This window comes from Triticum urartu, chromosome 4, assembly GCF_003073215.2.
Source record: "Triticum urartu cultivar G1812 chromosome 4, Tu2.1, whole genome shotgun sequence".
Lineage (NCBI taxonomy): Eukaryota > Viridiplantae > Streptophyta > Magnoliopsida > Poales > Poaceae > Triticum > Triticum urartu.
Genome location: NC_053025.1, coordinates 575,464,741 through 575,607,352, shown reverse-complemented (window position 1 = coordinate 575,607,352; position 142,612 = coordinate 575,464,741). Strand labels below are relative to the sequence as shown.

Below are 142,612 nucleotides of genomic sequence, written 5' to 3'. Positions count from 1 at the left end.
ATTGGAGAACAGTACCCTGTTATGCAATGGTAAAGGAAGTAATGCAGATAAGGTTCAAGATAGTGAGACATCCCTGTTGGTCTCCAATAAAGCTGATAAAAACTATATTGAAGACACTAAGACAACCCAAAGTCCCGTCTTGATGTAGTGTTCGAGTTACTGGCTACCACTAGTGGCACCAGCTCTTCGAACTCATTGCTTGAATCAGTTCGGCTTCTTGACTCTCAACTTCAAGTTGAAAGACATCGATTAGATGTTATGCGACAGGAAGCCGAAGGACTGAGCAAGTCCCTGCAGAATTCAGATGCATACTTTCTAGCGCAACAACAAGCGCTGGAGGACTTAAGCGCCAAACAAGAGAAAGTTAATAAGCTTGCTAAGCATCTTGCCAGCATTATGGGTACCCAGGATATTGTTTCTTGAGCTCTTCTGAAGTGGTTTCAGTTCTGGACTTGTTTTGCTGTGGCGTTTATATGCTGCTGTGTTCCCTATATTTGCACCGGTGGCTAACTTTGATGCCCAGTGGATGTAATATGTGTAATAGCCGTGATAGCCTAGTGTAAGTTGCTTGCTTATTTATTTCCTTGTTGTCTTGTTTATTTGTTTGCTTGTAGACAGTGCAGTTCTTTTTCTGCGGTTTGCTAATGGCTGCAATAACCTATTTTTTAAAACTAGGCCACAATAACCATGGGCTAATATTTACTGTAGTGACACTAGGCCTCCTACGGGCCATAGAAACAGTGGGCCTTCTACAAGCCGTATAAACAGTGGGCCTTCTATGGGTCGTAGAAACAGTGGGCCTTCTATGGGCCATAGAAACATTGGGCCTTCTACGGGCCGTATCATCAATGGGCCTTCTACGGGCCGTATCATCAATGGGCCTTATACGGGCCGTATGATCGATTAGCCAAACATGGGCCAAACAGACCGCATTTTGGCCGTAAACGGGCTAGAGTTGGAATCGTCCATTCATGGGCCGACCATAACGGGCCATCGTTAATAGGCCGTATTTGATGACGCTATGAAAACGGCCCAACGTATTAACGGACCACAAACGGGCCGACTGTAACCACGGGCTGAATTTGGCCCACAAGCAAAAAATGACAGTAACGGGTCGTAAGTAAACGAATGCTGGAAATGAGCCCAAGAATAAATGGGCTCTGAGAAGGCCGAAAGATAGCATGGGCTGGAGACGGCCCAACGGAATAACGGGCCATTAATGGGTATAAAGTGATACACTGTTCATTACGGGCCAGTTTCACCACGGGATGTTAATGGGTGTAAAGTGATACACTGATCATTACGGGCCAGTTTCACCACGGGCCGTTAATAGGCCAAGAGTTACATAGGACCTCATATGGGCCGAAAGACGTCATGGGCCATACATGGACCAGAAGTGAAAACGGGATGGAATCATATTGGATGGCCCAGATGATGTTACTGGGCCTAATTCGGATAGGGCATAATGGGCCTTGGGTTAGCGGCCTGTAAATGGGCTATATGCGAACAGGTCGTTAACAGGCTTTCCATGGGCGGGCCTGCCACCTTTTGACCAAGTAAAACGGGCCGACCTTTTCATAGGAATGGGCCTCTGTTGGGCCGTGCCACGTGTCAACGTATCATAGGCGCCTTCTGTCCAATGAGTGGATGACATCTGTCCCGACGATGAGCCGACACGTGTTTCCTCCAGCCAATGATGATTTTACATGTGGAAAATCCCCATTGGTCGGGGCTGTTAACGGGTTATCGGATCCAAAACCCGACCCAATAGCTTAATGGTGTTCCGTTATGGTGGATGCCACGTGTCGGTCACCCTTGACAAAAGCACTTCTGTGACGCGCGATTTATCGTCATGGAAGTGGACACTTCCATGATGATAATTTTGGTAATTTCATGGAACACTTCTACGACAGCACAGGTATGACTATCTTGATTCTGTCATAAATTTGCCATGGATGTACATGCATGACAAAAAACGCGACCTACTATGATAAACACATATCATCACGGAAGTGTATGTTTTTGTATTGATATTAAAGATATTGGCATCATGTTGCTCTTATTATCTGACGATCACCAGAAAAATCACTCACCCTGTGCCTCGTCAAGCCGCTTGTTGACAAGCACGATGTCAGCATCTGCCGCATCCAGTTGCCGCTTTAGTTCGGCAAACCCATCAGTCCGGCTAGCCACCGGAGCTTCAACCACCTACACATAAATGCGATCCGGTTATTACCTGGGACTATGATCCTCTGTTTGCTGCCGTTCCAGACGACAACCAGAGTCTCAGGGGCTACTATTTGCATGGACATACGTGGGCATACCTAACGTATGTGGTACTGCTAAAGGCATACATTGTTTCACGTACCTCGAAGCCTTTCAGCAGACTCATAAAAGCTTCGTGCAAACCGCTTTCAGCAGAGGAAATCCTTTCAATCATTGTACCCATTAGCGTACGATGCGCTTCCGAGACAACAACTTGCCCCAGAAGATCCTTCAGCGTGTCTGAACACACACTATACGAACCCTTGCTGTCACTCCCCTCAGGAGCCGGATACTGGGGATGCCGGGCAGCCAAAGGGTTATCCTCTGGCCCTAGTGGATCCGGAGATACCCTTCGCGACGACACCTCAAGGTCGCCCGCTTCTTGAGCTGGAGAGTCTGGGGAGGCGTTTCGCTCTCCATCATCTCCAGAAGAAGATCCCCCGAAGATGAACTCTGTCGAGAAGGGATGCGATCCGGACTACAATTTGTAAGCATCGGTTATTGTCTTCGGAAGTAAGGTAGGATTTCTTCACTATTAAGTACTTTTTGATTACTTACAGCTCGGTAGAGGGCTGATCCCCGCGTGGACACTGTGCGGCAAGAATACCCTCCGAGGCAGGACCCTCTGGCGGAGATTTCTTCTCCCGTTTGGAAACCTTAGTTTCCGGATCTTCAGAGGTAGTCCTCTTCCTTCCCCAGGGAGAGAGAATATCAGATTCTTCCCCTTGGTTATCCTCCCTCGCGGAGGCGCTCATTCCCTCGATCGGAATAGGTAGCGATGGAGGCCCGCTTTCGCCCTCTTTATTCACCCCTTCATCTTCCTTTGAGGGCAATAGACAAGGTGCTGGCTCGAGCATCTTTTCCAGCACCGGATTGTCCGAGCCTTCAGGGAGGGGGCCCGAACACCGGATCATCTTCGCCTTTGTTATCCAGTCCTGGTCAAAGAGCAATTCTTCAGAATGATGTCATGATATATAAAAGGACAGTGTGTTCGGCCATGGGATTACTTACTTGGGCAGCGGGGCGGTTGCAGCTCAGGCCCATGTCCTCGGTAGTGTCCGGACACTCTATTTGGGGTCCGAAGAACGATTTGTACATCTCCTCGTGCGTCATGCCGAGGAAATGCTGAATAGTGCGCGGTCCTTCCGGGTTGAATTCCCACATGCGGAGGGGCCGGCGTTTGCAAGGCTGGACTTGACGAACCAGCATAACTTGCATCCAGACTGAAATCTCCCTCGAAGAGATCTCGGATACGGCATCCCTCAGACATGCCAGGAATCCCACGCAGGCTGGCCGAGCATAGCCTCAATATCCTAAAGGGATTCAAGCCAGTCAAGCAAGCTCTTCGGCGTTTCTCCGAACCTAAGAGACAGGCCATGGGAGAGGAACTAGCCAAGTTATTGGAGGTCGGATTCATCACAGAAATAAAACACCCGGACTGGCTAGCAAACCTGGTCATGGTACTAAAGAAGGATAAATCCTGGCGCCTTTGTGTCGATTTCAAGGACCTCAATAAAGCTTGCCCAAAGGATCCCTTCCCCCTCCCCCGTATCGATCAAATTATTGATGCTACCACAGGACACGAGTCATTGTGTTTCCTCAACGCATACTCCGGTTACCACCAAATCAAGATGGCGGAGTCCGACCAAGCCGCAACGGCATTCATCACACCATATGGTCCCTTCTGTTTCAACACAATGCCTTTTGGGCTCAAAAACGCCGGCGCAACATATCAGCGCATGATTCAGACATGTCTAGAGAAACAAATCGGCAAAACAGTAGAGGCATACGTAGACGATGTGGTCGTCAAAACCAAACACGTCGACTCTTTGATAGACGACTTGAGGCTCACATTCGACAACCTCCGAACATACGACATCAAGCTCAATCCAGAAAAATGCGTTTTTGACGTACCAGCCGGAAAGCTCCTGGGTTTCATTGTCTCCAGTAGAGGTATTGAAGCTAATCCGGCCAAAATCCAAGCTTTGTCACAGTTGGCTACCCCAACAGACCTCAAACAAATCCAGAAGTTAACTGCATGCGTGGCGGCTCTAAGCCACTTTATCTCCCGCTTAGGAGAAAAGGCATTACCCCTTTATCGTCTCCTTCGGCGCACCGAACACTTCGAGTGGACGGATGCTGCCACAGCCGGGTTGGAAGAAATAAAAGCCATACTGGCAACCAACCCAATCTTGGCCGCGCCAAACCTCGGCGAACCAATGCTATTATACATTGCGACAACCCATCAAGTTGTAAGCGCAGTGCTCGTCATCGAACGAGAAGCGGACGGACATAAATTCCCTCTTCAAAAGCTGGTATATTATGTATCCACCGTCCTCACTCCATGCAAATCACGGTACCCAAATTATCAAAAGATAGCCTATGCGGTATTCATGGCATCCCGAAAACTGTGACACTACTTTCAAGAGTGTTCGATTACAGTAGCCTCGGAGGTGCCACTCAATGATATTATTAACAACTGCGATGCCACGGGCCGGATTGCCAAATGGGCCATTGAGCTCCTCCCGTTCGACATAACATACAAACCTCGGCGAGCCATTAAATTGCAAGTATTGGACGACTTTGTCGCCGAATGGACGGAAGCCGAACTCCCTAAAGACTACGGCGCATGCTCCAATTGGATTATGCACTTCGACGGCTCCAAAATGCTGGATGGACTGGGGGCTGGCGTCGTGCTGACGTCCCCAACCAGAGATACAGTTCAATACATACTGCCGATACTGTATACAGACTCCAACAATGCAGCCGAATATGAAGCCCTGTTGCATGGTCTTCGGATGGCAGTTTCCATGGGCATTCAGCGCCTGGAGGTGCGTGCGGATTCGAACCTCGCAATATCCCAAATAAATGGAGACTTTGATGCCAAGGATCCGAAGATGGCGGCCTATGTAATGCCGTCCTAAAGATGTCAGCTCGGTTCGAGGGGCTCGAATTTCACCATGTGGCTCGGGAAAACAATCAGGCGGCGGATATCCTCGCCCGCATTGGTGTAAAACGCGATGCGGTCCCCCCCCACAATATCTTCTTAGAGAGGTTGTTTAAGCCATCCGTGGTATGGGAGGGGGACACCAGCAATATTAGTCCGGACACGGACACAACACTCGATACCGAACACTCTGACATAATCGGAGGCTCTGCCACCGAAACAACGCCTTCAACCCACGTAATAATGGCCATCATAGCCCCGTGGACAGAACCATTCCTGGCCTACCTAACTAGGCAGGAACTTCTGGAGGACCAAAATGAGGCACGCTGCATAGTGCGGCGATCTAAGGCCTACAGGGTCCATGAGGGAGAACTATATAAAAAAAGCACTACCGGAGTCCTTCAAAGGTGCATCTCCGAAGAGGAAGGGCGGAACCTTTTGGCAGAAATTCACGCCGGACTCGGCGGTCACCATGCCGCAGCTCGGGCTCTTGTAAGCAAGGCCTTCCGTACAGGATTCTATTGGCCGACGGCCCGGGCAGACGCACAGGACTTGGTCCAACGCTGCACTGGTTGCCAGCTTTTTTGCAAATCAAAGCCACATGCCACCCACCGCCCTCCAAACCATCCCCATTACATGGCCCTTCGCGGTCTGGGGGCTTGACATGGTTGGAACCCTTAAAGGGGGAACCCACAAGAAAAAATACTTACTGGTCATGGTGGATAAATTCACCAAATGGATAGAAGCCAAGCCTGTCAAAACAGCCGAATCCAGACCGGTGATAGACTTCATATCCGGGGTCGTACAACATTATGGCGTCCCCCACAGCATCATCACTGACAACGGCACGAACTTCACGGCCGATGAGGTAAAACTCTGGTGCAGCAAAATGGGCATCAAGCTCGATTATGCTTCAGTCTATCACCCACAAACCAATGGCCAAGTTGAACGAGCAAACGGTCTTATAATGAGCGGCATTAAACCTAGGCTAGTGTGGTCCTTAACGGAGTCTAACACGCACTGGGTAGAGGAGCTCCACTCCATACTCTGGGGGCTGCGGACCACGCCGAACCGTAGTACCGGATATACACCCTTCTTTATGGTGTACGGCGCAGAGGCAGTCTTGCCCTGTGACATAATTCATGACTCACCTCGAGTGCGCATGTACGAAGAAAGAGAAGCCGAGCTCGATCGGCAGGACAGTCTGGACACCTTGGAGGAGGAACGCGACATGGCAAAAGCCTGTTCCGCATTTTATCAGCAACAGGCTCACAGATACCAAAGCAGAGAAGTACGGACCAAAACTTATAACATTGGCGAACTAGTTCTACGCCTGCCGGATAAGAAAAAGAACAAGCTCGAGCCCAAATGGGAAGGTCCCTTCATTATTGACCAAGTTCTAACCGGTGGAGTGTACCGACTGTGGGATGCATCGACTAATCGACTCGAGCCGAACCCATGGAACGCGGCCAGGCTCCGAAGATTCTACGCCTAGCGCCGGACTCTATGTTTGTCCCCTTCCTCTGTCCATTTTTTGCATATACATTATCTGTCTTGTTTTTCTTTCTTTTATTCTTTCTCTAGGCCTTCAAGGGCCAACTTGTGCCTCGCTTGCACATTATAGATGCGCTAGCCGCGCTCATCATACTTGGGGGCTTCTTTCACAGAAGCTTAATTATTTATCTGGGCCTCATGCTCCGCACATGTGTTATACTTCCGCATGTACCTTTCTTCACCATCATATGCATCGATATGACTTAAGTTTTGGCCAAGCTGGGTTGTCTGGCTCTTGTATTTATGCCCTATGTTCCCGTTAATTCGGCTAGGGCATAAGGGGAGCACCTCTGCGATTGTTACTGCCGGGTCAGCCGGATGTGTACCTCAGACTGGGTGAAGCCGAAAGCTAGCATTCTTAAGGGAATATCCGATCGGTGAACAAAAGATGATTTTTATTTATTTTCCATATGTGTCCCCAGATGTTTTTCCTGCGTTTCCTATCGCAGTCCGTACATGCACTTTAGGGCATGCGTACCCAGGGAAAGGAACCCTTAACGGAACTATTCTCCCTGGAAGATGTTTCTTACTACCCATGTAATATAACATAACTAGTTGGGCACTTGTCTGTTCAAGCACTAATGACCCCTACGCCTGGTCTCCATGCATACCCCGGTTCTTATATAACTGAGCGGGTATTCGGATACACTCCGGACTATCGGGTCCTGAGGTTGAAGTGAAAAGGTCCGCCATGACAAATGATCTACAATCCAGCTAGAAGGCATTATACATGTCACTTTAATTACATAGTCATGCAGACTGACTAAATTCCTCTTCTATACCATCCAACAGGCGGTCTAGCCTACAATCCTGTTGGGAATACTTTGCGGCTAATTCTACTTGCCCATAAACTAAGCTAACGGGAATCTCTTTCCCGTCGGTCCCCATAGTTCCGACCTCGGCCATGTGATTTGGGTCAGCCTTGGTATACCGCGTCTTCACCATGGCCCAGGCTTCCCTGGCACCTTGACGGCAGGCCGATATCTTCCATAATCGGAAGCGCCGCCGTGCTCCCTTGAGCTTCTCCGCAAGCTCTGCAACACCTTCTGGCAAGGAGACGGATGGACATAAGGCCTGGGCAACACCTTGCATCACCTGCCGAACTTGTTCGTGCAGATGTGAGAGCTCGGATAGAAGATCACCCGCAGACCCGGGCATTTCCTCCGTGGGACGACCCGTCAGCATACCTACAGACATAACGCTGTTAGTCGGCTTCTTTGCCGAACTCCTTCAAAAGGATTCGTTCAAGCACTTATTGAAAATGATGCGCCGAAGCCGCTTATTCTCCTTCTCGGAGTCTGCAAGCTGGGCTCGAACGTCTTTTAGTTCCACGCTCAGCTTGATATTAGCGTCTTGGAGATTGTTTTTCTCCCGCCTAACCTCAGTCAGCACGTGTTTGCCAGCCTCTAGCTGTCGCACGACATGCTGGTCCTCCGGATTTTCTCCGGATTCATCTGCAACATCTATTATTAGATCTGCAGCCACGCCGCACACTATACGGTAACCATTATTCTTTAAAGTAAATGTTACCAGTAGGGGACTTTTTCGGTTCCTTCAATGCGGTAACAGCAGCCCGCAGTTGGGCCTTGCATTCCTCCAGCTCCTGTGACAGCCGAGTATTCTTCTCTGTAAGAACCTGCACAATAAAGATGATCCTTAAATCAGTTCTGCTAACTATTTCAAGTCTCAGGGGCTACTGATACATATAATCGCCAGATTTACTTACCCGTACATCTTTTACATACTGATCCGTGGCTCTGGCTAGACCATCTTGAGAAGCATGGAGGTACGCTTCTCCAGAATTGAAGGCATCAAATGCCTCTGGTGAGAAACAAACATCGCGGAGTACGGCTCGGCGGCGCCTATGATTCATGGCGCTTTCCACTTCTGAATTTGTGGCGGATAATCTATCTGCATCCTCTGTAGGAGGATTATCCTACGCCCGCCCCATATCGGCTTCCGCCTCTATGTCCGGTCCTGGCGCCCGACTGGTGGAAGCGTGATTAGCAACATCGCCGGACATATTCCGGCGAGCGTTTTTCTGTTAAAGAAACACGGGCGTCATTACATTTCGAGAAAGACGACAACCACGGAGCGGGGGTTTTGTTATACCTGTGCGCCGGCGTCTCCGTCCTGACCGCCTTCCTTTTTGGCCTACCCAGCCTCGGTGCCTCTTGTTGGCGAGTTGTTGCGGGTTCGGCACGGCGTCCCGAATGCCTTCCCTGTAAAAACGCCATATGTATATGGTAGGTGAAGCGTCTAAAAGGGGATCCTAGTTTTTGGAGTTGGGATTTTTGGTTTTTCTTACGTGCAATGCAGGAAGCAGTCCGGGATAGTCGGCCGTAATGGCCACCATGGCATCATCGCAGCTTAACTGGTAAAACTGCCGGTCTATCAGCTCCACGAATATAACCGGATCTTCTTCAAGTCCGGAGTCGAGGGCCCGGTCAGGGTCTGCCTTGTGGAGAAGGGTTGCTGACCTCCTTTATGGCTTTTCGCAGTTCCTGCCGCAGAGTGGCAAGGTGAATACTTACGACAAAGAATGCGGGGAAAATGTGAGTAAGGAGATATAACTTACCCAGCTTGGAGGATTGTACATGGAGAATCCATCCCGTGGCTTGATGCGGATGAACTCCTCTTCCTCTCCCTTGAACAATTCAAACAGAATTTTTGCTAAAGCGGCAGCATTGTCCGGAACCTTATGCCCGCAGCGGGTGGCATCATCTGCCCCATTAAAACACCACAAGGGGTGCCCACGATATTGAAGTGGTTGCACTCCCCGCATTATGCAAATCAACATAACTTCGATTACTATCAATCCTGATTGAGCTAGTGCTTTAATCCGGTTCATCAGATAGAGGACTTCTCCATTGTCTTCCACCTGGGGGCTCCGTGGGCGCCAACTTCGGCATTTCTTCAGAGGAGCATTGCTGAACTCAGGAAGACCCCGTCGAACAGGGTCCGGAAGGGGAACGTCCTCCATATAAAACCATTCCGAAGGCCAGTCTTCGGATGACTTCTTCGGGGTACCGGACAGGTATCCGGTACCGGTGATGTGCCATATTTCGGCTCCGCCCACTTGATAAAGTGACCCCCTCTGTGTGCGAGGGACGAGGCAAAATAGCCTTTTCCACAGCTCGAAGTGAGCCTCGCAGCCCAGGAACAACTCGCAGAGAGCAACATAGCCGGCGATATGTAGAATGGAGGCAGGGGTGAAATTGTGTAATTGGAGGCCGTAGTACTCCAGGAGCCCGCAGAGGAACGGATGAATTGGAAATCCGAGTCCCCTTAATAAATAAGGAACAAGGAAGACCCGCTCCCCCATAGAGCGACTGGGAAAGCTCTCCGCTTGCTCCCTGCCATTGTAGGTGGCAATCCCGGCTCGAACATGCACCATGTATGCTGGAGGGAGAAATCCCTTAGTCTGCAGTTCGATTAATCGACTGTGTGGGACGGAACACCTCTCCCAATCACCGGGCTTAGGGCTACGGGGGCGGGAGGAGGAGCTGCGGAGGGCGGCCATGCTGGAATGGATCTTTCCGAAGCATGCTCTGATGGATTCTCGCTGGGGGAGGATGGTGTGGATCGGATCTGAGAGTCCCCATCATCTTAATAGACAATTTATTTATCTGGCAAGGGGGGCGAATGTAAAAACGCCCTGGCACCTCGTATTCATTGGACGCGTAGAAAATAGCCCTTATTGGGCACAGAGGCCAAGAGGTCCAAACATTTATGGGGCCGGACACTGCTTTACAAACGTTCGAAATATGGAGAAGAACCCGCCTTGCAATGCCGAAGACAACACTGCGCGCCGGACTCGTCGTCATTGAAGCCTGGTTCGGGGGCTACTGAGGGAGTCCTGGATTAGGGGGTATCCAGACAGCCGGATTATATCCTTTGGCCGGACTGTTGGACTATGAAGATACAAGATTGAAGACTTCGTCTCGTGTCCGGATGGGACTCTACTTGGCGTGGAAGGCAAGCTAGGCAATACGGATATGTATATCTCCTCCTTTGTAACCGACCTTGTGTAACCCTAGCCCCCTCCGGTGTCTATATAAACGGGAGGGTTTTAGTCCATAGGACAACATACAATCGTACCATAGGCTAGCTTCTAGGGTTTAGCCTCTCCGATCTCGTGGTAGATCAACTCTTGTAATACCCATATCATCAAGAATAAATCAAGCAGGACGTAGGGTTTTACCTCCATCAAGAGGGCCCGAACTTGGGTAAAACATCGTGTCCCCTGCCTCCTGTTACCATCCGCCTTAGATGCACAGTTCGGGACCCCCTACCCGAGACCCGCCGGTTTTGACACCGACACCCCTACTCTAGGAAAACTCTTGAGTGTATCCCTAATATTATTAGGCTTGAATATCAAAGATTTCTCAAAGCTCATCAGCCATTAGTTTAAAATAGTTCTTTGAGATGATATCATGACTCTGAAACAATAGGTTTTTCTTTTTATTGTATACTACTCCATCTGTGTATATTATTTGAGATCAAGCCTATGTCTCAACATGGAGTTGTGCATACCTAAGTTCTCTATGAGTGTCCAAGCATCTTGTAGTCTTATGATGTACCGAGGGCAGATCCAGCTATATGGCAAAGTTTGGCAGCTGCCATACCTAAAATTTGGCAACTCCATGGATGGCCTCTACCACCGAGACACCGATGTTAGTTGCAGGCTTGCCACCATAAGACTCACCTACAAGGAACAATTGACTTTTGTGCAAGGTAGGCATCTCCTTGGTGAGTGCCTTGAGGAGATCGATGGCGTCAGCAACCACTTGCATGACCGTCGTAGCTAGCATGCTTGGGTCCTCCGCGTAGCTATACCTAACACCCACCAGTAAGTCCTGCATTTTGACATACTCATTACTTGCAACACAAACGTCCTTAAATAGTACTCACTTCATGGAGAAGTATCAGAGCGTTTAATTCACTACTTTCGTGATCTAAATGCTCTTATATTTATTTATAGAGGAAGCACGTGCATGAAGAAACAACTCTCTTACCACAAAGATCAGATCAACCGTCTACAGCCATGTCGAGTTGCATGGCTTCAGGTTGACATCCAATGGGCCGATCCCCTGGAAGTTGCCACCCCGACGCCCGACCCTCCCTGGAAGAACAGGACGATGCTCAACTAATGCTTTGTACTCAACCAAAGTAAAAAATGGAAGTGAGAGGAGACCAGTTTACATACCGGACCGCCCTCCAACCAAAAGATGGTTGGCCATGGCTTTATTAGCGAAGACACCTGATGTGGGCTCTTGTAATACCACCAAAATACATGAGCCTATGCAACAAAAACATACGGTTAAACTCATCACGAAACAGATAAATGAAATAAAATTTAGTCATAGTAGTAAATGGAGAAATGAAAGGATGAGAGGACCCAACCCGATATAAATATTACCATTATAGTGGATACTTAATTACTGTGACAAATTTGAACATAGCCCCATATCTCGCTTTTATCAGCAGCAACGACATAGGAGAGAAGAGAGGCTCGTCACATTTGAACCAATGTCGGGGTGGGTGCACGAGGAGGCCTGGCCTGGCAGCACAGCACGAGGAGAGAGGCAATGACAGGAGTGAGGGTTATTAGCAGTGGCAAAGCTTCATGGGGGCAAAGCGGGCCAATGCTCCCCTTACTCTAGGAAAACTCTTGACTGTATCCCTAGTATTATTAGGCTTGAATATCAAAGATTTCTCAAAGCTCATCAGCCATTAGTTTAAATAAGTTCTTTGTGATGATGTTGTGACTCTGAAAAAATAGGTTTTGCTTTTTACTGTATACTACTCTCTCTATGTATATTATTTGAGATCAAGCCTATGTCTCAACATGGAGTTGTGCATACCTAAGTTCTCTATGAGTGTTCAGGCATCTTGTAGCCATATGATGTACCGAGGGGCGGATCCATCCATATGGGAAGGTTTGGCAGCTCCATACTGATACGTCTCCAACGTATCTATAATTTTTTATTGTTCCATGCTATTATATTATCTATTTTGGATGTTTAATGGGATTCATTATACACTTTTATATTATTTTTGGGACTAACCTACTAACACAAGGCGCAGTGCAAAATGTTGTTTTTGCCTATTTCAGTGTTTCGCAGAAAAGGAATATCAAACGGATTCCAAACAGAATGAAACCTTTGGGAGTTATTTTTGGAACAAACATGATCCAGGGGACTTGGAGTGGACGTCAAGAAAGAAGCGGGGAGGCCACGAGGCAGGGAGGCGCGCCTGCCCCCCTGGGCGCGCCCCCCACCCTCGTGGGCCCCTCGTAGCTCCACCGACCTACTTCTTCCTCCTATATATGCCCATATACCCCGAAAACATCCAGGAGCACTAGGAAACCCTATTTCCACCGCCGCAACCTTCTGAACCCAAGAGATCCCATCTTGGGGCCTTATCCGGAGCTCCGGTGGAGGGGGAATCGATCATGGAGGGCTTCTACATTGCTACCTCTTGAACACTGCGTTGGTTTTCCCTTGAAGAAGAAAGGGTGATGCAGTAAAGCAGCATAAGTATTTCCCTCAGTTTTTGAGAACCAAGGTATCAATCCAGTAGGAGATCACGCTCAAGTCCCACGCACCTACACAAACAAATAAGAACCTTGCAACCAACATGATAAAGGGGTTGTCAAGCCCTTCTGGGTCACTTACGAGAGTGAGATATGATAGATATGATAAGATAATATTTTTGGTATTTTTATGATAAAGAGAAATAAAGATGCAAAGTAAAATAAACGGCAAAGGAAATAACAAAGTATTGGAAGATTAATATGATGGAAGATAGACCCGGGGGCCATAGGTTTCACTAGTGGTCAAGGAGAACTTTTTATTGAGATCCAAAGAGAGAAGAAGCCATCTAGCTAATAACTATGGACCCGTAGGTCTGAAGTAAACTACTCACACATCACCAGAGAGGCCATGGAGTTGATGTAGAGGCCCTCCGTGATCAATGCCCCCTCCGGTGGAGCTCCGGAAAAGGCCCCGAGATGGGATCTCTCGATTACAGAAGATTGTGGTGGTGGAATTAGGTTTTCATGGTGCTCCTAGATATTTGGGGGTATGTGGATATATATATATATATATGAGGAAGAAGTACTTCGGTGGAGAAACGGAGGGCCCACGAGGGTGGAGGGCGCGCCCAGGGGGGTAGGCGCGCCCCCTGCCTCGTGCCTTCCTCCCTTGTTTCTTGACGGCCACTCCAAGTCTCCCGGATCACGTTTGTTGAGAAAATCACGTTCCCGAAGGTATCATTCCGTTTGGACTCCTTTTGATATTCCTTTTCTTCAAAACCCTAAAATAGGCAAAAAAAACAGCAATTTGGGCTAGGCCTCTGGTTAGTAGGTTAGTCCCAAAAATGATATAGATGTGTAAAATAAAGCCCATTAACATCCAAAATAGATAATATAATAGCATGGAGCAATCAAAAATTATAGATACGTTGGAGACGTATCAAGCATCCCCAAGCTTAATTCCTGCTCGTCCTCGAGTAGGTAAATGATAAAAGAAGAATTTTTGATGTGGAATGATTTCTAACATATTTCACAATGTATTTTTTCTTTATTGTGGAATGAATGTTCAGATCCATAAGATTCAAGATAAAAGTTTAATATTGACGTAAACATAATAATACTTCAAGCACACTAACTAAGCAATTATGTCTTCTTAAAATAACATGGCCAAAGAAAGTTATCCCTACAAAATCATATAGTCTGGCTATGCCCTATCTTCACCACACAAAATATTTAAATCATGCACAAACCTGATGACAAGCCAAGCAATTGTTTCATACTTTTGATGTTCTCAAACTTTTTCAATCTTCACGCAATATATGAGCGTGAGCCATGGATATAGCACTATGGTGGAATAGAATGGTGGTTGTGGAGAAGACAAAAAGGGAGAAGATAGTCTCACATCAACTAGGCGTATCAACGGGCTATGGAGATGCCCATCAATAGATATCGATGTGAGTGAGTAGGGATTGTCATGCAACGGATGCACTAGAGCTATAAGTATATGAAAGCTCAACAAAACAAACTAAGTGGGTGTGCATCCAACTTGCTTGCTCACGAAGACCTAGGGCATTTTGAGGAAGCCCATCATTGGAATATACAAGCCAAGTTCTATAATGAAAAATTCCCACTAGTATATGAAAGTGATATCATAGGAGACTCTCTATATGAAGAGCATGGTGCTACTTTGAAACACAAGTGTGGAAAAAGGATAGTAACATTGTCCCTTCTCTCTTTTTCTCTCATATTTTTTTATTTGGGCCTTCTCCTTTTTTCCTTTTGGCCTCTTTTCTCTTTTTTTCGTCCGGAGTCTCATCCCGACTTGTGGGGGAATCATAGTCTCCATCATCCTTTCCTCACTCGGGACAGTGCTCTAATAATGATGATTATCACACTTTATTTACTTACAACTCAATACTTAGAACAAGATATGACTCTATGTGAATGCCTCCAGTGGTGTACCGGGAAGTGCAATGATGCATGAGTGAAATGTATGAAAATTTTGAACGGTGGCTTTGCCACAAATACGATGTCAACTACATGATCATGCAAGCAATATGACAATGATGAAGCGTGTCATAATAACGGAACGATGGAATGTTGCATGGCAATATATCTCGAAATGGCTATGGAAATGCCATAATAGTTAGGTATGGTGGCTGTTTTGAGGAAGGTATATGGTGGGTTTATCGTACCGGTGAAAGTTGCACGATACTAGAGAGGCTAACAATGGTGGAAGGGTGAGAGTGCGTATAATCCATGGACTCAACATTAGTCATAAAGAACTCACATACTTATTGCAAAAATCTACTAGTTATCGAAACAAAGTATTACACGCATGCTCCTAGGGGGGTGGATTGGTAGGAAAATACCATCGCTCGTCCCCAACCGCCACTCATAAGGAAGACAATCAATAAATAAATCATGCTCAGACTTCATCACATAACGGTTCACCATACATGCATGCTACGGGAATCACAAACTTCAACACAAGTATTTCTCAAATTCACAACTACTCAACTAGCATGACTCTAATATCACCATGTCCATATCTCAAAACGATTATCAAGTATCAAACTTCTCATAGTATTCAATGCACTTATATGAAAGTTTTTATTATTGCCATGTTATTCTAAAGGACTCTCAAAATAATATAAGTGAAGCATGAGAGAACAATAGTTTCTATAAAACAAATCCACCACCGTTCTCTAAAAGATATAAGTGAAGCACTAGAGCAAAAACTATGTAGCTCAAAAGATATAAGTGAAGCATATAGAGTATTCTAATAAATTTCAAATCATGTGAGTCTTTCTCAAAAGGTGTGTACAGCAATGATGATTGTGGTAAACTAAAAAGCAAATACTCAATCCATACAAGACGCTCCAAGCAAAACACATATCATGTGGTGAATAAAAATATAGCTCCAAGTAAAGTTACCGATAGATGAAGACGAAAGAGGGGATGCCTTCCGGGGCATCCCCAAGCTTAGGATTTTTGGTGTCCTTGGATTTTACCTTGGGGTGCCATGGGCATCCCCAAGCTTAGGCTCTTGCCATCCTTTGTTCCATAATCCATCAAATCTTTACCCAAAACTTGAAAACTTCACAACACAAAACTCAAAATAGAAAATTTCGTGAGCTCCGTTAGCGAAAGAAAACAAAAAAACCACTTCAAGGTACTGTAATGAACTCATTATTTATTTATATTGGTTTTAAACCTACTGTATTCCAACTTCTCTATGGTTTATAAACTCTTTTACTAGCCATAGATTCATCAAAATAAGCAAACAACACAAGAAAAACAGAATCTGTCAAAAACAGAACAGTCTGTAGTAATCTGTAGCTAACGCAACTTATGGAACCCCAACAATTCAAAAATAAATTGCTGGACGTGAGGAATTTATCTATTAATCATCTTCAAAAAGAATTACCTAAATATCACCTTCCAATTAAAAATGGCAGCAGTTCTCGTGAGCGCTAAAGTTTCTGTTTTTTTTTACAGCAAGATCAAAAAGATTTTCCCCAAGTCTTCCCAACGGTTCCACTTGGCACGAACACTAATTAAACACAAAAAACACAACCAAAACAGAGGCTAGATAAATTATTTATTACTAAACAAGAGAAAAAAATCAAGGAATAAAAATAAAATTGGGTTGCCTCCCAACAAGCGCTATCGTTTAACGCCCCTAGCTAGGCATAAAAGCGAAGATAGATCTAGGTATTGCCATCTTTGGTAGGTAATCCATAAGTGTCTCTCATAATAGATTCATAAGTTAATTTAATTTTATTTCTAGGGAAGTGTTCCATGCCTTTCCTTAACGGAAATTGGAATCTAATATTCCCTTCCTTCATATCAATAATTGCACCAATCGTTCTAAGGAAAGTTCTACCAAGAATAATAGGACATGAAGGATTGCAATCTATATCAAGAACAATGAAATCTAAGGGCACATAGTTCCTATTTGAAACAATAAGTACATCATTAATTCTTCCCATAGGTTTCTTAATAGTGTAATCAGCAAGGTGCAAGTTTAAAGAACAATCATCAAAATGACAGAAACCTAGCAAATCACACAAAGTTTTTGGAATCGTGGAAACACTTGCACCCAAATCACACAAAGCATAGCACTCATGATCTTTAATTTTAATTTTTATTGTAGGTTCCCACTCATAAAGTTTTCTAGGGATAGAAACTTCCAACTCAAGTTTTTCTTCATAAGATTGCATCAAAGCATCAACGATATGTTTAGTAAAAGCTTTATTTTGACTATAAGCATGAGGAGAATTTAGCATGGATTGCAACAAAGAAATACAATCTATCAAAGAGCAATTATCATAATTAAATTCCTTGAAATCCAAAATAGTGGGTTCATTGATATTTAAAGTTTTGACCTCTTCAATCCCACTTCTAACAATTTTAGCATCAAAATCTAAAGACTCCGAATTTTTGGAATGCCTTCTAGGTAAAGGTGACTCATCTTCAGCCCCATAATTATCAAGATTCATATTTCAAAACAAATATTTAATAAGAGACACATCAATAACTTTTAGATCTTCATCCTTATTATCATGAAAACTAGAAGAACACGCTTTTATAAAGCAATCTTTCTTAGTACGCATCCTAGCGGTTCTTTCTTTGCACTCATTAATGGAAATTCTCATGGCTTTGAGAGACTCGTTGATATCATGCTTAGGTGGAATAGATCTAAGTTTCAAAGAATCAACATCAAGAGAAATTCTATCAACGTTCCTAGCCAACTCATCAATCTTAAGCAATTTTTCTTCAAAGCATTGAAACTCTTTTGCGAAGTGATAAATTCTTTAATATTAGATTCAAAATCAGAGGTCATCTTATTATAATTTCCATAGGAATTGTTGTAGGAATTACCATAATTATTAGAGGAATTACTAGGAAACGGCCTAGAATTAAAATTACCTCCATACGCGTTATTACCAAAATTGTTCCTACCAACAAAATTCACATCCATAGATTCATTATTATTCTCAATCAAGGTAGACAAAGGCATATCATTAGGATCAGTAGGAGCACTCTTCTTAGCAAACAATTTCATAAGTTCATCCATCTTTCCACTCAAAACATTAATCTCTTCAATTGCATGCACTTTTTTATTAGTAGATCTTTCGGTGTGCCAATGAGAATAATTAACCATAATATTATCTAGGAGTTTGGTAGCTTCTCCTAAAGTGATTTACATAAAAGTGCCTCCCGCGGTCGAATCTAAAAGATTTCTAGAAGCAAAATTCAATCCGGCATAAAAGTTTTGTATAATCATCCAAAGATTCAAACCATGTGATGGGAATTACGTATCATTGATTTCATCCTCTCCCAAGATTGTGCAACATGTTCATGATCAAGTTGCTTAAAATTCATAATATCGTTTCTAAGAGAGATGATCTTAGCGGGAGGAAAATACTTAGAGATAAAAGCATCTTTGCACTTATTCCATGAATCAATACTATTTTTAGGCAAAGACGAAAACCAAGCTTTAGCACGATCTCTAAGCGAAAACGGAAATAGCTTCAATTTAACAATATCATTATCCACATCTTTCTTATTTTGCATATCACATAAATAAACAAAGTTGTTTAGATGGGTAGCGGCATATTCACTAGGAAGGCCAGAAAACAGATCTTTCATGACAAGATTCAGCAAAGCAGTATTGATTTCACAAGATTCAGCATCAATAAGAGGAGCAATCGGAGTGATAATAAAATAATTATTATTGGTATTGGCAAAGTCACACAATTTAGTATTATATTGAGCCATCGTGACAAGCAAGCAATCCAACACACAAGCAAACAAGAAACAGGCAAAACGGGCAAATAGAAAAAGAGAAGGGGATGGAGAGAGAGAGAGAGGGCGAATAAAATGACAAGGGTGAAGTGCGGGAGAGGAAAACGAGAGGCAAATGGCAAATAATGTAATGCAGGGGATAAGAGTTTGTGATGGGTACTTGGTATATTTTGACTTGGTAATGGCGCCAAAAATGACTCGTTGTGGGAGTCAAATCTTGACTTGACTTGGCGCGAATCTCCCCGGCAACAGAGCTAGAAATCCTTCTTGCTATCTCTTGAGCACTTCGTTGGTTTTCCCTTGAAGAGGAAAGGGTGATGCAGTAAAGCAGCGTAAGTATTTCCCTCAGTTTTTGAGAACCAAGGTATCAATCCAGTAGGAGATCACGCTCAAGTCCCACGCACCTACACAAACAAATAAGAACCTCGCAACCAACGCGGTAAAGATTGAGATCTGATAGATATGATAAGATAATATTTTTGGTATTTTTATGATAAAGAGAAATAAAGATGCAAAGTAAAATAAACGGCAAAGGAAATAACAAAGTATTGGAAGATTAATATGATGGAAGATAGACCCGGGGGCCATAGGTTTCAATAATGGCTTCTCTCAAGAGCATAAGTATTACGGTGGGTAAACAAATTACTGTCGAGCAATTGATAGAATTGAGCATAGTTATGAGAATATCTAGGCATGATCATGTATATAGGCATCATGTCCGAGAAAAGTAGACCGAAACGATTCTGCATCTACTACTATTACTCCACACATCGAACGCTATCCAGCATGCATCTAGAGTATTAAGTTCAAGATAACGGAGTAATGCTTTAAGGAAGATGACATGATGTAGAGGGATAAACTCATGCAATATGATATAAACCCCATCCTTTTATCCTCGATGGCAACAATACAATACGTATCGGTTCCCTTTCTGTCACTGGGATCGAACACCGCAAGATTGAACCCAAAGCTAAGCACTTCTCCCGTTGCAAGAAAGATCAATCTAGTAGGCCAAACCAAACTGATAATTCTAAGAGACTTGCAAAGATAAACCAATCATACATAAAAGAATTCAGAGGAGAATCAAATATTGTTCATAGATAATCTGGATCATAAACCCACAATTCATCGGATCTCGACAAACACGCCGCAAAAGAAGATTACATCGAATAGATCTCCAAGAAAATCGAGGAGAACTTTGTATTGAGATCCAAAGAGAGAGAAGAAGCCATCTAGCTAATAAGTATGGACCCATAGATCTGAAGTAAACTACTCACACATCACCGGAGAGGCCATGGAGTTGATGTAGAGGGCCATAGGTTTCAATAATGGCTTCTCTCAAGAGCATAAGTATTACGGTGGGTAAACAAATTACTGTCGAGCAATTGATAGAATTGAGCATAGTTATGAGAATATCTAGGCATGATCATGTATATAGGCATCATGTCCGAGAAAAGTAGACCGAAACGATTCTGCATCTACTACTATTACTCCACACATCGACCGCTATCCAGCATGCATCTAGAGTATTAAGTTCAAGATAACGGAGTAATTCTTTAAGGAGATGACATGATGTAGAGGGATAAACTCATGCAATATGATATAAACCCCATCCTTTTATCCTTGATGGCAACAATACAATACGTATCGGTTCCCTTTCTGTCACTGGGATCGAACACCGCAAGATTGAACCCAAAGCTAAGCACTTCTCCCGTTGCAAGAAAGATCAATCTAGTAGGCCAAACCAAACTGATAATTCTAAGAGACTTGCAAAGATAAACCAATCATACATAAAAGAATTCAGAGGAGAATCAAATATTGTTCATAGATAATCTGGATCATAAACCCACAATTCATCGGATCTCGACAAACACGCCGCAAAAGAAGATTACATCGAATAGATCTCCAAGAAAATCGAGGAGAACTTTGTATTGAGATCCAAAGAGAGAGAAGAAGCCATCTAGCTAATAACTATGGACCCATAGATCTGAAGTAAACTACTCACACATCACCGGAGAGGCCATGGAGTTGGTGTAGAGGCCCTCCGTGATCAATGCCCCCTCCGGTGGAGCTCCGGAAAAGGCCCCGAGATGGGATCTCTCGAGTACAGAAGGTTGCGGCGGTGGAATTAGGTTTTCGTGGTTCTCCTGGATGTTTGGGGGTACGTGGATATATATAGGAGGAAGAAGTACATCGGTGGAGCAGCGAAGGGCCCATGAGGGTGGAGGGCGCGCCTAGGGGGGTAGGCGTGCCCCCTGCCTCGTGCCTTCCTCCCTTGTTTCTTGACGGCCACTCCAAGTCTCCTGGATCACGTTTGTTGAGAAAATCACATTCCCAAAGGTTTCATTCCGTTTGGACTCCATTGGATATTCCTTTTCTTCGAAACCCTAAAATAGGCAAAAAACAACAATTTGGGCTGGGCCTCCGGTTAGTAGGTTAGTCCCAAAAATGATATAAAAGTGTAAAATAAAGCCCATTAACATCCAAAATAGATAATATAATAGCATGCAGCAATCAAAAATTATAGATACGTTGGAGACGTATCATACATCAACACCATAGCCTCTCCGATGATGTGTGAGTAGTTTACCACAGACCTTCGGGTCCATAGTTATTAGCTAGATAACTTCTTCTCTCTCTTTGGATCTCAATACAAAGTTCTCCTTGATCTTCTTGGAGCTCTATTCGATGTAACTCTTTGCGGTGTGTTTGTCGAGATTCGATGAATTGTGGGTTTATGATCAAGTTTATCTATGAACAATATTTGATTCTTCTCTGAAATCTTTTATGTATGATTGGTTATCTATGCAAGCCTCTTCGAATTATCAGTTTGGTTTGGCCTACTAGATTGATCTTTCTTGCAATGGGAGAAGTGCTTAGCTTTGGGTTCAATCTTGCGGTATCCTTTCCCAGTGACAGCAGGGGCAGCAAGGCACGTATTGTATGGTTGCCATCGAGAATAAAAATATGGGGTTTATATCATATTGCTTGAGTTTATCCCTCTACATCATGTCATCTTGCCTAATGCGTTACTCTGTTCTTATGAACATAATACTCTAGATGCATGCTGCATAGCGGTCGATGTGTGGAGTAATAGTAGTAGATGCGGAATCGTTTCGGTCTACTTTTCCCGGACGTGATGCCTATATACATGATCATGCCTAGATATTCTCATAATTATGCACTTTTCTATCAATTGCTCGACAGTAATTCGTTCACCCACCGTAATACTTATGTTATCTTGAGAGAAGACACTAGTGAAACCTATGGCCCCCGGGTCTATCTTTTATCATATAAGTTTCCAATCTATTTTATTTTGCAATCTTTACTTTCAATCTATATCATAAAAATACCAAAAATATTTATTTATCTTATTATCTCTATCAGATCTCACTTCGTAAGTGAACATCAAGGGATTGACAACCCCTTTATCGCGTTGGTTGCGAGGTTCTTATTTGTTTGTGCAGGTACGAGGGACTTGCGTGTAGTCTCCTACTGGATTGATACCTCGGTTCTCAAAAACTGAGGGAAATACTGACGCTACTTTGCTGCATCACCCTTTCCTCTACAAGGGAAAACCAACGCAGTGCTCAAGAGGTAGCAAGAAGGATTTCTGGCGCCGTTTCTGGGGAGATCTACGCACAAGTCAAGACATACCAAGTACCCATCACAAACTCTTATCCCTCGCATTACATTATTTGACATTTGCCTCTCGTTTTCCTCTCCCCCACTTCACCCTTGTCGTTTTATTCGCCCTCTTCCGTTCGCCTCTTTTTTTCGCTTGCTTCTTGTGTGCTTGTGTGTTGGATTGTTTGTCGCGATGGCTCAAGATAATACTAAATTGTGTGACTTTTCCAATACCAAAAATAATGATTTTATTAGCACTCCGATTGCTCCCCTTACCGATGTTGAATCTTGTGAAATTAATACTGCTTTGCCGAATCTTGTCATGAAAGATCCGTTTTCCGGCCTTCCTAGTGAAGATGTCGCTACCCATCTAAACATCTTTGTTGATTTGTGTGATATGCAAAAGAAGAAAGATGTGGATAATGATATTGTTAAATTGAAGTTATTCCCATTTTCGCTTAGATATCATGCTAAAACTTGGTTTTCTTCTTTGCCTAAAAATAGTATTGATTCATGGAATAAGTGCAAAGATGCTTTTATCTCTAAGTACTTTCCTCCCGCTAAGATCATCTCTCTTAGAAACGATATTATGAACTTTAAGCAACAAGATCATGAGCATGTTGCACAATCTTTGGAGAGGATGAAATTAATGATTCGCAATTGCCCTACTCATGGTTTGAATTTATGGATGATCATACAAAAAAATTATGCCGGATTGAATTTTGCTTCGAGAAATCTTTTAGATTCGGCCGCGGGAGGCACTTTTATGGAAATCACTTTAGGAGAAGCTACCAAACTCCTAGATAATATTATGGTTAATTATTCTCAATGGCACACTGAAAGATCCACTAGTAAAAAGGTTCATGCTATAGAAGAAATTAATGTTTTGAGTGGAAAGATGGATGAAATTATGAAAATGTTTGCTAATAAGAGTGTTTCTTCTGATCGTAATGATATGCCTTTGTCTACTTTGATTGAGAATAATAATGAATCTATGGATGTGAATTTTGTTGGTAGGAACAATTTTGGTAACAACGCTTATAGAGGTAATTTTAATCCTAGGCCTTTTACTAGTAATTCCTCTAATAATTATGGTAATTCCTACTACAATTCTTATGGAAATTATAATAAGATGCCCTCTGATTTTGAATCTAGTATTAAAGAATTTATTAGTTCGCAAAAGAGTTTCAATGCTTTGATTGAAGAAAAATTGTCTAAGATTGAAGAGTTGGTTAGGAACGTGGATAGAATTTCTCTTGATGTTGATTCTTTGAAACTTAGATCCATTCCACCTAAGCATGATATCAATGCGTCTCTCAAAGCCATGAGAATTTCCATTGATGAGTGCAAACAAAGAACCACTAGGATGCGTGCAAAAAATGATTGCTTTATAAAAGCATGTTCTTCTAGTTTTGAGGACAATAAGGATGAAGATCTAAAAGTGATTGATGTGTCTCCTATTAAATCTTTGTTTTGCAATATGAATCTTGATAATGATGGGACTAGAGATGAGTCAACTTTAGTTAAAAGGCACCCCAATGATTCAGAGTTTTTAGATCATGATGCAAAAATTAATAAAAGTGGGATTGGAAAGGTCAAAACTTTACATAGCATTGAACCCACTATTTTGGATTTCAAGGAATTTAATTATGATAATTGCTCTTTGATAGATTGTATTTCCTTGTTGCAATCCGTGCTAAATTCTCCGCATGCTTATAATCAAAATAAAGCTTTTACCAAACATATCTTTGATGCTTTAATGCAATCTAATGAAGAAAAGCTTGAATTGGAAGTTTCTATCCCTAGAAAACTTCATGATGAATGGGAGCCTACTATTAAAATTAAAATTAAAGATCATGAATGCTATGCTTTATGTAATTGGGGTGCTAGCGTTTCCACGATTCCAAAAACTTTGTGTGGCGTGTTAGGTTTCCGTGAATTTGATGATTGTTCTTTAAATTTACACCTTGCAGATTCCACTATTAAGAAACCTATGAGGATAATTAATAATGTTCTTGATATTGATTGCAATCCTACATGTCCCTTCTTGGTAGACCTTTCCTTAGAACGATTGGTGCAATTATTGATATGAAAGAAGGGAATATTAGATTCCAATTTCCGTTAAGGAAAGGCATGGAACACTTTCCTAGAAAGAAAATCAAATTACCTTATGAATCTATTATGAGAGCCACTTATGGATTGCATACCAAACATGATAATACCTAGATCTATCCTTGCTTTTATGCCTAGCTAGGGGCGTTAAACGATAGCGCTTGTTGGGAGACAACCCAATTTTATTTTTGTTTCTTGATTTTTGGTTATTTTTAGTAATAAATAATTCATCTAGCCACTGTTTATGTAGCGACCCGACCTCAAACGGTCAAGTCTCTGTGCGTCAGTGTCATCCCTGGATCGGTAATGCTGACACACACAGTACTCGAAGGATTTATAACAGAGTAGCAATCACACACTTACTACATCGAATGTCTCAAAAGAGAACTTGTTACAATAAATATGGCTTAAGGCCATCTAATACGATAACAGCGGAAGGCTTGGAAGATAAAGTGAGTCCATCAACTCCAACGACATAGCTGAGCTGCACGGCAACGACCTAACGAACCTTACTCCTCATCTGAAAAGTCTGCAACATAATACGTTGCAGCCCGAAAACGGGTCAGCACATGGAATATGCTGGCAATATAACACGGTAGAGCAAGAACAGCATAATGCTATCACTATATGCATATTTGGCTGGTGGAAAGTTCTAGGGTTAAAGTTTTGCGAAAAGCCAATTTTTTCCTACAACAAAGGAATAGATTTTATTTAACTATCATGGTAGTTGAAACATCATTGAGAAGGTTCCTCCAACTCAATCCCAATTAAAAGTAATTATCAACCCAACAATATTAATTTAGAGTGATGAGATACATATGATAATCCAAGTACTAGATACTCAAGATGTCCATAACTGGGGACACGGCTAACCATGATTAGTTTGTACACTCTGCAGAGGTTTGTGCACTTTTCCCCATAAGACTCGATCTCCTCCGTTGGATTTCTCGCACTACATGGTGTTTGAGAAATGGATGACCGAGACACAGTCTTTCAGAAGCATTAACTCTCTACTCTGGATAGACTATACCACCTACAACCCACTACATCTGCTAGTCTACCTCTTCAAGAGCTTCACGCAACTTACTCAACTATGCTAGAGCCCATAATAGCTTGTGGCTACACACGGAAGTTTCTAGCATGAAATATCTCAGTTCCCTTTGAGCCTGGGTGGCGGACCTTAGGATTATCACACGGGTACTCTGGGATATCCTAGGACAACACTGGATTCTCCAGGTGCCCGACAAGCAATCCACCCAGATGTGTATTAAAGTTTCCACCTTAAGTTGAACCATTAATTAACAGTCTCACATCTGTCATGGTTTCACTCACCCAAACCATGTCTACGAGCATAGCATGGCAATATAAGCAATACGTAGAAGTAACTCCCAAGGGTTTGATAATAACAGGGCAATAGGTTCTACCTCATCAACTACTTCCCAATCCCACATGTTATCAAGTCCTAACCATGCAATGTTTGAAGGTTGAAACTAATGCATAAAAATTGGGTGATAAAGGGGGTGTGATCAAAGTGTTACTTGCCTTGCTGATGATCCGCAAAACCTAGAGACTCGTAGTACACGCTTCGCACTCCGGGTGTTCTATCGCAAACAAACAATAGCATACATAAGCAATCAAGCAAAGACGCACGGGTAAAGCACGAGTAAGAAGATCTAACCAGAAATTTCAACTTAAGAACTCCGGTTTGCAAAAGGAATCAAATCAAATGAAGCAACAAAACTCAAATGGCGAAAGAAATAAGCTTCGTTTACTATTCTAGACTTAAGTCAAATTTTATAGTAGCAAAAACTTGTTTAAGTTGGTTAAACGGGAAGAGGGTTTTGAGACGAAACTCTAGGCGCTTGAATCACCTGATTCCGATAAACGAGCGAAAAGTTATACTAAAACGAAAATCGGATAAAAAATCGTGATCGAAAATAATCGCGGAAAATCCGAGAAAAAGAAAAACTGACGATCAGGCTAACGAACGAAAGTTCGCTGTCTGCGACTAAAGATGAAAACCGTTCGTTAAAACGAACGTAAAACGGGTGTTCGCTAAATAACTAAACTGGAAAAAAATAAACTGAACCGGATCTAAAAAATGGATCTAGGGTTTCGAAAAAACCAAACGGTTTTCTCATGAAAACCAAGGTGGCTACCTCGGGTCCAGCGAGGTCTGGCGACGGCGGGGCGGCTACGGTGCGGCGGCGTGGGGCGGCGGGCGGCGGCGGCGGCGCGCGAGGCGGCGGCGGCGGTGCGACTTAAAAAGGCCCCCCCGGGCGGAGTCCCACTCGGGTACGGCCCAGAGTCGGTTCACTTTTTTTAAAAAAAATAATTCCGACGTGCAGAAAAAGAAAGAAAAGAAATTATAAACGGACTCCAAAAATCCCGAAATAAATTTTCCCCGTCCTCTAAAAATAAGGCGGACAAGGTGAACATATATTTGGACCTAAAATGCAATTTTGAAAAACACATATTTTTCCTAATTCAAATAAAATAGTAATAAAACTCTGAATAAAAATCTTATTTGATTTTAATATTAAATCTTTGATATTTCTCTATTTTGAGCAAGTCATTTTATCCTCTCTCTTTTATTTTTATACAAGAAATATTCGAAGAGAAAATAATTAGAATCAAACGATCCTTTTTTCAAAATTCGAGAAAACTCAAATATGAAAATAATGAAATCCCCAACTCTCTCTGTAGGTCCTTGAGTTGCGTAAAATTTCTAGGATCAAGCCAAAATGCAATAAAATATGATATGCAATGATGATCTAATGTATAACATTCCAAATTGAAATTTTGGGATGTTACAGTTTAGATGTGGTTTTATGCTTTTAATAGTGTTTGTGCCAAGTAGAACCTTTGGGAAGACATGGGAAAAGTCTTTGCGATCTTGCTGTAAAAAACAGAAACTTTAGCGCTCACGAGATTTTCTGTCATTTTTTACTGGAGAGTGCGATTAGGTTGATTCTTTTTGAAGATGGTTAATAGATAAATTCCTCACGTCCAGAAATTTATTTCAGAATTTTTGGGGTTACAGAATATTCGAAACCTACATATTACTACAGACTGTTCTGTTTTTGACACATTCTGTTTTTCGTGTGTTGTTTGCTTATTTTGATGAATCTATGCCTAGTATCGGATGGTATGAACTATAGAGAAGTTAGAATACAGTAGGTTTAACACCAATATAAATAAAGAATGAGTTCATTACAGTACCTTAAGCGGTGGTTTGTTTTCTTATACTAACGGAGCTCATGAGATTTTCTGTTGAGTTTTGTGTTGTGAAGTTTTCAAGTTTTTGGGTAAAGATTTGATGGATTATGGAATAAGGAGTGTCAAGAGCCTGAGCTTGGGGATGCCCAAGGCACCCCAAGGTAAAATTCAAGGACAACCAAAAGCCTAAGCTTGGGGATGCCCCGGAAGGCATCCCCTCTTTCGTCTTCGTCCATCGGTAACTTTACTTGAGGCTATATTTTTATTCACCACATGATATGTGTTTTGCTTGGAGAGCCTTGTATGACTTGAGTCTTTGCTTTTTAGTTTGCCACAATCATCCTTGTTGTACACACCTTTTGGGAGAGACACACATGAATCAAAATTTATTAGAATACTCTATGTGCTTCACTTATATCTTTTGAGCTAGATAATTTTGCTCTAGTGCTTCACTTATATCTTCTTAGAGCACGGTGGTGGTTTTATTTTATAGAAACTATTGATCTCTCATGCTTCACTTATATTATTTTGAGAGTCTTTTAGAACAGCATGGTAATTTGCTTTGGTTATGAAATTAGTAATATGATAGGCATCCAAGATCGGTATAATAAAAACTTTCATAAAAAGTGCATTGAATACTAGGAGAAGTTTGATACTTGATAATTGTTTTGAGATATAAAGATGGCGATACTAGAGTTGTGCTAGTTGAGTGGTTGTGAATTTGAGAAATGCTTGTGTTTAAGTTTGCAAGTCACGTAGCATGCACGATGGTAACCGTTGTGTAACAAATTTGAAACATGAGGTGTTCTTTGATTGTCTTCCTTATGAGTGGCGGTCGGGGACGAGCGATGGTCTTTTCCTACCAATCTATCACCCTAGGAGCATGCGTTTAATGCTTGGTTTTTGATGACTTGTAGATTTTTGCAATAAGTATGTGAGTTCTTTATGACTAATGTTGAGTCCATGGATTATACCCACTCTCACCTTTCCATCATTGCTAGCATATTCGGTACCGTGCATTGCCCTTTCTCACCTTGAGAGTTGGTGTAAACTTCGCCGGTGCATCCAAACCCCATTATATGATACGCTCTATCACACATAAACCTCCTTATATCTTTCTCAAAACAGCCACCATACCTACCTATTATGGCATTTCCATATCCATTCCTAGATATATTTCCATGCAACTTTCCACCGTTTCGTTTATGACATGTTTCGTCATTGTCTTATTACCTTGCATGATCATGTAGTTGACATCGTATTTGTGGCAAAGCCACCATGCATAATTTATCATACATGTCACTCTTGATTCATTGCTCTTCCCGGTACACCGCTGGAGGCATTCATATAGAGTCATATTTTGTTCTAGTATCAAGTTGTAATCATTGAGTTGTAAATAAATAGAAGTGTGATGATCATCATTAATAGAGCATTGTCCCAAATAAAAAATAAAAAAGGGAGAAAGGCCAAATAAAAAAAGGCCCAAAAAAGGAAAATGAGAAATAAAAAGGGGCAATGCTACTATCTTTTTTTCCACACTTGTGCTTCAAAGTAGCACCATGATCTTTATGATAGAGAGTCTCTTGTTTTGTCACTTTCATATACTAGAGGGAATTTTTCATTATAAAACTTGGCTTGTATATTCCAACAATGGGCTTCCTCAAATGCCCTAGGTCTTCGTGAGCAAGCAAGTTGGATGCACACCAACTTAGTTTCTTTTGTTGAGCTTTCATACATTTATAGCTCTAGTGCATCTGTTGCATGGCAATCCCTACTCCTTGCATTGACATCAATTGATGGGCATCTCCCTAGCCCGTTGATTAGCTGTGTCGATGTGAGACTTTCTCCTTTTTTTGTCTTCTCCACATAACCCCCATCATTATATTCTATTCCACCCGTAGTGCTATATCCATGGCTCACGCTCATGTATTGCGTGAAAGTTGAAAAAAGTTTGAGATTACTAAACTATGAAACAATTGCTTGGCTTGTCATCGGGGTTGTGCATGATGAGAGCATTCTTGTGTGACGAAAATGGAGCATAAATAAACTATATGATTTTGTAGGAATGAACTTTCTTTGGCCATGTTATTTTGAGAAGACATGATTGCTTAGTTAGTATGCTTGAAGTATTATTATTTTTATGTCAATATTAAACTTTTGTCTTGAATCTTTCGGATATGAACATTCATGCCAGAATAAAGAAAATTACATTGAGAATTATGCTAGGTAGCATTCCACATCAAAAATATATTTTTATCATTTACCTACTCGAGGAAGAGCAGGAATTAAGCTTGGGGATGCTAGATACATCTCCAATGTATCTATAATTTTTGATTGTTCCATACTATTATATTATCTGTTTTGGATGTTTAATGGGCTTTATTATAAACTTTTATATTATTTTTGGGACTAACCTACTAACCCAAGGCCCAGTGCAAATTGCTGTTGTTTTGCCTATTTCAGTGTTTCCCGGAAAAGGAATATCAAACGGAATCCAAAAAGAATGAAACCTTCGGGAGAGTTATTTTTGGAACAAACGTGATCCAGGGGACTTGGAGTGGACGTCAAGGAAGAAGCGGGGAGGCCACGAGGCAGGGAGGCAGGGAGGCGCGCCTGCCCCCCGGGGCACGCCCCCCACCCTCGTGGGCCCCTCGCAGCTCCACTGACCTACTTCTTCCTCCTATATATGTCCATATACCCCGAAAACATCCAGGAGCATCACGAAACCCTATTTCCACCGCCGCAACCTTTTGTACCCAAGAGATCCCATCTTGGGGCCTTTTCCAGAGCTCCACCGGAGGGGGAATCAATCACGGAGGGCTTCTACATCAACACCATAGCCTCTCTGATGATGTGTGAGTAGTTTACCACAGACCTTCGGGTCCATAGTTATTAGCTAGATGGCTTCTTCTCTCTCTTTGGATCTCAATACAAATTTCTCCTCGTTCTTCTTGGAGATCTATTCGATGTAACTCTTTTTGCGGTGTGTTTGTCGAGATCCGATGAATTGTGGGTTTATGATCAAGTTTATCTATGAACAATATTTGATTCTTCTCTGAAATCTTTTATGTATGATTGGTTATCTATGCAAGTTTCTTCGAATTATCAGTTTGGTTTGGCCTACTAGATTGATCTTCTTGCAATGGGAGAAGTGCTTGGCTTTGGGTTCAATCTTGCGGTGTCCTTTCCCAGTGATAGCAGGGGCAGCAAGGCACGTATTGTATTGTTGCCATCGAGGATAAAAAGATGGGGTTTATATCATATTGCTTGAGTTTATCCCTCTACATCATGTTATCTTGCCTAATGCGTTACTCTGTTCTTATGAACTTAATACTCTAGTGCATGTTGCATAGCGGTCGATGTGTGGAGTAATAGTAGTAGATGCAGAATCGTTTTGGTCTACTTGTCGCGTACGTGATGCCTATATACATGATCATGCCTAGATATTCTCATAATTATGCACTTTTCTATCAATTGCTCGACAGTAATTCGTTCACCCACCGTAATACTTATGCTATCTTGAGAGAAGCCACTAGTGAAACCTATGGCCCCTGGGTCTATCTTTTATCATATAAGTTTCCAATCTATTTTATTTTGCAATCTTTACTTTCAATCTATATATATCATAAAAATACCAAAAATATTTATTTATCTTATTATCTCTATCAGATCTTACTCTCGTAAGTGACCGTGAAGGGATTGACAACCCCTTTATCGTGTTGGTTGCGAGGTTCTTATTTTTTTGTGCAGATACGAGGTACTTGCGTGTAGTCTCCTACTAGATTGATACCTCGGTTCTCAAAAACTGGGGGAAATACTTACGCTACTTTGCTGCATCACCCTTTCCTCTTCAAGGGAAAACCAACGCACTGCTCAAGACGTAGCACATACCTAAAATTTGGCAACTCCATGGATGGCCTCTACCACCAAGACACCGATGTTGGTTGCAAGCTTGCCACCATAAGACTCGCCGAAAAGGAACAATTGACTTTTGTGCAATGTAGGCATCTCCTTGGTGAGTGCCTTGAGGAGCTCGATGGCGTCAGCAACCACTTGCACGGTCGTCATAGCTAACACGCTTGGGTCCTCCGCCTAGCTATACCTGACACCCACTGGTAAGTCCTGCATTTCGACATACTCATTACTTACAACACAAACGTCCTTAAATAGTACTCCCTTCATGGAGAAGTATTGGAGCATTTAGTTCACTACTTTTGTGATCTAAATGCTCTTATATTTCTTTATAGAGGAAGCACGTGCATGAAGAAACAACTCTCTTACCACAAAGATGAGACCCGCCTTCTGCAGCCATGTCGAGTTGCGTGGCTTTAGGTTACATGCAGCGGCCTGATCCCCTGGAAGTTGCCAACCCCGACGCCCGACCTTCCCTAGAAGAACACGACAATGCTCAACTAATACTCAACCAAAGTAAAAAATGGCAGTGATAGGAGACCAGTTTACATACTGGACCGCCCTCCAACCAGAGGATGGTTGGCCATGGCTTTATTGGCGAAGACACCCGATGTGGGCTCTTGTAATACCACCAAAATACGTGAGACTCTACAACAAAAACATACGGTTAAACTCATCACAAAAATAGAAAAATGAAATAAAAATTAGTCGTAGTGGTAAATGAAAAAACAAAAGGATGAGAGGACCCAACTCGGTATAAAGATTACCATTAAAGTGGATACTTAATTACTGTGATGAATTTGAACATAGCCCCATATATCGCTTTTATCAGCAGCAATGACATAGGAGAGAACAAAGGCTCGCCACATTTGAACCAATGTCAGGGTTGGTGCACGAGGAGGCTAGGCCTGGCAGCGCGACACGAGGAGAGAGGTGACGGCAAGAGTGTGGGTTATGAGCAGTGGCAAAGCTTCATGAGGGGCAAAGGGGGCCAATGCCCCCCTACTCTAGGAAAACTCTTGAGTGTATCCCTAACATTATTAGGCTTGAATATCAAAGATTTCTCAAAGCTCACCAGCCATTAGTTTAAAATAGCTCTGTGAGATTATGTTGTGACTCTAAAACAATAGGTTTTGCTTTTTACTTTATACTACTCCCTCTGTGTATATTATTTGAGATCAAGCCTATGTCTCAACATGGAGTTGTGCATACCTAATTCTCTATGAGTGTTTAGTCATCTTATAGTCTTATGATGTACCCAGGGGAGGATCCAGCTATATGGCAAGGTTTGGTAGCAGCCATACCTAAAATTTGGCAACAATATTGCATATACTATATGTTGGGGAACATAGTAATTTCAAAAAAATTCCTACACACAAGCAAGATCATGGTGATGCATAGCAACGACAGGGGAGAGTGTCATCCACGTACCCTCGTACACCATTAAGCGGAAGCGCTATAACAACGAGGTTGATGTAGTCGTACGTCTTCACGATCGACCGATCCTCAGCACCGAACGTACGGCACCTCCGGTTCAGCACACGTTCAGCTTTGTGACGTCCCGCCAACTCACGATCCAGTAGAGCTCGGGGAAGATTTTCGTCAGCACGACGGTGTGGTGACGATGTTGATGAAGCTACCGACGCAGGGCTTCACCTAAGCACCGCTATGATATAACCGAGGTGGATTATGGTGGAGGGGGGCACGGCACACGGCTAAGAGATCAACAGATCAATTGTTGTGTCTATGGGATGCCCCCTGCCCCCGTATATAAAGGAGCTAGGGGGGAGGCGGCCGGCCAAGGAGGAGGGTGTGCCAAGGGGGGGAGTCCTACTCCCACCGGGAGTAGGACTCCCTCTTTTCCTAGTTGGAGTAGGAGAGGAGAAGGAAGGGAGAGAGGAAGAGAAGGAAGGGAGATAGGAAGAGAAGGAAAGGGGGGCGCCCCCCCCGTCCTTGTCCAATTCGGACTAGAGGGGGAGGGGCGTGCGACTGCCCTTGGCCGCCCCTCCTCTTCTCCCACTAAGGCCCATTAGGCCCAATAAACTCCCCGGGGGGTTCCGGTAACAGCCCCCCCCCTGGTACTCCGGTAAATGTCTGAAACCTCATGGAACCCTTTCGGTGTCCGAATATAGTCATCCAATATATCGATCTTTACGTCTCGACCATTTCGAGACTCCTCGTCATGTCCGTGATCACATCCGGGACTCCGAACTACCTTTGGTACATCAAAACACAAAAACTCATAATACCGATCGTCACAGAACATTAAGCATGCGGACCCTACGGGTTCGAGAACTATGTAGACATGACCAAGACATGTCTCTGGTCAATAACCAATAGCAGAACCTGGATGCTCATATTGGTTCCTACATATTCTACGAAGATCTTTATCGGTCAAACCGCATAACAACATACGTTGTTCCCTTTGTCATCGGTATGTTACTTGCCCGAGATTCGATCGTCGGTCTCTCAATACCTAGTTCAATCTCGTTATCGGCAAGTATGTTTACTCGTTCTGTAATGCAAAATCCCGCAACTAACTCATTACTCACATTGCTTGCAAGGCTTATAGTGATGTGCATTACCGAGAGGGCCCAGAGATACCTCTCCGACAATCGGAGTGACAAATCCTATTCTTGATCTATGCCAACACCACGAACACCATCAGAGACACCTATAGAGCACCTTTATAATCACCTAGTTATGTTGTGACGTTTGGTAGCACAGAAAGTGTTCCTCCGGTATTCGGGAGTTGCACAATCTCATAGTCATAGGAACATGTATAAGTCATGAAGAAAGCAATAGCAGTAAACTTAAACAATCAAGTGCTAAGCTAACGAAATGGGTCAAGTCAATCACATCATTCTCCTAATGATGTGATCCCGTTGATCAAATAACAACTCATGTCTATGGCTAGGAAACTTAACCATCTTTGATCAATGAGCTAGTCAAGTAGAGGCATACTAGTGACACTATGTTTGTCTATGTATTCACACGTGTATTATGTTTCCGGTTAATACAGTTCTAGCATGAATAATAAACATTTATCATGATATGAGGAAATAAATAATAACTTTATTATTGCCTCTAGGGAATATTTCCTTCAGGTTCCCACTTGCACTAGAGTCTATAATCTAGATTACACAGTAATGATTCTAACACCCATGGAGTCTTGGTGCTGATCATGTTTTGCTCGTGGAAGAGGCTTAGTCAGCGGGTCTGCAACATTCAGATCCGTATGTATCTTGCATATCTCTATGTCTCCCACCTGGACTTGATCTTGGATGGAATTGAAGCGTCTCTTGATGTGCTTGGTTCTCTTGTGAAATCTAGATTCCTTTGCCAAGGCAATTGCACCAGTATTGTCACAAAAGATTTTCTTTGGACCCGATGCACTAGGTATGACACCTAGATCGGATATGAACTCCTTCATCCAGACTCCTTCATTTGCTGCTTCCAAAGCAGCTATGTACTCCGCTTCACATGTAGATCCCGCCACGACGCTTTGTTTAGAACTGCTCCAACTGACAGCTCCACCGTTTAATATAAACACGTATCCAGTTTGCGATTTAGAATCGTTCGGATCAATGTCAAAGCTTGCATCGACGTAACCATTTATGACGAGCTCTTTGTCACCTCCATAAACGAGAAACATATCCTTAGTACTTTTCAGGTATTTCAGGATGTTCTTGACCGATGTCCAGTGATCCACTCCTGGATTACTTTGGTACCTCCCTGCTAAACTAATAGCAAGGCACACATCAGGTTTGGCACACAGCATTGCATACATGATAGAGCCTATGGCTGAAGCATAGGGAACACTTTTCATTTTCTCTCTATCTTCTGCAGTGGTCGGGCATTAAGTCTTACTCAACTTCACACATTGTAACACAGGCAAGAACCCTTTCTTAGCTTGATCCATTTTGAACTTCTTCAAAACTTTATCAAGATATGTGCTTTGTGAAAGTCCAATTAAGCGTCTTGATCTATCTCTATAAATCTTGATGCCCAATATATAATCAGCTTCATCGAGGTCTTTCATTGAAAAACTCTTATTCAAGTATCCTTTTATGCTATCCAGAAATTCTATATCATTTCCAATCAACAATATGTTATCCACATATAATATTAGAAATGCTACAGAGCTCCCACTCACTTTCTTGTAAATACAGGCTTCTCCAAAAGTCTATATACAACCATATGCTTTGATAACACTATCAAAATGTTTATTCCAACTCCGATAGGCTTGCACTAGTCCATAAATGGATCGCTGGAGTTTGCACACTTTGTTAGTACCCTTTGGATCGATAAAACCTTCAGGTTGCATCATATACAACTCTTCTTCCAGAAATCCATTCAGGAATGCAGTCTTTACATCCATTTGCCAAATTTCATAATCATAAAATGCGGCAATTTCTAACATGATTCGGACGGATTTAAGCATCGCTACGGGTGAGAAGATCTCATTGTAGTCAACTCCTTGAACTTGTCGAAAACCTTTTGCAACAAGTCGAGCTTTGTAGACAGTAATGTTACCATCAGCGTCAGCCTTCTTCTTGAAGATCCATTTATTCTTGATGGCTTGCCGATCATCGGCAAGTCAACCAAAGTCCACACTTTGTTCTCATACATGGATCCCATCTCAGATTTCATGGCTTCAAGCCATTTTGCGGAATCTGGGCTCATCATCACTTCCTCCTAGTTCGTAGGTTCATCATGGTCAAGTAACATGACCTCCAGAACAAGATTACCATACCACTCTGGTGCGGATCTTACTCTGGTTGACCTACGAGGTTTAGTAGTAACTTGATCTGAAGTTTCATGATCATCATCATTAGCTTCCTCACTAATTGGTATAGGTGTCATAGGAACCGGTTTCTGTGATGAACTACTCTCCAATAAGGGAGTAGGTACAGTTACCTCATCAAGTTCTAATTTCCTCCCACTCACTTCTTTCGAGAGAAACTCCTTCTCTAGAAAGGATCCATTCTTAGCAACAAATGTCTTGCCTTCGGATCTGTGATAGAAGGTGTACCCAACAGTCTCCTTTGGGTATCCTATGAAGACACATTTCTCCGATTTGGGTTCGAGCTTAGTAGGTTGAAGCTTTTTCACATAAGCATCGCAGCCCCAAACTTTAAGCAACGACAACTTTGGTTTCTTGCCAAACCACAGTTCATAAGGTGTCGTCTCAACGGATTTCGATGGTGCCCTATTTAACGTGAATGCAGCCGTCTCTAAAGCATAACCCCAAAACGATAGTGGTAAATCAGTAAGAGACATCATAGTTCGCACCATATCTAGTAAAGTACGATTAAGACATTCGGACACACCATTACGATGTGGTGTTCTGGGTGGTGTGAGTTGCGAAACTATTCCACATTGTTTCAAATGTAGACCAAACTCGTAACTCAAATATTCTCCTCCACGATCAGATCGTAGAAACTTTATTTTCTTGTTACGATGATTTTCCACTTCACTCTGAAATTCTTTGAACTTTTTAAATGTTTCAGACTTATGTTTCATTAAGTAGATATACCCATATCTGCTCAAACCATCTGTGAAGGTAAGAAAATAACGATCCCCGCCGCAATCCTCAATATTCATTGGACCACATACATCAGTATGTATGATTTCCAACAAGTCTGTTGCTCGCTCCATTGTTCCGGAGAACGGCATTTTAGTCATCTTGCCCATGAGGCATGGTTCGCAAGTACCAAGTGATTCATAATCAAGTGATTCCAGAAGTCCATCAATATGGAGTTTATTCATGTGCTTTACACCAATATGACCCAAACGGCAGTGCCACAAATAAGTTGCACTATCATTATCAACTCTGCATCTTTTGGCTTCAATATTATGAATATGTGTATCACTACTATCGAGATTCAATACAAATAGACCACTCTTCAAGGGTGCATGACCATAAAAGATATTACTCGTATAAATAGAACAACCATTATTCTCAGATTTAAATGAATAACTGTCTCGCATCAAACAGGATCCAGATATAATGTTCATGCTTAACGCTGGCACCAAATAACAATTATTTAGGTCTAAAACTAATCCCGAAGGTAGATGTAGAGGTAGCGTGCCAACGGCGATCACATCGACTTTGGAACCATTTCCCATGCGCATCGTCGCCTCATCCTTAGCCAGTCTTTGCTTAATCCGTAGTCCCTGTTTCGAGTTGCAAATATTAGCAACAGAACCAGTATCAAATACCCCAGGTGCTACTGCGAGCTCTAGTAAGGTACACATCAATAACATGTATATATCACATATACCTTTGTTCACCTTGCCATCCTTCTTATCCGCCAAATACTTGGGGCAGTTCCGCTTCCAGTGACCAGTCCCTTTGCAGTAGAAGCACTCAGTCTCAGGCTTAGGTCCAAACTTGGGTTTCTTCTCTTGAGTAGCAACTTGTTTGCCGTTCTTCTTGAAGTTCCCTTTCTTCTTACCTTTACCCTTTTTCTTGAAACTGGTGGTCTTGTTGACCATCAACACTTGATGCTCCTTCTTGATTTCTACCTCCGCAGCCTTTAGCATTGCGAAGAGCTCGGGAATCGTCTTATCCATCCCTTGCATATTATAATTCATCACGAAGCTCTTGTAGCTTGGTGGCAATGATTGAAGAACTCTGTCAATGACACTATCAACCGGAAGATTAACTCCCAGCTGAGTCAAGTGATTATGGTACCCAGACATTCTGAGTATATGTTCACTGACAGAACTATTCTCCTCCATCTTGCAGCTGTAGAACTTATTGGAGACTTCATATCTTTCAATCTGGGCATTTGCTTGAAATATTAGCTTCAACTCCTGGAACATCTCATATGCTCCATGACGTTCAAAACATCGTTGAAGTCTCGGTTCTAAGCCGTAAAGCATGGCACACTGAACTATTGAGTAGTCATCAGCTTTGCTCTGCCAGACGTTCATAACATCTGGCGTTGCTCCTGCAGCGGGTTTGGCACCCAACGGTGCTTCCAGGACGTAATTTTTCTGTGTAGCAATGAGGATAATCCTCAAGTTACCGACCCAGTCCGTGTAATTGCTACCATCATCTTTCAACTTTTCTTTCTCAAGGAACGCATTAAAATTCAACGGAACAACAGCACGGGCCATCTATGTACAATAACATAGACAAGCAAAATACTATCAGGTACTAAGTTCATGATAAATTTAAGTTCGATTAATCATATTACTTAAGAACTCCCACTTAGATAGACACCCCTCTATTCATCTAAGTGATCACATGATCCATATCAACTAAACCATAACCGATCATCACGTGAAATGGAGTAGTTTTCAATGGTGAACATCACTATGTTGATCATATCTACTATATGATTCATGCTCGACCTTTCGGTCTCAATGTTCCGAGGCCTATCTGCATATGCTAGACTCGTCAAGTTTAACCCGAGTATTCTGCGTGTGTAAAACTGTCTTAACCCGTTGTAGATGAACGTTGAGCTTATCACACCCAATCATCACGTGGTGTCTCGGCACGACGAACTTTGGCAATGGTGCATACTCAGGGAGAACACTTTTACCTTGAAATTTAGTGAGAGATCATCTTATAATGCTACCATCAAACAAAGCAGAATAAGATGCATAAAGGATAAACATCACATTCAATCAATATAAGTGATATGATATGGCCATCATCATCTTGTGCCTTTGATCTCCATCTCCAAAGCACCGTCATGATCACCATCGTCACCGGCGCGACACCTTGATCTCCATCGTAGCATCGTTGTCGTCTCGCTAACTATTGCTTCTACGACTATCGCTCCCGTTTAGTGATAAAGTAAAGCAATTACAAGGCGATTGCATTGCATACAATAAAGCGACAACCATATGGCTCCTGCCAGTTGCCGATAACTCTGTTACAAAACATGATCATCTCATACAATAAATATAGCATCATGTCTTGACCATATCACATCACAACATGCCCCTGCAAAAACAAGTTAGACGTCCTCTACTTTGTTGTTGCAAGTTTTACGTGGTTGATACAGGCTGAGCAAGAACCGTTCTTACCTATGCATCAAAACCACAACAATAGTTCGTCAAGTTAGTGTTGTTTTAACCTTCTCAAGGACCGGGCGTAACCACACTCGGTTCAACTAAAGTTGGAGAAACTGACGCCTGCCAGCCACCTGTGAGCAAAGCACGTCGGTACAACTAGTCTCGCGTAAGCGTACGCGTAATGTCGGTCCGGGCCGCTTCATCCAAGAATACCGCCGAACCAAAGTATGACATGATGGTAAGCAGTATGACTTGTATCGCCCACAACTCACTTGTGTTCTACTCGTGCATATAACATCTATGCATAAACCTGGCTCAGATGCCACTGTTGGGGAACATAGTAATTTAAAAAAAATCCTACGCCACGTAAGATCATGGTGATGCATAGCAAGGAGAGGGGAGAGTGTCGTCCACGTACCCTCGTAGACCGTTAAGCAGAAGCGTTATAACAACGCGGTTGATGTAGTCATACGTCTTCATGATCGACCAATCCTCAGCCCCGAACGTACGGCACCTCCGTGTTCAGCACACGTTCAGCTCGGTGACGTCCTGCAAACTCACGATCCAGTAGAGCTCGGGGAAGAGTTTCATCAGCACGACGGCGTGGTGACGATGTTGATGAAGCTACCGACGCAGGGCTTCGCCTAAGCACCGCTATGATATAACCGAGGTGGATTATGGTGGAGGGGAGCACCGCACACGGCTAAGAGATCAACAGATCAATTGTTGTGTCTATGGGGTGCCCCCTGCCCCCGTATATAAAGGAGCTAGGGGGAGGCAGCCGGCCAAGGAGGAGGGCGCGCCAAGGGGGGAGTCCTACTCCCACTGGGAGTAGGACTTCCTCTTTTCCTAGTTGGAGTAGGAGAGGAGAAGGAAGGGAGAGAGGAAGAGAAGGAAAGGGGGGCGCCGCCCCCCTCCTTGTCCAATTCGGACTAGAGGGGGAGGGGCGCGCGGCTGCCCTTGGCCGCCCCTCCTTTTCTCCCACTAAGGCCCATTAGGCTCAATAAACTCCCCGAGGGGTTCCGGTAACCCCCCGGTACTCTGGTAAATGTCTGAAACCTCCCGGAACCCTTCCGGTGTCCGAACATAGTCATCCAATATATCGATCTTTACGTCTCGACCATTTCGAGACTCCTCGTCATGTATGTGATCACATTTGGAACTCCGAACTACCTTCAGTACATTAAAACACAAAAAACTCATAGTACCGATCGTCACAGAACTTTAATCGTGCGGACCCTACGGGTTCGAGAACTATGTAGACATGACCGAGACATGTCTCTGGTCAATAATCAATAGCGGAACCTGGATGCTCATATTGGTTCCTACATATTCTACGAAGATCTTTATCGATCAAACCGCATAACAACATACGTTGTTCCCTTTGTCATCGGTATGTTACTTGCCCGAGATTCGATCGTCGGTATCTCAATACCTAGTTCAATCTCATTACCAGCAAGTCTGTTTACTCGTTCCGTAATGCAACATCCCGCAACTAACTCATTAGTCACATTGCTTGCAAGCTTATAGTGATGTGCATTACCGAGAGAGCCCAGAGATACCTCTCCGACAATCGGAGTGACAAATCCTAATCTTGATCTATGCCAACACCACGAACACCATCGGAGACACCTGTAGAGCATCTTTATAATCACCCAGTTACGTTGTGACATTTGGTAGCACACAAAGTGTTCCTCCGGTATTCGGGAGTTGCACAATCTCATAGTCATAGGAATATGTATAAGTCATGAAGAAAGCAATAGCAGTAAACTTAAACGATCAAGTGCTAAGCTAACAAAATGGGTCAAGTCAATCACATCATTCTCCTAATGATGTGATCCCGTTGATCAAATAACAACTCATGTCTATGGCTAGGAAACTTAACCATCTTTGATCAATGAGCTAGTCAAGTAGAGGCATACTAGTGACACTATGTTTGTCTATGTATTCACACATGTATTATGTTTCCGGTTAATACAAATGTAGCATGAATAATAAAAATTTACGATGATATGAGGAAATAAATAATAAGCTGAGTCAATGGATTTCTCGCCAGTTTCATCAACTGGGAGGTGACTCAGGTCCTGCAATGTATTTCGCCAGGTAGTTGTGGTGTTACGTATGTATTTCTGGCTCATTAGAGGCCTAACTACAGCTAAGGAGAGAATTAAGCAATAGGTGACTTGCATCACATAAGACCATGACCCACAAGCCCATGTTCTAAGGGAGCGCGCCATCCACATCAATTGCGAGTCTATTCACACGTAGTTGATTGGAGACATTTTGCTAAAAAAAAGTTGATACGAGACACACGATCAATATGTTTCCTTTGAGCGCAGCTAGAGACCGGCCAGCGAGGCAACGAGTTTTTCTTTCGTGAACTACGCCATACCTAGAAAATATTCTTGGCCCCGCCGCTGGATGTACCATCTTTCTTAATATCTATATTGAAGAAGGCCACCACCTTTGTGTAATCTTCACTTCTCCTGTATAAATGGTAATTTATGCCACATTGATATCTTTTTTAGTAACAACACATTGTGTATGTTGCCATTTGTAGTCATGCAAAATAAACAGGGTCACTATAACAAAGGTAAAATCGTTTTGGATCTACAACAAATAGCAATAGCTATATGTCGGATTGCTAGCTTCTTAGCTCTACGATTTTGCAACCTACTAGCATTTTACTTAATTGCAATGATTTGTATTTCTTCATGCATGCACTGGCACTCAAAGCTCTTGAAGATGAGGTGATGACAAAGCATGTGGTATGCACTTCCCCAAATCATCTGCTTCATATTTAATTGAGATCGATGCTATGTGTCAACGTGGTGTTGTGCTGACCTAAGTTTTCTATGGATGTTGAGGCTTCATAGTCTTCTGGTAGCTCTTTGTATTTTGTTATCCATCTGGCTAGGTAAGTAATATTGTCCATGCATACACATACTATGAATCAATAGAAGCTAGCCTTGGGAGTGAACATGGACAATAAGCAAAGTGAGCATGTTTACGCAGACTCTGGTGTATCATGTCTCTACGACTTACATGTTCCCAGTTTATCATGGAGCATGCTATTAACACAACTGAATTTTCCATTGCATATATGCTTATATCCAGTTTATAGTTTATTGCTTTCAATTGTTTATCAAATGTTTGTGCCTTCTATATTTTCTCTAATCCTTCTATCATTCTTTTGTTAGAATAGACTAGCTCGACAATATGTGAGTTCCTTCCAAAAAATACATAATTGTCAGATCTCCCATTAGTTTTTTTGTTCTTAATTTTTGCTAATAATTCAATTTGAAGAGCATGGCGATTTGCATGCATTTTTCTCTTTAGTTGTTGCAAGGTATCAGTGAGGTTCCACATCAAATGCATTTTCCCTTGAGTTGTTCCAAGAGAATGACTATTTTACTAATATCTCGATTTGAAGAGCATGGCTATACATCCCGTTTGAGCGTCAATTAATATGGGACAGAGGGAGTATTGGTGAGTTTTCACATCAAAGCTGCAGACGCATCACATAATGTGCTATTGTTGTTTCCCATCCATATTACATAACATGATCTGTTTATTTCTTTATTATATATTTGTGTTGCAATTATGCAAATATACTAAAATGATATGATGTCTCTATATCGGAACCTTGCAAGTCAGAAGAAAGATCCAGTTATAATTCTCACATATATTTGCCAGCTGTTTATTTCCTTATTTTGCTCGTACTTTGCTACTCAAAGGTTTGGTGAGCATGACGACTGCAAGGAATTTTCTTTTAGGTGTCGCAAGGTATTAGTGATGCCCCACTTCCATGGTTTTTCTCCAAAAGGCAGAAGGAGCCCTTAGTGAAAAGCCTTGTGAAGATTTCATTAATGCACCATGTCTCTACTCTCTATCTCTACCTAATATTAAAGGGAGGATTGTTTCTCCACTTTTTTTGGTCCAATCGGTTGTTTTGTACGCCATGTGGGACTCGAACCCAGTTCACCAGAAAAGAATCCACATGTACTAACCAGTCCGCCTAGCTAACATGTCATTGGCGAAGCAAGAGAAAGGTGTCCTTTTATATTGGTTAAATGATTTTTCTTAAAAGAAATTACAATGAAGGAAATGAGGTAAATGGAGGAGTTCCGCTGTTTTGAAAGGAAAGCAAAAAAAGGAATAAATGATCATCCTTATGATAATTAAGGCAGGAAGGGAAGGAATTAAAAGAAAGAATAAAAGATGAAATAAATTCCATCCTTTATGATAAGGCAGGATGGGGAGGAATTAAAGGAAAGAATGAAAGAGGGAAAAAATAAATTCCTATTATATACAAGGCATGAAGGAAGGAATTAAAGAAGAAATAAATTTCACAAGGAAAGAATAAATTTCACTAATTATATGAGGCATGAACGGAAGGAATTAAAGAGGAAATAAAATTCGCTGGGAACTAAAATAAGAAATCAAAATTTCACATTTAAGGAATTAACAGAAGAAAATAAATTCCGTTGTGGACCAATTAAATATACTGAATCATGCATCATCGACTGTGCGTGCATAAAAAAAGTTTCGTCGTGCCTCTATCTAAGACTTGGATCGTGGAGGAGCTTGTCAAAAGTGACCATGTTACTTTTGAATCTCCTGATGATATTGTTTTTGTTGAATCTCATGTAACACCCCAAGAATCATGCTACAGTAATCTCCCACTAATGGTGACATGTCATCAAATTTATCTAAACCAAATTGCCACTTGATAAAAATCAAAGCCAATTTCAAAATTATAATAAAGTCAAATAAAATATTTCTTCAATCTGAAAAACTAAAATGTTCACAGTGTTCTATAAAATTTCCCTGATCAATGTCATGTTGAAATCAACTTGGTTTGACTTACAAATAAATTCCTAGAAAATTAATAAGTGGTCCAAAAGCGTTTAAATTGGCCTTTTCAAAAGAAGCGAATATTTATACTTTTCCAAATGATGTGAAACCTTGTGTGTGGTCTCAAAATATTGCCTACTAATTATGTACCAAATATCAAGTTGAACTAAAATTTAATTGCTTTGGCATTTAAGTAGAAAACAATAGCGAATTAATAAAGAAGAAAACAGGAAAAAAGAAAATGGGCCAAGTGCACACTGTGCACTAGAAGCCTGGTGCTATAGTAGCGCAGCCCAAGCCCGCCACGGCCTTCTCCATCTTCCTCTGTACATGAGACAGAGACCTGTGCGTGGCGCACATCCACGCCTCTATGGCCGCCGTGTCGACCATCCGGTGAGCCCCCGAGGTGTATAAGGCCACCTCCAAGCCCGAGGACAAACCCTAGACCCCCAGTTCCCTCTTTTCCCCCTCACACTCGATCCGGAAGAGGAGCCGAAGCTTCCGTCGTCGCGCCATAGTCACCATCGCGGCCACAGGCCTCCCCGACGAACGGGAAGATGCCCAGGAGCTCCCTCATCGATGACTCCTTCACCTAACTCCGCTGATTCGAGCTGGGCCGCGCTGTGCGCTCGGGATCTAGCCGGTTTTTCGCCATGGCCGCCACCGTTCGTCGACGAGCGCGATGCATCCAACCACTCCTGCGCTCTCTAATCACGTCCACGAGCTGCGTGGTGAGATCTTCTACCGATTCCCCCTTTTTTTCCTTCGATTCATCGTCGTTTGCCGCCGTCCCCGAGCTCGGCCGTCGTCGTCCATGATCGCGCTCGAGCTCCTGTGTACGCACGCGCCTGCTCCTGGCCAACCAACCGTGCTCGCGCCCCTACGCCCTGCCGCGCCCCTGCATCGTCATGCGTGCGCCGCCGCCCGCGCTACCCCCACGCGCACTTGCCGCTGCCGCCGCTGTTCTGCTGTTGTTGTCGCCGCTCCTTGCTACTGTTTTTGCTCGCCGGTGCTCCTGTCGTTGCTCTATTGATGCTGCTGCCTGCTATCGCTGGTGCTTGCTAGGCTGCTACTACTCTCCTTAGCTACTCCTGCTACTAAGGGCATCTCCAGCCGTTGGCCCCCCCAGGACGCATAAAAATCGCCCCCTGGGGGCGAGCCAGCGATACACTCGACGCTGGGGGCGGTTTTGCGTCCAGTCGTCGCCCCCAGCTCGCCCCCAGGCGCCGAAATTGGCCCACTTTGCAGCCCAATTTCGGCGAATAAAGGGCCCATATGGGCGAGAATAGGCCCATATTCGGCGTGGTTTCGCCGTGTCTCGGCGTTCAATTATCAACACAATTATTTCTTATCACATATTTCATCACAGAAAAATCAAATACTTCAACAAAATAGTACAGCAACAAATAGTTCAATACAAATTATATAGTTCAACAAATAAAAACTCGTATTTCATCACACGGCGTCCCCCTTGAGCCTCCATAGGTGCTCAATCAGATCTTTCTGCAGTTGATGATGCACCTGTGGGTCTCGGATCTCCTGATGCACCTGTGGGTCTCGGATCTCCTGATGCATACTGAGATAGGCAGTCCAAGTTGCCGGTAGCTGGTGATCAACTTCGGCTAGAGGACCCTGCCTGTAGTATGGTTCAGTGTCAAACACTGGGTCTTCTTGCTCGCTCTCGATGATCATGTTGTGCAAGATGACGCAGCAAGTCATAATCTCCCACATTTGATCTTTGGACCAGGTCTGAGCGGGGTACCGAACAACAGCAAATCGAGATTGGAGCACACCAAATGCCCGCTCGACATCCTTCCTGCAAGCCTCCTAAAGCTTCGCAAACCAGGCGTTCTTGCCTCCTGCCACAGGGTTTGAGATCGTCTTCACAAATGTCGACCATCTCGGATAGATGCCGTCAGCTAGATAGTACCCCTTGTTGTATTGGTGCCCATTGATCTCGAAGTTCACCGGAGGAGAATGGCCCTCAACGAGCTTGGCAAAAACAGGAGAGCACTGCAGCACGTTGATGTCATTGTGAGTTCCTGGCATACCAAAGAAGGAGTGCCAAATCCAGAGGTCCTGTGTGGCTACCGCCTCAAGCACCACACTGCAACCGCCTTTGGCGCCTTTGTACATCCCCTGCCAACCAAATGGGCAGTTCTTCCATTTCCAATGCATGCAGTCGATGCTTCCAAGCATCCCAGGAAATCCTCTTGCTGCATTCTGGGCTAGGATCCGAGCAGTGTCTTCCGCATTGGGTGTTCTCAAGTATTGTGGCCCAAACACTGCCACCACTGCCCGACAGAACTTGTAGAAACACTCTATGCTGGTGGACTCGGCCATGCGCCCATAGTCGTCGAGTGAATCACTGGGAGCTCCATATGCAAGCATCCTCATCGTTGTCGTGCACTTCTGGATGGAGGTGAATCCAAGAGCGCCAGTGCAATCCATCTTGCACTTGAAGTAGTTGTCGAACTCCCGGATGGAATTCACAATCCTGAGGAAGAGCTTTTGGCTCATCCGATAACGGCGCCGAAATGTTCTCTCGCCATGAAGTGGAGCATCGGCGAAGTAGTCAGAGTAGAGCATGCAGTAGCCTTGGAGACGATGCCGGTTCTTTGCTTTCACCCGCCCCGGCGCCGAGCCACCTCGCTGCGGCTTTTCATTGCTCGCCAGCAGCTGGGCGAGGGCGGCAAGCACCATGAGATGCTCTTCTTCCTGGACGTCGGCCGCGGTTTCCTCCTCCAGCAGCGTGGCGAGCTCTTCCTCCTCATCCGAGTCCATCGCCGAGACAGGCAAAACGCCGAACACCTTGCGCTCGGTGGGCGTGTACCCGTCGTTAAACCGCGCCTCCGCGGCCGGAAACGGCGGCCGGAAACGCCCAGCTGCTGTGGGAGGGGCAGCCGCGGCGAAGCGCTGCTATTTTCCGGCGGGGAATGGCTATCTACTGGAGTAGGGCGGTGGCCGTCGCCGGGATATAGCTAGTGGTGGCCGAGGGCGCGGGGGGTGCGAGGCGAGTCGGGGGAAGAAAACCTTGACTTTTCCCCTATCGGTGTGGGCCAGGCGTGCTTTTCCCTAGCGCCGGAGCCCCCAACTGATCCCCAGTGCGCCGGGTTCGGCCTATGACCGCCGGGCGGAAAAAAGGTCCGAACCAGCGATTTTCGGCGTCCTGGGGGTGCGACTGGGCCGTTTTTTCGGCGTCGGCGCCGAAAAAGTGGCCTGGGGGGCCTGTTGGGGGCGCGGCTGGAGATGCCCTGATGCGCTGCTTTTGCCGTTGTGCTGCTAGCACCGATTGCTGCTGGTGGCCATGGCCATGGTGTGTGTGAGTGTGCTGTGTGTGTATGCAGCGTGGTGTGTGTAAGTGTGTTGTGTGAGTGCACGTGTGTGTGAGTATGTGTGCGTCCGACCCAAAACTAGTTAGGTCTAATTTAATTAGCTAGATTAGTCCTAGGATTAATTATGTTGTTTAGTTAATAATCAGTTTCTCTCAAAAAATAAAAGTTAGTATCAGTTTAGTGCTAGATTAGCCTAATAGCCTATGACATGTGGCCCTATTCTAATCTAGACACTAATTTAATTTAGATGCCTATGACATGTGGGCTATACCTCACCTTTTGACCAGTCAAAGTAAAATGATTGACCAGCCCCTCAGGTCCCACTGTCATACACATATGCTAGGGTAACACTAGGAAACAAATGCACATTCTGCCTTCAATTCGATTTAAACAGTTCTAGAAAATCTTTAAAAACTTTGAAAAATCATAGAAAAATAACCATAACTCGGATGAAAATAATTTATATATGAAAGTTTCTCAGAACGACGAGACGAATCCGGATACGCAGCCCGTTCATCCACCACACGTCCCTAGAATAGCAAACCTGCAACCGTCCCCCTCCGGTCCGTCTGTCCAAAACGCGAAACACTGGGAATACTTTCCCGGATGTTTCCCCCCTTCACTGGTAGCACCTAGTACTGCGTTAGGTCATCCCTAGCACAACGTATTGCCGCGTCTTGCTTTGTGCTACATTTGATTGCTCTGTTATTTATTGTGTTCCCCCTCCGTTACTTCTTTCCAGTAGACTTCGAGACCGCTGTCGATGTCCGTGTGTTCGACTACATCGAAGATGACCCCTCCTTCTTGCCAAAGCAACCAGGCAACCCCCCCTTGATCACCAGATATCACCTATTCTTCTCTCTATTGCGTGCATTAGAGTAGTGTAGCATGTTACTGCTTTCGGTTAATCCTATTCTGTTGCATAGCCTGTCATTGTTGCTACAGTTGTTGATACCTTACCTGCAATCCTAAATGCCTAGTATAGGATGCTAGTTTATCATCAGTGGTCCTACATTCTTGTCCGTCTGCCATGCTATACTATCGGGCCATGATCACTCGGGAGGTGATCACGGGTATATACTACATACTTTATACATGATACAGGTGGTGACTAAAGTCGGGTCGGCTCGTGGAGCACCCGCGAGTGATTCATGGATTGGGGGCTGAAAGGACCTTTGTCCCAATGGCCCTCTGTATGGATCTTTGTGGCGAAGCGACAGGGCAGGTTGAGACCACCTAGGAGAGAGGTGGGCCTGGCCCTGGTCGGCATTCGCGGTTATTTCAAGATAACACGTTTAATGAGATCTTGGTATTTGATCCGAGTCTGGCCACTGGCCTATACGCATTAACCATCTACGCGGGGACGGTTATGGGCACTCGACGTCGTGGTATCAGCCGAAGCCTTCGTGACGTCAGCGACTGAGCGGCGCGCGCCGGGTTGGACCGCGTAACGCAACTTCCTTTGTAATGGAGGTTGCTAGGTCTGCTCTCTGGCCGCCCTCGCAACGTGCAGGTGTGCAATGGGCGATGGGCCCAGACCCCTGCGCCATAGAATTTAGACCGACGTGCTGACCTCTCTGTTGTGCCTAGGTAGGGCTATGACGTGTTGATCTTCCGAGGCCGGGCATGAGCCAGGAAAGTGTGTCCGGCCAAATGGGATCGAGCGTGTTGAGTTATGTGGTGCACCCCTGCAGGGAAGTTAATCTATTCGAATAGCAGTGATCTTCGGTAACAGGACGACTTGGAGTTGTACCTTGACCTTATGACAACTAGAACCGGATACTTAATAAAAACACACCCTTCCAAGTGCCAGATACAACTGATGATCGCTTTCTCACAGGGCGACGAGGGGAGGATCATCGGTTAGGATTATGCTACACGATGCTACTTGGTGAACTTACCATCTACTCTCTTCTCCTGTTGCAAGATGGAGGTTACCAGAAGCATAGTCTTCAATAGGACTAGCTATCCCCCTCTTATTCCGGCATTCTGCAGTTCAGTCCACATATGATACCCTTATTCCATTTGATACCAATGCATACATATGTAGTGTAGCTCCTTGCTTGCGAGTACTTTGGATGAGTACTCACGGTTGCCTTGCTCCCTCTTTTCCCCCCTTCTATACCTGATTGCAGCGACCAGACGTTGGAGCCCAGGAGCCAGACGCCATCGTCGACGATGACTACTACTACTCGGGAGGTGCCTACTACTACGTGCAGCCCGCTGGCGACGACCAGGAGTAGTTTAGGAGGATCCCAGGCAGGAGGCCTACGCCTCTTTCGATCTGTATCCCAGTTTGTGCTAACCTTCTTAAGGCAAACTTGTTTAACTTATGTCTGTACTCAGATATTGTTGCTTTCGCTGACTCGTCTATGATCGAGCTCTTGTATTCGAGCCCTCGAGGCCCATGGCTTGTAATATGATGCTTGTATGACTTATTTTATTTGTAGAGTTGTGTTGTGATATCTTCCCGTGAGTCCCTGATCTTGATCCTACACGTTTGCGTGTATGATTAGTGTACGATTGAATCGGGGGCGTCACAATCTCATGTGAGGTATTATAGTTTGTAATGAGTTATTATTTATGGCAGAGTGAATGCCAAGTTAGCAATTAATTGAATTGTAGGAATGGGAATGAACTTCGTGAATATTAATTTTTTTTTCTTTTTCTCACACTTGATGGTTAGAACAATAAGTTCACTCTCACATTGCTTTGTCATGGAGTTATCATCATGTAATAGTAATGATTCCTATGTACATGAGAGCTGACAATAGGTATATGTCACTCTACCTTCTACTATTACAGGTGATCCAGTCACTTCCATGTTATGAATTTATTTGCAAGTTTTGTGGCAGTGGAGGCAAGAGTGAAGTCACCCCAAAGCACTGCACCGGGGCTCTGTATTTCACAAGATCGCGCACGCATTGGCGGGGGATGAGCCGGGTATTCGATTCATTTTTGTCAGTTAATGCAGAACAAACCCAAATAGTTGGACTGGACCTGCTGAAATACTAAATCAAGATTTTCATCTCACATACAGACATCCAAATGCATGGTTCGATTACCATGGCAGAATGACACAACATGGTTCACTGCCAGAAACATGCCCAAGTTCATGTTAGAGACGATGAAGGTGGACGGTGGCGATAGTGAAGTCTATGGGGTTTAAGTTGAGTCAACAAGTTGATAACCTCGCATCTTAATTTAATTTTGCATTAATAATTATTATTGTGAGCTCTCAATAAAGAAATGCATCGCCTGGTATATTAAGACATGATTGGTGTTGAATCACACGAACATGTATGTGCGGTTGTAGCACACATGGAGTTACAAGCTGGTGCACGTAGGGGCTCGAGAAATTGGCATGGTGATTGTGATGACCAAGATCACTGCCTTGAGACTGATCATATTTGATGAAATAGGCGGGCAAGTGGTCAACATGGATGATAATGATGAAGAGGAGAAGTGACAACACAGATGACTCGATGTGGGTGTGTGAGTATTGTTTTCTCTGGTTGCAACGCACGGGCATTTGTGCTAGTATATAATAATCGACCATAATAATTTATGTCTCGTATTTTTTTGCAGGAATTTATGTCTCATATTACGAGGCTATTTGGTTCTAGGCCTAGGAGTGCCACACTTTGCCATACAAATGTTGCCAAACTTGTCTAAGGTTAGTTCTTCAAAATGAGAGCCACAAGTTGGCAATCCTAAGAAAATCTTGCCACAATTTTTGTGTGTATGTAATGTGGGGCCATAGTGTGGCTTGCCTAAGATGTGGCTTGAACCAAACACATACCTAAGTTGGTCAAACTTGCCTAACCTTAGGTGTGGCAAGATGTGGCAAACTTAGGGGCTGTTTGGTTCCTAGCCACACATGGCCACACTTTGCCACACCTAACCTTAGGCAAGTTTGACCAAGTTAGATAGGTGTTTGGTTCTAGCCACACTTGAGGCAAAGAATTTTTTATGAGCAATGAACCCCACATGTCATAGACACAAAAAGTGTGGCAAGATTCCCTTAGACAAGTCAAAGTGTGGCTAACTATTTGAGCAACTCAAGTAAGACAAGTGTGGCAAGTGTGGTAAAAATCATGTGACAAAATATGACAAAGATAGTCACAATCCAAACAGCCCCTTAGTCTCAAACCAAACAGCCCCTAGTTCTTCAAAATGAGAGTTACAAGTTGGCAAGCCTAAGGGAATCTTGCCACACTTTTTGTGTGTATGTAATGTGGGACCATAGTGTGGCTTGCCTAAGATGTGACTTGAACCAAACACACAACTAAGTTGGTCAAACTTGCCTAACCTTAGGTGTGGCAAGCTTTGGCAACTTTAGTCTCAAACCAAACAGCCCCTACATGTTTGTTTCTTCTGCTACTTGTTTCTTTAGGGGTCTTCTGCTACTTCTTATATGTCCTGGTAATACCGGTTAGTTGTATTAGCCTTGTTTTTATCAAGTATTGTATGAGATTCCCATGTATTACTAACTGATATATGGTTTTCTTCATGTAAATTTTAATATGTTCGTTAGGGCATATATTTATGAAAAGTCCTACTATCATTCATATTGTACAAAACGGACGGATGCAACATCGTGCGCCATTAATGATCTATATTGCCAGGCCCACGCTGTTTACACAAAAAAATCTGAACGGGGCGATGCGATGAAAATTCGTACTTTTATCCTACTCCACAACTTTTTGATTTGGCAAATCCACCCGTGTCGTCTCGAACAGTTTAGCCTTGTGTTAAAAAGGTACCGGAAAGAAAAAGAAAAAAACGCATTGTAGTTATCTCCGCCCCGGACCGTACCCGACCCCGACTCGTTCCCCCTCGCCGCACGCACAGGACCATAAGCCAAGCCAGCAAGGTCGCCTCGCGCACAGACGCCGGCGGCCACCAAGTCAGCGCGGGACCGGGAGACGATCGAGGCGCTCGCGCGCGTCATGGCCACGCTTGACGGGGCGGTGCTCGGCCTCGGCACGGCGGCGCTCGCGGCCGCGTCCCTGGCCAAGTACCTTGTCGCATCCGGGGCGCTCTGCCTCATCGCCGAGGCGCCGGCCCTCGCGATCCCCGACCTCCGCTACTCCCTCCTCGCGGGGCTCGGCGACGGCGAGTCGCGCCTCACCGTCGTGCGGGGCCTCGTCCGCTCCCCGCCCGGGGGCACGTTCCTCATCCCCCCTGGCTCCCGCGAGCACTGCATCGTCACCAGGCACACCCAGACGGTGAGTTCCCGGATTCCCCTCTCATGTCGGCTCCCTAAGAGCAGCAAGGGTTACGTGTTAGGGCGGGCTTTTTATGCGGCTGCTTGGGCAAGGATGCCAATTTTAATCTTTTGTAAACCCTCGAGACAATGTTTTGAGGCACCGATTGAGCAGAAGATATAGGCAGCTTAGGTTTATGTGGTACTTAAATTCTCATCGCTGACCAAGATATATGTTGACTGTTTTTAGGTTTCGATTAAGCACAAGATATAGGCAGGTTTGGACATTGGGATGCCTGTGAATTTTTTGTTTCGTTTTAACCCTAGTTTTAAGTGCTACCGTGCTTCTTTTTTTTCCCGGAGAATTTTGATACTTGCAATTATCTATGGATACTTTTCCTTGTAATTTATTTCTAGGAGTAGCATGGCAAATTTATCAACTTCTGTGGTTCCCTTATCAAGAGGATAGTTTGGAGAAGTAGAGAATTAGCACTTGCAGTTTAGCTTCTGTTGCATCAGGAGTTAAATGATTAACTCCATACCTCTATCTAATTAGCGTTGCAACACCCAGCGGTGGTAACAAGGTCTTTGAGCTGCAAAGCGGCTGTAACCCTATTATGCTTCACCTAAGAACTGCAACGGTATGACCGAGGTGGATTATGGTGGAGGGGGCACCGCACATGGCTAAACAATGACAACTTGTGTGTCTATGGGGTGCCCCCTCCCCCGTATATAAAGGAGTGGAGGAGGGGGAGGGGCCGGCCCTCTATGGCGCGCCCAAGGGAGGGAGTCCTACTCCCATCGGGAGTAGGATTCCCCCCTTCCCTAGTTGGATTAGGAGAGGAAGGAAGGGGGAGAGAGAGGGAAGGAAAGGGGGGGCCCGGCCCCCAACCCAATTCAGATTGGGCTTGGGGGGGTGCCCCCTCCTAGGCTCCCTTCTCCTCTCTCCCACTATGGCCCAATAAGGCCCATATACTTCCCGGGGGTTCCGGTAACCTCCTGGTACTCCGGTATATGTCCGAACTCACCCGAAACCATTCTGATGTCCAAACATAGTCATTCAATATATCGATCTTTATGTCTGACCATTTCGAGACTCCTCGTCATGTCCGTGATCATATCCAGGACCCCGAACAACCTTCGGTACATCAAAACACATAAACTCATAATACCGATCGTCACCGAACGTTAAGCGTGCGGACCCTACGGGTTCGAGAACTATGTAGACATGACCGAGACTCATCTCCGGTCAATAACCAATAGCATAACCTGGATGCTCATATTGGTTCCTACATATTCTATGAAGATCTTTATCGGTCAAACCGCATAACAACATACATTGTTCCCTTTGTCATCGGTATGTTACTTGCTCGAGATTCGATCGTCGGTATCATCATACCTAGTTCAATCTCATTACCGGCAAGTCTCTTTACTCGTTCCGTAATGCATCATCCCGCAACTAACTCATTAGTCACATTGCTTGCAAGGCTTATAGTGATGTGCATTACCGAGAGGGCCCAGAGATACCTCTCTGATAATCGGAGTGACAAATCCTAATCTCGATCTATGCCAACTCAACAAATACCATCGGAGACACCTGTAGAGCATCTTTATAATCACCCAATTATGTTGTGACATTTGATAGCACACTAAGTGTTCCTGTGGTATTCGGGAGTTACATAATCTCATAGTCATAGGAACATGTAAAAGTCATGAAGAAAGCAATAGCAATAAACTAAACGATCATAGTGCTAAGCTAACGGATGGGTCTTGTACATCACATCATTCTCTAATGATGTGATCCCGTTCATCAAATAACAACACATGTCTATGGCTAGGAAACTTAACCATCTTTGATTAACGAGCTAGTCAAGTAGAGGCATACTAGGGACACTTTGTTTGTCTATGTATTCACACATGTACTAAGTTTTCGGTTAATACAATTCTAGCACAAATAATAAACATTTATCATGATATAAGGAAATATAAATAACAACTTTATTATTGCCTCTAGGACATATTTCCTTCAGTCTCCCACTTGCACTAGAGTCAGTAATCTAGTTCACATCGTCATGTGATTTCACACCAATAGTTCACATCTTTATGTGATTAGTTCACATCTTTATGTGATTAGTTCACATCTTCATGTGACTAATACCCAAAGGGTTTACTAGAGTCAATAATCTAGTTCACATCGCTATGTGATTAACACCCAAAGAGTGATCATGTTTTTCTTATGAGAGAAGTTTAGTCTATGGGTCTGCAACATTCAGATCCGTATGTATTTCGCAAATTTCTATGTCTACAATACTCTGCACGGAGCTACTCTAGCTAATTGCTCCCACTTTCAATATGTATCTAGATCGAGACTTAGAGTCATCTAGATCGGTGTAAAAATCTTGCATCGACGTAACTCTTTACGACGAACTCTTTTATCACCTCCATAACCGAGAAATATTTCCTTAGTACTCTAAGGATAATTTTGACCGTTGTCTAGTGATCTACTACTAGATCACTATTGTATTCTCTTGCCAAAATCATGCTAAGGTATACAATAGGATTGGTACACAGCATAGCATACTTTATAGAACCTATGACTGAGGCATAGGGAATGACTTTTCATTCTCTTTCTATTTTCTGTCGTGGTCAGGTTTTTTTTTGAGTCTTTACTCAACTTCACACCTTGCAACACAGGCAAGAACTCCTTCTTTGACTGTTCCATTTTGAACTACTTCAAAATCTTGTCAAGGTATGAACTCGTTGAAAAATCTTATCAAGTGTCTTGATATATCTCTATAGATCTTGATGCTCAATGTGTAAGTAGCTTCACCGAGGTCTTTCTTTGAAAAACTCCTTTCAAACACTCCTTTATGCGTTCCAGAAAATTCTACATCATTTCCGATCAACAACATGTCACTCACATATAATTATCAGAAAGGCTGTAGTGCTCCCACTCACTTTCTTGCAAATACATGCTTTACCGCAAGTCTGTATAAAACTATATTCTCTGATCACACTATCAAAGCGCATATTCCAACTCCGAGAGGCTTGCACCAGTCCATAAGTGGATCGCTAGAGCTTGCACGCTTTATTAGTACCTTTAGGATTGACAAAACCTTCTGGTTGCATCATATACAACTCTTCTTTAATAAATGCATTAAGGAATGTAGTTTTGATATTCATTTGCCAGATTTCAGAAAATGCGGCAACTGCTAACATGATTCGGACAGACTTTTAAGCATCGATACGAGTGAGAAAATCTCATCGTAGTCAACACCTTCACTTGTCGAAAACCTTTTGCGACAATTCGAGTTTTGTAGATAGTAACACTACCATCAGCGTCCGTCTTCCTCTTGAAGATCAATTTATTCTGAATGACTCATCGATCAACGGGCAAGTCAATCAAAGTCCATACTTTGTTCTCATACATGGATCCCATCTCAGATTTCATGGCCTTAAACCATTTCACGGAATCTAGGCTCATCATAGCTTTCTCATAGTTCGTAGGTTTCTCATGGTCTAGTAACATGACTTCCAGAACAGGATTACCGTACCACTGTGGTGCGGAACGTACTCTGGTTGACCTACGAGGTTCGGTAGTAACTTGATCTGAAGTTTCATGATCATCATCATTAACTTCCTCACTAATTGGTGTAGGCATCACTGTAACTGATTTCTGTGATGAACTACTTTCCAATTCGGGAGAAGGTACAATTACTTCATCAAGTTCTACTTTCCTTTCACTCACTTCTTTCGAGAGAAAACTCCTTCTTTAGAAAGGATCCACTCTTAGCAACAAAGATCTTGCCTTCGAATCTGTGATAGAAGATGTAACCAAGAGTTTCTTTTGGGTATCATATGAAGACGCACTTCTTGGAATGGGGTTTGAGCTTATCAGGTTGAAACTTTTTCACATAAGCATCACAACCCCAAACTTTAAGAAACGACAGCTTATGTTTCTTGCTAAACCGCAGTTCATATGATGTCGTCTCAACGGATTTAGATGATGCCCTATTTAATGTGAATGCAGCTGTCTCTAATGCATAACCCCAAAATGATAGTGGTAATTCGGTAAGAGACATCATAAATTGCACCATATCTAATAAAGTACGGTTATGACGTTCTGACACACCATTACATTATGGTGTTTCAGGTGGCGTGAGTTGCGAAACTATTCTGCATTGCTTCAAATGAAGACCAAACTCGTAACTCAAATATTTGTTTCCGTGATCATATCCTAGAAACTTTATTTTCTTGTTACGATGATTTCCACTTCACTCTGAAATTCTTTAAACTTTTTAAATATTTCAGACTTATATTTCATCAAGTAGATATACTTATATCTGCTCAAATCATCTGTGAATGTCAGAAAATAACGATACCCGCCGCGAGCCTCAACACTCATTGGACCGCACACTTCATACTTAATTGAGATCGATGCTATGTGTCAACATGGTGTTGTGCTGACCTGAGTTTTCTATGGATGTTGAGGCTTCATAGTCTTCTGGTAGCTCTTTGTATTTTGTTATCCATTTGGCTAGGTAAGTAATATTGTCCATGCGTATGCAGACTATGAATCAATAGAAGCTAGCCTTGTGAGTGAACATGGACAATAAGCAAAGTGAACATGTTTACGCAGACTCTGGTGTATCATGTCTTTACGACTTACATGTTCCCAATTTATCATGGAGCATGCTATTAACATAACTGAATTTTCCATTGCATATATGCTTATATCCAGTTTACAGTTTATTGCTTTCAATTGTTTATCAAATGTTTGTGCCATCTATATTTTCTCTAATCCTTCTATCATTCATTTGTGAGAATAGACTAGCTCGACAATGTGTGAGTTCCTTCCAAAAACAAAACCAGAGTTGTCAGATCTCCCATTAGTTTTTTTGTTATTAATTTTTGCTAATAATTCAATTTGAAGAGCATGATGATTTGCATGCATTTTTCTCTTTAGTTGTTGCAAGGTATCAGTGAGGTTCCACATCAAATGCATTTTCCCCTTGAGTTGTTGCAAGAGAACGACTATTTTGCTAATATTTCAATTTGAAGAGCATGGCTATACATCTGTTTGAGCGTCGACAGAGGGAGTCTTGGTGAGTTTTCACATCAAAGTTGCAGACGCATCACATAATGTGCTATTGTTGTTTCCCATCCATATTTCATAACATGATATGTTTATTTCTTTATTATATACTCCCTCAGGAGTATCTGTGTTGCAATTCTGCAAATATACTAAAATGATATGATGTCTATATATCAGAACCTTGCAAGTCAGAAAAAGATGCAATTATGGCGCTATAATTCTCACATTTGTTTGTCAGTTGTTTATTTCCTTATTTTGCTCGTACTTTGCTACTCAAAGGTTTGGTGAGCATGCCGACTGCAAGGATTTTTTTTGTGTGGGGGGCGGGGGGGGGGGGGGGGGGGGTTGCAAGGTATTAGTGATGCTCCACTTCCATGGCTTGTTCTCCAAAAGACAGAAGGAGCCCTCAGCCAAAAGCCATGTGATGATTTTTCATTAATGCACCATATATATAACAATCTACCATAACAATTTATGTCTCATATTGCATGTTTGTTTCTTATGCTACTTGTTATTTGTCCTGATAATACCGGTTAGTTATATTAGCCTTTAGCGAATATTATATGAGAAGATTCCCATGTATTACTGACTGATATATGGTTTTGTTCATGTAAATTTAATATGTTCCGTGAGGCCATATATTTATTAAAAATTCCGTTATTTATATTGTACAAACGGGTGGACGCAGCATCGCGCGCCAGGCCGATCCTCCGAGAGACTGAGCCGGCATGTCATCTTGAGATTTACGAAGGTTTGGTGAGCATGCCGACTGCAAGGATTTTTTTTTGGGGGGGGGGGGGGGGGGGGGGGGGGTTGCAAGGTATTGGTGATGCTCCACTTCCATGGCTTGTTCTCCAAAAGATAGAAGGAGCCCTCAGCCAAAAGCCATGTGATGATTTTTCATTAATGCACCATATATATAACAATCTACCATAACAATTTATGTCTCATATTGCATGTTTGTTTCTTATGCTACTTGTTATTTGTCCTGATAATACCGGTTAGTTATATTAGCCTTTAGCGAATATTATATGAGAAGATTCCCATGTATTACTGACTGATATATGGTTTTGTTCATGTAAATTTAATATGTTCCGTGAGGCCATATATTTATTAAAAATTCCGTTATTTATATTGTACAAACGGGTGGACGCAGGATCGCGCGTCAGGCCGACCCTCCGAGAGACTGAGCCGGCATGTCATCTTGAGATTCGGAAATCCTGAAATAAATCCAGGAATAATGCGAGCATCAGGATTTGAACCCTGGTAGGTTGGTAATATCACTGTCCACCTAACTAACTCAACCACAAGTTGATTCACAGATAGATCATTTTTTAATGAGGGTGATGCAAATTCGTACTTTATCCTACTCCACAACCTTTTGATCGGGGGTTCTCAAAAAAAAAAACCTTTTGATTTGGGAGGAGGCAAATCCACCCGAGTCGTCTCGAAGAGTTTATACCAGGCCTTGTGTTAAGAAAAACACCGGAGAGAAAAGAAAAAAAAAGTACTGTAGCTATCTCCGGCCCGGACCGTACCCAACCCCGACTCGTCCCCCCTCGCCGCACGCACAGACGCCGGCGGCCACCATGTCAGCGCGGGACCGGGAGACGATCGAGGCGCTCGCTCGCGTCGCGGCCGCGCTGGACGGGGCGGTGCTCGGCCTCGGCACGGCGGCGCTCGCGGCCGCGTCCCTGGCCAAGTACCTCGCCGCATCCGGGGCGCTCCGCCTCATCGCCGAGGCGCCGGCCCTCGCGATCCCCGACCTCCGCTACTCCCTCCTCGCGGGGCTCGGCGACGGCGAGTCGCGCCTCGCCGTCGTGCGGGGCCTCGTCCGCTCCCCGCCCGGGGGCACGTTCCTCATCCCCCCTGGCTCCCGCGAGCACTGCGTCGTCACCAGGCACACCCAGACGGTGAGTTTCCGGATTCCCCTCTCGTGTCGACTCCCTAAGAGCAAGGGTTACGTGTTAGGGCGGGCTTTTTATGCGGCTGCTTGGGCAAGGATGTCGATTTTAATCTTATGTAAACCCTCGAGTCAATGTTTTGAGGCTCCGATTAAGCAGAAGATAGACAGCTTAGGTTTATGTGGTACTTAAATTCTCATCGGTGACCAAGATATATGTGACTGTTTTAAGGTTTCGATTGAGCACAAGATATAGGCAGTTTGGACATTGGGATGCCTGTGAATTTTTTGTTTCGTTTTAACCCTGTGGATACTTTCCTTGTAATTTCTAGGAGTAGGATGGAAAATTTATCAACTCTTGTGGTTCCCTTCTCAAGAGGATAGTTTGGAGAAGTAGAGAATTAGCACTTGCAGTTTGAGCTTCTGTTTCATCAGGAGTTAAATGATTAACTTCATACCTCTATCTAATTAGCGTTGCAACACCCAGTGGTGCTAACAGGATCTTCAAGCTGCAAAGCGGCTGTAACCTTGTTATGCTTTCGTGGGTTTTTGCCTCTAGGAGGGCACCATTGTAAAAGCTCAGGAAATGTGGCATGGGATGTGGTGTGATGCAACCAATATGGAGGTTTGAAGTTAGCAAGTGACTACAGGGCGTCATGATATCATTCTCATTGGATGATAGGAAATTGTTCTAAAGTATGAAATGAACTTAGGAAACTGCATCCTGGGTCAGTGAACTTGATAGACTTTTGAGCTTTGCTTAAATGCAGCTCCATCCAATAAGATTGTGCACTGACTGCTGAATTTCTTATGGGTCTTTGTATAAACAGTGTCTTGGAATGAAGTGTTGACTCCTGCCAGTGGCTGATTTAGATGCAAGTTCTAGAATATCCCAATGCCTTTGACTATTGTGTGACGTTTCTCCTCGATACATTTTAGTTGTTATTCACACAAGGGTCTGGATCTTGAAGTTTTCTAGTTTCCATGTATTTTCTTTTATTTGTTATCATGATATATCCCTATGAGTGAAAAGTAAAATAGCACTTGTGTGCCCCAAACTTTTCTTATGGTTTTGCATTGCTCTTTAAACGCACCGTCGTGTATCCACTATGCTCTCCTTGTAGAGATGTCTAACTGGTGTAATGTGATCTTCTATATACTTTTGTAGTGCTTGTTCGGCGAATGGAGAGGCATCTTTGGATGGACTTTTGACCTACATGCTCTCTTTTTTAAATCATTGAAAGAGCAAATTATAACATCATCTCGATGGGTATGCTATCTACACTTGATAGTTGATACACTTGCTGTTTCCGTAATCATTTTTACCTCCAATTTTACTGTACTTTTCCTTTTGAAAGGTTTCGTTTGGTCTTGTCGATCCTGCTTCCGAGAAATCAGGGGAAATGGTACATGTGAAGTTTGATGGGGCTGTTCATCAGTCATTACCTCTTACAACTGTGTATCACAAACTTATCCCAGTTGAGCAAAATTCTTACACATTGTTTCAGACTATTGTTGGCAATGGCTATCCGGTAAGCTATTGTGCTTGTGTGCTGAAACAGATGTTTTCCTAGGCAGTAATCACCTTGTGGATTTCTTTTTATAGCTATTTGCTTATTTATATGACAGATTGCGTTATTGGATGAGGAAAAGATTCTTCCTATCGGAAAGGAGATTACAGCAATAGGCTTATGTCGATTAAAGAATCGAAGTGTTGAGATCAGCTCGTGCCCAGAGCTCCCGTATTTCTTGTAAGGATGCTATTTAGCCATAGGTTTCATATTCTTATTGGTGCCAGCCATCATAATTCTAGAACATCCGCAGTTTATTATGCATGCTAAGGTCTTATTTTGTTCCGTGGTTTTCTGTAACACTTTGCCTTGATTCAGGTCTGATCTGACCAAGGGTGAGATGGAAGCCGAGATGTCCTCACGTGCTAGATTCTTCTTCTGGGTTACTGTTGCTCTTGGAACCGTGTCAGTTGGCTTACTAGGCCATGCCATTTACAGGTACCATTTGTAACTTATGGAACAGGGTGGTGAACAAAATATTTGGGTGAATATTTCTTACTGTGAACTATCAAATGTGGCGTTTTCACCATTGGTAAAGGCTTTATTTACCGAACCTTGATTATTATGGGGATAATTACAACTAGATACTTCACATTAGCCTGATATGGTTCTTTTGGAGCTGTTCCATTTTCTTTTTTGTAGTCATGTTTTTGCGGATAATTTGATTTTTGTAATGATGCAGGTTATGGGAGAGAGTTAAACGGCACAGAGAGGCAAGAGAAGCTCAAGAAAGATTTCACGAGGCTGACAATGAAGATGATGCTGGAGAAAATGGCAGCGACGACGAGCCTGGTGAAATGGGTGACGGGCAGCTATGTGTCATATGCTTAAGGAAAAGAAGGCGGGCAGCTTTTGTTCCTTGTGGTCATCTTGTCTGCTGTTGCAACTGCGCGAAAAGGGTGGAACTCATGGATGAACCATTGTGCCCTGTGTGTAGGCAAGACATCCAATACATGCTCAGGGTTTACGACTCTTAAGGTAATTGAATAACTTTATTCTTCTGGAGCGTTGACTCACGAACTCACTATATTTTTTCTGACCTGTGGCATGTTACTTGGATTATAGCAATTGGAAATATCTAGCTATGTCTTCTGGTTTTCTGTCTGTAAATTTTCTATCAACCCAACAACTGGATTTTGGTCAGACAACTCCTGATTGGTCTTTATCTAGATGGTTGGAGAGCCTGTAGACATGTGCTCTTTCTTTCTGAATTTGTTTCCTTTGACATCCAATACATGCTTTAGGGTTTATGACTCTTGAGGTAATCGAAAGCCTTTATTCTTAGTGCCCACTATACTTTCCTGGTTGTAGCTGTGGCGTGTTATTTCAATTATAACACGACTGAAAATCTTTACTGATGTCTTTTCTGGTTTTCGACATCTAAAGTACTGAATCTTTGTGAGGTGACTGTTGATCTGGTCTTTATCTAGAATTGGTGGAGAGCCTGTAGACATGTGCTGATTTTCAAAATTGAATTTGTTTCCATTGACTGGCAGAAACTGTTTGCAGACCGTCGACATCAGAATAGCTAGTGGCGTAGGCGCTAACATATACTGTCACTCATTTGAAATGTACCTAACTAAATCAAGGTATCACTGAAATTCTGGAAAAGAGATTTGACCTTGTTTAATCTTATCGCAGGCTCCTTGCTGATGTGGCCCAAGCACCGGCAAAGTTGCGACTCCAACGGCCCATCCTCCTGTCCTGGGTGCTCTCCGTTTTTTGTTCCTAGCTTAGGTTACTGCTACCCTGAAAGTATGTGAATATATGACTGCGCTATCTAACCCTCAGAAACTAGGTTACCAGTACTTGCTAGTTTAGCCTGTGAATATGGATTATGTATGATCTTAGATGACCCCGTGAACTTGCCAAGTTTTTTGTTGGTGTTGCATGGATACGCCTAGGGATGTAAGTGGACGCGTGCGCGAAGTTTACTTTCATGGTTTTTGTATTAGCTTGATTTTTAAAAGCAACATTGGTCAGTTTATTTTCGCCTTCTTGGGTTGTTTGTATTCACTCTTATTTCCATTCAGTCTCCAGGCCAGGTGCTGTTATTAGGCAAAAACATTTCTTCCTGGGCGGATGGGAGTATCTTTTGGTGATGTTGCGCGGCAATCATGGCCATGGGAAATTGCAAGCACCTGAAAAATTCACGCATTTTTATGTCAAAAAGTTTGAGGTTTCTTACTGCCTTGGAAATTATTTTGGAATTTTACTGTTTATTCAGCTAGCTAGTAGTAGTAGTAGTATCCTTTTGTGATGTTGCGCGGTAATCATGGTGGCCATGCATGGGCTCCCGCTCCACTCCCGGCGCCAACTTTAAGCCGTTGCTCAACTCAACGGTCACCACGCTGTCCCGCGCGCTCGGTATTTAAGCCTCACCGCGCGGCACACACATCACCAAGAACAAACAAACAACGTTGCAACACCAGCAAGTACGTACGCGACAGACAGCTCCAGCTCTGCTCGGTGCAAGTGCAATGGCGTCGAGCCCCAGCTCCAGCTCCAGCCTGAGGAGCTCCTGCTCCTTCCCCAACCTGCTGCTGTGGCTCCTCAACCTCTCCCTGCTCGCCCTCGCCGCCGCCGCGCTCGGCCCGGCGCTGCTGCTCCGGCCCCGCCCCACGCCCTTCGGCTGGGCGCTCGTCTCCGTGCACGCCGCCACGCTGCTCTCCGCGCTCGCGTCCATGTACACCCACCTCGCCCGCCGTCGCCTCTGCTGCCACGCCCACGCGGCCCTCGCGGTCGCCGCGCTCTGCGGCCACGCGCTCGCCTCCTACGCGCTGCTCCTCCGCCGCGACCGCAGCCTCGCGCTGCTCGGGTCGGCGCGGGACCGGAGGGAGCAGGTCGCGCTGGTGCTCCTGGAGGGGGCGCTGCTGCTGGCCATGTTCCTGGTGCAGGCCGTGGAGCTGGCGGTTGCCTGCGCCGTGGGCCGGCGGTGGGCGAGGGAGCACGAGGCGGCCGAGGCCGAGAAGGCGAGGAAGCGCGGGAGGAAGATGGCGCGCGTGCAGCAGGCAGAGTCGGCGGAGGCCGGCGTGGGGGCAGTGGAGGAGGAGAAGGGGACGAGCGGCAAGGTGGCGCTCCGGGGAAGGATCAGCCATGATGTGCCGTGTGTTTAATCTTCAGAGCTCTTGGCCACCTTTACTTAGCTTTTCTCCATATTGTCTGAACAGCTTTCGCAAAGAGGGATTTGGATTTTTTTAAGAGGACAAGTAAACCCACTTAAACATGGCAGTAAAACTAGTGTACAGTTAAAGTGCTCTACTGTTTAATAGAGAGAAACCCAGCTCAGTTTTCATTTGTTCTAAAGAAGAAAGCCAAAGCAAATCAGAAAGAAGAAATTTTCCACATGCTCTGGAGGGGTGCGCCGGCCCAGGCAGCAGTGCAACGCCTGGGCGACACGCGAGGACCCCAGCAGCAAGCTGCTGTGGTGGGCCCTCCCCCATAAAAAATAAATTTAATATCGTTGTGGGCACATGGCCCACATATCAGATATTAAACTGATAAGAACAGATACTACACTTGATCTTAGCCAAAAGGCCGAGAAAGGTATGCTTCTCCCCGTCGCCCTGGGTCTGCTTATATAGCGCGCCTTCGCCTCCCTTCCGCTCTGGCTGCGCAAGGTGGGACTAAACGAAAGCGCTGCGCTAGCACAGGCACAGCAAAGCTCTCCGCTCGGTTCGTTTTCTCGGAGGCGAGGCGCTCGTCGGTTTGCTTGGGCCGTGGTTGAATATAAGGCCGACTGTAGATGGGCTGCTGATTCCCGTAATATGGCCTGACAGTGCAACTAGTCAACTACACTTCTCTTGCGTTTTCAGTTCTCAAAAAAAAAAAACTTCTCTTGGGTTTTCACGCATACATAATTTTTCTTCGGAAAAAACGCATGAGTTATTATTATTTTAGAGACATTATTTTTTCTTGTTGAATAAAAATAAAAAGAAAAAATGCAGAATTTTTTGGTTCCTTGCGGCGGACGAGAAGGTGGCGAGGCAATGCATGGACGATGATCTTTTGTTACGTGTTGCCAACAGTGTGTTCATATCAGGGACGCATGTGTTGGGCTGTACAACATCCGTTGCAAGAATCGACTCGTATGTGCTGGGTCGGTGGTACAAAACTAGGAGCAGTTCAGTCGAGGCACGCTCTATGATCCTGTACAAACGTGTGTCTCGGCAAATAATCGTATCTACCCTATAATATCTGAGACTTCGGTCTAGACTTCAGGTCATCCGGTCCGGGTCTTTCCGCCTTCTGAAACGATCCATGCAGCTGCAGGAGCAAAGAATTGCTGACGACAAAGATGGAGCTCAGGGCCATCAGTCCTCCTGCACCACACCCACATCACCAGATGTCACCAGATGTTACATTATGGGACGGAGGGAGTATTATACAAATGTGACTGAGGAGACGTAAAACAACCATGGCAACTGTCTTCACCAGATAAACATTACCTGAAAGAGAGGGTGTCATGGCGAAATCGAATTGAGGCAGTAGCGCTCCAGCCGCGACGGGGATGGCCACTATGTTGTATGCCACCGCCCAGGCCAAGTTCTGGTGCACTTTTGCCATGGTTGCTTTAGACAGGGATAGGGCATCTACAACCTGTGCCAGAGATTGTTCTCATCGATCAATGCACTATGCCACTTGAATTAGTCTCCTACAAATCAGTGTTGGAAGAACTATACCTGCGAAAGCCTGTTCCCTAATAGAACCACTGAAGCTGCATCAGAGGCGGCATTCTCTTTCGAGTGAGTCCGCATAGCTATTCCGACATCAGCAGCTGCTAAAGATGGTGCATCGTTTATTCCATCGCCAACCTGTGTAACGGCAAGTAATGACCCATTGTTGTTAGCAGCTCATGCAGATAAACAACATGCTTTCAGTAAAAAGAATACAAAACAGCCTTGTTAACCACCAAGTTGAAACTTCTGTCATATTATCTGCAAAGGATGAATTCTCTCGCGCTTTAATTTTTTTAGCTACGCACAACACTTGGATATCTCATTTGGCAAAGCAGCAAAACTGTTCCCATTATCTGCAAATGATGAATTTTTTCATGCTTTAACCTTTTAGCTATGCATAACACTTGGATATCTCATTTGGCAAAGTAGATGAATGGAACATTTTCACTACAACTAATTTGGGGAGCCCATGCAGAATTGACAATCGGATGTGCTGTTGACAGTAGATCAAAGATAAAACACGACAATAAATTACCATGGCAACTCTATGCCCCTCCCCTTGCAAAGTTGATATAATGCCTGCCTTTTCCTGTGGGGTGAGGGATGACCTTCTGTTTTCACTCCTGATTCCAACAGTTTCCCCAATGCCTTCCACTGCCTCTTTCCTGTCTCCTGACAATATATAGGTTGCAATTCCTTCCTGCTGTAGCCTGTAGATTAACCAGAAAAGGAATGACTGTTACACACTGCTTGAATTATGGGGATATGACTGCAAGAGACACATCACTTGCATGACAACAAAAAAGTAGCATCCGCAACATTTGAGGTTCTGGCGAGATGAAACCATTTTATAACATTAGAGATCAAATGGGTTTCCAAGTTTAACACATTTTGACAAGTGGGGCAACATGATAACTTCTGAACATGTTCCTGGCAGTTAGGAGAGTTATATTTGCACTAATATCACATGGAAAATACATTTACAATGCAAAAGATGTCTCCAGTAAATACCTGTCCACAGTTGATTTTGCATCATCACGCAGAACATCTGAGATAGCAATAGCACCTATTATTCCTTCTCCTTCACGACCAATATAAGCAATTGATTTTGACTGATTCGAAGATGATGCTTCACTAGAAGGCACAAACTCTAGACGCTTTCCAAGATCACTCAGTTCAGTCGGTGACGCCTTGGTTTCAAAACGATCGTGGACCCAGTCCAAATTACCCACTGCAACCAAACGCCCATCTACTTCAGCTAAACAGCCAAAGCCAGGCTGTGTAAGCTGCCCACTTGTCGTTGGAATATCCAGTTTGCACAGTTCAGCCTCCTTCGTTATAGCATTCGCAATAGGATGCAATGCTGTTCTCTCCACTGCAGCAGCAAGACGAAGAATCTCCATCTCGTCATATGCTAAAGAAGCAATAGAAGTAACAACTGGTTTTCCTTTCGTAAGCGTCCCTGTCTAAGAATCACAATATAGGCACTATTTATAAAACAGATACAGAAATTCTGGTCCGAGAAAGATTATAAATGAAGTCATATACCTTATCCAGAACAATTGCATCTATCCCAGCCAAACGCTCCAAAACATCACCTCCTCTAATAAGTAGCCCTCTTTTAGCGCCTGGTTTCAGATAAAACGTCACATGGCGTTGTAAACTCATAAAAGACATCAAGTAAGATAAGAGTTGCTACAAACAAGTACTGAATTGAGGAATGTTTAGTCAATGGCATCAGTGCAGATGAACCTTAAATTGCATTCATGCAGTGTAAATTGTATGATTCATTGTTTCATCAAACATTTAGAAAAAAATTACAGACACTTGGACAAAGAAGTTACCCATGGAAGTTCCTATTAAGATAGCTGTAGGCGTAGCTAATCCAAGTGCACACGGACAGGAAACAACCTGCAGGGTGAAAATTATAAAAATTATCGCAAAGAAGCACTAAAAGAGGCAGTTATTAAGAGTAAGCTACGTGAAACAGCTGCTCAATGGTCAACCACCTCCAAACAGGACAACAACATTGAGATTTCAGGATGTTTTGCATGTGCAATGATCCACAATAGATATGAAGAATGATCAGTGAGTTACTGTAGTCTGGCTATGTAAAATTGTTCCATGATTTTGAAAGGCGGGGCTTTAGGAAAACAATAGCATGGTTACTTACTAGTACATCCACAGCAAGCTTCAAGCTCAAAAGCAATGAGTCCCCATCAGGACCAGAAATATCATTGAGAAGGACCTCCGGAAATAGGTGTGTGCCCAATAAGTACCTTGGGATACATAGAAAGAGTTTAAAGCAATAATTATATAGCTGCGGCAGTTTTTTGTATGCTTTTCTCTGAGAAAGAAAAGAGAAGGAGCAGCAGAGCATACCAGAAAGAAAAGGTTGCTGCAGACAATGTCATAACAGTATACACAAATGGCCCTGCAATCGCATCCGCGAGCCTTTGTACAGGAGCTTCATGTGCTTGTGCATCCTCAACCTGTTCAGGGACAGTGTGAATAAATTACAAACATATTCCCCTTTTAGTATAAAATAATAAAATAGTTATGCGGTGTATACCTACCATGCGGATTATCTTAGCAATTGTTGACGACGGTCCAGTGGTTGTGGCTTTGATCCTTAAAGGTCCATCCTGTAGAAAGTCAAATGAATGGACTTGACAAAATTTAAGAGATCAACCAGGACATAATAAGAATGGGTGAAGAGCTTATTGAAATTTTAGTCCCAATTCTCAATTAACTTCTACATTGACTATGAGCGACATATATACAACACACAGATCATCAATGTTGTAATAAAATCACAATTGATTAACACAATGTAGTGGGAGTGAAGATCAGAACGGGAAAAAAAATACCATGCTTTCTGGCAGAAATTATTATGTGCATGAACATACCCAATTAACAGTTCCAGAAAATACAGGGCATCCTTTTTCTTTTGCTACCGGCAAGGATTCTCCAGTAAGCATTGATTCATCCACAAAACTTGATCCTCCAGTGACATTTCCCTGTACGAATAGGTGTCAGTGGACCATTAGATCTATCAGAATTCTATGAAAGCACAAGGAAGTACAGAAGGTGAAACAGAATGATGACAATCGTGTCTATATTAATGACTATTAGTTCCCTCGCAAAAAAAAAGGAACTAGAACACCCTTCAAACGTTTTGACTCGTCCTAAAATATATACTAATAAATATTTTAATTGAGTAACAATTTTGCTCGAAACAATTCGTTAGAGATAGCATAGAAATTCACAGATAGTAAGGATATCAAAGTATGTGAGTAAGCAATACATGAAACATCATTGAAGTCAGCAAATCAATACCCATCAAAGTATGTGTCTTAGAAGTCTGAAGAATTAATACAGGAAAGAAAAAGGAGCCACCTCCAAATGTCTTTTAGCACATTTATGTTACTTTGTAAGATGCCTTAATGGCCATACAGGGGCTCATCAGATTCAGACTTCATTTATGTTTAATCACATAAATGTTGTATCACTGCACTATAATTGTAAGATACTAGTAGAAAATACAAAAAATAAACCATGGCTCCTTACATCTACAGGGATAGTTTCTCCTGGAAGAACCAATACTGAGTCTCCAACACGGACATCATTGACAGGAACTTCAACTGTTATTGCATCCGAATTCAAAATGCCATCTGAAGGAAGGTCGTCACTTGAGGACGTAACGACTAGCCTCGACTGAGGAGACAAGAGTGACTGCCATATAATATGAGACATAATGAGTTGTAAATATATTGCTTATATTGGTCAAGAAATTGTGTACGTTACTTCACTAACCATCAATATGTTTTCAATAGTTTATACAGATTTACTAATAAAAGTATCAGCCTTCTTATTTTAGCTTCTAGTAATGCAAAAAGGAAATGTTGTATGTGTTCAAACAATGCGTAGATATGTACTTACAATGAGCTCATTCATATCGCTAGATGCCTTAAGCCTAGCACTTTCCTCGAGAGATCGTCCCAGAAGTACAAATCCAAGAAGCATGACCTGCATGCTACAAGATGAATTTCTTCAACAAAACTTTCTTAAAACATAGTTCAACTGTTGTTTGATCAACTGCCAAATCAAATGAAGTAATGTGGAAGACAGAAATATGCCCAACAAATAAATGTTGGACATTGACACTGATTTTGTTAATAGACTCAAAAGCAGAGCAACTTTATTAATTGACAATAATACAGTGCCAGGGCACAAGAGCAGTGGCAGCAAGTACATAGGAGTTCCAAGTTTATTAATATATTTTTCTTTGCTATTTTCATGCATGAAAGATTGCTCACCGGTTCATCGAAGAAGGTTGAATTCCATGCCAATTCAGGGTTCAGCAAGGAAACCTTCATACAAGAAAATCTGTTAGACTGTCAGTATTCTTGTGTGTCTAAAAAAACCATCCCCTATAAGTTCACTTACTGCACTAATAGCAAATGCAGCTGCAGACCCGAATCCTACAAGAGAATTCATGTTGGGGGAGCCTTGCTTGAACGCTCTTAGACCATCGAAAAGTATATCTGAGCAAGAGTTACATTTAACACAGAGTGAGAAAGAATTAATAAAATACCTGAAAAACACAGTGCAAGACCATGCTGGAAATCGGTTTAAGTTCCAACTTGCATTTTGTTCTTAAAATGCAATTTTCTTAACTCTAGAATAAAGAATCCACAATCCCTGACTCTGTCATTATGTCTCTGTTTCGTAGGAGGAATTTAACAAATGTCTCTTAAGAGACCGCCATATATCAAGCAAAAGCTCATGGACCGAAAACCAATATTGTACTAACGATGACTAAATGTGGAGCCAAAGTTCAAACATCTTGTGTCGATACGTCAGACACTCTACCTGGTGAATACTGAGTTTTCTATCATTCCTATGAACTGATTTTATATGTTGTAATGCATGTACCAATCACTATCCATGTGGAAACATAAAACTAACACCACGACACTTATTTTAGCGTGTAAACAACAAGTAAACTGATGCATTAGATTTTGAAGATGATATTGGAGCCAAGTATACCTCTTCCAGGCCCAAACAGCGCCACCACAGCGATGCCACATTTCACATACGAGTTATGCAACACATCCAAAAATGTTCCTGCGTCGTGCACAACCCGGTCATATAATAAGAACACAATAAAATATGCAGCCAATTGAACTTGGTTTTTTCCCGTTCACAGCTTGAGATCACGCTCTAGTGGTTTATAATAATTTAAACTCACCATGGCCGATGTGGATGCCGATCGAGTGGAGGAGATGGGACGCGTGCGAGCCGCAGCAGAGCGCGACGAGCGTCCACGCAAAGGCGACGCGCCCACGGCTCCGGGTGAGGAGCTCCGACTTCCGGGCGGCCATCTCCCTCCACTTGAGCGCGCTCTCCGCTGCCCCCGCGGTCGCGCCCCCTCGCCGCTCCGCGGACGGGAACCCGCACGCCGTCAGCCTCTCCGCCAGCTCCTCCCCGGCGCCCGGCGCCGGCGACCGCAGCCGCACGGCGGCCGACTCGGCGAGGAGGTTGACCGCCGCGCTCTCCACCCGCGCGTCCGCGGCGAGGATCGACCGCACCCGCGCCGCGCAGCCGCCGCACATCATGCCGCTGACGTCGAGCAGCACGGTCGCGCCGGCCCCCTCCTCCGCCGCGGGGGCCACATCGACAGCGGTCGAGGCGGAGGGGTCGGCCGCGGCACGGGGCGTGCCCGCTGGTAGCTCGCGCGGGATGAGGCGGAGGCGTTGCTGGGAGGAGGGAGCCGAGCGGCGGCTGCGCGGCAGGCGGAGGCGCCGCGCGAAGAGAAGAGGACTGGCGCTGGGAATTTGAGCGCGCACGTGGAGGAGGGAGGAGGCGGGAGCGGTGGCCATGGCGGCCGTCCGGAGGTCTCGCCCGGATGAGAGCCTCGGGTGCCCGGCCGCCTCGCCTAGGGGAGAGGGGAGGAGGAGGCGGTGGTGGCCATGGAACGGGCCGAGTCGACGACGGGTGGGGGGGGGGGGGGGGGCGGTGGTGGTGGGAAATGGAGTCACGGAAGAGTGGCCGTGGTGAAGTCGAGAGGGACGGTGACGTGGACTGCTCGGAGGAGATCGGTAATCTGCCATCCTGGATGGATTTTGATTTGATTTTCTGGACGGCGATTGGAGGCTTCTTTGGCGTGGAAAACGCGGTGGGTGTTGCTTCTCGGAGTATACTCACCTTTGTTTTTGCGAATTTTTTTAAAAAAACTTTTGATTTATTTATTTCTAATCATGACAATACAACGAACACAAGAAATAATAAAAATTACAGTCAGACCCGTAAGACGACTACAAGCACTTAAACGAGCCAAAAGCTCGCCGCCAACATCGTCATGCCACCTTTTGTAGTACTTTTTTTAGCATCAATACGGACACAAGCGTTCATATACACGCGCATACACTCACCCCTATGAACGCACACATGCACACCCTATGCCTATGAGCACCTCCGAGAAACTGAGCCGGCATATCATCTTGAGATTTACGAAGTCACCGTAGGCGCCTCGTCGTCGACGGAAACGTCTCCTCCCACTGAAAGCGTATCGCCGGAAATCCTGAAATAAATCCAGGAATAATGCGAGCACCAGGATTTGAACCCTGGTGGGTTGGGGATACCAGGGTCCACCTAACCAACTTAACCACATGTTGATTCGCCCACCTTTTGTAGTACTACGTAGTATAATTGTATGCTTGAAAAGGGTAAATATCTATGAAGAAATTGTGAGAAGATGTTTTTTCATCGTTGTACAAATTTCGCGGAAGAAAGTGCATTTACACCTTAGTGCATGCTTGATTTGATGCCAATTTTTTTGCTTGCGAATGTGTGGGCAAATCCAAAATTTGGCTGTCAATTTCTTTCCCACTAAATTGCTTTGCCAAACTCTATGGAAATTGTCGATTTTTAGCAAGTTTTGTTGCCGGATGTTGGCTTGCCTTTGGCTTTAAAACTTTAAAAAATCATGAAAACAACCGTGCAAATGGATACTATTTAGAAACTTGTGCATTTACAATTTTGTAATGTGATATTAACATTTGTAACATGCATAAAAAATACAAAAACATTTAAGTTTTAAAACTCATGTTGTAACACTCATTTTCTCATTCAACTAGGTCACGTATGGTAGTTTTATTTTACAAACATCTACATGCAGTACCTGTGGTGCGTGATTTTTTCATAGTTTTTTAAAACTTGCAAATATGTTTTCCCCCAGGTGTTAGAAAATTGGTGTTCCAAAACCATGATCATTCTAGTATTTTGCTACAATGACCCACATGACAAAGAGAAAGTTGTCTTCTCAACCATGGAATTTCTTTTTTGCATCGGTTTTATTATTGTTACGGAAACAATTTTTGACTAGAGGTTGTCCTTAATAGCATGGTTGAGGTTATGAGTACGGGAGTGCGTATGACGGTCTTATAACAAAGGTCATCGTACATCCACAAAAGTTAACACAACAATATTTTTAATAGGTTTGGTCGCCTTGGCGTAGTGCAGCTTAATCCTATGTTAGGAGAGTGTCGAAGGGTGATATAGTTGCTGACCCGATTCGAACATGTAGACTCTAGAACTCTCAAAACACGTCTTGGAGCTATAATGCATCCCTTGAGTTTATTTTAGTAATGGTGAATGAGTCACATGTCCATGAGGGCTTACAGGGCTGGTCCTAGGATTTCGGGGGCCCATGAAACTAACACTACGGGCCTCCTTAATATGGACATGAACCAACATAAATGCTACCGATAACACTAAACTGCATCCAAGAGCAATGTTTAGATCAAATTTAAAGTAACAAATAGTAATTAAGAACTAGCGCAATTGTACAAAGGTAATAGATCAACTCAATAAATTATTGGTGATTATCACGCCAAACTCAGAAGAAAAAATCTCAATAACAACCATCTCTAAACAATATCCACTATTGATTATGAATGACCCTTTGCAACAATGAAGACACAATTTGATCATCTTTTTTTTTCTTACCAATCATCATGGCCCATACGACATTGCCTTGAAGTGTAGATAGAATAATAGCGCACATCAGATATAATCGATGAAAACCCATTGTGATAGAAAATTTGATTGTATGTGTTTTTTGGCCGCAGAAAGTTGAACTATTATTACCTCTTGTAACAAACCGAAAATCCATGTTGATTAGTTGATAGATAGTTAAGTTTTCCGTATCAATCAAAGTGTTTAACATTTTACCTGACCGGTTGGATATAGCAACCAATTACTATCTCGTTGTCAAGTCTCTTCTCCGGTCAATCAGCCTGGAATTGCGTCGACATCGCAGACTTGTGGTGGTCAGTGGGCGCGCAAGGACAGTGGTGCGATCTGGCCGGCCTCCTCTCAGACCGGTGACTTGAGAGTCGAGACGGCACACACGACTAGGCGAGAAAAAGAGATCAAAAATTATATAGAGCGATCTCAGATGCACCATGCGTCGATCGAGGTTGGGGTTTTCTTGTATTAGTGGCCAGAGCAGTCGAAATCACGTTTTGACCCTTTTTGTTAAACGAAGATATTACACACATTATGTTTTTTGCAAGATAGTAAATCCAACGATCGGGTCTTCCTTTGCCCAAATGTCGTAGGGTCATATCGCAACCATCGTCTACATATAGGGTATGAACTATCGTCCATATAGCACCGCTCTTAGATAAATGGTTTTTTTTTTTGCGGGTAGATAAAGGCCTCCTTTGATTTGGAGGAATTTTGTAGGAATTTCATACGGTAGAATTTTTATAGAAAAAATTCCTATAGAGCTCTTTGGTTTGTAGGAATGGAATCATATTTCTATTGAGGAAATCTTTCTATCCTCCACATTTCATAGGAAAATAAACATTAGTCTAGACTCAATGAAAAAAATTCTATGATGTGAAACAAAGGATATCTCTTTTACTATTCCTACTCATAGGATTTGAGATGCATGTCATCTCATTTCCTACAACTCTTCTATTCCTATAATTTTCCTACCTTGTGAACCAAAGGAGGCCAAAATAGGTTGTCTGGCCCAGTTTATCACAGGACTCAAATTTTTCTTCGAGGGCACAGACATAAATTATCAAATCAACAGAATGGACAACCAGAAAGGTTCAGGGCTCCTTTGATCCAAAGGAATTTCATAGGATTTTTACAGGATTTGGATCCTTACAATTTTTTCCTGTAATGGTCATTTTATTTGTAGGATTGGAATCCTTAGGATTTTGTCCATAAGATTCATTTGTACTACACTTTGGAGGAAAGTTTTCATCCACTCAAACTTTTTTTGTAGAATTCCTTTGTTTTTCTGTGCTATCAAACTCTTCTTCAAATCAGGCAGGGGTAATAATATGATTGTATGTGTTTTCTGGCCGCAGAAAGTTGAACTATTATTACCCCTTGTAACAAACCGAAAATCAAAGGGGCTGCAGAAAGTTGAACTATTATGACATTCTACTCCTACATTCTGCTTGTTCCCGTGTTTTGAGAATCCGGCGAAAAGTGCGAATCAAAGAGGCCCTCGGGTCGTGAGAGGGCTGGGAATAAGTAAAATTTTACTATCCTAATAAAATTACTCCCTAATATCTAAAAAGGGTCCAGGTCGTGAGCACGGACTAAAGTACTGATGTAAAAAGACTTACTACTGATGAAGTAATAAAGGAACGAAATATGTATATGGCAACCGTGTGGCAGATTACATAACTGCCACGTCGGAATTATGGCCCCACGCGCCTTCCCGATTTTCGGCAAAAATAATGCTTGAACTAGGATTTGATCTCTAGTCTACAGGTAAGCAACAAAGGGAGCTAACCACCTCATCTATGACACTTATTGATGAACAAGCTAAGGGAAATATTGTTTTTGACATGTTTTTGCCTTTAATATGTTAGCACTGAAAAACTTTTTGTTTCAAGCATCGTGGTAACTTTGATCATTGGGAATAAATTTATTGAACCCCCCCTCCCCCGGTAATTTCTATAAATAGCACGATAATATTCACGCCATAGACCTGATAATTTAGATACAAATACAAACATTATGGTAATTTTAACCATTGGGGAAGACAAATGTGAAAATATACCCGATAATTTATGTGTAAATAGATGGTAATATACGCAGCGCACATCTGATAGCTAAGGTAGAAACACCATGGTAACTTTGACCCTTTTTTTTAAAAGATACTCCGGTATCTTCTGTGTAAATAGCACGGTAGTATACCTCCCTCCCCTGGCATTTTTATGTGTAAATAGCATGAAAACATATGCACTGTGATAACTAAACACCATGATAAGTTTTTGACCCGTGTGTGTGGGGGGGGGGGGGGGGGGGGCTTTGTTGCTGAAACATACACCTGATAAATTTTGTGTAAATAGCATGATATTTGAAGCACTACAGACTTGATAGGTTACCTAGAATCACCATAATAACTTTTTGTCCCGGGAAAAAGTTGTTCAAAACATCCCCAATAATTTTTGTATAAATAACATAATAATATAAGCACCGCATAACCGATAACTTGCAATATAAACATGATGGTATCTTTTTTACCAAAGGAAAATAATTTGTTAAAAACATACACTCGCCTTGCGCGTGGGCCTCTTGGATGAACACAACCATGACGTGCCACGGAAAAGTCACATAATGTTTAGTGTCATGAGGGGTACACGTGCTATAGGCGTGATAAGTTACGCAAAAATATCGTGGTAATTTGTGACCTATGAAAAAACCTACCGAAACGCACCTAGGTTTTTAGGTGCAAGTACCATGATAATATACGAACCGTAGACCCGATAACTCATGTACAATCCCCCATGGTAAATTTGACCGGGGGAAGGTTGATGTACATATACCCTGATAACTTATGTGTAAGTATCACAGTATTTTACACATCGAAGACCTTATAATTTGTGTACAAAACACAGTGGTAACTTTGAAGTGGTGTAGTTGTTGAAGTATAGTACCTGGTACGTTCTATGTAAATAGCACGGTAAGTTATGCAACACAGGCCTGAGAACTTGCATACGAATATCATGGTAACTTTGTCCTGAGAAGAAATCATATGGTATACATGAAGAAGTGGCAGTTTTCTCGGGGGTGGGCGCCCGAGATGTGCGGGAAAAGCAGGTTTCTCGGGCGAGTCAGGGGGTCGTTTGGGAGGAGGCGAGGTCAAAGAATGAGGGATTCGTGTGGTATTTTAAAATAAAAGAAATAGAGATGTGGCAGTTTTAATTATATGGCACACGTGAGCCAAATATTACAGTCCATAAAGGAATTGAGTTTTTACACATGACTAGTAAGCTGGCACGTCCACCGCACGTCTGAGAAAAATATCACTTAGGATGTATTCTTAGGTAAATTGCACACCATGGTGGTCACATTGCCTCATAAAATAATAATATATTGTTTCATCCATTCAGTATCTACAGGTAGTAAACGATGAACATTAAATCTACTAATTAATCCTCCAAAACCCCATTGTTGAACACATTGAATCATCGGGCTTAAATATACTAATTAATCCTCCAAACCCCCACTGTTACACATATCAAGTCAGTCGACAACTTAATTCTAGCTTGATACTTCTTAGAACAACATGATTATAGTATAGACTCAATATGCAACATAAATTGGTCCAAAAAAAGACCTGTTTAAAGAAGAAAATAGAATACAATCTACACTCTTCGGTATCGCATACCAGGTTGTTCCCTCTTTCCTCATGATGGCATGTAGATTTCTTCCACGGACTCTAGGTGAACTCTCCATTTCTTGTGATTCAGATTGAAGGAGAATATATCAAACATTTACATAGAAGCTGAAATCAGTATGTACTTCCATTTAATTCTAAAAGAACCGGTTATTATAAGTTGTAATTGTGTGGTGGCATCTAGGGTGAGCATACAAAATAAAATCATATGCATTTTTGACACAGACAATTCAACTATGCCGAACAATAAAGTGAGTACAAATCTATTGAATGGATGGTAATTGGTAATATATTCAAATGAGATTACTCACACTTATAGCAGATCAAGTTAGCTGCCCATGCATTGCAATGTATCCTGCATATGCACCTCGTCACATCCCCAATCTAAGTTTGCCACTGCTGACAAATGTCCATCCAGCTCAATATCCCCCCTTGCGTGCCACCCATCACCCCCCCCCCCTAAGAACTCCAAACACATAACTGTGTACTCTTTGTTATATTGCACAACATGCTCTTCTTGGCAATACGTCCTTGTAGTTTTCAATTGTGTCACTATAAACTTCTATCACCCTTTCTCAAAAGGTTACACATACAGATGGGTTATACTCCCTTCGTCCCATATTAGTTGTCACCGAAACGGATGTATCTCTTGACGAAGGTAGTATTTCACAATGTGCTAGTCTTCGCAAGGCGTGCCTGGATACAACAAAAAGAGTTACCTCTACCAGGAATTGGACAGCTATTAGGAGGTAGCAATAAACAAACCTTGAACTAAAGAAATTCAACTCATTTTGCCCACAACAAGAAATGGATCAAGAAGATTAGTAGATAGAAGTATCACAAACATGCACGGTACTATCCTGCGAAAAGGATCAAGAAGATTAGAACCAACAGAAAAATAAGAATAGTAATACAAAGAGCACCACGTGTGCCCTATGGCGTGTCCGTTCACTCGCATAATAGATCCCACTGGCTAAAATAATTGCAGTTCCTGCCTCAAACGTTGCTATATGGCTGAGAATATAAAAGGGGATTGACAAGATGCATGCATATTGTAGGGTTTCTTCTCACCAGACATGGAGGCGGGGCCGCTGGGGCACGTTAGTGCAGCTAGCTAGATTCCACTGTAATGAAGATGGAGAAGACGAAGAGGAGGAGTATAGCTTGAAGGTGTTGTATCCGTCCTGACAACGTCGACGATGCGCGCGCGCCGCATGGCCGACCTGGCGAGCCTCCTGCCCTCGAGGAAAAATTCCGCGTGCCATGGAAGGAGCCATACACGTACTGACGTACGTCTATAGTGATTCCGGCGGCGGTCTGAGTTCGTCTGACCATCCAGGTTTCTCTGCATGCACGCCGGCCGAGACCTACTCTTCTTTTCGCCGGACAGACGACGGCACCTCGGGCGTGAGCGGCTTCGCCGAGTGGCGCGATCGGAACTAATCCTGCACGATGGGAGACGGCTGCGGCGTCGTAGGGGCCGGAGGAGAAGGCATCGCACGCATGACCGAGAAGCTTGAAGACTTCCTCAACAGCGGCGGAAAGGTTCTTGTCCAATTGAATGAAGAGATTATTTTTTTACCGCATCGGCCGTGGAATACCATGTCAAGAAGGCGTGCCAGTAGCGCAAACGGTCCGGGCTCCTGTCCATGGCAGCGCGGACATCGGTGGCGAACATGTTCGCTGCGCCGGTGAGCAACGTGAAGAGCCGCTGGGCCACGCCTTTGTTCGTATTAAGGCGTCGTATTTGCAGGACGAATATCCAAGATGGTTTTGCTTTAATTTTCTTCGTTTTCTACCTTGATTAGCGGGAGCACAATAATTACCTGGTGCATGCGACCCTGTTCTCCCGTGGTAAGTTTCCACTGATTGCTCCTCCGCATGCAATGGTAGTTATTTTCTTTCTCTTTTTCAAACGCCTTATTTATTCTCGCGGTGTTTGTTTCCTAGTTTATAGGATACACGAACGGGATGCGGGGCGGGAAACTTTCTCGGCAGAGTTTTCGTCCGCCTAGACAAATGGCTAAACGCACTTTTGACGTGGGTTAATATAATTTTAATGGTTAGATTAAATTAAGTGTCGCTGATCGTGCGGCTGTAATTAGTCGTGTTGTTGTGTGTACGGAAGGTTGTGTGCACTTAGCGATGAATATGTTTGCTTGTTTAATAGTAGTATAGAAGATTAAATTAAGTGTCGCTGATCGTGCTGCTGTAATTAGTTCGTGTTGTTGTGTGTACGTAAGGCTGTGTGCACTTAGCAATGAATATGTTTGCTTGTTTAATAGTACTAGTATAGATATAGATAGATTTAATAATAGTAGTATAGATAGATGAATATCCGTATCTTTTTGAGGATTTCTGGCGAATTTCGTAGTGCGACAAGGGCCAAACCGCAAAAGTTGTTTAATATCTCGCGCTTCGAACGTTATCTCCAACCTCTCGTCTCGTGCCCCATCCACGTCTCTCCGGCGTGCCCGCTCCAACTCTCATCCAATGGCCTCGCCGCACGCCGACCCGCAGCAGCAGCACCACGCGTCGGCGCCGCCGCTCCTGCTCGCCGTACTCCGCGTCCCGTTCCCGGGGGCCCAGCGCCCGCGCGCGCTCCCCGCCCCGGACCTCGCCCCTCTCGCGCGCCGCCTCGACGAGCTCGCCGCCGCGGCGGCCGCCCACCCGCTCCTGAGGCCGCTCTTCGACCTCCGCCACCACCTCTCCACCTTCTCCCAGGTACGCAAACGTCCACGCCCCAGTGGGGCTTCGTGAAAGCGCACGCGGGCGATCTTCCGAACTAACGTCGCGCGCCCGGCCGATGCGAGGAGCAGAGCGGGAGGCAGAGGATGGTGGCGATGCGGCAGGCGGCGTGCCCGCTGGCCGGCGGCGAGGGCTGCTTCGCGGCGGTGCTGGGCGGGTCCGTGGCCGGCATGGTGGTGTCCAACGGCGTCAACAGCTTCCTCAGCCTCTACAACACCGTGCTCGTCATCCGGCTCGTGCTCACCTGGTTCCCCAACACGCCGCCCGCCATCGTCTCGCCCCTCAGGTACGCGCACACATTGCAAACTCTAAGGCGCATTATCATCCCAGCACAGCAGTAGTACAAATGATGCGTCAGAAAACCACCACTAAGATGATTCAGAGAACTTGAAATTGGTCACTGGCACCTACTACCACTAAGACGCAATGATCACAGTCACAATCACAACCTTATCTTAGTTAAAAGTCGTAAGGAGGCGCGACAGTGCGAAAGCAGAAAGGCTTTTGCTTCACGGAACAGACGCACAGTTTGGTCTGGTGACTTTCTGAAGATGTTGTTATCGCGTGCAGCACGGTGTGTGATCCGTACCTGAACATCTTCCGGGGCATCATCCCGCCGCTGGGCGGGCTGGACCTGTCCCCCATCCTCGCCTTCCTGGTGCTCAACGCCCTCACCGGCACCGCCGCCGCGCTCCCGGCCGAGCTCCCTGCCCAAACCGGCTCGGTGCGCCCTGACGAGCTCACCGCCAACCAGAGGAAGTGGATGAGGAGATTCCGCCCGGGGAAATCGCAGGAGGCAGAGGATGGTGCTCCTCGCTAGACTCGTGCAATTTTTTGGAGTGCTCCATCAAAATGTGTGTTGTCATTCGGCATGTCGAATTACCACTGAGGCCTGATTTTTCTTCTTCTGAATGTGTATGTAGTGGAACCAAACTGCTTGACTGTAGTGCCATTTTTTGGGTCTTTCTGATGAGTTCCTCACTTTGTTGATTGCTTGTGGAAATGAAACAAAAAACCCATGTTCCACACATAGCAACTAGCAAGGGGAAATAAATATTAAGCAACACATGGCTTTTGGCTTCTAAGTCTGCGAGGATGGAAGTTAACTACAGCCGTTTATGCACATATTGTTTTAAGAAGCAAAGGCGTACTGGATATCTGTAGGGCTAGCACATAGTATGATGTATGCTCAATGAAAAATGTTTTCTAAACAGATCCACAAAAATTACACGACAAGATCACAGTTTAGAGGGTTCTTCTCTGCTACTGTACTTGTTATACTGCATCCTGAATGGATCCAGCAGAGACAGGTATCTGCAAGCATTCTTCCGGCTCAAGGGCTGAATCATATACTAATTTACAACATACTATAGTGTACGATGCATTAGCAACATTACTGAACAACTTGGAGCATTTTCATATGTATTGCAAAATTCCTGCGAACTTTGTATGGGGTCATTCAAGTTCAGGAATGCTCTGTGGTACTCTGGATTCAGGACGGAGCTGACCATTTGAACTACTGATCATGCTGGTTTGGGGACTTTTGAGAGGCAAGTAAGAAGTCCAAGACGACCTCGTTGAACCGATTCGGGTCCTCCATCTGCGGCACATGCCCGGTTTCCTTGAAGATTTCCAACCTCACATTCTCTCCCAAGCACCTGAAACCATCAGAAGCACACTAGCAGTAAGCAGACAGGGGGTTATGCTGCAATTTTCAAATTTGCATTACAGTGTGGCAATTTTACTAGTATTTTACAGTATATATGGACCATGGTAAGCAATGGAGCAAAAGTAGGATCGACCATTTCAAGTCACTGTCAGTTCTTGCACTGGGATGGCTATGGATTACCTCTTGACAGCAAATGCCTTGTCCAAAGGGAATATCTGGTCGTGGTCTCCCCAGACGAGCAAAACATCCTGCCATTCATAAGATCGAACGCAAAGTTAACAGAATATTTTGTTGCGGCTCTGAAAGATGCACTACTGTATTTCAGAAACAGAATACAGTGTGGCTGCGTCGAATTTGCCCTTCATTCTGTTCAGATTTTTACCTGCTCCAAGGGCGTAAGTTGGAACTCATCAGTCCCTACAGTTATGGCCTTCATCAGCTCGATCTTCTCCTCCCTCTTATCACTGAAAAGTCTCTGCGAATTGACAAGATCACTGCTCAGTACTGTACTGGCATTTATCGATCAATTATTAGGGTGGTGCAGCGGCAACAATGGACGGGCCACCTGCACGGCCTCTCTGATCAGGAAGTCCGGCAGCATGGAGGTGACCTGCCTCCGGTAGAACGAGAGCTCCATGAGCCGCCGCGCCGTGCGCGCGTCCAGCGGCATGAGCAAGTCGGCCGCGCTCGCCCACTCGCCGCCGGCGCGCTGGAGGAACGCCCGGTCGTCCTCGGCCGTCTTGAGCAGGTCCGAGTTGGATATCACCACGGGGCCGACCCTCGCGGGCCCCGCCGCGCGCGCCAGGGAGTAGGCCACGAACCCGCCGTAGCTCGTGCCGGCCACGGCGACGCGCGCCGTCGCCGGGAGACCCGGGAGCGCGTCGAGCAGCGCGGCCAGCGCGGCGGCCTGCGCCGACTCGGAGGGCGCCGGGGAGGAGGGGCAGGGGGCGGAGACGCCGAAGCAGAGCAGGTCCGGGACGACGACGTGGAAGCGGCGGGAGAAGGCGCCCACCTGGCGGCGCCACTGCCAGGTCGCCATGGGCCCGAAGCCGTGGATGAGGAGGAGCGGCGGCAGGCGCGGCTCCCCCGCCGGCGCCGGAGCCCAGTAGTGGATCGTTTGGGTCCCGCTGCCTTCGCCGGGGTCGCAGGGGAGGGTGACGGTGTGGGGGCAGAGGCCGGCGGCGTGGAAGGCGCGGCGTGAGAGGTACTCCATCACGGGGAGGAAGCTGAAGCCCATGGCGGCGCGGCGCCGAGCACGTGCACCAGTGTAGCTTGAGCGGCGAAGTGAAACGGACGAGCTGGGTGGGTGGTTATAGCCGCATCGAGCGGCGAGCACAGACACGTCAATGCAAATTCTCTCGGCTCTCGCTCACGTACGTACAGTACAAGTATGGCTTTGGCTATGGACCGACGCGCTGCCCAGAACGACGAATTATGTTACCACTACCTCCCTCCGGGTTCTCCAATGGGCCGACCTAAACAAACGGCGATTTTATTTGCTTTTTGTTTGTTTGGGTCGGCCACCTGCTCGACGTCCGTTCTGTTTTTTATATGGGTCGACAACGCGTTTAACGCGCTGACCCATATGTCAGGCATGGCCAGCTGGCCGCCGAATTTTACATTGCATTCAACACATTGTGAAATAAAAATTTAACAAGTAAAATAGTTGAGCCGTCCAAATAAATAGTATAGTTTTACATGCCAAATAAAAATAAAGATGTTTCACATAGTTTTGCAAACGAATAAAAGAAGATACATTTATTGGTTGCCAACATGAGTCCACGTATACTCAACCAAATCATTTTGCAGTTGCACGTGAGTTTCTCAATCACGCATGTCTTCATGAAACTGAGTGAATTGCTCAAATGTTGCCGCTACTCCATGCTCAGGCACAACATTCTCACTCTGAAATTGAAAGCCTTGATCGTACAGACGTTTCGGGTGCTCGTCTTCTACGATCATACTGTGCATGATCACACAAGCAGTCATCACCTCCCATAGTTTCTGCGTGCTCCAAGTATTATCAGGATACCGAACGATGCCCCATCGAGATTGCAAAACACCAGAGGCACGCTCAATATCCTTTCTAGCACTCTCTTGCTCTTGGGCAAATCTTTTCCTTTTCTCTCCGACAGGGTTGGGTATTTACTTTACAATAGTGGTCCACTGAGGATAGATATCGTCACCCAAATAATACCCTTTGTCGTAGTTGTGACCGTTGACAGTAAAGTTCACCGGTGGGCTGTTGCCTTCGGCAAGCCTAGCAAACACCGGCGAGCGCTGAAGCACGTTGATATCATTGTGTGATCCAGCCATGCCAAAGAAAGAGTGCCAGATCCATTCTTGAGACGCCACGGCCTCTAATATGACAGTGCAAGCCCGGACATGTCCCTTATACTGCCCTTGCCAAGCATAAGGGCAGTTCTTCCACTCCCAGTGCATGCAGTCTATACTGCCAAGCATCCCCGGAAAGCCCCTGCTAGCATTCATCGTCAACAAACGGGTTGTATCTTCAGCCGTCGGCTCTCTCAAGTACTCAGGGCCAAACACAGCAATCACAGCCTTGCAAAACTTATACAGGGACTCTAGGCATGTAGACTCGCTCATACGGACGTACTCGTCAATGAGATCACCGGGCATTCCGAATGCAAGCATTCGGATGGCGGCAGTGCATTTCTGATAAGAGGAGAAACCAATCTTGCCGACGGCATCCTCTTTGCACTCGAAGTAGTCATCATAGCCGACCACTCCCTCTCTAATACGGTTGAAAACATGCTACTCATACAGAACCGGCGGCGGAATTTGTGATGTTTGAACAACGGGTTTGTTGTATCAAAGTAGTCCTTCCAGAGAAGGAAATGCCCGCTCTCCCGGTTCGATTCAACGCCGGGAGGTGGCCTAGAATGGAGCCACGGAACAACGGCTGCTGGTTGTTGAGGTGGTGATGGACCAACACGGCAGCCAATATCTCCTCCTCGTCGTCGGACGACGAATCGTCGGAGTCGCAAATGAAATTGTGGAAAAAGAACTCGTCGATGGAGTCCATTTCCGTACTTGGCAAACTGTCGAACAGCTTGCGGACGTCGAAGAAGGAGACGGCCGGCGAGGGGAGACGCGGCGCCCCCAGACCAGCTAGCTGCCCTGCCGGAGTCCGACGAGTGTGACAGCGTCGGACGAGCGTGCCGGTCGTATGTGACGGGGGCGGCGAGGCGTCTTCTTGGTCGCGGGTGGCTAGGTGGTGGGGGAAGCGGCGGCGGGAACCAGTTTGCTCCCCGACGGCAAAACGGCGACGGCGGGCGACTGGGGGCAGGGGCGGCGTTGCTGGCGGATGTGGAGGCGGCGGCAGCTGGAAGAGTCGCCGGCAAAAATGGGCGGCGGCGTCGATGACGGAGGAGGCGGGGGCGAGGGTTGCTTGTTGGCCGGGGAGAGGGGAGGCCAATGTGCCACAGACCAGCGGGCCCGGGGACAGGAGTAGGCGAGCACGCACGCGTCCGTCGCGTGTCCGCGCCGACGCAAATCAGGCTCAAAAATTGGCCGGGAATGGGTCGCCCGCGGACGAAAAACGGACGCGCGTCCGTTTAGGTCGGCGCATTGGGCCGCCCTTTCTGTCCGCGCCGACCCAAATGGACGGCCGCGGACGAAATGGGTCGCCCCATTAGAGTTGCTCTTAGCCCCTTTTATTTTACGCCAAAATTTGATCATTGATTTAAACTTATAAAATGTTAATATCCTACATAATAATGTATCGTTGGAAACCTCTTTCAAATACAAATCTATCAATATACTTTTTATAGCATATGTGCTAGATTTTTTGAGCCAAATAGATGGTTAAAATTGGACCCAAAATATAAAGGTCCTAATAAACCCGGACGGGGGAGTATCTCCGATCCATATTAACTATTACTGATTTATAGTAAACTGTACTGAATCATCGATAATTAATATGGATCTAAGAGAGTATTACAAGATTTTTATTTTACTTATAAAAAGGTGATTTTTATCGACTTCTAATGTCCCGTTGGTACTACATATAAAAAATACATTTGACCTCCGCATGAGTAAGATATACTCCCAACACCAAAGCACACAGTATATAACGCCGGTAAAGAACAAAGCCGTACAATATCAAAGGCAATGCCACCCTCTGTCCTGTGATGCCACTTTCATTACTTGGTGGTACTCGGCTGAAGCTGGGCTCCACGGCGCAGGAGAAAAACCCTGAATTCGTTGGCCATGTTGATCATATAGACCATATGAAGGGAGAGGAATAGCTGGATGTTTTCTAACAAATCAAATTTTATCCTGAAAATCCTAGATCAAGTCCAAACCGATGCAAAAGCTTCTGGCCTTAGATAGCTCTCTGGTGTTTGGTGCTTCAGGTGTGGTCTGGTAGTTTTTTGCTGGCTCCTAGGTTTTAGTTTTTTGGTTTTGGGTCGTAGTTCGTCTGGTGATCTGCCTTTCCCCCCTGTTTTCAGCACTTGTAAGATTTTGTATCAATCGTTATCCTATCCTTTATCTTAATGCACCATATCCAGCTCTTCGGTATGCTTCGAGAAAGAAAATGTCGAGACCCATGCTGAATAACAACATCATTTACCACATGTTTAGGGTGTACACACCATCATAAATATAGTGGTTGTTTGGTGTTTTCATTGATGAATGGTAGACCATAAATGGGATCAATGCATACACTGATAACTCGTAGATAAACTGCAGTGGGCCGCTCATTTCATTGATCCCTACCTCGAAGATGGGTTCGCAAAAGACAGTGACGACGACTTCTGGAGCATGCACATGTAATGTGCGCCAATGGTTTGCTGGACCGGTGCTCCTGTTTTAAATGGTGTGCGTAGGGGTGAGGTCAGGGCAAGTGGCCCTGATCATGATCATCAAGCTTGTAGGTGCAACGTCTTTTGTCGCCTAGACGGTGAATTTGAAAGGATTGATGTTTTACCTTGTAAGGCATTGTTGAGCTAATAAAAATGGTTGTGTGCACTACTCCCTATGTAAACAAATGTAAGACATTTTAAATCAGTACTTTATGCCGATAAAATTTGCAGAAACAAATAATATATCAACTGCCAGTGACACGAATGAGCAACAGATTAATCGCATCAACTTCAAAGAATATATTTGGTCGAAGAAGAACCACGCAACAATACAAGTCAACTCTAAGTCTTAACGCGAATGGCATTTGCTGCCATATGAACGAACATAAACACTCCATGAGATAGACCATACAAAGGAGCTTTGCCGCAACCACCCATTTGCATCGAGATTCGTATAGTAGTTTGGTCAATTGCATGTGTTCTAGCCTTTAATCACCACTAATGGGCCCATGCGTGCAACTTTTAGCAGAGTTGCATGCTCCACACATGCCACCTCCCATTCTTTTTCAATTCATCTCCAAATTTGAATCTAGTATATCTTTTCAACTGAAAGTCCAAATCAAGATTGTTGCATATTCATGTTTGTTGCGACGAATACCTTCGACAAGACCAATTTCGAAAGCATTCTGACAACTTTAAATTTTTTACCAAGTTTCAAATATTTAAACTTGATAGTCGCAATATTAAGTTTTTACTTAGTTTCACTAACTTTCACCAAGTTTCATTTGCTTTTAGGATTAAGTGTTTGGGGCTTAGGGCTTTGGGGTTTGAATTTAGGGGCTTAGAGCTTAGGGTTTAAGTTTTGCTTTTGAAACTTGCTGAATTTATCACCGTTCCTACAACGTTGGCACAGGTGTGTCATCCCTTTTCAAGGCGTTTGCCGCAAGATGCCGACTTAGTTGCATGTGTCTTTTGGTCAAATCTTGTAATGTGTCTACTTTTTTGGCATTTATGCACTTTGTTACAAGGTATTTTGGTCTCGTTGCCTTACCTTTATTCAATAAAATGATGGTTGTGTGCATCATACGATGCAAAGGTCCGGAGGTATCCTTTTAGAAAAAAAATACCATGCTGATTTTTCTTTGACATCCAGTTACATTAGATTTCATAGAAGCATTTTTATCCTTTATAATTCTTTGGGGAAAAAAATCTTATGCTTTCTTTGTACATAATCAAATATCAAAGATGACGTGACACTCTAATCCTGCATCCAAGAATCATGCAAATCAAATAGACCCTGATTGATGTACGCATTAGTATACACAACAACTCTGAATGCATGGGCCCAAATGGCTAAGAAATCTTATTGCAAATCAGTGGAGTAGCGGGTGGCTATGCATCTCATAGCGAGCTGCCATTGGTGCGAGCAGGATCTGCGGGCTTGTCCGCAGCCACCAAGAAGTCGAGCATGATGTTGTTGAACCGGACCGGGTCCTCGAGCTGTGGAGTATGGCCCGTTTTCTTGATGATCTCCACTCTAGCTTTCCCATCCAATGACCTGAAACCAAAGTGCAGATCAGTGCGTGACCAATACAAACTGAAACCACCTGATCATGAAGGAAACTTAGTAAGTAAATATACCACACGCGGTAAAAAATGGTCCATGTAGTAAATGATTTACTTACTCCGTCCGAAAATACTTGTCATCAAAATGAATAAAAAGTGATGTATCTAGAACTAAAATACGCCTAGATACATCTCTTTTTATTCATTTTGATAATAAGTATTTCCGGACGGAGGGAGTACACATTTATACGAGTACCTCTGAATTGCGTAGGCCTTGTCTAGTGGGAACAACTGGTCGTGCTCTCCCCACACAATCAACACTTCCTGCATAGAAATGCATACAATGTGGTAAAAAGGTTAGCTGAGACAAGAGAGTTTCAGTAAATGCGTTGGTCCAGGCATTAGGTGAGCACATTGAAATAGAGAGTATACCTGAGACAATGGTGTGACTTGGAACTTGTCGGTGCCGACTGTGATCCCCTTGAAAAGATGGGTGAGCTGCTCCCTGTTGTCCATGAACAGTTTCTGACAGGAGGCAACAAGATCATCTGGTTCAGTGCTGTTCTTGTTTCTTATCTGATGTCCCCCAAGGGACGACAGTCCTACTATTGCTTACATCTATCTACCGGCTCTACTGCCATTTTAAGACCGGAAACACAGTTACACAGCTGAAATACAGGTGAAGTTGCCGTGCCGGAGCTTGGAGGATCCCATATTTTTCAGGGGGGGGAAGAAAAATAAGAGCACGGGCACGGTTGCATCGGCGCTGCTGATTCAGTGCTGTAGGAGTAGATCGGAACTATTAAATGCTTACGAAATCTGGCAAGGAGGATGGAAATGTTATACACATTGCTACTGATTTAATTGATTGTTGGGCGGGAGCCGGGAGGTGTCAGGTTCAGCGTTGCGCTTGGAAGTTCTGCTGTCAGTCGAAGGCTCCAACTATTTATTCGCAAAAAAAGGGGCTCCAACTATTCTTTTTTGTTTTGGATTGGAAGATTTTTAGATCAACACATGCTCATCTTCGGTAACTAGAGTTATCCTCATATGGAAAACGTTGAAATGTTGAATTATCACTCCTAAAAATCGTCTGCCAAATGCACAATGCAGACCGATGATGACTAAAGAATAATGACTTGCAGGCCGTTGGTCACCTTCTGACAAATAAAAGATGGCGGCTAACCAGAGCTCAAGTGGCATCTGTAGTTCTGTACACGCACGCACCTGGATGAAGTCCCGGAGGACGAAGTCCGGCGTCATCATGGCCGGCGGCGGGCGGTACACGGCCATCTCCATCAGCCTCCTCATGGCGGCGGGCTCGGCCGGCAGGAGCAGCTCGTGCGCGCCGCGCCACCCCTCGCCGGCCCTCTTCAGGAACGCGCGGTCGTCGGCCGCCGTCTTGAGCAGGTCGGAGCTCGCGATCACCACGGGTCCCACCCTCCGGGGCCCCGCCGCGCGCGCCAGCCAGTAGGCCACGAACCCGCCGTAGCTCGTGCCCGCCACGGCCACCCGCTTGCCCTTGAGCCCCTCCACCGAGTCCAGCAGCGCCACGAGCGCCGCGGCCTGCGTGGCCTCCGACGGCGGCGGCGCCGAGGGCGAGTCCCAGGAGCTGCCGCCGAAGCCGAGCAGGTCCGGGACGATGACGTGGAACTGGCGGGACAACGGCCCCACCTGGCAGCGCCACTGCCAGGTGGCCCGAGGCCCGAAGCCGTGGATGAGCAGCAGTGGCGGCAGCCGCGGCTCCCCCGCCGGCGCCCAGTAGTGCACGGTGCAGGTCGAGGACCCGCCGTCGCCGCCGTCGGGGTAGGGGAGCGTGACGGAGTGGGGGCGGAGGCCGGCGGCGAGGAACTCGCGGCGGGCGAAGTAGTCGATGAGCGGCACGAGGCTGAGGCCGGCCCCCATGGCTCGAAGCTGCTAGCCGGCCGTGTCCCCTGATCGATCAAGAGTGAGAACGCCAGTGATGTATAGCGATGTGCTGGTGGAGCTCCCCTTAGCTTAAAGGCGGGCGTTCGTTCTGGTGGGAGAAACGGAGGGCTCGCAGCACCCCGGGATTGCAAGGGAAGAAGGCCGGTGGTTGGGTGGACCTTGAGTATACCACCACCCGAAAATTCGGCTATGGTGGCGCTTTCAATGGGGCCTCGGTGGCATCTCAGCGGAATCTGGACTCGCCACGCTGTGTGATGGAGGAGTATGTCCCTGTTAAACAGATGCAAGTTGAGCTAGATTAGGATTCAGACGAGAAGTGTAGCCGTCAAGGGGAGGATTCCGGCATCGTTTCTTTTGACCGGAAGGGAGCACTGCACCCACTCGGAAAAGAAGAAGAAGAAGAAGAAGAATAACGGGAGGACCGAATGAGTTGTTCGCGTGCGGTACAAAATGTGAGGTTTTGTATGGATCAAGTGGGCAGGTTGCACCAAAATAACCCCAAAATCGGCATCAAAGTATATATTGGCGTAGGCAAGAACCACCCAACGATTAAGAAGATGCGGCCTGAACTGAAGCCTTGACGCGACGCGCGCTTGCGGCCACGGGAAAGAACAGAAACAGTCTGTGAGACAGGGCGGCAGACAACCACATTGAAACAAACAGCTTTATGTAGTAGTAGTACTCTTGTTCCAGCTAGGGCATTGCTTTCTAGAAGAACTCTTGCTTGGCGTGGCGTAGACGCGCTCCTGAACAACCCTGCAAAGTTGCTGTTGCATGCAAACCCGCCCAAATTCGAGCCGAGCATCAATATTGATTTCAAAAGTGTTTATAAGATTGCATACTAGCAAGATGCCCCGGAACATTAAGATGCATTTTCTTACAAAACACCTGTTGTGATTGACCCATGCAGGAGTAATCCCATGTGTAAAAACTAATAATATCTCAGGAATTTTATCGGAAAAATGGTATCTCGAGAATCTTATCAGAAAAATGGTATCTCAAGAATTTTATCGGAAAAATGGTATATTAAGAATTTCATCAAAAAAATGATATCTCGAGAAAGATGAGAGATAAGGTGAGGAGGAGTGGGGCGTGGTGGCGATTGGTGGTCGGACTGGACGGAGGCACGGGAATGGACGGCGCCGGCAGGCGGCGGCCACCATGCTAGATTGTTTCAGAGACTTTTTTTTTAATTGCTCAGCAATGAGGTTGTGGGAGATAACGAGGCGAGGCCTTATCTTTAAAATATGGAGAGATGGCAGGTACATCATCATCATCAACTCGGTTTTTTATAAGAGTAGATATTTATTGTGGATTGACTGCGGAGTAAGCATTTACTATGTTTATGGCCAGTAAACACCCTCTACAATGTAGTAGAAACACGGTAATGCGGTAAACATACGGCGTAAAACGTGTAAACTCGCACTTGTTAACAAAAACATAACACAACACAAAGTTCAGAGCCACCATTCCATTCCACCCCATTTTGAATGGCCGGAGGCATTCAGATCACACCCTATCTCTCTCCTTTTTTTTTAATCTTCTGAGCGGACATTTAGATCATAGTAGCTCTTTTTTACACATAACATTACATGATTATACATACCTAAAAGATTATAATGTAGTACACCATTCGGGCCTCTGGGATAGTTCGTGTATTTTCTCCAGCGAGTACAGATGCTCTGAGCAGGCTTCAGTTTCAGGTTGTGCCGAATTCTGGCTCATTCCGTTCATCTAGGAAGAACGACTTGATGAAACTGTTGACCTTGTCGGCCCCCTCCAACTGCAGCGCGTGCCCTGCGTCCTTGATTATCTCTAGCCTCGATTTCTTGCCTAGATGCCTGCGTTCACCAACAGAAAAACATAGCCATTGTCATACATCTTCTTGAAATGAAAAGCAATGTCGTCAGTATAGAGAATTCATGGAAGCTAGAGTACTGTCCTGTTTTTTTCAATACCTGTGCAGTTTGTAGCCAAGATCGACGGGGAACACCTGGTCCTTGTCTCCCCACAGAACCAGCGTTTTCTGCATAGCACAATCGAACCACGCATGTTATTTCTCAGAAAAAAACATCCAAAGGAAAGTGATGATGGATCGATGTTGCTTCGAATGTGCGGCTGGCTGACCTGAGTGAGAGCCGGGAGGGGATCGATGCCGGCTCCGCTCCTGAGTAGTTCTCGCAGCAGCTCCGTTCTCTCCTTTCTCTGGTCCACGAACATCAGCTGCAGCAAACACAGGGCATAGACTTCAGAAATGGTGTAAAGTTCACCAAATTAATATGTGTTCCTTTTTTTTGCGGGGACATGATGCTCTGTTATTAGTTATCTCTTTCTACATTTCCATGCAAAGTTGGAGCCTGTACTGAAAATTACGAGCATGCTTTAAGAGAACTAAACTAAGAACATTTCTGAAGTCTGCTCGCCGACTTGTTTACGAGCACGTATCTTATACAGGGGCAACCAAATAGGCCAAAAATCTGATGTCGCGGGGTAATTAAGAGGAGAGAGAGGAGTTTGATGACCCTAGAAAGAAACGATGCTAAGGCCAGGCAAAAACATAATTTACAGTCTATTGCTAATTAAATGAAGGTAGCCCCATGCAAAATTATTGGCATATGACTTGATCGGACAGTGGCCAATGGAAAATGATGTTAGCATCCCAAGCTAGCGCCAGATGACTGAATTTGAGCGCTTGGGCCAGGCAAACAACCATGCCTAGTGCTCCAGCCAGGCTAATGACCATAAAATGCTCCACGCCAGGCTTATTCAGGGCATCAACCAACCAACCTCCAGGCTAGGAAAGGTCCAGGCCACACAAATCTTTGCAGATGTCACGATTCCTTAAAAATGTTATCAAAATTACGATTCCTTAAAAATGTATGACGTCTATATCAAAATTACGATTCCTTAAAAATGTTCATCAATTTTAGAAGATCACGATTCAAAAAGATTAATTGCCAAAAATGTTAAGGAATCTTAAAAAAAATCAAGAAATAAAAAATGTCACGAAGCTCAAAAGGTATTTGTGTATTTTAAATTTTTCATGAATTTTTGAAAAAAATAATGAGCAATAAAATGTTCAACATATATTTGAAAATTGTTCCATATGTGTTAAAAAGTTCAACGTATAATAAAAAATCATGAATAAATTATTATACTTCGAGAAAATGATTGTAAAACACTAAACTGGCTTCCCAAAACCATGCATGATGCCTTTTTTTAGTGGTAAACCTTCTTTATTAATCAAGTACGAGGTTTACAAACAATTGGATCATGGGGTACTCACAACCACAAGTGGCGACCCGCCTCTAAAGAACTAGAAAACTTAACTAAATTGTGAGCCTCTTTGTTCATATCTCTACTTTCGAAAATAAAATTACAACTAGTGAAATCCAGAGCCCCTCCAACAATTTCTCTGATAATTGTGCCATTAACTAGAATACGTGGAAGAGAGATCCCAGTTTTGGGAACCTTTCATAAGGTTCCTGACCGGTTTTGGGACCCTTCTAGAAGGTTTCGGTACAGTTTTTCTTTTTTTGCTCCCCCCCCTTCAAAAATTATTCAGAATTCTAAAATTCATCTAGATTTTAGAAATTTCTCGTTTTTTCAAATAATGTTCGGAATTCCAAAAGATGTTTGTGTTTTTTCAAAAACTGTTCGAGTTTTGGAAAAATGTTCAGAATTTCATGATTTTTCGAATTTGTGCACAAAAAAGTTCATGTTTTCAAAAAAATTGGAGTTTAAAAAAATGTTCCCGTTGCCACGGATGCAAATACTGTTCACCTTATAAAATTTTATTCAGAATTTCAAAAAATGTTCGTGTTTTCAAAAAATATTTGAGATTCCCAAAAAATGTTTTTGTTTTTAAAAAAAATTATTACGATTTTGAAAATGTTCGTGTTAAAAAATATCCACTTTTAGAAAAATTGCATTTGAATAAAATAATGTTTAAATTTGTTGTTGTTTATAGTTTTTATACCCCACTATGCCCACTTGGATAGTGAAGCTCATACTACAGTTCTAGTGTCGATCTTTCACCAGCCTGAAGTCCCCGGTTTGATCCCTCACACGCCCACGTTTTTTTAAAAACAATTGCACTGTTTGCAAGGTGTTGGGCCGGCCCAGTCTGGGAGCCCCTGGAATTTGACGTACAGCACCGGCGCATGCAGACCACGCGCCGCAGTTATATGCAGTGGCGGAGGCAGGGGGTGGCGAGCCAGGGCCCGAGCCCTCCCCAAACTTAGCTATTCCTTTGTATTTGGAGTATGAACAGTAACAAATCCTCCTATATTGGGCCCTCCTCAACATCATGAATTAAGGATTCCTGGCTCGTTATATGATAACACTTCACTGACGTGTGTACCAACTTGGCTACTCCAGCACAAGGTGCAGCCATGATATCCATCTCCAGGAAATGCCGTGCCTTTAGAACTCTAGCACATAGCGATTTCGGGACCGTGATGATCCGCCAGACTTGTTTAACAAGGAGAGCTTTATTAAATAGCTTGAATCTCAGGGGTTGTTTGGCAATCCACCAGCTTCCTGAAATTTAAGAATTTGGAGAGTATCTGCTCACTCGTTGTGCAGTCTAATCAAGTTCGGGATGCATTATTGGTGGGACTGTCAGCCACGCCCGGCGACCGACCCACATAGATGGGGCAGGCATTTTCCTAGCACAGATTTGATCTGCGGCGGTGGACGGTAGCGCTGTCCGCTAGCGTTTTGGATTTGGACGGATCGATCAGCCCCAACGGTGGTGACACTGGCACGTGGGCCACGACCTCACTTACGGACCCAGCCGGGTGAGAGTGAGACCCAACAAGGAAACCGACGAGGTCGACACGTCCGTCCAGATCTACGTACTACTGTACTGTACTACAGCTACTGCTCTTCCCAGCGTACTGATTGACTAGTTACTTACTTACTGTTTACAATCCGCAGGCCTAACTTGAGCTCCGTCTACGTCTTGGCAGTTGGCGCACGTCATCAGCGGCAGCAACAGAGGTGGTGCCTGCTACTCCTCCTACCTGGTCTAGCACTTGCGTGTACGGCTGAAACGTGCACGCACGCACGCGCTCCACACGCTAATGCATGCTTGCAAGCTGCAAATGATGTTGCCTGCCTGCTGCGTGCGCCATGCATGGATCGGCCGGACGCCAAGCGCTGTGCTGGCGTGGCCATCCTAGGCAAAACCAAGCAAGCAAGCGCGTGATTTATAACACTACTCCAGTTAGCTACTGGCATCGTTGGAGACAAGTTAGTTAACCGTCGCGGTAAGTTTGTGACACGTCTGACGTCGCCTCTCGAAAGAGAAAAAGGGTTTGTGACACGTCCAGGAAAAGACAACATAGAGATACAGTAACTTCTATATACTCTGGAGTATCAAGGTAAAAAAAAAAATTAGACAAACACGTAGTATGTGCGTACTGACCTGGATGAAATCGTGGAGCACGAAGTCCGGCAGCCAGGGCGGGGGGCGATGCATGGACCGGTGCACGAGCCGGCGCAGCCCGGCGGCGCTGTCGGGCAGCAGCGCCTCCTCCACGGCCATCTCCTCCCGCGCCGCCAGCTCGCCCATCTCCTGCACCGTGGCCGCCACGCCGCTGGTCATGATGACGACCCTGGCCACGCTCTCCCGGGCCTCCACGGCCGCCATCCGGTACGCCACGAACCCCCCGTAGCTGATCCCGGCCACGTCGTACCGGCCCACGCCGAGGAGCCGCATCGCGTCCGCGGCGCAGCGGGCCTGGAAGGCCACGGACCGGAGCGGCGAGGCGGAGCGGGAGTGCGAGCCGAAGAAGACCAGGTCCGGCACGTAGAGGTGGAAGCTGCGGGAGAGCGCGGCCAGGTTGCGCGCCCACGTCCACTTGGCGTCGCCGCCGAAGCCGTGGAGGAGCAGCAGCGGCGGCTTGCCGGACGGCGAGGCCGGGCACCAGACGCGGAGCGTGGTGGCGTGCGGGCCGGGGAGGCGGAGGGTGACGGGCCGGATGCGGAGGCGCGCGAGGAGGTGGAGCGTGAGCGCGGCGTCGCGGAAGGCGGCGAGCCGGAGGCGGAGCAGCAGCCGGAGGAGGAGCAGCGAGAGGGAGAACAGCGCGAAGAGGGACGAGGCGGCCGCCGGGTGCTGCTTCGTGGCGGCGAGCGCGGCGGCGCCGGCCGCCGATCCGGCGCGAGCTTGCATGACGACGCGGGAGCGGGCTGGCCGGATGGGCGGGCTGTAGCGCGCAGCTTCTTTCTCGGCGCGGCCCCGATGGATCCGGAGGAGTCGCGACGTGTCTCGCGTGTGCACTGTTTATATGTGCGGCTCTTGCTCTTTCCGGTTGTATTACTAGTAGGAGTACTACTGCTGGTGCTCAGCTCGAGTCGGATACGGGTTCAAAATCAGGCAGCGCGGCGTGACCCGTGGTATAGCAAGAAACTCAAAGCTGCCAGAGCTTTAGCTCTAAGGAACGGCGAATTGACCCTTTTCCAGCGATACTGGCCCGACGTCTGTACGCGCAGAGACGAGCCAGAGACGTCGCGTTGTCCCTTAAAGTCACACCATAAATCTCCTCACCGCTCATTCTCCCCTCTCTCCCCACTATGACTCCCTCACCGCCCACTCTCCCCTCTTGGTGGTGAGTGAGCATCCATGACAGTCCCCGCGTGGCAAGTAAGGATGATGTTCAGAGCTGGGAGGCTGGAACTTCTCAAAACCAACCTCGCATCAATGCCAATCCACGCTATGATGGCAATAGATCTTTCAGTCAAAACAATCAAAGCAGCCAATAAGATTTGTAGAGGCTTCCCATGGAAGGGGCAACGAAATGTCCACGGAGGACACTGCTTGGTGGCGTGGAGCATAATTGGTTTGCTGGCAAAAATTGGCATGTCAATGTTTGGCATTGTGCCAAATATTGGCAACTACTTGGTTGGCTACGAGTTGTTTTGCCTCTCTCACATAAAGTTGCCAATAGTTGGCAAGTCTCGGTATTGCCAATAGTTGGCAGTGCCAACATTTGGCAAGCCAAATATTGATAGCAAACCAATTATGCTTCAAGTGTGCGCACCCAAGGAATATGGTGGTCTGGGGTGCCCAACTTACGACTGCTCAACACCTCTCTTCGAGCACGATGGCCATGGTTGGCCAAGACGGATATGGATAGGACATGGACAGAATTCAACACTCAGGTCTCGTCCGAATTGACCCTTTTCAGCGAGACAGGCCCGACCCAGCGCAAGGACGGCACACGGATGCAGGCGTCTGTACGCGCGGGGACGAGCCGGAGACCTTGCGTTGTCCCTTGTAGTCACTTCCTCACCGCCCACTCTCCCCTCTTGGCGGTGAGTGAGCATCCATGGCAGCAAGATCCGAATGAGGAGCACTGGCGGCGACCACGAACTTGATCACCGCTTCGTCGCCCCTTCGCCACCTCTTCTTCGATGATGGTAAGTCCTTGTCTCCCTGATTTAGGGATTGACGTAGTCATCAATTTAGGCATGAATTTATTTGACGATTCGATCTAGGGACATTCTAAGGGTTTTAATATGGCTAGATTTAGGGTTCAAGTTGGGGTCTGGTTTAAGCGGATCCGGCCTGCCTGCTCCCTCCTCATGCTCCCATCCGTGCTCCCACTTCATCCTACGGCTATCTTTTTTTCTTTTTTCCTTTCTAATCAAATCATCTCCCCCTGATTTTAAGGGGGTGGGCCGGGCGTTATTTTGTTCCAATCAAATCAAGCCACATATGCGGGAGCACGGATAGGCACATGCGCGGGGAGCAGGCAAGTCTCGTCCAGTTTAAGCTAGGGTTTAGGGTCTGATTTAGGCTTCGATTTAGGGTGCTGATTAAGACCTTGATTTGGCCGTCCATAATGGTGTCCATCGGTTAATGGCTTGATTTGGCCATTCATACGGCTCAATTTTGGTGTCGAAGTCCGATCACATATTGGTGTCTATATAGGGTTAGATTTTCTTTAGTTACCATGTGCTACCTTTGTAAACTAATATAAGACTTATTAGATCATTAAATGATGATCTACCAAGTATTAGTTTACAGAGGAAGTACATATGTAGTCAATATAGGGGTCTGATTTTGGTCAGTTGCTATATCGATATACGGTCAGATTTTGGTCAGTTGCCATGTTGATATAGAGCTAGATTTGGTCAGTTTCCATGTCGATATATGGTCGATACCGGTCCATGCTACATGTACATCCCATTGATCATGGTTAGTTCTTCACTGCAACTCTTTGTTGGGAAGCCGGTCATTGGTAATGTTGGTGATTGCAATTGCTCAAGGGCAAGCAGGTGTCATAGGGCAATCGCATCAAGCCTCCAAGGCAAGTAGGTCGCAGAGGGCGAGCAAGTGGCGGACGTCAGCGCCTCAAAGAGGCCTCAAGTGAGAAAGAAGAATTCCAAGCATTTTTATGAGGACGCGGGTCCATCACACTTCTACAAAGTCATCCTAACTCCTAAATTGGAGTGACTACCCATCCTAATTGCTCCCTTGAGAAAATGGTACCATCCCTATTTTTGAAGCCCTCTCATTCGACTGACGTGTTCACTTTTGTATTTGGTTCATGTTTTGACAAGGACAATGATCGCCACCATGCGTCATTGTAACATCAATATAGCACGTGTGGCCAACAACACAAGAAAATTTCTCCGCATACGTGTGGGTTGATTAATAGATAATACATAATCAATCGAGAGAATTCCTTATTTGGCCCTTTCTTAAAATTTGCTTCCCTATTTGGTCCAAAATAAAAATGTCTTCCCTATTTGACACCTAAAGTAAATTTTGTTCCTTATATGACATTTCTGACCATTTTAGGTACTAATGGTGTTAAGTGTGAGGTGAAAAGACCATCTTGCCCCTAGTGCATTTTGTAACTATTTTGGATGTAGTAAAAAAGCAATCAGTTCACCCATGTTTTTGGGATGTTCAATGGATGATGCACATGTATATGTATGCTTCAATATTTTCTTCCTATGTAATCTGATTTGTACATGTAAAAGCTGTACAAAACACCGTGTAATTTGTACAAGCATATCTATGATCAATACAGTACCATATTTTGATTAGTATTTGATGATCTTTTTACGCACTAAACCCAATTATTTATGTAAGCCGTGGTGGACCGGCAAACAAATAAATACAAGTGTATATATGTGAGAAAATATAACTTTGATCTATCAAAGTACTACTGTATGACGTGTAGGTCCCATGTGTTGCTACAAAATTTATGAGTGGGAGAATATATTCAATATTGGTCTTTATTTGTAGAGTTCATCATATAGAATAGAGTGCTGCAAAAAGATTAAAGCTTTACACTTTGATCTAAGAGAAATAATTGCCAAAAGAGATAAATACGTGCATGCAAAACTAGCCAAGTTCGTAATTGGCCTCCATGCATGCACTCATGTATACTCCCTATTTGCACCCAACGGTGACTCAACAAGCCAAGGCCCACGTACGTCAGCTATCAGCGATTGATAAAGCCTCCCGTCCCGTGCAACCGTGAGAGAAGACACGCACACAGACCGCCAGGCTCGTAGGAGACGCACACACACGCACCGCCAGGCTCCACGCCGCAGCTCTTCAACCCGCACGTCATGGCGCCATGTGTGTAGACGCCCATGCCAAGGCCGCCTCAGCGTCGTGGGCTAATCGCCGGCGAGACTAACCAAAATATTGTTTATGGCACTGTACTTTTCTGCGAGTGTATATGGTACTGTACTTATTCATAAAAAATATTGTACCAATATATATGCTAGTAAAAGTTCTACGGATATTTTGTATGCTTTTACACGCAAAGACTTACCTAATGAACAAAATATTAGAGCATACATATATATGCGCAACATTCATTAAACATCCCTAAAATATGTGTGAACTGATTGCTCTTTTTACTACATCCAGGATAGTTACACAATGGATTAGGGGCAAAATGGTCTTTTCACTTCACACTTAAACCCTTTAGTGTCTAAAATGGACGAAAGTGTCAAATAAGGAAGAAAATTAACTTTAGGGGTCAAATAGGGAACTTTTTCTATTTTAAGCCAAATAAGGAAGCAAATTTTAAGAAAGGACCAAATAAGGAATTCTCTCTAATCACTCAGCCAAAAAGGAGCCACCAAAACACCACATTTTGTAAAAAAGAAAACACGCTCCATCATCTCCCCATGCACCGAACCTGACAACATTTTAATGAAATCTCCATAATACCAATGGCATTGTGAAGCGTGCCCAACCCTTCTAGTGATGTGTCAAGGCTAAGTGATAATGACGTCGCTCAAAATGGTAGCAAGTAAGTACTGATCTACAACATTTAATTCGCCTCTAACTTCTATCTCCAATGGCATGTGCATGTGAGTCCTCATTTTCATATCTCGTTCAATGCGACATCTACTCTTCTATATCTAATAGCTAGCCCCTACTAACAAATTTTTCAATATGCAAGCATGCTATCTTAGCATGCCAACATGAGAAAAGACTCACCTTAATATGCAAACTATGCATAGTAAAAACCCGACTCAACATGCATGATAGTTTCCACTCCATTATGCTATTTATAATTAATAAATATTTTGCAACTATACAATAATCAAAAAACAATAAATCATATATATTTTAGTTTAGTTCTCATATTAATACTCTAACATTCATGTTCCATACAACCAAATCCTATTAAAATATGTTGCGATACATTCCCTCAAAAATGTGTGGGGTATCATCTACTTCCTTCGTCCAAAATTAGTTAACGCTCATTACATCCGTTTGAGCGCCAACCAATTCCGGACAGAGGGAGTAGTTTTCTATAGTGCTTATGGAATTTGATGTGTGTGTAAGATCTATACCTTTATTTTGTTGAGCAATACACTTTGAGAATTAATTCATGGGCCTAGCTTAGTGAGTTGGCCCATAAATTGCTTGAACTAGATGATGCCTCGCATGTTGTTGTGAATTTTTTTGTAATATATTCCAATGAGATTTGGTTGTATAAAAGATGAACAAAAGTATACTATGAGAACAAAAGTAAAAATACATATGATATATTGTGTTTTATAATTATATAGTTCCAAAATATTTATTAAATATAAAAAGCATAATATAATAGAAATTCTCATGCATGTTTGCATGTAAAGGTGTATTTTTATCTATGCATGGTTGAATGTTGAGCTAGGCTTTTTCTATGCATGTTGCATAATCCCGATATTCTCCTTAAGCAGGATTTTTTATGTAATAACCTTAGACCTTGTTTAAATTACGGAACTTATACATAGATATAAAGGTAGGGTCACATGTGTGCGTTTAGGGGTGAATGTGTGTGCGTGTGTACCATGTTTCTAAAAGAATTAAACCAAGCTTGTTTTTCTTTTGAAAAAAGAAGAAGGATTACACCGGCCTCGGGATAATTATGATGCACACGGTCATTTATTGAAAAAACTCAAGTATCACAATCTAGTACTGGAGTACAAAGCGAAAATAAAAAAACAACCACACTTTGTAGAAATGGGGATATATGCCTATACGCATAGCCTCTACTATTGGACTGCTACCATAACTGGTTGTATGTATCTCGTGCTACTTGCACCCATAGACCATAAGCTCCCATTTTGCATGGTGAATTAAGGACCACATATGGATCCATAATGTAGCTCGGTATATAGATTACAAAAAATTATGGACCTTTGTTCAGTTAAAAACACAACCATTCCTACAATTTCATATAGCCCAAAGCAAGACACCCACACCCACATAGATTCATGCCTTAATTTTAGACTCAACCCAACCCAACCAATTACCAAACATATTTGACATACTCATAGATGGAGGCAAATTATAAGCCACATGAATTGCACGCCATAATAACTTGGCGAGAGGGCAAGCAAGAAACAAAGGATGAATTGTTTCCTTCTGATCACAACAACAACATTGTTTGCTATTGCCAACTACGTTTTGCTATATCCTTAGTAAGAATGACACCTTTGTGCACACGCACATGCATACGCATACGCAGATGCAATTTTTAATATTTAATGTCACTTTTGTCTTCCAAATATGATATGAACAAAACAAGCCCAATATTAATCATGTCCGTGTACATCATCATACATGCCCAGTATTAATCAAACTTGGGATAATTAATGGATTTGTCTATTTCTATGTCGAACAAAACTGTCATGGATATCAGAATGATGAAAAGATAAAATCACATAGATCATGACGTATCTTATTCGCCAAAAGTAACCATGTAAAAAAATTACAAGTGCCAAAACCCTAAACACGAATCAGAATGCCCAAGTACGGCCTTATTCGTAAGTTGTCATTGTACTCCTTTCGCCAGGATTTATTAGGCACCTTTGTATTTTGAATCAAACTTTGCTATAAACTTGATTTGCGAAATATAAGTGACATGTCATAAAAATTATATTGTTAAATTAATTTTCAAACGAAGTTTCTAATGGCACCCCACTAGTTTTGTTACATGTAACTCATATTTCGTTATGCAAATGTATGGTCAAACTTCAAAACATTAGGGGGGCTAATAAACCCGGACACAAGGAGTAGAGCTTGAAACCTTGAGGGTACCATTCGACGCTTTTTAATTCAAATAGATGAACTGACTTTTCAGAATCAACATTATTTTTCTAAATTTCAGTCATTTGATTGAAGTAAGTAGTGTCCGTGGGTATCCTGCCTAGAGATTTCAAATTTGCATAACTAGTATAGATCGAATTCAGCATAAATTGATCATACCATCACGAGAACCATAAATATATACCTATTCGAGAAAAAAACATAAATATATACTTTTTTTAACCTTGCAAACACTTATAGAAAAACGGAACGAGGAATGTATGCTGTCCAGTGTCCACCCAATGTCACTCAGGGAACAGGAGTCAGGAGCGTACGCTCCAGCACGAATCGTAAAGCAACGGCGTCTTCACGGTCCAGGTCCAGCCTCCAGATGGAGTAGCCCGCTCCTCCATTTTGGGGTTAGAAACATCTAAGGGCATCTCCAGCCGCGCCCCTAGGAAGGCCTTCCCAGACGTTTTTTTTGCGCCGGCGCCGAAAAATCGGCCCAGTCGCGCCCCAGGAGCCCGATTTTCGCCGGCTTAGGCCGAAAACAGCGCCGGCGGATCCAGACCGAACCCGGCGCGCTGGGGGGCGCCCGGGGGCGCCGGGGCGAACTGTTTTGGCGCGAAACAGCCGCGGGCCGCCGCGTCAGCGACTCTACCCTCTTCTCACCCCTCGTTGTCCTCATCGCCTCGTTTCCCGCGGCGAATCAATGCCAAAGCTGCCGCGCTGCCGCGCCGGTCAGCCTGCGCCATTGAAGCCTCACGGGCGGCGCAGTGAAGACCGGATGACGCGCGTCCCTCGCCCTCCCTCGCCCGCCACGCGTACTCACGACGACTCGCGCACGGGCGGCGCCTCGGCCTATATAAGACGCGCCCCAGCGCACTCGGCGACTCGTACTCTCTCGCCGTCGTCGTTCCTCTCTCTCTCCGTCGTCGTTCCTCCCTCTCCTCTCTCTCGCCGTCTCCAGCATCCATGGCCGAGCGCTTCCCAGGTGACGCGCGGCGGTGAACGGCTTCGGCCGCCGCCATCTTCACGAGAGCGAGGCTCGCCTCCTTTTCGAGGCCGAGTACCCGGTCCCGCCGGACATGCGGGTACTCGGGGCGTGGAGGATCAGCGTCGGCGGCGTGCCGGTGCCCCCGATACCCACCGGCACGGCGCGGCGTGCGAAGATCGCACGCATCCGCTCGTCTCTGCCGCGTGCGGGGAGGGAGGGGCCACGGTACGTCCCCGACAGCCCGCTCTGGGAGCCCTACTTCCGCCATCGTCACGCCAAGCAGTTCGAGGCCACCAACGGCATCGAGCCCTCCGGCAGGCTCAACGCCGTCGGCCGGCGTCGGTGGTGGGGCGTGCCCGGGCGCACGTTGGAGGCCGTCCTCGAGTACATCGAGGGCGGCAACACGCCGCGTGTAACGCCCCGAGACTGATGTGCCAGTTGTCGTCCAGTTATTCGCCGTCGTTGCCATGTCATTTGCTTGCGTATTGCATCTTATCATGTCATCATGTGCATTGCATTATCATGTTTTCAAAACTTGCATTCGTCTCGGTCTCCTCGTTTCGTCCGTTGTCCGTTCTGAGCCCAGACACACTTGCACGCGCCCGCGACATGTCCGGTTTATTATTTTATAAGTAGCCGGAAAATGTTCTCGGAATGGGATGAGAGTTGACGTGTGGTCTTATTATAGTGTAGATAGACCATCTGTCAAGTTTCATCGCATTCGGAGTTCATTTGATAGCCCAACCGTTAAACTATAGCGACATTATAATCGATCTAACGTCGGACGTTTTCGGTCTCCGGAAACAGATGCCGGGCCCTCTCTCTCTTCTCCCCCTCGCAGTCTCGCCACAGCCCACCTAGTCCATCCCCCTTCCCCTCTTCGCTTCCGGAGTTGTCCGATGCGACCGCACGGTCCGAAACCCTCTCTGCACAGTGCATCGAACCCCTCACGTGCGCGCCCGAAATTGTCCCGGACCCGACCCGGGCAGTCGTCACCGTTGGATCCGGATCATCCCCAAACGTCTACAAAACGTCACTATTTTCTTATTTGGGCTTCCTAGCTATTTTATTCGCGATCGTCCGATTACGATCGGATGGACGAGGTAGCCCCTAACCTAATCTGTGATGTATTTATACTCCACTCCTAGTCTTTTTGGACAAACCTTAAAATCTAGGAGATGTGTCCCGTCGCCCGTCGCCGCTTTCCAAATCCACATCGGGATCTCCTCCCGCAGCAACCGCACCTCCACCTCGTTCTCAGCGCCGGTCCAACCAGCGCTCGCCCTACCACCATCGGCTCCATCCAGCCGCCGCTCCAGCAGGACCCCGCGCCCCCGCTCCATCCCTCCTTTCTCCCTGTTCATCTCGTTGCTCCCTCCCTTCTCAAATCTCTCTCTTTTCTCTCTTTCTACAGGAACGCGAGGAGGCCATGGAAGCCGTCCTTCCGTACCTCGTCTCCGGCCCCTGCCCGCCAGAGCCGTGCCTCCCTGGAACCGTGGCTGTGGAGTCGGTTAACAGTCTCGCCGCGCCCGCCTTGCCTCGCTCATCATCGTCGCCGGAAACTCCAAGCCGCCTCCCTGTTCGAACCCTTCGTCGTGGATCGATTCCATGGCGCATGTCGAACGCCGGAGCAGCCCGCCCTCAGACCGTCCTTGCTCCTTCCCGTCTCCCCCGCAACTTCCTCTCCTTCCTTCTCTCTCTCACGATCTCTCTCTCTCTCATGGCGTTCGCAGGTAGCACCATCTCCTCCCGGCACCAAGCCGTAGCATCGCCGCCCATGGAGCTCCACCACCCACCGGATCCGGTGCCCCAAGGCACGATCCGTCCGTTCCAGCCGCCGCCGGACCGGCAAGTCCCTGCGCCTCTTCCGCCGGAGCAGCCCGTCCTGCAGTCCCCTGCCTCCATCGTGCCCTGCTTCTACTCCTCCCGCTCGTCTCTGTGCGCGAGGAGAACGAGCGAGGCAACCGCTCGCGTTGATTGCATCTCCCTCTTCGCTAGGCCCAGTGCCAGGCCTCCTCTATTTTTTTTGAACGGGCCAAGCCCATGGTAAGCCAGATCCAGCGCCCCGCCTTGCACTAATGGGCCAGCCAGTTTTGGCCCAGATCATTTTTTCCCCTTAGCTGTGATTTTATCAATTTCCAGGGAATTGTACTTTTGCAGATCAGCCCCTAAACTTCATGCATTTCATTACTCACTAACCATGCATCACATGGAAAAACTTTGTATATGAAATATGCTTAGAATTTTGTCTAGTTTCATAATATGCAACTTTCACCCATGTTTAAAATGCTTAAAATTTTGTTTGACTAAATTTTGCTCCTATGCCATGTTAAAAAATGATTTAATTCATAACTAAATAACCGTAACTCGGAATTTAATAATCTTTATATGTAAATGGGGTAGAAAAATGCCTAGTTTAACATGGTGGCTTTACTTTGCATGTTTAATAACTCTAAAATTGTGTTTAGGGCAGATCAGTACCAAACCAATATATGCATATGGGGATTTACCGGAATTGTTGTTCGTTGCTTCCGGCCTCATTTAAACTTGACTAGATAGGTAGTTTTACTTTGCTTCACCCTTGCCATGTTAAGAACATTTAATATTGTTGGGGTACATAAATGAGAGAGAACTAAATAATTGATGTGGTGTTTTCGTCAATATGCAACTCGTTGCATAATGAGCTCCACTTAATTTGTAGGATTGCTTGTGCACTTTGTCATGCCATGCCTCATTAAACCGAACATGCATCATACTTGTTGTGCATCATGCCATGATTTTGTGTTGGTTGTTTACTATGTTGTTTGCTTCTTTCCGGTGTTGCTTATTCGGGTTGGTTCCGGTAACGTCGCATTTGTGAGGACCCGTTCGTCTACGTCCGTTTGTCTTCTTCATGGACTCATTCTTCTTCCTTGCGGGATCTCAGGCAAGATGATCATACCCTCGAAATCACTTCTATCTTTGCTTGCTAGTTGCTTTTGCTATGCCTATGCTGCGATACCTACTGCTTGCTTATCATGCCTCCCATATTGTTGAACCAAGCCTCTAACCCACCTTGTCCTAGCAAACCGTTGTTTGGCAATGTTACCACTTTGCTCAGCCCCTCTTATAGCGTTGTTAGTTGCAGGTGAAGATTGAAGCTTGTTCCATGTTTGGAACATGGATATTCTTGTTGGGATATCACAATATCTCTTATTTAATTAATGCATCTATATACTTGGTAAAGGGTGGAAGGCTCGGCCTTATGCCTGGTGTTTTGTTCCACTCTTGCCGCCCTAGTTTCCGTCATATCGGTGTTATGTTCCCGGATTTTGCGTTCCTTACGCGGTTGGGTAATAATGGGAACCCCTTGACAGTTCGCCTTGAATAAAACTCTTCCAGCAATGCCCAACATTGGTTTTACCATTTGCCACCTAGCCTTTTCTTTCCCTTGGGTTCTGCAGACTCAAGGGTCATCTTTATTTTAACCCCCCGGGCCAGTGCTCCTCTGAGTGTTGGTCCAAACTAGAGTCCTGTGCAGCGCCCCCTCGGGGAAACTCGATGTTTGGTTTTAGTTGTATGGAGCGCTCATCTGAGTGTGCCCTGAGAACGAGATATGTGCAGCTCCTATCGGGATTTGTCGGCACATTCGGGCGGTGTTGCTGGATTTGTTTTAACTTGTCGAAGTTGTCTTGTAGAACCGGGATACCGAGTCTGATCGGAATGTCTCGGGAGAAGGTATATCCTTCGTTGACCGTGAGAGCTTGTCATGGGCTAAGTTGGGACTCCCCTGCAGGGATTTGAACTTTCGAAAGCCGTGCCCGCGGTTATGGGCAGATGGGAATTTGTTAATGTCCGGTTGTAGAAAACCTGAAGTTTATCTTAATTAAAATACATCAACCGCGTGTGTAACCGTGATGGTCTCTTTTCGGCGGAGTCCGGGAAGTGAACACGGTGTTGGAGTTATGCTTGACGTAGGTTGTTCTAGGATCACTTCTTGATCATAGTTTCTCGATCGTGCTTTGCCTTCTCTTCTCGCTCTCATTTGCGTATGTTAGCCACCATACATGCTAGTCGTTTGCTGCAGCTCCACCTCATACCTTTACCTTACCCATAAGCTTAAATAGTCTTGATCGCGAGGGTGCGAGATTGCTGAGTCCCCGTGGCTCACAGATACTTACAAACCAGCTTGCAGGTGCCGATGAGTCCGTGCAGATGACGCAACCAAGCTCATGAGGAGCTCGATGAAGATCTTGTCCTTTGTGTTGTTTCGTTCTAGTTGATCAGTAGTGGAGCCCAGTTGGGCTCGATCGGGGACCTTGTTGCATTTGGGGTAGTCTTCTTTTATTTTGGGTTCCGTAGTCGGACCTTGATTGTATTTGGATGTTGTAATGCTTTATTCTTGTAATTGTGTGAAGTGGCGATTGTAAGCCAACTATGTATCTCTTTCCCTTATGTATTACATGGGTTGTGTGAAGATTACCTTACTTGCGACATTGCTTTCAATGCGGTTATGCCTCTAAGTCGTGCTTCGTCACGTAGGAGATATAGCCGCATCGAGGGCGTTACACCGCGCCTCGAGTACCCCGCTCCCCCATCCTTCACACGCCGCCGGGGAAGCTCCTGGACCCGGAGGTGCATGGAGACCGGGGGGGTCCTCCACCTCGTCCGGCGGCTCCCCCTGCCTCCACCTCCGCCCCGTCAAGCCGGAGCCCCAGGGCACGCCTGTCAGCGCGCGCACCCGCCGCTCCGGCGTCCGCATCGGCGACAACGCCTCCCCCACCGGCCGCTTCGTCCTCGTCGAGCCCAAGCCGGAGCCCGGCCTCCCCATGGAGTACGAGGAGATAGCCCGGCGTGGCTTCTCCGACGAGGACGCCCTGCGGTGGGCGCGGGACGACTACCTCCGCGACGAGATGGTCCGGCAGCGCCGGGCCCTGGAGGAGATCTCCGCCCGCAAGCGTGGGCGCGAGGACGAGCACGGCGTCGTGGTCCTCGATAGCGACGACGACGACGACGCCCCCGGACCGTCCAACCCGCCGCGCCAATCGGGGGAAGGATGCAGTAGGGACGGCGGAGGCGTCGGCGGGGGCGACGACAACGACGACGACGACGGCGGTGACTACACGCGGTTCTACCGCCTCCTCGGCATGTAGAACCGCGTGGGCAGGCGGCGAGGCGGGCGGCGAGGGAGACGGCGGGGGTAGCCCGCGGTAGTTTTTCCTTTTTTTTGTAAAGTATGTTTAAATTTGAATGAACTTGCCGATGTTTGCGTTAAATTTGAGTCGTGTTTGCGCCGTATTTGACTTTTTTAAAAACCCATGGGGGGCCGCGACTGGGGGGCATCACGTCCCCAGTGTGCGGTTTAGCGCCGGTACGTCTCCGGGACGATTTTTTGCCCCTCCTGTAGGGCCAACGGCTGGAGATGCCCTAAACCCTCCTTCTCCGCCCCCAAGCGCCGCCGCCGCCGCCGCCTGACGCGGTGATATCCCGATGTCTCCCGCTGCCGCCGCCCCCGCGCCATGCGATGATCGCATCCGCAGCTTCGAGGACTTCGCGCGGGTGCACCAGTTCCTGCTGATTGCGGCCGGCGTGCCGCCGTCGCTGCATCGGCGGCTGTACCGCAAGCTCGCCGACGAGGTGTTCGACGGCGGGGAGAGATTCTCCGTCGAGCCCTGCGAGGAAGGGAGGCAGCGCCGCCTCGTGCTCGCCTCGGACACGGCTCTAGGGAGGGAGGCGGACGTCTTCCTCGTCGACCACGCGTGGTCCTTCCGCCTCTCCGATGCGCTCAAGCAGGTTCGCCTCGTCTGATGCCTGCTAGTACGAATTGCTCATGTTAGTTTATTTCGAAGCAACTACTAGCTTGGAAGCTGTGTAACTAGTGACACTATTCAGTGGTACTATAACCATTTGCTTCGTTTGGACTTTCTGGTTTAATCTATATGTGCTCTTGGTAACAAGCAGTGGGTTTCAGGTTGTGCTATCATCCAGTTTTTCTACATTGTATATTTGTATTGGCATTGATCTCTGCTGATTTTGTTGATCGTTGATGCTGTTATACTGTAATAAATTAGTGACTCTATTAGTGAAGTGAGTGAAGGCTACAATTTCATCCAGGTTAAAATGCTCTGATTTTTGTCTGTTGATCTCCTCTGTTCACGAGCATTTTGTTGTCAATTTAGGGTTGTTAATGACTTAAGAAGTATGTACTGTTTTGTTCCACCGTCAAGTACTAGCAATAGGTGCTGACCTGACAAACAGGAATAAGTGTATCCATGAGTGATATCATTTTTGTGTGTTGGTGATTTTGTAGCTACGTGAAGTACCAGGATTGGCTGAGAGAATGGCAGCTCTAATGTGTGTGGATCTGGATAGGAAAACTGAGGTCGAAGAGTCAGATGAGCAATGCAGTGAAAATGGTGGGGGTTTGGAGCATGTCTTGCAGGTGGTGGAGAAAGAAAGGATTAGAATTCAGGAGTCGGGAAGTGATTTTGCTGCATGGCTGGAGCTTGAGGAGCTTGGTATCGATGATGATATGTTAGTGGCACTGGATTTATCTGCAAATTTTCCGGTCTGACTCTTCTCCATATATGTTTTTAGTTGCCATTGCCTGTAATGTACAGTATAGTATATATGGTTGATCTCATATAAGTATAATAGTAGTAATATATTGCAGTGTGTATGTTTATATTTGATGATTCCGTGGTTTTATTTGTGATGAAAAGAATATAACAAATGTTCTCTTCTAAGTGCCACAGCTCATTTCAGAAGAGCTTTTCACTGTTCTTCTATGTTATTTGTCGGGAGAACTGTTTCTGACTGATCTACGGTTTGTATTTGATGTTTTCCTGAAACTGATCTTTCCTTTCTTTCTCATTAGAATCTGGTAGCCCTCAATCTATGGGGAAACAAGCTGCAGGATCCAGAAAAAGTAATGCAAGAAATCGGGAAGTGTGGAAGGTTAAAGGCACTTTGGTTGAATGAGAACCCTGTCCTTAACCAATGGTCAGAATTGTGCTTTACATATTTTTTCTTAAGTTATCTATTTTGTAAACTCTCCTATGCATATTTTCCCTGTTCTTAATTGGTTATAGGTCTAACCATGAAAAAAAATAGTGATCCTGATGTATGGAGTTAAGAAAGTAACTACATATTTGCCTTCAAATGATATAATGCTTGCCACTGAGTGTCGGACTGTAGAGCTGCTGCAAATGATAACCGAGAAATTATACTTTCGTAGTTCATCAAATGATCGGGCTGGCATGATGAACTTAAATACGGATGGAACAGTACTAAAAAAGTGGCTTCTCGAAAGGAAGAAGTAAACCTGCCCGGCGCCGGCCAGTTTCTGACTCATTCATTTTCTGTGTTCTTACAGCCAAACCCTGTGTTTGGAATGTATGCATGGATGGGTTAGTAAAATTTGGCTTATGATAATTTAGGGGTGTAGATTATGTTTATCTGAAAAACGCTAGAGCATTGTTCATAGTATTTGGTCATGCTGCATGTATGTGGTAAAAACAACACGATACAGATGTGCAGTTTCTGGGCGTTAACAAATAGCAAGTGAACAACACTCGGCTTTAACAAATAGCAAGTGAACAAAACTCTGACTAGCTGAAATATTTCAGAACTTATATGTGATGTCTATTTCAGGTAATATTGTTGTAAAGTCCTGTTATGTCATTGTAATATTTTCTTGATGTTGACAGCACTGAGAAAGATGTTCTTGATGGTCTTCCTGAATTGGAAATCTACAATTCACATTTTACAAGGAAAGCTAGAGAGTGGGCTTTAGGTTTCTGTGGGGATATGGTTGGAGCAGAAAATCCCTGTTTGTCTGTGGGAAACATATCATTGGATAATATTGTGACTCTTGACCTTTCTGATAGGTCCATCCACAAACTACCTGAGGTAAGATACCTAATGCCCACAATTGGTTCTCTATAATTTTAAAACACGACGTCACAAAAAGGTTACCCGTATCATTTTCCCTAGTTTAAGCTATCATTTTGTCAGAACAGTACACTCAGAAAAGGTGAACCGCTCCACTGACAATTTTCCTCTCTACATTTTTAATTTTGAAGGTGTTCTCCTCTAGTAAACTGTCATCTCTTTCAAAGTTGAACATCCGTGGCAATCCTTTGGACCAAATGTCTGGCAATGATCTCTTTAAGTTATTTAGTGGGTTTACACAGTTACAGGAGTTGGAGGTATCATTGTCGAAACTTCATATTTTCTCAGAAATTTGTTGTTATCTTTAGTTCTCGTCTTGTTTCTAGACTAGGATGAGTGTTATCAACTTATACATGGAAAATGATTATCTTTTGACAGGTAGACATTCCTGGCCCTCTTGGAGACAGTGCAATTACCATTATTGAGTCTCTTCCCAATATAAATTTGCTGAATGGTGTCAATGCGTCAACTATAGTCGAGAACGCTAAGCATGTAGTGGACTCTGCACTTAAACCACGTGTTCCAGAATGGTCACCTGAAGAATCCCTGGCTGAAAGAGTTATTGGTGCAATGTGGCTGTATCTTATGACATACCGGCTTGCCGATGAAGAAAAGTTTGATGAAACACCCATTTGGTATGCCATTGCTGCAATATTTTTTCATCCCTTCTGGACGAGTGGTTGGTGTAAATTTAGTTACTGTGTAGTTAAATCCCTGCAAGAGTTCGTGCAAAAAGAATCATGTTAACATTATGACCTTGACTAACACCTACTGCTAGAGTAGGGTTTTATGTAATACTAAATCCATCCAGTTAGATCATCCAGGAAATATGTTTGCTTTCACTTTTGGACATTGAGAAACATTCTACTAGGACATGAAACACATTTGCTTGTTTTACTGTGTTATATGTTTCGTGATTGGTTATTTATGCAGGTATGTCATGGATGAGTTGGGCTCAGCCATGCGCCATAGTGATGATGCAAACTTTAGGATATCTCCTTTTTTGTTCATGCCAGAAGGAAAATTAGCTTCTGCTATAAGGTATTGACATTTGAATTGTAGGAACATTCTATCATTATTTAGTTTGTTAATATCCGATATTTTCAGTTACACAATTCTGTGGCCTATTTGTGATGTTCATACTGGAGAAGAATGTACCCGGGATTTCTTGTTTGGTATTGGCGAAGACAAACAACGTTCAGCTAGGCTTACAGCCTGGTTCCACACACCAGAGAAATATTTTATTCAGGTACTTTTTTCCATGCCAGTACTGACTGGTTTGAGCTGTACATGAACCCCAATGAATTAGTCTTATGTTCTCTCTTGCTTTCTGGCTACTTCATAGGAATTCAGGAAGTATGAGGAGCAGCTTCAGTCAACTAGTATTTGTCCTATAAAAGAGGCGCCCTCAACCAAAAGTGTACGTCCAAGTGATGGCCGTCCACTTCGAGTATTTACTGATATACCCCAAGTAGAGGAGTTCTTAACACGTCCAGAGTTTGTTCTCAGTAAGCAAAGCTCCTGCTTTATTATTTTTCTGTAACTATTTTTTCAGGATTGACTGTTTTTTTGATGGGGATGCACCCTGGCTATTGTTCCTTATAAGTTTTGCCCTGTGATTCCCACAGTCCATTTCCTTTCCCTCCTTTCATCACTTGTCCTCCTTTTGTTGGAATATTTGTTCATGTGGAAAGCAAAGACAGTACATGAAAATCATGTCATGATACCTTTTTGTTTTACAGAAGGATAAATAAATATTATATCCTTTTGCTAATTTCGTGTACACCCCATGATAGCACTCTGCTATCATATAGTTAATAGTTTACTATTTAAGTTGTAAATTATGGTTATGGCTTGATGAATAATATCTTGTAATATTTGTCAGTGAACTGAACAGAACTGAAGTTGTGCTAATTTTTAGCATACTCTTCTAATAAGACATTATTTGTATGCCACCTGGTTTTATTGGCTCCTTTAATATGCTTGTACAGTCATGGCGATTCATAGTGTATTCCTTTATTTCTGCAACGTATGCTTCAAAGGAAATTAGCTCCTCGTTTACATCTAACTTGTTTTCCTGCAGCAACTGATCCGAAGGATGCAGACATCATCTGGGCAGGCATGCAAATTGATTCTGAATTAAAGAGTTCACTAGGTCTCACAGACCAACAATACATGAATCAGTTTCCTTTTGAGGCTTGTCTGGTCATGAAGCACCACTTAGCGGATACTATCCACAGGGTGAGCTACTGAGCTGTTTGGTGTACACCTTCTTTTTGAAGAAACATCTGGCATAGCTTTACTGTTTTGAATTCAGTACCTTTAATGTTAGCGGCATCTGAAAACTAAAATGAACTCCTACAGGCATGGGGCTCACCTGAGTGGCTTCAACCTACATATAACCTAGAGACCCATTTGTCTCAACTAATTGGTGATTACTCTGTGAGGAAACGGGATGGTAAGGACAACTTATGGATCATGAAGCCTTGGAATATGGCAAGAACAATTGATACCACTGTCAGTGGTGATCTATCTGCTATCATCCGACTTATGGAGACGGGTCCCAAGATATGCCAAAAGTATATTGAGTGTCCTGCGCTTTTCCAAGGAAGAAAGTTTGATCTTCGGTACATTGTTTTGGTCCGCAGTATATGCCCTTTGGATATACTTCTTTGTGATGTTTTTTGGGTATGCCTGAAAGTTTAATGATACTTAGTGAATGTCTGTGGCCATTACTTGATGATGATATCCAGTGACTATTGTGCATCTATCTTTTCCTTATTGTAGGTCAGGTTAGCAAACAATCAGTACACTTTGGAGAAAACTAGCCTTTTTGAGTACGAGACCCATTTCACTGTGATGGTAAGATCAAATTTCACCTGAAGTTAGATGTGTTACTTCATAATATCACATCATGAATGTCAGTTGTGCAGAAGCTTGTTGATGTTCTATTTTATCTCCTGTTATATCTTATAGGTTCTAGCTGTATGCTCATATAGTGACCAGCCGTAAACTTTTCTTGGTAATAAATGTTTAAGAGTGTAATCTAGCTCCCTAATTTCTCTTCCCATCCAGAACTATAATGGAAGGATGAACCATATGAATACTCCAGAGTTCGTCAAGGCGTTTGAGAAGGAGCACCAAGGTTTACAACAGCTTGCATTCCCCCTCTTTAGTGTAGCGATGTCTTCGGTTTCTAATTTACTGTTAAAATTTCAGTTAAATGGCTGGAGATTCATGAAAGCATACGTATTATGATAAGGCGTGTCTTTGAGTCAGCCTCAGCTGTCCATCCTGAGATGCAGAACTCATTCTGTCGGGCCATCTATGGTGTTGATGTTATGCTTGATGATAAATTCAAGCCAAAGATTTTGGAGGTATGCCTCGACTACTTTGTATAACTGCAGCCCATGCACATTGGTAATCAAACCTGTTTAAGCCTGTGCATATCAGTTAGGGTGATCCGGTGCATGGTTATGGCTTAGTGCTTGTTCCATTCGAGCTAGAAAAACACTTATATGTATATCACCATGTCAATCCAGATATTCTTGATGTAGCATTTCCTTGGTCCATTTGGCATGATATTAGTATTATGGAAACTGATTAAGTGTACAAGTGAAGCAATACATGACAAGGCTGCAATTTGTAGCTGCTGTCATCCATGAATAACAGGAACTCCCGCATGACAGTTCAGACGGGGATGTCCATCTTCATGTTATGAGAATATATTTGAACCGGGTTGCCTAGTACTGTTTTCACATGTCCATCAAAATAACTGCTTCATGTTATGAGGAACATATTTGAACCGTGCTGCCTAGTAATGTTTCCACATGTTCCATCGAAATAACTGCATCAGGTTGTGGGAATATATTTGACTGTGATGCCTTATTGCTTGGTACTGTTCTCACATGTTCTAGCGACTCACCACTTGACCATGAAATGCAGGTGACGTATTGCCCGGACTGCACGAGGGCGTGCCAATATGACACGCAAGCCCTCGTAGGAAGCCAGGGCCCCATCAAAGGCAGTGATTTTTTCAACACGGTGTTTGGCTGCCTCTTTCTCGATGATTTGACGAATGTGTCACCACTGTAATCATCTTGTCAAGAGCTGTTTTTTCTCAACGTCAAGAGCTGTTGTAACACCATTGTCCTTGCATCATGATATGCACAAGGGCTGTTGTACGTTTATGCATCAACGAACTGCATCCGTGACAGGGTAGACACCCATGAACTCTGCTAGTTCAAGCTTAAGATGGAGTTTGCTTGCGTGGCTTGATAAAAATTGCTGCTTCCGATAATAATGTTACATCTTATGAGTTTGAACTATATACAATGATTTATGTACAATGCCACGCAAGGAGTGCTGGAGATTGAAGGTCATCCGGCCGTCGATTCTGCATCAAACGGATGAGAACAAATCGACGGCCCTAAATTTGTTTTCAGTCAATTGGACGCTAGTCAGTCCCATTTTTAATATGTAATAATCATGTTAATGATAAAAATGACAGGTAAATCATGATGATTGCGTACAATATTTAGACTCCTGTGGTAGCACACGAGTAATTATCTACCGAGTAGCCGAGTACAGTACTAAATCGATGCAAGCGGAGGCGATCTTCCCCCCTACGACCCACCGAGGCTCCTTTGTATCCTCTGCACGTCCTGCCCGGTGATCCTGAACGTCTTCTTGACGACCTCGTCCGGCAGGCGCGGCTCCGTCCGGAACGCCGACAAGGGCACGAGCTGCGCGCCGGGGCTCTGGCTGTTGAGCCCGGACAGCACGACGGCGGGGGCGGAGACGTCCTCGTTGCGCATGAAGTGCACCATGCCCCTCGGGAACACGAACGCCTCGCCGGCGCGCAGCCGCTGCGTGTAGAGCCGGTACGACGTGTCGGCGAACCCCACCAGCACGCCGCCGGAGAGCACGAGCGCCACCTCCGACGCGCGCGGGTGGGAGTGCAGCGGCGCCATGCCGCCGGGGGCCAGGTCGATGCGCGCCATGGCGAGCCCCTGCGCGTTCGCGCCGGGGAGGGACGCGGCCGGGCTGGTCACCGTCGCGTTGAAGCCGAAGAGCGTGGCGGACGGGTCCGTGGGCTCGGAGAGCGCCGAGGTGGCGAAGTGGTCGGCGCGCGCCGTCGCCGGGTCGATGCACGGCAGGCCGTTGAAGTGGAACGCCGCGGCGGCGGCCGTGTCGGCGACGCAGTGGTCGAAGAGGAGGTCCGGGTCGGACTTGCAGACGGCGGAGAAGAAGAAGATCATGGCGAGAGAAACGATGGCTCGAGCGATGAGAGTGGCATGGTTGGTTGTGGCGCTCATGGCCTCCAGTTTGACAGTCTTCTGTCCGCAGGATCGACCAGTGATCAGCATTCTGCGGCCATGGCTCATGTGGACATATAGCGGTAGTTTTTGGCTGCATTGATCAGTTGAGTTGAGTTGGCAACTGATGCTTTGAAGTTACTGCGGGTGTGAGTAGCTGCATTGGCTACGTTACGTTACCATGCCTTCAGGAACGAGATACATACTTTTGACGACGGAGGGTTTTCTTTCCAAGTCACCAGTTATAACTTTGGTTACGTTCACGCTCTTCTTGGAATCCTTTTCAAACCTACAGAACAGAAAATTCACCCAATCACAATCATATTCAAACATTTACTTCAAACTTCCTATAACCGCAGGAAAACTATTGCGATACCTCGCAGTTCAACCTTCTTCCCTCAAACCGCCAACGACCACAGCTGCACCACATGCCTCCGCCACCTTGACCTCCTCCCACTGCCGTGCTTGCCGCCGCGCTAGGTCATCGCTCTAAGCCCGTCAACCTCCAGTTCAGGCGTCAACATCCCCCGCACCCCTAAGACACTGAGACACTGCTTCCCCGATGAACCCATACCCCCACACCTCTACGATAGACACCGACGCGCTGCTTTACCCGTAAACCTGCACCTCCACACCCCTAAGATAGACACCAAGGCGTTGCTTCCCCGGCGGACCAGCAACCTCGGTGCTCCGCGCGCCTCCATGACCGTTGTTCCTTTCTTTGGGAATGGACTGACCCAGAATTAAAATTCAGAATACCGACGTCTAGCTAAAGTGATTAAAAATAGACATATCATTAAGATGTGGAGCATCTTAGAATGAAGACTGACGAGGAAAACATGCGAAATCGAAAGCGGAGGTGGGGTGGGCCGGGAAGGAGATGAAACAAAAGAAATCGTAAAACAAAACCTTATGTTTTTTTTTGAAGTAGGAGAGATATGTACTTCGGTCGTATAATAAAAAGGGTATTAGGGCATCTTCAATGCGGACCCTCAAATCGGCCACAAACATCCGGACCAAGCTGTCCAGATGCACTTTGACATCCAACACGGTACCCCTTCTATCAGCAGATGCGTCCAGTTGTCTGAAATTCTGCAAATCGGCGAGAGCTTCGTGGTCGTCTAAACCGCCGCCGTGTGCGTGTCAGAAAGCCTGGTCCCACCCCAAAACTCTCTTATGCGCCTGCACCCTCTCCCGAAGGTCGCCACGTAGTCGTACTCTTTGAATCTACATAGAATAGATTAGTAGATTGAAATAGTTGAGTAGTCTAATTAAATTTCTTTTTTCATTGCATCCACTTAATTTCAATCAGGTCAAAATAAAAAAACTAAGACAATTCTTGACCAAAGAATCCATGGAAGGACCACCTATGCGTCCAAAACCCCGGTCCCACCCCAATACCCTCTCCCGCAACGATGGCGAAGATTTAGACTAGGTTAACTTCCGTATGCATTTCTTTAATGAAATATGTCAAAAATGTAATGAATGTGATCTATTTTAAATGAAAATCACCAAGTTTGTTTCAAATTCTGTTTGAAAATGCAGAAGTTTGAGGTACACAATTGGATAGCCGGCTCCCGTATCACAGTCCGCGTTCACGTCCACGTCCATGAATGGATAACGTGTACGTTTTAGGAATCTGTGTTGGAGATGCCCTTAGGCCTAAATTTAATATTTCGCGGAATGTCAACCCTCTCTTGCGTGGCAAAGGTACAAGATCCCGAGAAATCCATATCAACAACTTGGGGAGCACATAGGGTGTCCCTGTTGAGGGCACGCATGACGCGCGGTGGCCCGATTGTGCATTTTTTGCGGCTTACCTTTACTTTTGACGTTTTCACTATTTTCCTTTTGGTTTTATTTGTTTCTCAGCTTTTTTAATGGTTTTCTTCATCTTTTATGGTTAATTTATGATAAGAGTCGATGGTTTGCTGAAGAGAGCGAAGAAATTATGATTCTCATGCATGGGTTTTTCTCTATCTTAATGGGTTGGGCATGCCACATTGGTCCGTTTTTTCTTCTTCTATGGTTTACATTTATTTAAATACTTTCTTCGGTTGGGTTTATAAGTCGTGCAAGTTTTTAGGTCTTCAGTTTGACTAATAATATATTTATAATATGCCACAAATTTGTTATATGGTTAGAAACTACATTTGACAATGAATATAAAAACATATATTTATGAAATACAATGCATGTTTTCCTAGTTTTTTTAGACAAGTTTTCCTAGTTAAAATAAGGACCTAAAAATATGTGCCGACTTATAAACCCAATCCGAGAGAATAACATACACGTACTAGTACACATCACAAGGTATGGGCTCCTGGTTGGGCCGAGCACTTGGCAGCTGCACTCATTGTCATGGTTTAGGGCGGCTTTGGGAAAGCGTCAGGGCTATATCTCGCTTATAGTGAGATGTATGTTCGACTCGCTTCCCGTTAGTTCGCTCACTTGCTACGCTCACTGCATTCCATTCAGTTTGCTAGTTCATTTTGGATTTTTTTCTTATTCTTTCGGTCTTCTCTATTTCTTCAATAGGTTTATTCAGTTTTCTGCTTTCTCTTTGTTTTTTCTCCGCTTTTATTGTTTTTCACCATTTAGATTCGTTTATTTATCGGGTTTCATGATTTTTCCTTTATATTTTCTTCGTTTTATTTGTTTCTTTCTTTGGTTTTTTCCTCTGTTTTCTTCTCCGTTTTTTTTTTGTTATAATTTTAGTTTTCTTTCATTTTTCACTGGTTTTCTTTCGTTCTTCGTTATACTTTGGTCTTCTTTGTTTCATTCTTCATTTTCTTCGCATTTCCTTTTTGCTTTTGTCAATTTTCATCATTTTTCTTTTTTGTTCGACACATGTTAACTTTTCCAGTGCACATTTAATATTTTTGTATAAATTAGAAACATTGTTTATATACACATTACACATTTTTTAAATACATGATGAACATTTTTAGAAAACATATATTTTTTATGTCTACTTTTTCCATGCATATTGTTTATTTTTTGGTCTATATATAATAAAATTTTCTAATACACATTCAAGATTTTCTAAATAAAATATTAAGATTTTTTGAATACATGGCCAATATTTTCTTTACTTTTTTTACTTTTTAAAATGTTTGATTAAAAAATTCAAGTATTCCCATAAAAAATTCAAGTAAATGTTTAACATTTTGAAATACATGGTGAACATTTTTTCCATGCACTTTTAGCATTTTCTTAATACAAGATTAATATTTTTTGAATAAATGGTAAACATTTTTCTTATACACATTTAACATTTTCAAATTCTTCATTATCATTTTAAAAATATAATATTAAATTTTTTGAATACATGTTCAACATTATTCTAAACACATTTAACATTTTTAAATGCTTGGTTAACATTTTTCAAATACAAGATTAGTTTTTAATACATAATCAATTTTTTTGTACACATTCCTATTTTTATGTACAAATTTTTTATACATGACAAACATTTTCTAGACTCATTTAACAATTTTCAATTCTTGGTTAACATATTTTTTGAAATGGTTTTATATAAAGTGTTGTTCACAATATATTTATTTAGATTATTTGGGAGTTTAAACATTTTTTATAGTTGCATCAACATTTTTTAACACTGCTTATATATTTTTTGGAAACTTGTATTTTTCTTGAAATATGTGTATTTAGTTATTTTTTGAAAATATAAAAAAAACTAAACAAAAGGAAAAAGAAAACGATCAAGCTAACAGTGCCACTGGGCCGACACATTATTTCGTCTCTTCAGGCGAGCGGACGGTTTGCCTCGCTAGTAGCGAGACATGGCTACGCCCCCCCTGTGAAGGAGCCGAAGTAGGACGATTAGGCGTAGAGAAGGAACCAACCTTCATGGATAGCGCTGCTACTTGAACCTTCACTGAACCATTTTGTTCTTTCCATGCATGGATTTTCTTCTGGTTCTCTTTTTTTTTTGAAATTTGCAAACATTTTCTGAGTCCACGAATATTCTTTTATGTTGTATTTTTTTTAAAATGATTAAAATTTTCTTCACGAACATTTTTTAAATTCTTGAATGTTTTGAATTTGTGAACATTTAAAAATTCATGAGCATTTTTTCAACATGCAAACATTTTAAATTATGGACATTTTAAAATTGAGTATGTTTTGGATTCACAATCATTTTTTTTCAAATTCCTAATTAATTTTTGAATATGTTTTAAATTCATTAACATTTTTTAGAATTCGCTAACAATTTTTCAATATTTTTGAATCTGTGAACATTTTTAGTTCCTGAACTATTTTGAAAATTAGAAAGTATTTTAATAGAAAACTAAGTGAAAATAAAGCAAATAAAAATCATTTAAAAGAAACGAACCAGAAAATGAACAAAAAAGCATTAGCTAAAGTATATATGGGCGACCGAGAGTGGGCACAGCATTAGCATGGCCAAGACGGGCACGACTATGCAGTCAGACCGTCTCAGACGCCACTTGTTGTTTTGGGGAGGAGGTGTTATTGCCTTTTCACTCGTTCTCTCTATTCCTGCCTAAAAGCCCTAGAAACTTTGAAGATTTAGCGACAACATTCCAAAATAAGGTCCAAAAATACTAGGAAATCAGGAAATGGGGGGGGGTGGAAATACGGAAGAAAAATGATGGACGACTGAGAAAAAGTAGGGTCGCTCTTTTACACCCCTCTTCTCCTTCGCCAACAAGTTTCTTTTATCCCGCTCTCTTTGTAACATCATCAGGCGTCTGGATGAAGATCGGAAACATAAGGAAACTCAACCCAAAAACCAAACAAGGCATCTAGGTGCTTCGTGACTCATCCCTCTCCATTTTTGTCTATGTTTCCCCCGGATGTTGCACCACCTCAACAAGAAAACTTTCTCTTAACCAGTGACACCCTTCGTGAACTTTCTAAGGGGTAGAATCTCTCCATGGAGGCAAAGAAACCGCAAGACTAGTTAATCAGCAGACCAAGAAGTTTGAAGTATCAAGAAAACCTTAGAAGACCGGGAGATGAAGATCTCCAAAAGTCAAGTATTGACTCGAAGGCACAACAATGACTTTTGTGACTTTGGCTCGATGGGACTCATGCTGTATGAATAGCGAAATCCTACAGAGGATCCCACATGGTCTTACATGGCATTAACATGTCAAACAATGAACGTTGAGTCAAGTCAACAAAAGCCCAAGTAACTTGCCATGATCAACAAGTCAAAGGAGAAGAGGAAATAAAAATATAAAGTCAAACAAAGAAATAAGAAGCAAAGACACCCAAGTTTAGAATGAGCCCATGAGTCCAAAATCTCACCATAGTGGAGGGACTGAGATGGGTGGCTCACTATGGACTAGACTCATCCCCTCTCCTAATCCACCATGGATCAAATATTACCACTCCAAACCTTCCCACCTACCATCTCAAGGGTGCCCAAGATCATTTTTCAAGGACCCGTAGCCTATATAAAGCCTCTTTTTGATGAAAAAGCAACATAGTGTTGATTTTCATTAATGCAGAAGGTGTGAAGTACATAATAACGCAACCAAGGTATCAAAAGGAAACAAAAGCTAGTGTGGCACCGGGAACCATACCATATACACCAATTCAATACAAGAGATCAAGGCGGGTTAAAAAATGCTACCATTGGTGCAAGCCCTACCTGTCTCAACGTCCTCGCGCTCGTCGATGATTTTGCCATGAACCTACAGTGCCGAGTTAGCATCATTATTGAAAATACATGAATTCATGTCATTTTATAGGCACTAAGACATGATAAAGCATGTCTCCTTCCATGTAGATCTTATTGCACGAGGCATGACCCTCGTTTGCCGCCTAAAGCATTCCGTAAGTTACAATTGACCGGCATGCTCATCCCAGCATTGGGCGCTCCTAAAGAGGACGATGCCCTCCCCCAGACCTTCATGGAAAAAGGATAAATCACAATCAAATGACGCACCATCTCCAGTGTCACAAGTCACAAAGGGCCATAGGGTCATGTGTGATCTTCCACTTTGCTAGGTTATCCACCGCGAGATCTTTCCCTGAGGAAGCTGCCAAGCAAAGCACTTCGCCTTTGGGGAGGCCTTGTCACTCCAAACAACCGCCTTCAAGTTGGATTGAAGGCTCCCATGAAACTGCATATTATACATTGTAGTCGTCAAGTAGTCGGCCGAAGCCGCCCACTTCCATGCAATCGTGTCCGGTGTGTCCTGCTGCAGCACAACGACAATGGAAGCCTCCTAGAGCTAGCATAGCTCATGAAGCACCATGGGTGTCGGGTTCTCTTTGACATACTTCATCCATTGGTTTCTCTGGGTTGCATCGTGGAAGCAAACCCTTCGCCCATTACAATGTGTGTACATGTTTGGCCACCGTCTGCCGGCCAACATCCCTTAGCCCTGTGAGAGCACCAAAAAGATGTCTTGCGTCCATATCCAATGGAGATCATCGTGGAGGCATGAAGCCCCCCTTGGCATGTGGGTCATTGGGCAGTAGTAGGTCCTTCCATGTCCGATCATCATCCATCCATCATAGCCATAGCCAGGGAGCGCGTACCCCACTGCCTTGTCTCTGTAGATCATGTATGCCCAGACCACCGAAGTCCCTCAGCCTACAAACGCTGTGCCACCGCACTAGGCATCTACCTACCGATGAGAACTCGTCTGCCGCCCACAACCATGCCCGATGAGTTTATCCAACATCTTCAAGAACCACAACGAAGGAGCAATCGCTATCAGCCGGTAGATCACCATTTATTACAAAGCCTCTCATGAGCATGCACGTCATTTCACTCTCTCTTAGTTAGAATCAAGGGGAGGGCAGTAGAGCTTCAAGCCTCATTCGATGTGCTCTTGGGTTGTATCCGAGGAGCCTAATTTGACATATGTTGAGGAAGAGAAGTTTGTAGAGGGTACCGAGGGACTCGTTTCACTTGGGCATATGACCAAACCTCCATTGACACCTTCTAACGTAGGACTAGGTCACGCTTCGTCGAGGTGACTAAACCTGTTCAGAAAACATCGAGGTGTGAAACTTGTCCATGTACGACGCCCTTCGTTGTGAGGTCGTTGTTTAAATATTTTGTGTGTTTGCCTCACTAACGACATCCACGACAATCTCAATCACGACAACATTGCTAAAACCACTCCCTAATCATCCACTATTTTTAGTATAATAACAATGAGGTCAATTCACAAAAAACAACAACAATGAGGTCGATTAATTAGAAGGTCATATGGTTCGAGCCTTACCATCTATTCATTAATTTGTGTGTTAAGATCGGATGGTCACTTTTGCAAAAAAACATCTGATTGTCACAAAACACATTCAGATGGTCACAACACAAGATCAACTATAGTACAATATGCTCATTGCATAATGCATCCTTACCAACACTAACACACTTTCCTTTTTTTTACCGGAATCTTATCTGCTCGACGCTCCCGGGGAGGCCAACCCCAGCGAACGCACCCATCACTGTCGCACGGATCTCGACGCAGTAGCAAGGCCACGTCGGATGGCTGGAAGCATCCGTTGTCTGCCGATCCCCGGCGAACGCTCGTGTTCCTTTTTTTTCTCCAAAAAATCATCACACGCGCGACAGTGGCCTTTTGCCATTGGGCTGGAGAGGTGGGTCGTGAACATTTGTGTTAAAACATATTTTTATATATAACTTGGCATTTTTGAAGCTTTTTTGTTTTGTAATTCGTCAGAATATCCCATTTTTGTTAACTTTCTCACAAGGAAATTTTATTATAAGAGGATGCCATTTCTTTTTATAAGAGGCATACCATTTTTATTATAATAATATGTCATTTTCATTATAAGAGGATGGCATTTTTTATTATAAGACGATGTCATTTTTATTATTAGAGGATGGCTGTTTTATTTTATAAGAGCATGTCTTATAATAGGATGTCATTTTTATTGCTGTGAGAATGGCATTTTTATTACTTAAGAGGATGACATTTTTATTATTAGAGCGTGGCAGCTTTATTTTTAAGAGCATGTCATTTTTTATAGTAGGATCTCATTTTTATTGTTGGGAGAATGAAAATTTTATTACTTAAGGTGATGGCATTTTTTGTTTAAAAGATAAGAGGATGGCATTTTTGTTACGAGAGGATGGTATTTTTATTGTTAGATGATGGCAGTTTTATTTATAAGAACATGCCATTTTTTATTTTATAATAGGATGAGCATTTTTTTATTTTAAGAGGGACGGAATTTTTAATATTGAGAGGTGGCATTTTTACTGCCGCTTTTTTCGCACACAAGTTTTTTGGGTGTTGATTAGGACATGGTAACTTTTGTGGCATTTTTTAAATATTTATATTTTGTTTTTATTTTTACAGCATGGATGTTTTTGTATTAGTACTTTCCATACGATGCTTTTCTCTGTTTTTAATAAGAAAATATGTATTTTTTCATGTCATTTAAAAGTAGCAAAACTGGGCTTCTAGCCCAATGGGGATTTGCCACAGGGCCTCCTCCTGGCGATCAATCGAGGGCTGGTTGAATCATTCGCTGGGAGCTGCTCCCCTTGGCGAACGAAAATGTTCAATGGGAGCAGCTCCCTAGGGAACGATGGCCAATTATTGGCGTTCTTTTTGTAACACATGTGTGTTAAAATTTTCTTTGTGTATAGATGGTAAGATTTTTTTTTTAATAGATGGAACATTTTATTGTTTCGAACTCGTGTGTTAAGATTTCCTTCAAAAAAAGAAACGTGTTTTTTGTGTGAATAGATGGTAAGATTTTTTGTGTGTATGGTTTGCCGGTTTTTTTCTTTTGCAACTGTGACCATCCAATCTTGTGTTAAGAAAAACTTCCAAAAAAAAAAGAGAAAATGTGTTAAGATTTCCTTTGGCTTAATGCATCCATTGAGGCATTGACCCTTCAAAGTAGAAGAATAAACTGTGTATGTATAGAAAAAGTGTGGTATTTAATTTGACAGTAGGCAGCTATAGTACAGTATGCTCAGTGGAGTAGTCGGATACTCGGATCTCCGTTTCCTAGCCAAAATTTCACCCAGAAACTAGCTAGAGAGGGGCACATGAAAGAAAGAGAACTACCACTACTCTAAATCAGATAACAAATATAACAAGATCAACTAAAAAGCAAGCTAGCTAGCTAACTATATGTACACATACTTAGGGACTGCTGGACTGGATGCAAAGCTTGTAGGGTCACCGGTAGTTAGTTCAACTTTGAGCTAAGTGCTGATATATGGTCACCAAAAAATTTCACCCATTCCGGACGGTGCCTTAGTTGTGCTTTTTCGGGTGAGGCTTGGGTGGTTCTCCACGGCGAGCAAGCACGGCCACCTTATCAGACTCAGCACCAAGGCTCCCCCGGTTGCCGAAGCTTGGTTCAGCAGATCCCTTAGGTGTCTCCTCCACTCCGACGTTTTCAACTTTCTTCGTCTTCCCGGCATCGAGCTTCATGTTACTCCCTTGCTGTAATCCTTTCTTTTCAGACGAGGAATCACCGGTTGGCATGGACGACAGGTCCTTCACTGCGAGAAGCAATATATGAGCAGCTGGTGAGATCAACAATACTACTAATTGTGACAATGTCAAAAACGCTCTTATATTATGGGACGGAGGGAGTAATACAAACTTGAGATGAATAATGAAAATAAGGAAATCTTGGCGGGGAGTAATACAAACTTGAGATGAACGATGCAAATAAGAAGAGAAAAATGAGACTCACCATGGCGAGCATGAGCAAGGGGATGGCCAAGGGCGAGCAGGGAGATGACCAGGGCAACTGCAAGAAGAACTCGGACAGTAGTCATGGTGAACTCCAATTAACTGTCGACGGCCGGTAAATCTTGGCGGGCTGGTGAAGGGGTGATGGCAAGGAGAGTGAAGAGAGGAGGAAGGCCGAGGCTTGTTGGGCTCTTATAGAAGAATGCTTGTTAGTTTAAACACTGGTAGTCAGATACAGATCGATGACTAGCTGCTAGCTGGGTGGTCAAAGCTCAGATTTCTTACAAACTGTTATATACAAGTACAGAACATCTGCCGCGGCGTTGTTTAACAAACCCTACGAGTGTAAGCTTTCTCTCTGTTACTAGTGCAGCTGCTCAGAGGGCCACGCAGCATGCACGCGCTGATGCATCACGTGTGGCTTCTGACCGTGGGGGTGTGCCAAGCAGTGGCTGCCTTTGGGGATCCGAGCTCCCTGCAGTTAAATTGCAAAAAAAGAGCTCCTTGTTGGACTCCCGACACATCGGCGCCACAGGCGAGAGAAGGTACGACTGTGCGTGCCACGGCGCCAGTTTTTTTAAACCCAGTTTCACATCGCTTTGATCTATACCTATCTCCCGGTCCCGGGCCGCACATAAGACCAAGATCCTTTGTTCCTAGGCAACTTGCGACCCTCGAGTGAGTTTTAAAGGTTAAGCATTCAGGAATCCAACCAACCTTCAAAACAAAAGAGTTTTAAAAACTATGCAGTTCAGGAATCTGACAGAAGCCGGTTCCCGAATTCCAACGAATAAACCACTGCAGCTGTGAAAGGTGGCGGTGGGTCATTTTTAGTACGTAGTAGAGTGAATTCCATTTTTTACCCTCAGAATTCACATTTATACTCAATTTAGGCATGTTTGTGACACATTTTTACCCCATTTTATTTTTTTAGCCGCCATAAAATCCTACGACCTCTCTCGACCGATGAGAAAATCCACATAAATTTAGAGAAGATCAGGTGTGCCACGTCGATCCATACCCATCGGCTCCGAGCTCCCCTTCCTGGCAGTGCGACGCTCGGTGAGCGCACACCCTCGACAACCATGGCGGCCAAGCGCATGCACTCATCCAGGCAGGCACTACATGGCCACACGGCTACCACTGACGCTCCATTGATCTAGGCGTCAGGCGCATCTGCAAGCCGGGCATGTGGTCATCCTCTACAATGGTAGGTTGATTATCCATGGTGTGTGTGATGCTTGTTGTTCAATTTACGGGCCCATACATTGATCCAAATACTTACTTGGGTAAGCACTTATTGTCGTGTGAATCTATGACCTCCATGTGGTAGGTCTTGATATTAACGAGGAGCAAAGATAATACATGGAGCATGAGAGAAGCCATGATGCCTAAAGCGCTGGTCCGGTCTAAGGACCTTAATTATTGAGCTATCTTGCGTTCTTTTGGTGGAACATAAATTCACGGCGAGGGTAGTGTTAGATAACCGCCACTGCCCTGGGCCATCCCCACACTCCCATTCTTCTCACTTTCCATGTTTTAGACATTGCCAGATCCCCCCTGCAAATCATTCACCCCTGCCCATGTTCATGACCAATTTCCTCGCTACTTGGCACTTTCCCTTATCAACACTCGAGCCATCACCATTGTTTCCTTAAAAAAATCACCAATGTTTCCTTCCTTAGGTTTTGGAGGACTCTAGGCTATGCCATCAATGTCATCATCCTCATCAAGCCCCGCATCACCTGAGCACCTCTTCCTTGGCACTGCACCAGGGCCAAGTCGGCCTCTTCCACGGTAGCATCTGATGGCTCTATTTTAGACCCATATTTAAAGTTCATTTGTTGCATAATAACTTCATATATCATGTCCAATTCGGCCAACTGCATGTCCATTGTGCATGATTTTCAACTTATGAAAACAATCTTAACTTTAACAATAACAATGTATTTGGTACGAAATATACAGAATTATGATTCAAATGCTATTGATTTGGGTAATATTTTTTGTATAAACATGGTCGAAGTTTACAAGGTTTGACTTGACACAATATAATATGCGAAGTAGATAAAAACAGAGGGAGTACATCGCGATTTTTTTATACACAATTAACATTTTTTATATATGTTTTTGACATATACATTTTTCGTATACATTTTATATATTTTTAAATACTTTACTAACATACTAAAAAATATTTGATTTTATGTCTACTTTTTTATCATACATGTTCTACATTTTACGTATATAGATGAAATATTATTTTTATAAGTGTTTAACATTTTTCAAATACATGATTAACATTTTTTAAATCTAAATGTTTTTATGTTTAATTTTTTTCATACAAATTGATTTTTCGTATACATGTGGAATAATTTTATCCTTGTTTATCATTTTTCAAATATAATTATTAATCTGTTTTTCCAATAGATGTTTTCATGTCTACTTTATTTTCTTACACATTGTACATTTTTTATATCAATCTGACATGTACTCTGTATTCAATTAACATATTTTTACAAACGCCTATTTTTCATCTTATTTTTCTAATATGTGTTGAAACATTTTTTTCAAATGCAATCAACTTATTTTTAAAGTTGCACAAACATTTTTTAAAACTGTAGGAACATTTTTTAAAATTATGTAATTGTTTGAGTAATATATGTATTTTAGTTATTTTTGGAAAATATGAACAAAGGTAAAAAAAAAGGAAAAGATAAAATGAGATAAAAAATGGAATAGGATAAAGAAACGAACAAACCTTCATTTGGGCCGGCCCACCAGAAGCATTCCTTCCGGCAGCACTGTCTTTGGTCTTACTATAAGCGAGGTATAGCCACGAACTACAACTCCAGCTCCCGTGCTTCAGCCAGTTAAGAGCATCTCCACTAGTCCCCCCAAGAAGCCTTCCCCAGGCATTTTTTCACCGCCGGCGAGTAAAATTCCTCCCACTCGTCACCCCAAGAGCCCAGTTTTCGCCTGATTCGAGGAAAAATACGGCCGGCGCGACCAGGCGAAACCCAGCCCCCCAGGAGGCAGCTAGGGACGCCGACACTCTTATTTTGCATGCAAATGGTCCACTTTGAGTGTCTCAACTCTCTCTCTCCTCTCTCTCTCTCCCTCTCTTTTCTGCAGGCCCACCCACGTGCTCACACTCCCCCATCCCCCACCCACTGAAGCAGGCGCGCATGGGACGGGATGGGCACGACGAGCAGGGTGCTGGAGCTGGGGCACGGGGGGCGTCACGGCGGGCAGGCGCCGGAGCTCGCGGGGAGGACGCCGGAGCAGGGAGGCGGGGAGCTCGCGGGGAGGGCGCCGGAGCAGGGAGGCGGGGAGCTCGTCCATGGCGTCCTGTTCTCGACGAGCCCAAGCTGTGTCGCGGGCCTCCCCTGCAGTGCTCCTCCTCCACGCGCCGCCTCGTCCTTGGCTCCAGCACCGGCAGGCCGCGCCGCTCATCGCCATCCCCGCCCGCGGCGCTGGGTCCGGCCCCGTTCGCTGTCCGCCGTAGCCGAAGCTGGGCACGCCGAGACCTCACGGGACACCGGGGTGCGCGCAGTCCACGACACCCTATCCACGGCGCCGGCGGCAGGGGCGACGGTGCTGACGGCATCGCTGGGCCGGTGCACCACGGACATGGACGACGAGCGGTCGCGCTGGAACAGCACCGGGCCGCGGCGGGAGGCGGCATCGGAGCCGGCCAGGCACAGGAATGGGCGCTCCTCCTCGCCTTGACCTTGACCTCCTTGTCGATACGGAGACGGACGATGACCCCTCCTCCTTCCAACAGCCGCACGTCGGACGGCACCGGCAGGTACCTGCCACCGGCGCCCATGGCCGCCTCCTCGGAGGGCACCACGCAACTCTCCACCTTGGCGTCCACAGACAAGGAGAGGTCGGCCCTCGCCAGCACACGCGAGGACGGCCTCCCCGACCTCAGGAACGCCGCCAGCCCCGCCGACGACGGGCGCGGCCTCCACCGGAGCTCGAACGCGACCTTGCCGGGCGTGGCAACGACCCCGCCGTTGCCTGTCAGATGGAAGCGCATGTACGCGGCCTGGATGGCATGGGCGCGGGCGGCGCGGACAGGGTGGCCGCCGTGGGAACCAGCCGGGGTGGCCTCCGCCTGCTCGGGACGGCGCGGCGTGGTCGTGGCCGGGGCGGCGAGGCGTGGGCGCGGGACGGGGTGGCCGCCGTAGGAGCTCCTCCCAGCTGTTGTTGGGTGGGGCACGGCTGGAAGAAATTCCACCCCCACGCAAATATGTTCACCGGCACCTCCCCAGGAGGCTGAAAAAATGCCTCTTGGGAGGCGCAACGGCTGGAGATGCTCTAACACGTTACATTTTGGGGAGCAACTAACTGAGGATACCCCATACGGGAGCCCCTCTAGGGTCACCTTGGTGAGCTGCGAGCGCGCTACTTGATGAGCTCTCAGCCGCTATCACGTGTTGTGTGCTGGGCTCTCGCTCTGAATTTGGTATTTATTTTTTATTTTTCATCGAAACATGAGATTTAATTTCTCACATTGAGATCTTCGAAACTAAATCTCACGTTAATAGGTGTTTCGAAGATTTATTTTCGGGATTTGGATGCATGATTTAAGAGATAAAATGTTTTGAATAAACGAATCTACCAAAAAAGAGACTCTCAAATTACGACAAAGTGCACACATGCAACACGCCACTTGTCCAAGCTGGAAAGGTGGGAGTGACCAAATGGTACCCCTTAACTAGTGATTTCATACGTTTCGGCCTAAAGAAAGCTTTTCACCAGACCAGACGGGCATCCCTTAAGTTCACTTCCACCTTTTTCTGGTGCAGACAAGTGGCGCAACATGCGTGTCACTTGTCTCAAACCTGAATGTTTTCCTTTTTTTCGTAGATTTGTTTCAAAATATTTTATGTCTTAACCGCGTGTCTAATTTATGAACCGTTTTCATCGATGAATTTCTAGTGTAGATATCTTGAAAGCTAGATCTCATGTTAATAAGTTTTGACAAATCTTTCTTTTCAAGAAAAACCCAGAATGAAAAATAGGAAACCATTTTAAAAACCAAACAAAAAACTGTAACATTTTTTCTTCAAAAACACAAAAAATAAAATGCAACAAAAAAAGAACGTTAAAGCACAATTATGCCTTTTCACTTTCTTTTTAGAAGCACGTTGTGCTTTTCCCTTTTTGAAAAACAAAGTTGTGCTTCTCGCGGAAGCATAAGCTGTACTTTTCGGGTAAGCACAACTATGCTTCTCGTGGAAGCATATGTTATGCTTGTCCCTTTTTCGAGGAAGTACAACTGTATTTTTCAGGAAATGCGCATATGTGGTTTTCATGAAGCACAACTATTCTTTTCGTGAAGCACATGTTGTGCTTTTTTACATTTAGGGAAGTACATTCATGCTTCTTGTGTAAGTACATGCTATGATTTTTCTTTTTTGGGAAGCATTGTTGTACTTCGGTGAAGCACAACTCATAGAAAAGCACTGCTTCCCGAACCGCCGCCCCCCCCCCCCCCCCCCCCCCCCCCCCCCCCCCCCCCTCCCATAAAGGTACCAATCTATTTTCCTCTAGGACATAGGGAAAAACACAAAAGCCAAAAGGCCGAATAAAACCTGAAAAACATTTAAAACTTGAAAATACATATAGAAAAAACAAATAAAGAAACCAAAATTCAGAGGGAGCACACAACACGTGACACATGACGGCTGCTGCGCGCATCACTTGGTGTGCTTACAGGGAAAAAAAGCGACCCTTGCACGAGCCTCCATGGGGTAACTGTTTATATAAAAAAATAGAGCACTCTAGCCTGAAGTACAAAAATACTGTAGCGTGCTTTTTTGTCATTGTTTTAAAAAAATCTATTTTTTGATAGTTATTGAAATGTAAACATTTTTCATTTTTTTAATTCTTAAAACGCGTACAGTTTAAGAAGGGCACTGTTAAGAGCCGACGCGCTGGCCGAAATTTCGTCCGATCGACCCCCAACCATTTGATTTGGTCAATTATGACCGTCAGATGCACTCGTCTCCCCCCCGCCCCCGGCGAGCGCACGAAGGATTCTCCCCCTCTATATGGTCACTTCGTCTTCTCGGCAACACATGCTTCTCCGACGACGCACCCTCTCCTCTCCCCCTGCCGCCCGCCCTCGTCCCGGTCGGCACCCTCGCCGACCATCCTTGTCGTGGATCGCCGCCCTCGTCCCCGGCTCCACCCATGCAGCAGCTGCGCCCTCTGGTTGCAGCTCCGCGTGGCAACGACTGTAGCTCGGTGGCGATGCAGCACCACCATGCCGTCGGCCGCAGCTCCCCGATGTCGCTGCTTGCACCATCGTCGGCATGCCGTATCGGTTGAAGCTTTTTTTCCATGTCACTTGAAGCTTTTTTCCATGTCACTTGAAGCTTTTTTCACCATAGTTGAAGCTGTTTTTCGTGGGTTGAAGCTTTTTTTACTATGCCCATTAAAGCTCTTTTCATGGTTGAAGCATTTTCACACACCGGTTGAAGATTTTTCTGCGCCTCTCACAGATTTTTTTTGCAGTTGAAGCTTTTTATCCACGCCCATTGAAGCTTTTCCCCATGGTTGAAGCTTTCTCCTTCGCTGGTTGAACCTTTGTTATACACCGGTTGAAGCTTTTTTCCGCGGTTGAAGCTATTTTCACGCTAGTTGATGAGAAGCTTTTTTCATGCCGATTGAAGCTTTCACCAGCATCCCCGCCGCTAGCCATAGCACGCCTTGCTGCTGGTTCCAGCATTGCACACCGTTGGTTCCAACTTTTGCACTTGTGGATTACAAGATGCACCGTTGATGGTTCCAGCATCTCCGCCGCCGCCGCAGTTCTTATGCTTGGTTCGCATCAAATGGTGACCGGTAGGCGAACCAAAAGCCCCAATCTCGGGGTGATGTGTCGCATCACAATCACCATCTTCGCTGCATCGCCGTGCAATGTAGCAAAACGCAGCGCTGGTCCAAGCAGCGACATCGCCACAGATGGGCACGACCAAGGTCTGGCGCCGGAGGTAACGACCATGGCCTCTCATCAGAGGTAGTAGCCATGGCAACTGTGGGGCCGAGGGGAGGAGACGGGTGGTCGGTGACGAATCAGAAAAGATAAGGTGGGCTTGCGCGAGGGGCGATCTGATTGGTGGATCAAATTTGATTCCACGTCCCGCGCGCGACCGGCAGAAAGTTCGGCCGGCGCGCCGGGTCCAAATGTTTTCCTTTCAAGAAAGAACAAATACCCTTCTGAAAGAACATGCGGTGCCCCCATGTTTGGTTTTGGTAATTGATGACAATCTCTATGGACTAATGGTTGCCTTGAGTTATATTTGAAGGTTTTGTCCATAGGCTTTTCTTGGAGTACATGTGTTGGTTCCAAGGAGAGTTTGTGTCGACCAAGGTGCTATTCAAGGAATTACCTAAAGATTGGTCTTGTGAGAGGTTGATCAAGACTAAGTTAAAGAGTGAATCAAGTTGATTAACCCACAAAGCATAGAAGATGTACCGAGAGGGATCAACTGATCCCATGGTATGGTAAGCATTGTCAATTACGCTTTGTGTACTAACCCATGGTCTTCGTGAGGGTTCTTTGTGGGGTTAGGTTGCGGTGTGCAAGTTAAAGTGGAGCACCACGAAGAGATCAAATGCTTGAAGCTTGCTGTCCTTTGTGGTGACAATGGACCTGTGAAGATGTGCGGAAGAGTAGCTCACCCATAGTAGAGTATGGGGGAGCAATCAACTAGTCTTCATCGAGTCAACACAATCAAGAAAGGTTGCGGTGTGCAAGTTCAAGTGGAGCATCACGAAGAGATCAAATGCTTGAAGCTTGCCGTCCTTTGTGGTGACAATGGACTTCTGAAGATGTGCGGAAGAAAGGCTCACCCATAGTGGAGTATGGGGGAGCAATCAACTAGTCTTCATCGAGCCAACACAATCAAGAAAGGTGGTCCAACTTGAGGGAGTCAAGATCGTCATCATCTAGCTCAAGTGGACCATGTGCAAGACAAAGGTTTGCCCTTGATAGGTTTTCTATTTTACCGGTCTCATGTTGGTAGTTGGAAGACCGGGTTATATGATCGATTGCCATACTATCAAGGGGGGCTCTCGATGAGTAGCTTGATCGTATCGTTCGTTGAGAGCTCAAACCATTGCATCCTTGCATCATCTTTCTTGGTTCTTGTTTGGTTCTCTTTTCCCTCGCTGCGGCAGTAGTGCGGCAGTACCACTCCTTAGCGGCAGTACCGCCCTTCCTCCGTGGTAGTACCGCCCGGTTCCCTCTTTCCCTTTCCCCTTCGTTCTGCGCGGCAGTACCGCCGAAGGGAGCGGTAGTACCGCTTAACCCAGCGGTAGTACCGCTGTCTCCTACAGTACTACCGCCCCAAGGTTCATGTTTTGTTGCTCCTTTTCCCTGTTTCTTCTACCTGAGCGGTAGTACCGCTCGTGGAGCGGTAGTACCGCTTGTGTGCGGGCTGAGCACATAACGGTTGGTTTTTCCCCCTCCTATAAAAGGGGGTGTTCTTCCCCAATGAATCTTATCCTTTGAGCTCGTGTTCTTCCCCCATTGTTGACCTTCTTCGAGCTTGATAACTCTCAATTCCTCCATGGATTCTTGCTAGTTTTTGAGGGAAAAGAGAGAGGAGATCTAGATCCACATTTCCACCAATCACTTTCTCCTCTATGTGAGGGGAACCCCTTGGATCTAGATCTTGGAGTTCTTTGTGTTCTCTTTCTTGTTCTTCCTCTCATTTTCCTCCCTACCATTAGTTGCTTTGGTGGGATTTAAGAGAGAAGGACTTGGGCACTCCGTGTGCCCTTGCCATTGCATTAGGTGCATCGGTTTGAGTTCTCCACGGTGATACGTGAAAGTTACAAGTTGAGAAGCTTATTACTCTTGGGTGCTTGGTACCCTTGAGCTTGTTCCTCTTGGGTGCTTGGGTGCCCTAGACGGTTGGTGGTGTTCGGAGCTCAATCATTGTGGTCTAAAGCTTCGGGCAAGCGTCGAGGTCTCCAATTAGGTTGTGGAGATTGCCCCGAGCAATTTGACGGGTTCCGGTGACCGCCCCCAAGGGTTGCCAAAGTGTATGGGTTCGGTGACCGCCCTCAAGGGTCCCTTAGTGGAATCACGGCATCTTGCATTGTGCGAGGGCGTGAGGAGATTACGGTGGCCCTAGTGGCTGCTTGGGGATCATTGTGCCTCCACACCGCTCCAAACGGAGATTAGCATCCGCAAGGGTGTGAACTTCGGGATACATCATCGTCTCCACGTGCCTCGGTTATCTCTTACCCGAGCCCTTTACTTATGCACTTTACTTTGTGATAGCCATATTGTTTCTTGTCATATTTCTTGCTATCACATAGTTGCTTATCTTGCTTAGCATAAGTTGTTGGTGCACATAGGTGAGCCTAGTTGTTTTAGGTTTTGTGCTTGACAAATTAACCGCTAGGTTTATTCCGCATTTGTTCAAGCCTAAACCGTAATTATTTTAAAACGCCTATTCACCCCCTCTCTAGGTGACATCCACGATCTTTCAATTGGTATCAGAGCCAGGTTTCTCTTTATAGGGCTTAACGTCCTAGAGAGTGAGGATGTCGACTAGGGGTTTAGGATTCTCTGACACTCTTAGTTTCGATGGCACAAATTTTGATGTTTGGGTAATTCGCATGCTTAATCTCTTTAGGGTCATGGACCCAAATTTAGAGCGAATTCTAGATATGGGTTTTTCTCCTCCAAAGGATCCCCAAAGATTATCTTTAGAGGATGAGAAAAACTCTTATCTCAATGCTCAAGCTTCTAATGTGCTTTTCGATGTTTTGAGCAATGTAGTTATATTTCAACTCATGCCGTTCCGGGATGCTCATGAGTTGTGGACGAAGCTTCAAGATAAATATGGTGTGTCCAAGATTTGTGGGGATGATTGTTCTCCCTCCACTCCCGGTCGTATAGTATTCTCAACTTCTACTTCACCTACATGTGGTTTGCCACAAGGTAATGATATGGTGAGTAGTGTTGGTCATTGCAATGATGATAGTGTGCTTATTGTGGATGATCCTTCATCACTATCTTATTGCAATGCTCCTTCTTTGGGCTTTAACACTTTGAGAACTCTAAATGTTTTACATGCTTGTGTTGATAGTCCTTGCATATCATGTAGAAATTGCTTGACTAAATCTCATGATATGTTTACTATGTCTTGTTGCCATGATAAAAATGCATATATTTCCTCGAATTGTTGTGCTAACAATGTAGAGGAAACCCAACACCCCATGGAACAAGATGTTGTCTTGAACGGTGCTTCAAGGGATCCTACATCATCATCGATTGCTTTTTGTCTTATGGCTAAGGCTTCAAAGGTATCTCCCACTTTGAATCCCAATATATCTTGTGATGATATTGATGATGGCAAGAATGATGATGATGTTGATTATGATGAAGAGAATGATAATGTTGCCTCCTTAAAAATTAAGGGGGAAATGGTTTTTAAAGCTCTTCATAAAAATAAAATTGCTCGTTCCAACTTCATGGAAATTATGTCCATTGCCATTGAGGGCAAGAAATATATTGAGGAGTTGGAATCTCATCTTGAGGAGCATGAGGTCACCATTGAGAAAATGGAAGGTCATGAGCATGATTACGCTAATGAGATTGCGGATCTCTCTCAAGCTCTTGAACTTGAACAAACCACCAAGGAATCTCTTGAGGAGACTTTTGCTCTAGAATTATCTAGAGTGAGGGAATCTCGTGATAGAGCTCTTGAGGTGGTCAATGATTTTGAAACTAAAAATGATGAGCTTGAAGTTGCGCATGCTAAACTCCTTGAGGATTTTGAGCACCTCGAAAATGGCTCAAGGGTCATTAAGAGTGAGCTCATCAAACTCACCGAGTCTCATGCTCAACTTAAAGCTTCATATTCTAAAGAGCTTGCCAAGTTGTCTTCTCCTCTTGTTGCTAATGATGATGCTTGTGCTACTAACTCTATCTCTTGTGAAGCATCCATATTGAAGGAGAATGTTGAGCTAAGGGCTCAACTTGAGTTGCTATCTAGCAATTATGGAATGTTGGAAGAAAATCATGTAAAGCTCACAAGCTCTCATGATGATCTTCTAGTATCCCATAATGTGCTAAAATTAGCTCATGAGGCCATGCTTGCTAAGGTAACATCTAGTGAGCCTCATGTGGATACTAGCACTACTTCTAGTCAAAATGCTATATTGCCAGGTGCTAGTCCTTGTAATTCATCTACTCACAATGTTGGTACATCTTGTGATGAATTGCTTTTCTTGCCTTGTTGCTCTAACGATGAAGCTTATACTTCCTCTAGTACTTGTGTTGAGACTAACCATGTAGAGGAAATCAAAGAGCTCAAGGCCCAAGTCACTTCTTTGAAGAAAGACTTGGAAAAGAGTCATGAAGGGAAATCCACACTCAACAATATCTTGAGTGTGCAAAAATCCCCCAATGACAAAGGTGGACTTGGATTCAACTCCAATAAGAAGAAGAAGTCCAAGATGATCAAGAAGAAGGGCCAAGAACAAGTCAAGAATTCGGCCAATATTATTTGCTTCAAGTGCAAAGTAGAAGGGCATCATGTTAGATCTTGCCCATTGAAGAAGAAGCCCATTAGTGACAAGCAACAAGGGAAGCGGCCACAAGTTCACTCTCATTCTCAACCTCAAGTTGAAGAAATACCTCTTCCCAAGAAGACTCAAGCTAATGCTTCTCAAGTTGAGAAATCAAGTGAGAAGAAAGTGAAGAGTAGACGTTGCTACCTATGTCATGAGAAAGGTCACCTCGCTTCTTCATGCACTAGTGGTAACTTATCCAACCCAATTATTATTGATGATGTCTATTCTCTTGGGAAGGATAAGGTTGACAATGTGTTCGCCAAATTTGTTGGTGCTCAAAGTGGTGTCAAGAAAAGAACCATTTGGGTAGCCAAGCCTATTGTGACTAACCTCTTAGGACCCAACTTGGTTGGGGACCAACTATCTCATACTTGATCAATAGGTGTTGTTGGAGGTCACTTGGAGACTTGGCTACATTATGAAGAATTAAGGGGACTTCATCATTCTTATTGTCTCAAGCCAAGTCATTCGGATTATCAACTCTTATTGTCTCAAGCCAAGTCATTCGGATTATCAAGTTTCTATCTTATATGCAATGTTCCTCCTTGCGGTAACTCGTGCTTAAATTGTGTACATTGATAGTTACTTGCCCCTTTGCATGTTTGGTTTCATTCCTTGCATGTGTTTGTATATGTTGTGCTTCCAACTTGATTATCTTGAGCAGTCAAGTATGTGTGTGTTGGTTTGCACATCATGTACGTGTGTGTCGTGCGTAGAGCCTTTATGCTTCTTATTCATATCTTAGTTGGCTCTTGTGAGAGATTAATGGAATATCCCATTATGGGGGAGTGATGTGCTTGTGCACTTCACAATCCTATAAAGGTGGGTACATGGGGAATACCACTTAGTATTGATATTGCAAGCTTATCTAGTCGATATGCGGTATGTCTTCTCATGAGAAATTCAAATTCTAAATAGTCCATTAATTATCTCTTGTTGGATCCTTTTATTTGCCTCTTGTTCATCCTTAATTGGTATCACATTATGGGGGAGTAATATGCTATGTGTATATTACTAGCCTAGAAAATGTGTACATTTGAGATATTGTCACCTAGAGTTGATATTGTAAATTATCTTGTTCCTAGGTGGCATGTTAGCTCTACAAGTTGCATTTTGCTTTTTGTTTGGTGTGAAGATGATGTCGGATATCCTTGTTATCTACCACCGGGAATTATTTCCGTTTACTTCTTGTCTTTTGACAATTGGTACTCACTTTTGTGGTAGAATCTATTGATCATCTTTACATTGGCCTTTGCTTTTTATTTGCCCTTTCTCTTGCCAAGGATTGTATCAACTCCCTTTTGTCTTCCATTTCACTTGTGGATCTTGTTAATTTCTTGACCTTGTCTAGTGTTTTCTAGATATAGTGAAAGTGATGATCCCACCTCATGCATTCTGTATTCAAATGCAATTTCTCTTTAATGCACTAGTCTTGGGGGAGCTATCCTATTCTCTATAAAACACTCATCTTGTGATCCTAATCAAGTGTGTGTTTGTGGAAGGCAAGCCGTTTCTTTTTGGTGCTTTGTGCCATCATGAAACTTTGTAGAGGGCTTGGTTTGTTTGGAACAACTCTCTTTTTTGGGAGTTTGACATCTTTCTTTTTGAGTGTATCAATGGATATCTCATTCCTCGATGTATCTTTTATGGATATCCTCCAAGTGATGATTTATTCATTTGGTATCTTTTCTTCGCTTGGTATTTCTTTGTCTTTTGGTCTCGGTTCTTAAAAGTCTTGAGCATGCATATTTACTTCTTGTAGTTTCTTTGGCATGTTTTCTTTCTTTGACCCAATATATATGGGGAACTCCACCAAGTCTCAAATTGGATGAGATGTGCATGAAATTCATTTTCATATCTATATGCACATATTTATGTGGAGTTTGTCCTATGTGTTGTTGGTTCTCTAACTCTTTGGTGACAATGAGTTTGGGTACCATTTTGTTTGTGTTGTTGTTCTAGGAACAAGTGGAGATGCATTGAATGCTTGGCTCACTCACAAGGAAGGAGTTGTCACCATGTGCTTATTGGAGTCAAGCTAGGATGATCAATGAACTACTTTGTACCTTCAATTGGTATCTACCACATCCTTCCAATGTTATCTCGGTAACAAGTATCTTCATATACTTCATGCACACATTTCTTGCATCAACCTTGTGTAGGTTGTATCATGGCATGTTATCCATTCTTTCTTGTCATACTTGTTTCCTTTCTCAAAGCATCCCAACAATGATCTCATGTTGCTTGTTGCGATGTCTTTGATGGTTGTGTAGTAGGAATTCATTTATATACAATAAGACCTTATCTAGCTATGTGCTATGCTTTCAAGCAAATATCTTATCGGTATATTTATGATTTCCTTGTGGATATCTTGTTCCTCGTGTTGCAACTATTTCGGGTGTACATCCTTCTTTGTAGATATATATATATCATCATGAGTTCGTCTACCTAGAATCTTATACACTTGAGAAAAGTTGCATATCTAGTTGATATCCTTTCTTTCACGTCCACCTTGTCTTTCTTATGTTATTTATTTGGTGGCTCCATGAAAGCTTTTGCCTTGAGTGCGTGTCTTATCTCGTTGCATCTTGATGCACTCTTGTGTGGTGAAGATTACTTTCCTCATGCTTATCTTTACGAGGCTTTCGCCATCTTATTGGTATCCCTCGTCTTGATGAGGCTTTCATCTTCTATCTTCACCACGGGTTGTCACAAGCATAGGTTCTTTATATGCTTATTTGTAAGCTTGTGAACCCATTTGCTAGTTGTGTGTGGGAATGATAGGCCTTGCACCGTGTGCCTCATTCTTTCAAGACTTTATTGATGCTTAATGCTCATTAGTACATTAGTCTTCTCAAGTGCATTTCCTTGACTCACACACATCATTTTGGTTGAGCCCATTCTTAAGTTGCCTCTTTTACTTGTTGCTCAATCATGTGTTTGTTACAAGTACTAGGCTTAGTTTCCTATATGCTCACTTGCACTTGTTATAAGTTTCTATTGATTTTGGGGGAGCTATGATCCTACTTTGTGCACTTTGTATCCAAACACAAATATTCTTATGTGTGCACAAATCATGGGGAGCTTCTCTAGTTTCTTTAGAACACTTCTTTGCTCTTATCATAATATCTTTTATTCTTGTGGCTCGAAGGATCTTTGGTCGAGTTGGTTCAATTGGAATCTTTTGATAGCTTGCTTCAATTGGTATCTTTTGATTGCTTGATTGCTTGTGTCTCTCTTTGTTATGTCTTTGTGGCATATCTTTCTTTTGCAATCTTTGGGCCTCAATATAGTTTGTCTTCCTCCAAGTATTTACCGTTGGATATGTGTATTGCATTCTACTCTCTTGTTGAGAAATACAAAA

At 44.4% G+C, this 142,612-nt stretch overlaps 10 protein-coding genes and 1 non-coding gene across 14 annotated transcripts; 4 read left to right on the top strand and 7 right to left on the bottom strand.

Moving 5' to 3' along the window:
* The first annotated feature begins 53,084 nt into the window (after positions 1-53,084).
* LOC125552817 (E3 ubiquitin-protein ligase SPL2) lies at positions 53,085-63,979 on the top strand. Of its 2 annotated transcripts, XM_048716506.1 has the most exons (8): positions 53,085-53,104; positions 60,094-60,431; positions 61,590-61,691; positions 61,780-61,953; positions 62,051-62,172; positions 62,311-62,430; positions 62,675-62,970; positions 63,634-63,979. In XM_048716506.1, exons 2-7 carry the CDS (start codon positions 60,108-60,110, stop codon positions 62,967-62,969), a joined length of 1,137 nt encoding a protein of 378 aa, XP_048572463.1. In that variant the 5' UTR covers positions 53,085-53,104; positions 60,094-60,107; the 3' UTR covers position 62,970; positions 63,634-63,979. The 2 variants fall into 2 exon arrangements, with proteins under 2 accessions (XP_048572463.1, XP_048572462.1); XM_048716505.1 differs by lacking the exon at positions 53,085-53,104 and having other exon boundaries at positions 59,997-60,431.
* A 145-nt stretch (positions 63,980-64,124) lies between these two features.
* Positions 64,125-65,108, top strand: LOC125554881. Its single transcript, XM_048718265.1, has one exon. It carries the CDS (start codon positions 64,473-64,475, stop codon positions 65,106-65,108), a length of 636 nt encoding a protein of 211 aa, XP_048574222.1. The 5' UTR covers positions 64,125-64,472.
* A 238-nt stretch (positions 65,109-65,346) lies between these two features.
* LOC125555202 lies at positions 65,347-65,542 on the bottom strand. The gene has a single exon (XR_007304635.1). It is a non-coding gene; the product is annotated as a U2 spliceosomal RNA (small nuclear RNA).
* Positions 65,543-65,982: 440 nt separating this feature from the next.
* On the bottom strand, positions 65,983-72,696 carry LOC125552816 (copper-transporting ATPase PAA2, chloroplastic). Its single transcript, XM_048716504.1, has 17 exons — positions 71,926-72,696; positions 71,724-71,801; positions 71,121-71,218; positions 70,991-71,044; positions 70,614-70,700; positions 70,242-70,406; positions 69,581-69,691; positions 69,248-69,316; positions 69,054-69,163; positions 68,845-68,950; positions 68,516-68,582; positions 68,220-68,299; positions 67,683-68,137; positions 67,207-67,381; positions 66,675-66,806; positions 66,441-66,591; positions 65,983-66,314 (listed from the first exon to the last, which is right to left on the bottom strand). Exons 1-17 carry the CDS (start codon positions 72,554-72,556, stop codon positions 66,181-66,183), a joined length of 2,703 nt encoding a protein of 900 aa, XP_048572461.1. The 5' UTR covers positions 72,557-72,696; the 3' UTR covers positions 65,983-66,180.
* An 8,115-nt stretch (positions 72,697-80,811) lies between these two features.
* On the top strand, positions 80,812-87,780 carry LOC125552815 (ylmG homolog protein 2, chloroplastic). Of its 2 annotated transcripts, none has more exons than XM_048716503.1 (3): positions 80,812-81,114; positions 81,210-81,424; positions 87,524-87,780. In XM_048716503.1, exons 1-3 carry the CDS (start codon positions 80,884-80,886, stop codon positions 87,645-87,647), a joined length of 570 nt encoding a protein of 189 aa, XP_048572460.1. In that variant the 5' UTR covers positions 80,812-80,883; the 3' UTR covers positions 87,648-87,780. The 2 variants fall into 2 exon arrangements, with proteins under 2 accessions (XP_048572460.1, XP_048572459.1); XM_048716502.1 differs by lacking the exon at positions 87,524-87,780 and adding an exon at positions 81,709-82,111 and having other exon boundaries at positions 80,818-81,114.
* Positions 82,323-84,260, bottom strand: LOC125552814 (4,5:9,10-diseco-3-hydroxy-5,9,17-trioxoandrosta-1(10),2-diene-4-oate hydrolase-like). 2 transcript variants are annotated; one of them, XM_048716500.1, is made up of 4 exons: positions 83,418-84,260; positions 83,190-83,282; positions 82,988-83,055; positions 82,323-82,796 (listed from the first exon to the last, which is right to left on the bottom strand). In XM_048716500.1, exons 1-4 carry the CDS (start codon positions 84,042-84,044, stop codon positions 82,655-82,657), a joined length of 930 nt encoding a protein of 309 aa, XP_048572457.1. In that variant the 5' UTR covers positions 84,045-84,260; the 3' UTR covers positions 82,323-82,654. The 2 variants fall into 2 exon arrangements, with proteins under 2 accessions (XP_048572457.1, XP_048572456.1); XM_048716499.1 differs by having other exon boundaries at positions 83,373-84,254.
* Positions 87,781-88,901: 1,121 nt separating the features above from the next.
* Positions 88,902-91,353, bottom strand: LOC125552813 (2-hydroxymuconate semialdehyde hydrolase-like). Its single transcript, XM_048716498.1, has 4 exons — positions 90,427-91,353; positions 89,635-89,727; positions 89,459-89,526; positions 88,902-89,194 (listed from the first exon to the last, which is right to left on the bottom strand). Exons 1-4 carry the CDS (start codon positions 91,102-91,104, stop codon positions 89,038-89,040), a joined length of 996 nt encoding a protein of 331 aa, XP_048572455.1. The 5' UTR covers positions 91,105-91,353; the 3' UTR covers positions 88,902-89,037.
* A 1,174-nt stretch (positions 91,354-92,527) lies between these two features.
* Positions 92,528-97,506, bottom strand: LOC125552811 (2-hydroxy-6-oxononadienedioate/2-hydroxy-6-oxononatrienedioate hydrolase-like). Its single transcript, XM_048716497.1, has 4 exons — positions 96,560-97,506; positions 93,256-93,351; positions 93,087-93,154; positions 92,528-92,969 (listed from the first exon to the last, which is right to left on the bottom strand). Exons 1-4 carry the CDS (start codon positions 97,304-97,306, stop codon positions 92,828-92,830), a joined length of 1,053 nt encoding a protein of 350 aa, XP_048572454.1. The 5' UTR covers positions 97,307-97,506; the 3' UTR covers positions 92,528-92,827.
* Positions 97,507-110,066: 12,560 nt separating this feature from the next.
* On the top strand, positions 110,067-116,989 carry LOC125552809 (tubulin--tyrosine ligase-like protein 12). Its single transcript, XM_048716495.1, has 15 exons — positions 110,067-110,459; positions 110,977-111,234; positions 111,544-111,668; positions 112,376-112,577; positions 112,751-112,876; positions 112,998-113,254; positions 113,553-113,660; positions 113,727-113,868; positions 113,965-114,127; positions 114,703-114,860; positions 114,984-115,307; positions 115,407-115,481; positions 115,695-115,764; positions 115,839-115,996; positions 116,565-116,989. Exons 1-15 carry the CDS (start codon positions 110,157-110,159, stop codon positions 116,712-116,714), a joined length of 2,619 nt encoding a protein of 872 aa, XP_048572452.1. The 5' UTR covers positions 110,067-110,156; the 3' UTR covers positions 116,715-116,989.
* A 139-nt stretch (positions 116,990-117,128) lies between these two features.
* Positions 117,129-117,988, bottom strand: LOC125552810 (germin-like protein 3-1). Its single transcript, XM_048716496.1, has one exon. It carries the CDS (start codon positions 117,986-117,988, stop codon positions 117,245-117,247), a length of 744 nt encoding a protein of 247 aa, XP_048572453.1. The 3' UTR covers positions 117,129-117,244.
* Positions 117,989-126,857: 8,869 nt separating this feature from the next.
* Positions 126,858-127,849, bottom strand: LOC125554204. The gene is made up of 2 exons (XM_048717789.1): positions 127,637-127,849; positions 126,858-127,439 (listed from the first exon to the last, which is right to left on the bottom strand). Exons 1-2 carry the CDS (start codon positions 127,719-127,721, stop codon positions 127,189-127,191), a joined length of 336 nt encoding a protein of 111 aa, XP_048573746.1. The 5' UTR covers positions 127,722-127,849; the 3' UTR covers positions 126,858-127,188.
* Positions 127,850-142,612: the final 14,763 nt, after the last annotated feature.

Coding starts and splice junctions, on each gene's coding strand:
- LOC125552817 (XM_048716506.1), top strand. CDS start 60,108: ATGTCAGCGCGGGACCGGGAGACGATCGAGGCGCTCGCTCGCGTCGCG. Junction 60,432..61,589: donor TCACCAGGCACACCCAGACG/GTGAGTTTCCGG, acceptor ATACTTTTGTAG/TGCTTGTTCGGCGAATGGAG. Junction 61,954..62,050: donor TTGTTGGCAATGGCTATCCG/GTAAGCTATTGT, acceptor TTTATATGACAG/ATTGCGTTATTGGATGAGGA.
- LOC125554881 (XM_048718265.1), top strand. CDS start 64,473: ATGGCGTCGAGCCCCAGCTCCAGCTCCAGCCTGAGGAGCTCCTGCTCC.
- LOC125552816 (XM_048716504.1), bottom strand. CDS start 72,556: ATGGCCACCGCTCCCGCCTCCTCCCTCCTCCACGTGCGCGCTCAAATT. Junction 68,583..68,844: donor AGCTTGCTGTGGATGTACTA/GTAAGTAACCAT, acceptor TTCACCCTGCAG/GTTGTTTCCTGTCCGTGTGC. Junction 67,382..67,682: donor GCAAAATCAACTGTGGACAG/GTATTTACTGGA, acceptor GTTAATCTACAG/GCTACAGCAGGAAGGAATTG.
- LOC125552815 (XM_048716502.1), top strand. CDS start 80,884: ATGGCCTCGCCGCACGCCGACCCGCAGCAGCAGCACCACGCGTCGGCG. Junction 81,115..81,209: donor ACCTCTCCACCTTCTCCCAG/GTACGCAAACGT, acceptor TGCGAGGAGCAG/AGCGGGAGGCAGAGGATGGT. Junction 81,425..81,708: donor GCCATCGTCTCGCCCCTCAG/GTACGCGCACAC, acceptor TATCGCGTGCAG/CACGGTGTGTGATCCGTACC.
- LOC125552814 (XM_048716499.1), bottom strand. CDS start 84,044: ATGGGCTTCAGCTTCCTCCCCGTGATGGAGTACCTCTCACGCCGCGCC. Junction 83,283..83,372: donor TGATCAGAGAGGCCGTGCAG/GTGGCCCGTCCA, acceptor GTCAATTCGCAG/AGACTTTTCAGTGATAAGAG. Junction 83,056..83,189: donor AACTTACGCCCTTGGAGCAG/GTAAAAATCTGA, acceptor TATGAATGGCAG/GATGTTTTGCTCGTCTGGGG.
- LOC125552813 (XM_048716498.1), bottom strand. CDS start 91,104: ATGGGGGCCGGCCTCAGCCTCGTGCCGCTCATCGACTACTTCGCCCGC. Junction 89,728..90,426: donor TCCTCCGGGACTTCATCCAG/GTGCGTGCGTGT, acceptor GCCTCCTGTCAG/AAACTGTTCATGGACAACAG. Junction 89,527..89,634: donor AAGTCACACCATTGTCTCAG/GTATACTCTCTA, acceptor ATTTCTATGCAG/GAAGTGTTGATTGTGTGGGG.
- LOC125552811 (XM_048716497.1), bottom strand. CDS start 97,306: ATGCAAGCTCGCGCCGGATCGGCGGCCGGCGCCGCCGCGCTCGCCGCC. Junction 93,155..93,255: donor CCCTCCCGGCTCTCACTCAG/GTCAGCCAGCCG, acceptor TGTGCTATGCAG/AAAACGCTGGTTCTGTGGGG. Junction 92,970..93,086: donor CTTGGCTACAAACTGCACAG/GTATTGAAAAAA, acceptor TGGTGAACGCAG/GCATCTAGGCAAGAAATCGA.
- LOC125552809 (XM_048716495.1), top strand. CDS start 110,157: ATGTCTCCCGCTGCCGCCGCCCCCGCGCCATGCGATGATCGCATCCGC. Junction 110,460..110,976: donor TCTCCGATGCGCTCAAGCAG/GTTCGCCTCGTC, acceptor GTGATTTTGTAG/CTACGTGAAGTACCAGGATT. Junction 113,661..113,726: donor AAATTAGCTTCTGCTATAAG/GTATTGACATTT, acceptor CGATATTTTCAG/TTACACAATTCTGTGGCCTA.
- LOC125552810 (XM_048716496.1), bottom strand. CDS start 117,988: ATGCTGATCACTGGTCGATCCTGCGGACAGAAGACTGTCAAACTGGAG.
- LOC125554204 (XM_048717789.1), bottom strand. CDS start 127,721: ATGACTACTGTCCGAGTTCTTCTTGCAGTTGCCCTGGTCATCTCCCTG. Junction 127,440..127,636: donor CCTTGCTCATGCTCGCCATG/GTGAGTCTCATT, acceptor TGCTTCTCGCAG/TGAAGGACCTGTCGTCCATG.